General features: G+C 35.0%; 8 protein-coding genes, 2 long non-coding RNA genes and 2 pseudogenes across 11 annotated transcripts; 6 read left to right on the forward strand and 6 right to left on the reverse strand.

Moving 5' to 3' along the window:
- The first annotated feature begins 3633 nt into the window (after positions 1-3633).
- On the forward strand, positions 3634-10392 carry LOC137000972 (uncharacterized). Its single transcript, XM_067358642.1, has one exon. The coding sequence runs from the start codon at positions 6170-6172 to the stop codon at positions 7979-7981; it is 1812 nt and encodes a 603-aa protein (XP_067214743.1). The 5' UTR covers positions 3634-6169; the 3' UTR covers positions 7982-10392.
- Positions 10393-17082: 6690 nt separating this feature from the next.
- On the forward strand, positions 17083-17772 carry LOC105677351 (protein GVQW3-like). Its single transcript, XM_012375924.2, has one exon. The coding sequence runs from the start codon at positions 17083-17085 to the stop codon at positions 17770-17772; it is 690 nt and encodes a 229-aa protein (XP_012231347.2).
- Positions 17773-21307: 3535 nt separating this feature from the next.
- On the reverse strand, positions 21308-21949 carry LOC137001197 (uncharacterized). Its single transcript, XM_067359577.1, has one exon. The coding sequence runs from the start codon at positions 21947-21949 to the stop codon at positions 21308-21310; it is 642 nt and encodes a 213-aa protein (XP_067215678.1).
- A 5453-nt stretch (positions 21950-27402) lies between these two features.
- On the reverse strand, positions 27403-28592 carry LOC137001125 (uncharacterized). Its single transcript, XM_067359367.1, has one exon. It carries the CDS (start codon positions 28476-28478, stop codon positions 27837-27839), a length of 642 nt encoding a protein of 213 aa, XP_067215468.1. The 5' UTR covers positions 28479-28592; the 3' UTR covers positions 27403-27836.
- Positions 28593-30316: 1724 nt separating this feature from the next.
- LOC105667304 (uncharacterized) lies at positions 30317-31424 on the reverse strand (annotated as a pseudogene).
- Positions 31425-49359: 17935 nt separating this feature from the next.
- LOC137001032 (uncharacterized) lies at positions 49360-52516 on the reverse strand. The gene is made up of 5 exons (XM_067358933.1): positions 51928-52516; positions 51169-51377; positions 50900-51065; positions 50707-50800; positions 49360-50468 (listed from the first exon to the last, which is right to left on the reverse strand). Exons 1-5 carry the CDS (start codon positions 52514-52516, stop codon positions 50372-50374), a joined length of 1155 nt encoding a protein of 384 aa, XP_067215034.1. The 3' UTR covers positions 49360-50371.
- Positions 52517-57645: 5129 nt separating this feature from the next.
- LOC137001033 (uncharacterized) lies at positions 57646-61080 on the reverse strand. Its single transcript, XR_010891183.1, has 3 exons — positions 59805-61080; positions 58919-59494; positions 57646-58829 (listed from the first exon to the last, which is right to left on the reverse strand). It is a non-coding gene; the product is annotated as an uncharacterized lncRNA (long non-coding RNA).
- A 7163-nt stretch (positions 61081-68243) lies between these two features.
- Positions 68244-69062, reverse strand: LOC137001198 (golgin subfamily A member 6-like protein 6). Its single transcript, XM_067359578.1, has one exon. The coding sequence runs from the start codon at positions 69060-69062 to the stop codon at positions 68244-68246; it is 819 nt and encodes a 272-aa protein (XP_067215679.1).
- Positions 69063-70767: 1705 nt separating this feature from the next.
- On the forward strand, positions 70768-71586 carry LOC137001199 (uncharacterized). Its single transcript, XM_067359579.1, has one exon. It carries the CDS (start codon positions 70768-70770, stop codon positions 71584-71586), a length of 819 nt encoding a protein of 272 aa, XP_067215680.1.
- Positions 71587-115807: 44221 nt separating this feature from the next.
- Positions 115808-119024, forward strand: LOC137001018 (uncharacterized). 2 transcript variants are annotated; one of them, XR_010891177.1, is made up of 4 exons: positions 115808-116315; positions 116516-116918; positions 117942-118165; positions 118258-119024. It is a non-coding gene; the product is annotated as an uncharacterized lncRNA (long non-coding RNA). The 2 variants fall into 2 exon arrangements; XR_010891176.1 differs by having other exon boundaries at positions 115808-116918.
- A 21037-nt stretch (positions 119025-140061) lies between these two features.
- On the forward strand, positions 140062-142316 carry LOC137001200 (uncharacterized; annotated as a pseudogene).
- A 963-nt stretch (positions 142317-143279) lies between these two features.
- LOC105667902 (uncharacterized) lies at positions 143280-144097 on the forward strand. Its single transcript, XM_067359365.1, has one exon. It carries the CDS (start codon positions 143498-143500, stop codon positions 144095-144097), a length of 600 nt encoding a protein of 199 aa, XP_067215466.1. The 5' UTR covers positions 143280-143497.
- The last annotated feature ends 82 nt before the right edge of the window (positions 144098-144179 follow it).

Raw genomic sequence — 144179 nt, forward strand, 5'->3', positions numbered from 1 at the left:
CGTATAGATTACCGGAGAAGCATAAGGCCGAAGTAAATAGACAGGTACAGGAAATGCTAAGAAACGATATCGTACGTCCAAGCTCGAGTCAATGGAACGCATCACTTTTGGTGGTACCGAAGAAAACAGACGCTTCGGGAAAACCTAAAATGCGAGTCGTGGTCGATTTCCGAAAATTAAACGACCTAACAGTCGGAGACTCTTTTCCACTGCCAAATATAACAGATATTTTGGACCAACTAGGGAATTCGAAATATTTTACAACGTTAGATCTGGCATCGGGCTATCATCAAATACCCATGGCAGACAGAGATAAACAAAAAACGGCTTTTTCAACGCCCTACGGGCATTATGAATTTAATCGGATGCCGTTCGGGCTAAAGAATGCCCCGGCAACGTTTCAAAGATTAATGAATACTATTCTGGCGGGCATACAAGGAATACGGTGTCTGGTCTATTTAGACGACATCGTGATATACGGCGCTAGTTTAGAAGACCACAACCGGCGACTATTAGAAGTATTACAAAAAATACGCGACAATAATCTGAAATTACAGCCGGACAAGTGTGAATTTCTTAGAAAAGAAGTGTCATATTTAGGACACATAATTACCGAACACGGAATTATGCCTGACCCTGGAAAAATCCAGGCAGTAAAGAATTTCCCTACGCCAAAACGAGTCAAGGATGTGCAATCATTCATAGGACTGGCGGGCTATTATAGACGATTTATCGAAAATTTTTCGAAAATAGTCAAACCACTCACGAAATTGATTAGAAAGGGAGTAAAATTCGAGTGGACACAAGAGCAGCAAGGAGCTTTTGACAATCTAAAGGAGAAATTAATTACCGCTCCCGTCTTGCAGTATCCAAATTTTAACGATGAATTTATACTGACTACCGACGCATCGGATTTCGCGATAGGAGGTATCTTGTCACAAGGAGTGATAGGACAAGACCGACCAATAGCTTATGCTAGTAGAATTCTTTCTCGTGCAGAACAAAATTATAACACGACGGAAAAAGAATTACTCGCGATTGTGTGGGCGGTCAAACATTTTCGACCGTACCTATACGGGACCAAATTTAAAATTGTCACCGACCATAAACCGCTAATTTGGTTGTTTAACGTGACAGATCCAGGATCTCGTCTAATTAGATGGAGACTGAAATTGGAAGAGTACGACTATGAAATCGTACACAAAGCCGGAAAGTACAATACAAATGCTGACGCACTAAGTCGCAACGTCGCTCACGATATACATATAATCGACAAGGAGAAAGAGAGTGACGAAGAGGAAGAAGAAAGAGATAGCGAAAAAGAGATAAAAAGGTACACGGAGGAAGAGAAACAGCAAATATTGTATGAGTATCATGATGCACCGATAGGCGGGCATCAAGGCGTGCAACGCACCATAAATCGAATCCGTTTGACTCACAATTGGAGAGGGTTAACAAAAAACGTAGAACGATACATTGCCAAATGCGAGCATTGCCAAAAGAATAAATTAAAACGGCGAAGTAAAGCGCCAATGATTATTACCGATACTCCGGATAGGCCATTCGAAAAATGCGCACTAGATATAGTAGGACCGTTAACCGTAACTCTAACCGGAAACAAATACGTACTAACATTCCAAGATCATTTCACGAAACTGAGCAAGGCAATGCCCATCGAAAATCAGGAAGCTGGTACAGTAGCGAAGGCATTCGTTACAAAAATAATTTTGGAATACGGAGTGCCTGACAAAATTCTCACCGACCAAGGAACGAATTTTATGAGCGAAGTGTTTAAGAGCACTTGCAAACTGTTAAAAATTGAGAAGATTCGTACAAGCGCGTACCAACCGGAAAGTAACGGCGCGCTCGAAAGATCGCACAGGACACTAGCAGAGTACTTGCGACACTACATAAACGGAGATCAGACCGATTGGGACGAATGGCTGCCCTACGCGATGTTCACATACAATACTACACCACATACAGCGACAGGCTATACGCCATTCGAACTGTTGTACGGACACCAGGTTACGCTCCCTACGGCCCTGACATGTCCTCCGAAATTAACGTATATGTATGATGACTACGTATCCGAGTTCAAAGAAAGATTGCGCGCAGCACACCAGGTAGCGAAAGCGAACATGCAAGAGGAGAAAGCAAAATCAAAAGAATGCTACGACAAAAAGGCTAATATAAGCACGTTTAGAGCAGGCGACAAGGTATTGCTATACGATGAAACACTGCGCCGTGGACGCTCTAAGAAATTAGAATCTTTATGGAGAGGACCGCATACAATAATTAAACAAAATTCCGACGTGAATTACACTATAAAAGCGGGGAGGAAAAGCATGGTCGTTCATGCGAATCGTTTAAAATTATTTGTGGAACAATAAACACTTACCTCTCCGCCACTCCTTGCTTCTCCATGCACTTTATCATATACGCTACCGGCACGCCAAACCGAAAAAACCCCCGGAGAAAACTTGGGGGCAACTCTCCCTCGAACTTCGCCGTCACGTCTATTAAATCCTTGCGAAGCGGGAAAGGCTTCCGCGGTAGACGGAGGCGAAACACGCGCCGCGTTCCCGCGATCGTATCAGACTCAACGAGGAAGGTCTCATTCATCGTCGCGAATCGAAACAGTACTAAACTACGCGCCACTCGCCCTATAACGACCCACCGGTAAAAAAAAAAAAAAAAAAAATGCTCATTCATATCCAATGTAACTTTATAACCACCTGATAACAGGTATCTAATTCTCCGGGAAGCGCTTGCGACGCAACCTGAGACAAACCTACCCGTCACCGTGGACCGATTCCAGCAAGAGCCTGGGTTATATTTCGAGGAGATTGGAGACCTGAACATTATAGACTCTACCTGGAAACTAGTAATCAAACTCGAAATATCGTCGTTAGGTCAGCGTCATGAGCATATCAGAGAATGGGTCGAGCGAGCCGAAAGCGCGAGGGACACGATACATCCGAATCGTCCAGAGAAAAGCAAATTCGCGAATCTGTTAGAATTAATAAAGAAAGATGAAGTTAGATTAGCTGCACTAATAGACAGATTAAACAGTATCTATAAGGATTCATCAAATAGAAAGCGCGGACTGATTAACGGAATAGGTTCGCTAGCTAAATCGTTATTCGACACTATGGACGCCGACGATGAAAAACAAATAAACGAACAACTGATGCTAATACAAAGTAACCAGAAGACGCTTACGCACGTAACGCATAACCAATTAAAAGTATTAAATACTACAATAGCGCATATCAGTGATTTAGAAGAAACCATCGAACAGAATAACGAAAGATTATACGATCTAGATAAGCGTATCTACAGCGGCACAATGTTAATTATCAAAAGCGAAGAAATAAACGAATATTATACTATTATTAATAAAATGTTAACCGATTTACAACGTGACGTACAGAACGTATATGACTACTTGTCCTACGCTACACACGGAATTATACACCCTAGGTTAGTTCCGGTAGAGCAAATTTTTAGCGAATTGCGAGCGATAACGCCACACTTGCCTCAAGGGACGCACTTCCCCTTTGCCCTCGAAAATAGTGGATGGCCGTTACTAGAGAAATTGACCACTATTAACGCATATTATGCGAACGACACTGTGTACACTATATTAAGATTTCCACTTGTATCTTATCCTAAATATAAGTTAATAAAGATAATTCCTCTACCTGTCCATAACCATGGCGAACTATTTACCTTTACGGAAATAAACCAACATGTAATTGCCGTTAATCTGGAATTACCCTCCTATGTAACCATGACGGTAGAAAATTTAAGTAAGTGTGTAAAAATCGTAAATCAGTATATTTGTAAACCAGACAGTCCAGTATACTCTATAAATCAGAGAGCACTCTGTGAAGTACAGTTGTACGCGGGATTAGCGAAAGAAAATGCGTGCGACGTTAGATATATTAAATCTAACCAAACGATTTGGATAGCTCTAAGCAAAGAAAACTCATGGCTGTATTCGACTAATAAAGAACAGGAAATAATTATACAGTGCAAAAATAAAAGGGATATGCGAATCAAAATCGAACGCACCGGTAGAATTACATTAGTAAATAATTGTAAAATAATTACGACGGACATGACCATCAGGACTTTAACGTCAACAAGTGACACTAGCATTCAAGCCTTTTTGCCGAAATTTAATTTAACTCTAATAAAAGAGACGGTCATAAATAAGCCAGAGGAGGCAATCAGACCAATAAAATTAAAGAAAATCATCCAGAGCCCTAAGGAACTCATGGATTTAGGAAGAGAAATAAAAGAAATTAACAAGGAATTAGAAGAAAGTAATGTTGTGCAATTCAAAAAGCCGATATTTATTTATCCTATGGTCACTAGTTCTGTAGCCATCGTAGTTATTGTGTTAACTCTATTAATAGGAATGGTAATTGTTCTAGCGAAAAGAAAAAGGGAAACTCGAGAACTCTCGCAACCCCGGAATGCGTAAAATTGTAAATCATTATAACATGCACTACTCAGGCTACTACTGAGACAACTGCACTAAACAAACGAAAACTTCGTACCTCCGTTTTCTTCTTTTAACGGGGGAGGGATGTTGTGTGTCGAAAGACCACAACGTAATAATTATAGGTTAATTAGGCAATAACAATAATAAACATTTAGAAGGCCATTAATCGAGGCCACTTCTCGAGAATCCTGTGACAAAAGTTATTTAATTATTAAACAATTAGGCGCTGACGCGAGCACTCGTTCTTAGAAGCCCGAGTGTCACTTGCGTCTAAAGTAGGTTAAACAGATCAGCATTTTGGTAACACAATGGATCGATATAGTTCAAGTCTCATTGTGTTCCGAATACTGATCCGTATAAATTAAGGCGGCACACAAGGCGCCGCGGGTTTTTATCAGCAAAGTTCCGGACGAAGCACGACACGTCGCGTACACGCGTAACCACGGTAGTACGGTCGCCGAATAAGTGAGGTGACAAGTGTAATAAGAAGATACCAAATAAAAGCTATTATATATATATATTCAGAAGTGCTTAATTATTCTACACTCTCCGAGTCAAAGCCCCCTTGACCAGCACGGCGAATCCCGAATCTATACGCAGCGCCTACCGCTACCATAGTAGGCGCAACACATGATATACATGATATTTTACCATTCCTCTCTGGTGTAAGACTACAATGTTTTTTTTTCTATCGAACTAGAAATTAATTTTATATTTTGATATGTATTTTAGATACCAAAGTAAATGCATAAAATAAGGCTAATTGTAAGAATTTAAAAGAAGTATATCATATATTGAAACAGATTATTGCAAGTCACAAAATTAACGTTTTTTTTATCAAGATTTTTTTACAAATGATACATACAAGAAACTAAAAATACCTTTATATTTCATGCTTTATAAATAAGTTATATGACATATACATTTATTATAAAAATATATACAATATTGTAAGCTTTCTGGCCACCCGATACATCGTGCGGCTCCAGCTGAGAGCGCTACCTGCGCTGTCAGCGCCGTCGGAGCAACGCGTATCCGGAGCGACGCGCGCTCGCGGAAATAGATGTCTCGCGTTTAAGATGTAATGAAGAAGAGGAAATAAATGCGTACTCGCGAAACGACACTTGGTGTTCGGCTACCGAGAGTAATAGAGAACTTTCTCTGATCGCTCTTCGCGATTCGGTACGATTACCGGTCATCTGTTTAGACACGCGGCTTTCGTGCGTTTGTCCGCTGTGCGGTATCCGATATTGCTCGATAAACGCCGCGTGCCTTTTTGTACTAAAGAGAAATTAAAGACTCTCATTTAATAATTACTGCTTTTAGACTATTCGCCCTGTGATCCTTCCTGACCACGTAAGCGACAAAGCACAGAAAGCTTACAGTTAAATATCAGAAGTGGGATTAGTGAATAAACAGAGAAGCTGAGAAAAGTTTCGTGTGGTTATAGCCGCGTTAGTTATTATTTTTCTCCGTCTTTCTCTACCACGTGCCGCCTAGGAGCAGTTTCGGAGTTCTCGTCCGTTTGTGCCGTGTTGCAATAGACACAGTAGTTTGTGCCCGGTTCACTTACGTCGGAGTGATTTATTAAAAACAATACCAAGCCAAATTTGTTTATCAAAGTGGTATTTGTCTCGTACGTGGGTTGCAGACATGGACAAAGCCACGTTAGAAGAACTGACTCTCATTCAACTAAAGGAACATGCCAGAAGGTATGAATTACCGGCCGTGAATGACCGGAGGAAGCTTATAGCCTCACTGCTCACGTACTTTGAGAATAATTCTCAGTCGCCGGAATTAACGGGCCAGGAGCCGACCGGAGGAGCCTCGCTAGACCTGCCGGCGGAACGATATTTTTCTCTAGAAACTATTGCTGATACCATGCACCAATGTATGCGACAGCAACAACAAATGATGAAGCAGATGAGTGAACTAACCGCGGTCGTTAATGAACGAGAAACTCGGCATAGACGTAGTGAAGATGAGCCGTCCACGGATCTTCCACCGCGTCGTGAAATTTCAAGAAACCTAAACAGTCCGATGAACCATCCAGCTGCATTATTAAGTGCATTTCCACCGGCGAATGCCGTCTCGCTTTTGGCCAGACAAATACCTGAGTTTGGAGGGCAAGAGGAAGAAAATGTAGCACTATGGGTACAGCGCGTGGAAAAAATAGCGCAAGTTCATGGTGTATCGGACGACGTCATTCTCCTCGCCGCTTCCAGCAAGCTAGTTAATGCTGCTCGTCGGTGGTACGATATTCAAACAGGTCTCGTCTTGGAATCGTGGGACGGGCTGAAACGGGAAATTACGAAAATGTTTGCCCGAAAGGTGCCGTTCTACATAGCTATGCAGCGTGTAGAGGCCAGAAAATGGAATTGTATGAAGGAATCGTTCGACGAATATGCGATAGATAAACTCGCCTTGGCTCATCATTTGAATCTACCTCCAGAGGATGTTATCAATCTCCTTGTCGGAGGAATAATGAAAAGTTCGCTTCGTGCCACGGCATTGACTCTTAGTGAAGTTTCAGTGGATCAATTCTTAGAGAAAATGCGCCAAATTACGCAAGGAATTGGTGATCTTGAAAAAAGAAACGCGTTTCCGCGCAAATCTAAAAAACCTTCCAACAACGTGCACAAATTTAACAATAGAAAAGGACACGCAGCATGTGACAATAAAAACAGTGACCAGTTGTGCTTCTACTGCAAAAACGAGGGTCATCGCATAGCGGAGTGCCCAAAATTAAAGAAGAAAAAGGAGCTCTCCTCATCGCCGTCTTCTACGCCGCCGTCGGACCGAGCCTCCTCATCGAAGCAGTCCACCGTCGCTGCTGTCATGGAGCCACATCAGAATCTGTTACATTTGCGTGAGCCTTTAATTCAAATAATTTCTGTCGAGGGAAATAGATGCGATATTAAAGCTCTCATTGATACAGGGAGTCCTATTTCATTTATCTCGTTAAACAATTATTATCGTTTTATTAGTAGTTCTCTTTTGTCGTTACAATCGGAAACGAGAAAATTCAATGGTTTGTCTGATCTCCCCATTAATATTTTGGGAAAACGCAAAGTTTCTATTGGTTTAAATAATTTTCCAGGTCGAATTTTCAATATCACGCTAAATGTTGTAGCAAAGGAATTCAATGATATAGAGATAATCATCGGTCGCGATTTCATTGATGATGAACGAATTACATTGATTTATAATCCAAATTCAGGGGATACAGACAACCAAATGCATCTACTTCTGCCAACAGACGTTTGTTATACGGCCAGCTGCGTAGAATCAGCTATAGATGATTGCGAAATAGATTTTGACGCATCGGTTAAAAAGCGTTTAAAAGAGATAATTTTGAAATGCGAAAATGCTGACCTCACGGTTAATGATGACGACTACGGCGTTAAAGTTTTTCTAAAAGATGAGTCGACGTTCGCTTTCGCGCCTAGGAAATTCGCTTTTTAGGAACGCAAACAAATTAAAGAAATTACCGACGATTTGCTCGCACGCAAAATTATTAAACCTAGCGTATCGTCGTATTGCGCTAGAATTGTCCCGGTCCGAAAGAAAAATGGTAATATGCGTCTGTGCGTCGATCTTTGCCCGTTCAACGCTCGTGTTCAAAAACAAAAATATCCGTTCCCGTTAATCGAAGATTGCTTGGCTAGGTTGGGCGGCAAGAGCGTTTTTACGTTACTCGACTTAAAAGATGGTTTTCACCAAATTAAAGTCCATAAAGACTCCACGAAATATTTCTCGTTTGCAACCCCCGAAGGCCAGTTTGAATATACACGCCTCCCATTTGGTTATTCGGAATCTCCAGCAGAATTCCAGAAGCGTATTGTGCAAATTTTGCAACCATTCATTAAAGAAGATCAATTATTAGTCTACATTGATGACATACTGATTCCTACGGTTTCCATCGAAACTAATTTACAAATTCTCGAACGCGTTCTGTACACTTTGAAAAGTTATGGCTTCGAACTGAATTATCATAAATGTAACTTTCTCCAAAGGAAAATTGAGTATTTAGGATATATTATAGGTAACAACGAGATTTCGTTAAGTCAACGGCATACACAAGCGATTCGTGATTTTCCGCCTCCGAAATCTGTCCACCAACTTCAGCAATTTTTAGGACTTGCAAATTATTTCCGCAAATTTATCAGAGATTATTCCATCAAAGCAAAGCCTCTTTATAACCTCTTGAAAAAAGCAGCAGAATTCGTTTTTGACACGCAATGTATCCAAGCTTTTGACTTGCTTAGAAAAGAGCTTTCATCTTATCCAGTTCTGAGATTTTACAATCCCAAAGCAAATACTGAGCTCTATACAGACGCCAGCATTCATGGCTTAGGAGCGATCCTTTTGCAAAGACAAGGCAACAATGATTTAGCGCCAATCGCTTATTTTAGCCAAACGCTTAATAAATCGGAAATAAACTATCATAGCTTTGAACTAGAGATGCTCGCTATCGTTCGCGCGGTAGAACGTTTTCATATTTATTTATACGGGTTGGAATTTACAATAGTCACTGATTGTAATGCGTTAGTTTACGCAGTCAATAAAGCAAATCTAAATCCAAGAATTGCAAGATGGACACTCTTAAAATTACACCTTTAAAATTATTCACCGCCCAGGTAAAAACATGTCGCACGTCGACGCCTTAAGCAGACAGATTTTCTTTTTAGAGTCTCTTCCCCTTGAACGAGAGCTCGAATTTCGTCAGTTGCAAGACACTCGATTAAAAGACATCGCGCATAATTTAGAATTTCGTGAAAACAAGAAGTTCGAACTAATTGATGGATTAGTTTATAAAAAGGGATCCGATCGTGCCCGCTTCGCCGTGCCCGATGCTATGGTTAATACAATAATCAAAACCTACCACGACGAATTAGCGCATTGTGGTTTTGATAAGGTTCTTCAAGGTATACAGGAAGCCTACTGGTTTCCCTCCATGCGCAAGCGCATCCGAGATTATATTGAAAATTGCGTAACATGTCTTGTCGCAAATTCTTCGAATAATCGATTTGAGGAAGAATCGCAACTCGCAAATGCGTCATCTACCCCGTTTGAAATTCTTCATATCGACCATTTTGGTCCATTACAAAAAACTGATGATGGCTCTCAATATATTCTTGTAGTGGTTGATTCTTTTTCTCGGTATACATGGCTTTTCCCGGCCAGAACCACCAGTACCAAAGAGGTATGTCATAGTTTGCAACTGTTATTCAATATTATCGGTCTTCCCACCGAAATTGTATCCGATCGCGGAACAGCTTTCGCCTCCGCGGAGTTCGCTTCCTTTTTAAACAATTTAGAAGTTAAGTTAAGAAAAATTGCCGTCGCGTCGCCATGGGCGAATGGAATAGTTGAAAGATCGAATAGATTTATTAAAAACTCACTAGCTAAATTGATTCAGTCCCCAGAAGGTTGGAAAAACCATTTACAATCAGTTCAATATGTAATAAATAATACGGTTAATTCGTCCATTAAAGCATCGCCTTCCAGAATTCTCTTCGGTATCGATCAACGAAAGCATTCCGATAGAGATTTGAAGTTGTTGATAGAAGAACTCGCAAAAACTCATAACACTTCAATTGAACAAAGGGATATAGTTCGTGATGTAGCTATTCAAGCCAATGACAAGCTGCGGCAATATAATAAATTGTATTATGATAAACATCATAAGAAACCTACAGTGTATCACGAAGGTGATTATGCCTTAGTTCGTGATGCTCAAAAGAAAGTCGGTCAGAATAATAAACTAAAGCCAAGTTACAAAGGCCCCTATGTTATTGCCAAATGCCTTGACAAGAATCGTTATGTCGTGAAAGACATCCCCGGTTTCAATATTACACAGAAACCGTACAACACGATCTTGTCGCCCGACAAGCTTAAACCATGGATTAAACCACCAAGCGATGAAAAATATACGGATACTAATAACTAGTCACGCATCGTGAGTTCAATCGTTCGGTTTGTTCATAAGCGTTAACCATAAGAGTTAGAATTAAGTTTTGTAACCAAGTTAGTCATTAATAATGTTCAAAAAAAAAAAAAAATTTATTTTGGAATTAGGTATAGTTTATACTTGTTTGTTGAAAAGGCTTGTAAGATAAGTTTAAGCTGCGCTCATGCACTTGTTCCTGTTCCGCAAAGGGAAAAGTATATATTATAAGCAATGCGTTTATTTTCAGCTAGATATAAGATCGATTTATGGACTCAGAATTATACTTAAACAGCTACAATAAACATTGTTATTTTGTGTGATTAGGATCGGAATCTTCCCGATCATAACCATAATCGATAATACTGTATTAATTTTCAGTGTCCATTCGAGGACGAATGGAAAGTCAGTATGGCCGAGCTGTAAACTTTCTGGCCACCCGATACATCGTGCGGCTCCAGCTGAGAGCGCTACCTGCGCCGTCAGCGCCGTCGGAGCAACGCGTATCCGGAGCTCGCGGAAATAAATGTCTCGCGTTTAAGATGTAATGAAGAAGAGGAAATAAATGCGTACTCGCGAAACGACACTTGGTGTTCGGCTACCGAGAGTAATAGAGAACTTTCTCTGATCGCTCTTCGCGATTCGGTCCGATTACCGGTCATCTGTTTAGACACGCGGCTTTTGTGCGTTTGTCCGCTGTGCGGTATCCGATATTGCTCGATAAACGCCGCGTGCCTTTTTGTACTAAAGAGAAATTAAAGACTCTCATTTAATAATTACTGCTCTTAGACTATTCGTCCTGTGATCCCTCCTGACCACGTAAGCGACAAAGCACAGAAAGCTTACAATATACAAAATGATATTAACTTTTTACATAGATACTTTGATGTGAATATACATAATATGGAGCACATAATATACATAATATATACACATAAAGCACATGAATAAAAGTATTTTGTAGAAATTAGAATATGAATGTATGTAATTAAATAATATAAATGTTTGCAAAAATGTTGCAAAATTTATGTATAATACTGTTGCGTCCGCGAACCGGTATTTCACGCACGACAACGAAACTCACGAAATCAAACAACACAACACAACACTTCGAATAAACAGAGAACACTTTAATAAACAACACAGAACTTTACAATAAGAAACCGGAAATATGATTTAAAGACCGGAGCTATCATAAACGTCCGCTCGAGCTAACAGCTGTCTCAGACCTGACATATGACAGTTTGTTTATAACTGTCATAGAGACCCTTTAAACTGTTAATCAATATTCGTTGTCTTGACAACGAATATAAGAAAGATTATTAATAAATGCCATTTGGCTTCAACTCTCTAATGACCGATCGATATTATCGATCGGTCCGTCAGCTGTAACACACACAGCATCAGCGGCGAAATAGTACGGGCGCAACAATACATACACTTTTTTATCCTTCAGAGTGCCTTCAATCCATTTTTTTCAGCCGGGTTTCGTAGCACATAACACAAACACACACACACACACGCACAACTAACACACACATAACTAACCTAAAAGATTCTGTATATGACAGATAGCACTGAGAACTGTATAGCGCCTCTATCCCAAAATCTCGGAACTAATCTATAGCTCTTTTTTACTTTATTCTTTCTATATTGCACACATGCTTTACATAAATCTGGAAAAGGGTGGCGGTTTGAAAATAAGTCTCTAAGCTCTATTTTTTTGGTTTTTCATTATTGTTTCATACGCTCTTCTTCGGCACATGGTCTTGTTTTGCAGATTGAAGCAGTATAATTTTGATATAAAAGATATAATTCTTTGAGGTGACATTGTCGGTAAATTTTCAAAAATTTTTTTAATTTTTTGGTTATATTTGACCAACTGCCGAAAGATTAGCATATGTACTTTATTTACACCAAAGGATTTGTAATTCTATTAAAGCAATAAAAAACGCCACCCTTTTTAGAAAATTGAAGTTTCGGTCGGTAACAATATGACTTCAGCATCCTCTTAACCAAGAATTCTTAAACCATTCCAGTTTTAAGAAAATAACATGCATTTATTATTCATTACATGAATAACCTGTTCAGGCGAGTAATAAAGAATTATGTAAACAAATTTATTTAAATTATTGTTTATTTCCCATACGAGCTCTATAGTACATACAAAATAAATACTTTATAATTTTATTCATACCTGTATCGGTAGACTCATTTTCTTTATTTGAAGGGAATGTAATTTCTGCCACTTCTTTTTGTTTAATTCTATTGTTCCAATCACTTTGTTTACCAGCGATACTTGATAATGTATTTCTTCTTGCAAAATTGGCAATTCAAACGTAGCCAAAACATGATTTTCCTCAACGTGTAATGACTCGGCATCAGTATGATTATTAGTCAATGTGGATGACTGCAGCGATAAGGATGTACTTAATGGACATGGAGAATCAGCGCTAACTTTAAGATTTCGGTAATCAGGTAGCGGATGCAATAATTTAGTAACAGTATTGCAATCTGATTCTTCATCAGAAGAAAAAGACCTTTTCGCTCTATTCTTACGGGTCCTTTTTAACGTATCATCATTGTCATCATCTGTATTTATATCCGATGTCGTTATCGCAAGAGTCTGCATACGTACGCTTTTTTCATAATCATCTGCGCAATTAATAAAAACATTATATAGTTGTAGCTTTTTATTAAATTTATATAGTATCTACTACTATACCTGTTGATGCGAAAATCCGAGTAACGTTGTACAATTTCCATTTTGTTTTCTCGCTTTTGATGTTCGGCTTTTCTTTACGTTTAACCATTTGTTGAATCTGACTATCTGATATACCAGAAGGATAAAAACATACTGATCGGTCTTCCGAAAGCCAATTATTAGGAACTACGGATAATCCGTCTTCAAATAAAACAATATAATACGCCATCTCTAAAAAAATAAGTAATATATTAATTAATTGTACAGAATATAAAATAAGGAGTGATGTTATGTTTTACTGTGCGACTGTACTCTGCGTAACTGCAGAAATAAAAACTCATTCAATTTTTATTTCACAAGAAAATGTGTACATCCAAGTAGATCGACGCATGCATTGCGACAATGCGGCGATTAGTATACTATGTGTATTTATAATTCCCACTTGTTCACACCGATTATTATACTTATTACATGGAGCGGCATGGAATCATGACCGACTATTGAATTCCAAGTCAGGTTAGATATCATTACATATCTAAGACATAGATGTTGTTCGCGATTGAGTCCGAAATTTTATCGCGGATCAGAAGGAGACACTGGAATAACTCAGTGAGTGAAAGGTATCAGATGGAGAGAGATAGATTGAGAAAAACAAGACTTGTTGTGGTCTATCGAACGAGACGAACGAGAGCGATAGGAACAAAACAAATTCGAATGAGTGAGTGCGAGGAAAGAGCGGCTTACAAGGAGATGGCAAGAAATGCTAAATACGAAATGCAATGAACCATAGTACGTTCGAAAGAGGGGATCGAGAGTATAAACACCGTAAAAGGGTTTGGGTGAATGGGCCTTAGTTTCGGAGAAATTTGCATCTAAAGTTAGGCATTCGACCAGCTGCGCGTTAAGTACTATGAATATGTATCAAAAAACATGAAGCGCGTTGGCTGCACAGCCTAAGGCGCACGTGTATCATTTTTGTCATTTGAAGCGAGGAGGTTCGAAACCTTGCAGTAAGTAACACATTTTTTTTTATATACAGCGTGTGTCAAAAGTTCCGGGACGGCTGGATAATTTGAAAAATACGCATCACAGAGGAAAATGACCTCGACAAAAATTGTAGGATTTTTCACGGGCAATCCAATGGTGACCTTAGATTCTGCCTTGTCCGTGACCTTTAAGGTCATTTCAAAGTCAAATCGAATTTTTCAAATAGAAACTCCTATTTTTTATTCCAAAATCTAATAGCTGGTGTCAAGAGCTTTTCAAAACACTATAATGAAGTTATTTTTCATTAAGTACTTTTCGAGTTATGAGGCTTGAAAGTTACAGCATTTTGACATAAAATACAAAATATCTTGTAAAACATTCAATTTTCGGAAATCTTACCTTAATACTTTTATGCACAAAATAATGAGACGAATCAATTGGTATAAAAAAAACACATAGTTGCTTGCAAGAAAAAATATGTAATTTGCAACATGCAACTGCATACTTTTTTTTTAAACCAATGTGTTTTCTTTATACCAATTGATTCGTCTCATTATTTTGTGCATAAAAGTATTAAGGCAAGATTTCCGAAAATTGAATGTTTTACAAGATATTTTGTATTTTATGTCAAAATGCTGTAACTTTCAAGCCTCATAACTCAAAAAGTACTTAATGAAAAATAACTTCATTATAGTGTTTTGAAAAGCTCTTGACACCAGCTATTAGATTTTGGAATAAAAAATAGAAGTTTTTATTAAAAAAATTCGATTTGATCTTGAAATAACCTTGAAGGTCACGGACAAGGCCAAATCTAAGGTCACTATCGGATTGCCCGAGAAAAATCCTACAACTTTTGTCAAGGACATTTTCCTCTGTGATACGTATTTTTTAAATTATCCAGCTGTCCCGGAACTTTTGACACACGCTGTATAACAATTCTATTTACTAATTTAGTAAGTTTTTATTTTTTGTAGCAAAATAAGAATAATTAAATAATATTTGTTGTATGTAATACAAATAATAAGAATTTTTTATATTTATTAATATTTATTTATTTATTTTTAATTATTATAAAATTCGGACATTGCCTTTCAATGTTGTGGATGAAAATGAACATAGAAACATTGGAAATATAAATTTGCACACCATGAACATTTTGGAAAAGGAATTTCAGAATAGATATCTATTCTCTGTAGCACATGCGCACAGATCACGACTTCAAAAAACCGTTAGGGCTACGTAGGGTTTTGCTGGTCAGTATTCTCACGAATATCGATCAGTGCAGAAGTTTCTGGCAGTAAAAATGGAAGAAAAAAGCATAGATCCATTCTTGATAGAGCAGATCTAGATTTTGACAAAATTTGATATTTCGAAAGAGGATTTAACCGATAGCATTGCATATTAAAAAATAAAAAAATAAATATTAAAATATTATTATTATTATTATTATTATTATTATTATTATTTAAATATTTTTAAAGGTAAATATTTTATATCCGTTATTTTATAATAATTTTTTTTCTCTGCGAATATATATGTCACATGTTTGTGTAAAACAAATCATTCTTTTATCAAATGTTCATGGTGTATAAATTACTTATGTTTCCAATGTTTCTATATTAATTTTCATCTACAACATTGCACGTCAATGTCTGAATTTTATAATAATTAAAAATAAATAAATAAATATTAATAAATATAAAAAATTCTTATTATTTTGTATTACATACAACAAATATTATTTAATTATTCTTATTTTGCTACAAAAAATAATAAAAACTTACTAAATTAATAAATAGAATTGTTATATATATAAAAAAAATGTGTTACTTACTGCGAGGTTTCGAACCTCCTCGCATCAAATGACAAAAATGATACACGCGCGCCTTAGGCTGTGCAGCCAACGCGCTTCATTTTTTTTAATACATATCCATAGTACTTAACGCGCAGCTGGTCGAATGCCTAACTTTAGATGCAAATTTCTCCGAAACTAAGGCCCATTCACCCAAACCCTTTTACGATGTTTATACTCTCGATCCCCTCTTTCGAACGTACTATGGTTCATTGCATTTCGTATTTAGCATTTCTTGCCATCTCCTTGTTAGAAATACAGAAAAATGAGTTCAGGTTGCGTTTAACGACCAATTTCCCAAAATCCGATTTATTGTCTTCGTTGGTATAATCAATTGGTATAATCAAGTTTTATTACACACGGATAACGCACTGTATAGGTTGTACAAGATTAATTGACGGAATTCGCCGAATCGACCGAATAAGGATAGCTTTCAGCGCGCTATGCGAGGACGCGGTTATTATCAAGCGTTTTTCTCACGCATGTAATTACTCACGAATTTGATGAATCCTCCTTTTGAGATTTCTGCGTACTCTCTATGCACTTCCTCGAATTACTCTTTGGTTTATCGCTTATTCTAAGAATCGAGAGAGCGTTTTTAGGGAGAAGCACCTTTTATAATCTCTCGTTTTCCTAAAAGATTCTCAATAGAGAGGAGAGCAGAACTTCTTGATTGTGCGCAGAACTCTTCACACGTCGTCTTCTATCTCTTTGATTTTTCAAAGAGGGGCAGAAAGCGTTAATCGAAAACTTCTCTACGATGCTGATAAACAAATGTCGAAAGTGACTCTTATTCGTTTATTTGTGTGTTATTATTTAACTAAACCGATTGACTTTGAGATAAATAATAATTTCAGACGATCTTTAACACATGTACATCGTCTGTCTAGAAAGTTCCGGGACTGATTTTTTTCCCGGCCAATAAGTGGCGCCGCTCGTTGCACAACTAAAGAACCTTTTAGTAGCAACAATTAACCATAAACATACGTTTGGTTAAACGGCCTCGATCACTCTGCTTAATACTAAAAGCTTATGAATTTATTTCGTTTTTTTGGCCTGTCAAAAAAATCGTGATGGAGCAGAGAGCAGTCATCAAATTTAATTTTAAACTCGGTAAAACGGCTACGGAAACGTACGAGTCCATGAAAATCGTTTACGGTGATGACTGTTTATCACGTTCAAAAGTATTTGAATGGTACAAACGATTTAAAGAAGGCCGAGAGTCGCTTAAGGATGATGCGAGGACGGGGCGCCCCACCACGAGTTCGACAGACGCAAACATTGCAAAGATTCGTGATCTCCTGCTCACTGACCATCATCTCACGTGCAGAATGATCGCAGAAGAGGTCAACATGGCCAAAACAATTGTTCATGAAATTATCCGGAATGTTTTAATGAAGAGAAAGGTGTGCGCAAAATTCTTTCCGCACAGTTTGACTCCTGAACAAAAAGAACAGCGCGTGATCGCCTGTCGCAACTTAATTGAAATGACAGATGAAGACAATTCTTTTCTCCAAAAAATAATCACAGGTGACGAGTCATGGTGCTTTCAATATGAGCCTACTACGAAACGGCAAAGTGCTGAATGGTTGAGCGTTGGTGAGTCGAAACCGACGAAAGTGCGAATGACAAAATCGAAGACAAAAATCATGCTCATCATATTTTTCGACGCTCAAGGCATTATTCACAAGGAATTTGTTCCCCCGCGCATCACTGGTGACTTCCCGTTTCTACTTGGGTGTACTGGAATGGCTTTGCAATAGGATCCGACGAGTTCGATCAGAACGATGGACCGACAAAAATTTTTTCCTGCTGCACGACAACGCGCCCGCCCACACGGCTGGAATTGTGACTCAGTTTTTGACACAAAAACAAGTTCATGTACTCCAGCATCCTCCATATTCACCTGATCTAGCTCCGTGCGACTTTTTCCTCTTTCCACAACTCAAGTTGCACATGAAAAGAAAATGCTATAATAATATTGAGGATATTCAGGTTAATGTGACGCGTGAATTGAGGAAAATTTCAAAAGAAGCATTTTCGAAGTTTTCAATAGTTGTACGAACGTTCTAAACGTTGTATTGATATTGGAGAAGATTATGTAAAACATTTAAAGTAATAAAAAATAAAAACTCAATTTTTTCTATTTTTTTAAACGATAGTCCCGGAACTTTCCGGACAGACGGTGTATTACAGCGAATGGCGAAGTGGTACGGCAATATTTTCATTTCTAAATTCTGTTTTCCACAATTTACCACCAATGGCACTAACAGGCAAGGCCTTTATTAAGTCATCAGCAACCGATGCTCCTTCGATAAATGTGCATATGCTAAGTAAGTCAGATGGAAGTGGACTTTTATACAAGATATTACTAAATTGAAATTGTCTTCCTATTATGAAAATATCATTAGACTTCAATTGCACAATATTAAGTACTTTAAAAACCGCATTTTTATTTTTTACCAAAACATACGAATCATTTTGCGTATTACTGCATTTAATAACAAAAGAGGTTGTTTGTAGAATACGATACTGCTTAATAGTGTCATTCTTCATTATTGGAATTAGTGGACTTGTAGAATGTGGTTTTTGCAAAATGAATTTTGATAAATTAGTTGAAGTGGTGTCGTATCGAGTATTTAGTCCACAATTTTCTATCTCACAATAGCGACGAGCAACTTGATGTAATGGTTTTTCAGCCTTTCTTAAAAACGACTTTAAAAAATGTAAGAAATTTTCGAAACGAAATGCACTAAAATTGTCTAATGGTCCAAATTTTCTAACTTCATCACATATATGTAACAAGTTGTGTACATTGTGTGATATAAATTTGTCACCATATATTATTCCAAATGACTGAACAAAATGAATAAGTAATTTGTCTGCATATTGAATATTTTCTTCCTTTGAGCTCAGATATGGGCATATCAATATCGTCACTGCTGCATGCAAACATAAAAAATTTTCATAAATATGTTTTCGCAGAAACGGCTTTAAAACGATTAGTCCTGTATATAATAAAAATTGTCTAAACTCTGTGGCTTTCCAATAACGAACGTCAATCAAAGTCCTTGGTCTTCTTGAAAATTCTGATGGAACGGTATTTCGCAAAGCTATGAGAGCATTCGAAATTGCTTGTATATTGTTAGCATTCAATCTAACAGATAGTGGTCCTTGCATCCATAGAAGTAACATTTTTTTTACCACTCCAAGACATATTAAATGCATGTAATCTAAGGCTACATTTGTCACTAACCCAAGCTTGGGTATTGTTAAAAGAATCGTTTCGTCATTTTTATTGTGATACTCTGAGTCAGTTTGATTAATGAAATCTTGGTCTGTTCTGAGTGGACATGCATTTTTTTTAAAAGGAAAGCATATTGTATTTATGTACTTACCACAAATTGTACATTTAGAGCAGCTAGAATATCCAGTGTGACCCTTCGTGTATAAAATGAATGATTTCGCTGGAGCATCACAAATTATTGCCAGTACTTCAACACTGAAAGTCACTTGTTCATCAAAATTAAATCCATCACTAATAATAGTTTTTAGTTTGTCAACAAATATTTTTAAAAATGCATTAGCATTGTTCGGTTTTTCTCGGCCATGAAATATTTCCACCAAAAATACACGGTTCAAAATGTTATCGGATACTAAAATACCAAAAACAAGCGGTTGAAGATTTAAAAAGTGGAAGTCCATCTATATTAATGAGCAAATGTATTGTCTTTGTTATAATTCCTAAGTTGAAATATTGTTCGATGAATAATTTTAAAACCTTGCATAAACCATAATGCCAGTATTCACCGCCAGCTAATGGTATAATGTCATCTTCATTGGTTGTACGAGGTGTTTTTAATAACGTTCTTGGATCTTTTGGCAATACTGAACTTAAAATCGGAAAATGTGACAATAATATTAATAGGAGAGCACCAATCGCATTATGAGAAATTTTAAAACGTAGAGTCCAGTTTCTCAACTCAAATATAAACCCTGTATTTTTATTTTCTTTTGAGTCATGCATAAATGATTTTTTTTTCATCATCGTGTTCACCGCCTGAACTAATACTCTCAGTACTTAAAAAATTTTCTTCGTCAGTCAAAGGATTATGATCGTCGTTATCATCATCAATCGATGAATCTAATACTGATGTAACATCATCAGGTTTGAAACGCTCCCTCATTTCATGACGCACAACGGGAATTTTAGTTGACATATTTTCAATTTTTGTGATATCATTTTTATGATAGTTATTTGAATTTGTTACTTCATTATTGGATACGGAAAGTGTTTCGTTAGGCGTATCTTCTATTAAATAACTGCAGTCCAACGTACTTAATTCAATATCTCTGTCTGTTTCTTTCTTTGCAAGACGCCTTTTATGTCTACTTGAATAGGATGAAAAACTTATTCTTTTCATTATTATCTTATTTGTGTAGCAACTATATAAAGACATACACAAAATAATTACAAGAAATAATAAACTTATATCAGTATATATTAGAAATCAATCAATAAATCAATCAAAATATCAATACATAAAAAATAAAATATTATATTTATGTATATATGTATACTCAATATTGTTATTAGTGATACACTACGTGTTTATAATATAGTATAGATTATGTAATTTGTAATAAATATTTTATATTTTATTAGTTTCATTAGATACTCACAATCACGATAGTTGAATGACACCTCTCTTTCAATGCTCTTTTTAGAATAATTTACAATCAAAAAATAAGTTGCACAACTTCCACACTTACACGTGATTGTTAACAACGAAAATAGTTGTTGTTACTAATGCAAGTACGCGATCGAAGTGTTTTATAAGAGGTTAGGTGAAAAAATGTCAATGTGAAATGTTCTCAGCCTATGCCTGGAACGTGTTCGAGACGAGAAATATTTCATATTGTAATTAGTTTTCTCCCATGTTCCCAGAACATGATTTTTAGATTATGACTTCATAGTGCCATAAAGCACGTGCGAGGCAGGTGATTTTTTGAATATAAAAAAATTTACGAGTTTATTCCATTTTCATGTGCCTGGCATGTGCCTAACACTTTCTGTGCTGTGTGGGTGGTGAGTTTACAAGCATCAAATTGAGCAGTGTTTTCAGAGAGCACATTTTTTCGGCCGGTTTGGAGAGCAAAGATTACGTATCGCGGTTTTTCCAATTGCGTCGCGGCTTTGACTGCCCAGGAATGCTTGGTCGTATTTTGCAGCATGGGAAATTCATACAGATCTCACGAACGGAAACACATACTCAAATATCTTCCGCTTTCCAAAGTTCAAAGAAGAGACAGCTTGTTGACTTCGCTCAGAACTACGTGTGGCATTCGCCACTGTATCTTGAGTAGTTCAATCATTGGATTCGTACCAGCTCGTGCGATTAGACAATTGTTATCGTTGCGCGAGCGTATCAATACAAGTTCGTGACGCGCGTTGATTACAATCCGCTTGTAATCCTCGCAGAATCCCAAAAGAGTATTGAGCGGAATACAAAAATTAAAGTATCCATCGATCAACGGATATCCATTCGGATTCCACGATGCGTATTTCAGCGTCTTGCTCTTCTCCGTCGTCAGCGATATATAGTTTTTGATCGTGCTCGTTATTCCAACGTTTCTGTTACAATCAATTTCAACTCCATCGAGCTCGTATCGCATTTCATCAAACATGAACGCGACACAATTATTTCCCATTATACACATGTTATCTCTAGGCTCATCAGTAGGATTCGTAACGAGTTTTCCTTCAATGTAAAGAAAACTCTCACACGGCAACGTGTACAAATCCTGTTGCTGTATAGGTATTCGTATCTCATCGCTGTGTTCCAACGTCGTGTTAGCGTACGGATTGTACGTGTGCATCTCATATTTCACGATGCGTTCGTCGAAAACAGGCTCGTCAGCAATGTTGAGTATATCCATCTCTTTAAGCGTTTCTCACAGTAAATCCCAATGATTTTAAAAAGTTTATACTCGATGTATTCAGCTTCTTGATTGGTGATTTTTTCTCAATTTTTGTTGTTTTCTCAATCACTCGCTGTTCTCTCTCGTTCAACACGAGCATTTCCTCGCACCACGTCGTCGCAAGTGCAGTCTGATGGTAATTTCCTCTCCGCGAAAGTCAATCAATCGTCCTTCTTGATCCACCACACGTAGTGTAATATCAGTAACGCTCCTTGCAATGACCGGAAGGTAAATGATTTGTGCTGGCGTTTCCGAGACTTTATATCCCGGGGGCACGTTCGGTGAAAATTCGTGTATCGTGTGCACAGACTTGTCGTTGGCGTACGCACCCGCAGTAATGCTGCATTCTACTCTTATAATGTTTACGTTGATAATGTTTACCGAGGAGTTTGATTCGTACCTTCTTCTCGGTTCCAGTATACGAGCTGTCGAAAATCCCAACAATGATCTGATGGTATTTGGTTTAAAGAAATTTATCCGAAAAGCGCACTTGATTTCACTCTTCATAGTATTAACATTGGGACGAAGTGACAATGGATAATCATCATCATTATCACTTTTTTCTCGTTTTTGTAAAATTGCACGTTTCAGATATGCATCGATGGCGTCCATTTCGTACGATCCTTCAGGAATTGTAATTTCCTCATCATTGTCGTCAAAGTAAAATTTGTTGTTTGTCAACGTCACGTTGGGTATCGTGTTGTAGGTCTCCAACGTGATTAAGCCGAGTTCGTATTCTCCATCGCTCAAATCTATCGGTGGAAAATAGTCCACCGTGAGGAGGCTGCTCTTGCCGCTAAGTGTGAGTGTCAGCGACATGATTCTAGTGACGACTGACGTCGATCAACGATGGGTTAATTCTCAAATACATTTCTCGAAGGAACAATAGGCACAATTGTCCGCAGATTGTTTGATTGTACGTCTGATAGGCCGTGCGATTGTATGTTATCGTTGTATTGGTGCCGAGATAGCGTACAATTTCCTTCGGTGGTTGCAAATTACCAAAACTGTCAAAGTACATGGCGCGATCGCCTCTCTTGGCGTACGCCACCCAATGCGTGCCCGGTCCATCGGCATCGTCCAAATTTACGATAGCACTCTCGTTTCGATATATCTTGTGCGGTAAAGCGTTACGCATGTAGACGCCTTGGAAATATGGTATTCACATACGTATCGCCATTTGCATCAACTGTAAAGTGGTGGTGGTTTTTTTTTTCTTCTGTGAGACTCCTTTGCCTTGTTTGTATGGAGTGAGATAAAGTCCGCGTCCTTCCATAGCGCGATTATGACGTTGCGTTTCTATGAGTTGTCGCTGCGCAGCTTTGGCGTCATTCACCGCCTTTGCGACACCTGCCGCTCCACCGGCCAGCGAACCGATAACTCCAAGAAGTGGTAACAATGGCAAGATACCACCGCGTTTCGCTACCGGGAGCAGTCGCTTTTTCATTTTTTTCTTTATTTTTCCCATGCCCGATTTCGTCTTTGCTTTCATCGCCGTCCAAACAGCGGTAGCAGCGGTTCTCTCTCCGAAAGTCGAGTCCTTAGCGATGATACGTTTCCACGCTCTATCAGCGAGAACGTGATCGGCGACGTGTCGATCCGCTAGTTTGTCGCTACGCGAGTACGCAATGTCGTGATCGCGGCACGCCGCGTCCAGCGGATTGATTCCTCGATCCCCTCGCTCGAGCCGTTTCCGCAGATGAGTTCTCGGACCGCAAAATTGATACCCGGGTATGTGCAGTTCGAACGGAAGCGCGTTTATCACACGATTCATGAATTGCATAAAGCGCAATCTTTAACATACGGCGCGGGTCCGTCGATGTGATCGCCTCGTTGATTGTAATGTTTGAGACACCGACGATAACCTTGCACTTTTGGATCCTCCGTTAAATGTTCAGGAAGTTTCTGCCACAGTTGCTTCACGTACCGACCAAATTCTAGCAGAAGAATCACTTTCGGTATAAATCGCAACTCCTCGACCGTCAAAAGTAAAATATCGTCTGCCAGTACGAAAAACATTTTTCCAACTGAAGAATATTCAAACCGCGCGCACCTATAAATAGCTGGTACCCGTCGAACGTCAACCAGTAAAAATGAAGTTTGTCCGACAACCATACACGATTCGTGTAAAAAACATGGACGATAAGATGCGGGTGGGAGGAGCTTGTGCATCCAGACACGGTCAAATGCTACCAAATACAATACGCGGTATCATTTGCGGCCCCTCGAATTGCGATAAAACAAACGTAATGTTGAGTCTGTTGGAAAGTCCGCACGGTGTGTGCTTTGAAAACGTGTACGTGTTCTCAAAATCATTACATTAGCCGAAATATCAGTATCTCGAAAGATTGTTCGGACTGATTGATGATATTGGTTACTTTACATTCTCGGATAATTATACTGTGATACCTCCGAGCGAGGCGCTATCAAATTCTATATTTATCTTTGATGACATAGCCTGCGATAAGCAGGATGCGATACGGGAATACTTTGCAATGGGTCGTCATTCCAAAGTCGATTGCTTCTATCTGTGTCAAACGTACGCGAAGATACCTAAACATTTTGTACGCGACAACGCGAACCTGTTGATCTTATTCAAGCAGGATGGTACCTTAAACAACCTTAAACATATCTACAACGAGCATGTAAATACGGACATGATGTACGAAGATTTCAGTACATTGTGTCGCGCATGTTGGCAACACAAGTACGGCTTCCTTGTGATAGACAAGGATAGTGCGCTTGACGATGGACGATACAGACGTGGTTTTAACGAGTTCGCAGTACCACAGAGTAATTAGTTGTTCTCGAAACGTCGATGATGACGCTCGACACGAAAGATGTCGAGAAGCGGGAAAGGTTAGCGAAGGAGATTGCTCGTACAAGCGAATCGATCCACAAGAAGCATTGGACGTTGAAGACTGGAAAGATGGTGGAGGAAGCGGATTTGGAGAAGCATTTTAAACCAATCGTCGAACCGTTGAAACAAATCGCTGAAAACATTGGCGGTGACGATGATTCGGTTATAACGGATGCAACGGTTACACCAAGTTTCGATATTGAGGTTATGGATGAATCGAACTACAACTACAAACGAAAGCAGTTGAGCAGCGAGAAAAAGAGCAAGCGGATGCGATCGAGTATTTCATCACTAATACGGACCTCGACTCCGCTCCAACCGCGAAAATTGACATTTGAATCACCAACAAATTTATCGACTGAAAGCGTGTTCGAAACAACGAACCCATCTTTCGTAACATCTGTGAGACGGACGATGCAAACGTCCGATGGCCGAGCAGCGTTGTACGGTCAATTAGGCCCGCTGGGGCAAGAGTACATCGGAGCGCTCTTGAGCGGTGATAAGAAGACGGATCAAATTTACGGAGTGTACTTTAACAATGAGGGTACACAACTTGGGGACAAGCGCTTTGACATCGATAAAAATGATAACATAATTGTGGACAGTGTGATATACGCGGGTACGCCCGGTCTGTTTGAATTGATATTCGAAAGAATTCCCGACGATGCGATATATACGGAGGATGACAAACAAAAATACAAGAGCATACTTTTGGCGACCAATGCTCACAGACGCGGTCATAACATGCTTTTACCGGTTTTGGGAAATAAAGGATACAAGTATAAAAATATCATTGCACCTCTAATGTGTCTCAACAAGAGAGGTGGAGGTATGATGACTCGTCACAATATCGCGTTACCCGAGTGTAGCACGAGACGAAACGTTACACCGCAGACCATGACCGTGACCAACAAAGCGGTCGATTATGTGCACTGAGATGATCCGAATGAATTGGTCGATTCTTTCGCGTCTTCGATTATTAGACGCCTCCCATCAGGCGGGAAACAACGCTCACGACAACGAGTTTCTATCAATAATCGAGGAACTGCGTAAAGCGGGTCTGATTATAAATTGAGCACCACCTTTCAACTAATGTCAGTATCGCTTGTGCAATGCTGCAGGAATGTCTATCAACAAGTTTGGAATACAACTTGTAAAAAACGACGCAAAGAGAGGAGAAGCTCGGTGGAGCGGTGGAGTCGTTAGAAATTACATACGTGAAAATTGTCTCTGCGTGGATGGCGAAGTTTTCAACGCCAAGTCACGTAAAATTAGACGTCTCGCCAGCCCCGAAGCCGATAGCGATGCTGTGAACAAGCAACACTTGAATCATCGCTTCAAGACTATTAGTAACGACATGGACAATCGTATAAATAGAAATCGTTTACTTTGCGAAAATTCCAAACGGGAAGTGCTTTTGAAACTTCAAAATTTGGAGATTACTGTACAGAACTGGAGGAAGGATAGCAACGATTACATTCACACAAAATTTGAAATGTTGCAAAAGCAAATTACAGATCTGCGGGCTTACATTAATGAGGATATATCCAAAATCAACAGAAAAATTGCTGCGGATAATGTGGAATTGATGAATCAGATGAAGCAAATAATTAATCAAGAGATTAAAGATCTTCATAGTATTTAAAAAAATAATATTATGCATCTTCATGAAATAATAAAGAACGAACTAAAAGAATCAAAATGAAAAGCGATATTAGTTTGGAGAAAAAGGTGCTCGTAAATGAACTCCACGCACCAGCGAGAAGAAACTTTAAACGTAGATCTATTGTTGTAAAAGGATACGATAACTTGTGGCAAGCTGACGTAGTCGAGATGAGACCGTACTCGCGATTTAACAGCGGCTACAAGTACATTCTAACCGTCATCGATGTGTTTAAACACGCATGGGCCATTCCGCTAAAGACCAAAGGTGGAATCGAAACAGCGGAGGCGTTTTCCACGATATTTCGAGATTTTAAAAGAACTCCGAAAAATTTGCAAACTGACCGAGGAAAAGAATTTTACAACGGAGATTTTCGGAAACTTGTCGAGAAACATGACATCAATCATTACTCGACACACTTAATTATGAAGGCCTCGATCGTTGAACGATTCAACCGCACGCTAAAGAACAAGATGTGGAAAGTTTTTACGCTCAATGGATCATATAGATGGATCGATGATTTACCGCGATTAGTCTTGGAATACAATAATCGTAAACATCGAACTATTGGCATGCGACCGATCGATGTCACTCCTACGATCGCAAAAAGACTTTTGTCCACGGTGTAATAAAGTGTAATAAAGGTGTAATAAAGAATTTTGTCCACAGTAGAATAAAAATTGCTGCGCCAGCGAAATTTAAGGTGGGCGATCCGGTGCGCATCAGCAAATTCAAGACTATATTCGAGAAAGGGTACACGCCAAATTGATCTACGGAAGTATTTAAGATTGTCGCAGTGCAACGAACCAATCCCGTGACATATCTGATTAAAGATTCACGCGGAAATCCGATCTCCGGAGGATTGTACGAACACGAATTGCTCAAGACCGCTCAACCCGACGTTTATCTCGTGGAGGTGTTGCGTCGAAAGGATGATGAGGTGTTTGTAAAATGGTTAGGATTCGATTCCTCGCACAACTCTTGGATAAATAAAAACAATGTAGTGTAATAAAATATATTTATTGTACAATAAACAATTATATACATGTACTGCAATGGTATTATTTATTAAATAATATATAAATTATACATAAATATTAACACTAGTGTATAAACAATATAAATAATATAATGTATAAACTATATACAACATAATAATAAACTATACATAAATACTAATACTACAATTGTATTTTACATTGTCCCCACGGTAGAGTATCGGTGGAACCGGATACGATGTAGCGCTTATCATCGTACGGACTGAGCGCGAGCTTCGACTTTGACACGGTGTACACTTCGTGCATCTTTGATCGGATACACGATTAACGCCGCGTCAGCTCGATATCATCGTTGAGGCAACGAGTATAATTGTCGAACGTTATAGTTCTGGCGACTACACTCTTTTTTACACCTTTGACCTTTTTGGTGTCTTTTTGGTCGGTGACTCTCAACGCGTACATTTTCGCCCTCAGTCCGACAAATTCCGTCATGATCGCGCCGTTGTTCTCATCCTTCATCAAACCTGGTATCTTCTTGTTCGCACACGGTATACTGTAAACGTTGTCCTCGGAGTAATCGCTCGTATCAAATTTTGAAAGATCGCGTTTCATATCGTGATATACGTTCTCGCATTGTAGAAAGTATATCAGACTGTCTGTGTCGGTGTACATAATTTTACAATTGTTGCGGTATAAAGGCGCCATGTACTCGTAGTGAAACTCGTACAAGCAGGTTTTGGATATGTCGAGAATACACATACCCACGTAGATCGGCTTGTCGAATTTCACTTCGAGTTTCCGCAATTCTACGGCGATTAAATTCTCCGAGAACACGCTTCGGCTATGAAAATTTGGTTTGGCGATCATAGCCTCCGCTCCATATCGTCCCTCCCACTGCGTAACGAGCCGTACATCCATATGATTTCGCACATTCTCCATAGTTTTGCCAAAAACCGCGTTATTCATCAATTTGCACAAATTTTTCTCGAATTCATTGCTCGCGAGTGTCCAAAATTATGTATTTAATTCTATATATCCTCGAAGCCATGGAGATTGCGCGAATTGCAATATTCGATGAATCTTTGTAACCTGCAACCCGTGTCGAATACATTGTTGCAGGTTACGGTAGTGGATGAAGTATCGCTGCTTATCGCACAGCGTAGCAAGTAACTTGACCTCCCGCTTGTCGGGCAGAACGGTAAGTCAGTGTGCGCGTCGTGAAGATTCATCGGATACGCAAGGTCGACTTTCAACACATAACCGGTAGCCGAATCGGATGTTACGGACATTACATCAAAGCTCGCGACATTTTCAACCCACTGAAAATCGGCATAGGGCAACGGTTGACACATTGCCCAACCGTACAAGTTATTGACATCAAAGTACATAAGGTACGATGATGGTTTCGATGGATCGTAAGAGGGCATATATTTATTGTTGGCGCGAGCGTATCTGTTGGAGCATTGGCTAAGACCACCGCGTATACCGCGGTCAACGAACAGGACCATGTCGATGTCTGTGAGCAACTCGAACTTTACGCGTGTGTGCTTCAACATAGCGTCCCACGTATATCCCGGTAAAGTGTAATACTGTGCGGGATCTAAACCGTAACTCTTTATACACGTGTTTCGGAAATTTTGAAAAATATCCGCCAACAAAAGAACATCCATTTTTAGATACAAATCGCTGTACTGTCCAAGAGTTTCGATCGAAAAAGTTTGCCAAACGTTTGTCGCGTGCGCGTAATCGCTCTTGGATACTGCGTCACCGATCAGCAAGCTGTAAAATGACTCGCGCGGTGGCAGGTGTGTCTCCCGGAGCTTGTCGACGCTGTTGATGTACTCGTAGGGAAACACCTTTCCGCGTAAGCAGATTGAAATTTTCCGCGGATAAATAACTAAATTCGGAACGTGAAATTTTTAATTTGTCCGTTGTCAGATACGATGCTAATTTTTGCAGACTGGTGCCGAGAAATTTAAACGAATCAATAAACCGTAATTTGACGCAAATTTTGGAATTTTGATCCTCCGTATCTTTAATACCGTTTTTAGTGAATAAAATGTATTGCTCTTTTGTCAACGGTAACAATTCGATGCTGCCTTCAAAGGCATTGGCAACATCTTTAATAATGAAATGTGCGTCGTAACTGGATAAATTGTAAAAAATTACCGGGATAACGTGGGAATCTTTATAATTTAAATTACACGACGAGTGCGCGGGACCTCGGTAGCGCCCGGTGAGATGACAATGATCGCGCACCCACGTATCTTCCGGTGCGAACGGTTTCTCGCACACGTGACAATTTACGGCGCTACGGAATTCCTCCGATTCCTCCCGCGTAAGATCCGCCATCGGGACAACGATGGTAAGGATCGCTTTCACGTGGTGTGCCAAATCGTGGAGTTCATTGACGAACCACGCTACGCAATCCTCACCGCGATAAGACTTAAAACTAGATAATGAGTTATCGTAAGCGCAACTTACATAATATCCTACGCTAAACGCCTTGTGATATTGGTAGGCGTATGTGATATGGTTTTGTCCCTCCTCTTTTTCCAGCGTACATTCCAGATCGGCGTACACCACAAACGGGAGCCGCTCCTTCCGGTTGTAGTTGCGGAACGTCAGCCACTTGTTGTCTTCGTTGGGAAGAATGACTGCGCAGTCGTTCATCTTTCCGCAGTCGACGCTGTGGACTGACAATTTGTCACTCGTCTGGAAATAGTGTAGACACATATAATAAATTGTATGATTAACATTATGAATAAAAATATTTGTTTATTGTATACGTGTATTTTTTTTACTTACCGATCGCAAATGTATTTTTTACATCTTTTCTTGCTTAATTGTGAGCTCACTAGCCGAGACAGATTCTTGATGCACACAAAATGTGCCTCGTTGTTTCCAGGCACGTAGAGAAGGTTGACATGCTTCTCCATTTTATGGAGAATTTTCGTCGGCGAGGCGCAAAGGGATGATTTTGGAGTCTTCGATGGTAAAGACATTGACGGAGATGGTGTTCAGTTTCTCGAATTTTGATATTTGCGGAAGCGTCATGGGGAACTCTATACCACACAGATTCAGCACTTGAATAGTGTGGATATTCGATTGTTCTTTTCGGGTGTTTTTCCGCAGGATGTAACGCAGCGACGACTGCCCACGCAAAACACGCATTGTCCGTCGATTGCACGTTTATCACCGCCCTTTTTAGCATAATTTTCTGCGGTAACTGGATATGACATCCCGCGCGTAGAGGATTGAATTTGTTGACGTTGATGGTGAGATCCAAGATACGTGACAACGCCCATCCGCTGTCGCGTTCTTGAAACTCCTCCAGAGATGCCAAGATGACGTCAACCACATTCTTCGTGTACCACTCTTGTAAATCGGTTGTTGGAAATAGCTCGCAGTTTTTGGTTGCGATGGTCTTTACGGCAGTCTTGTCACCTGCGGTGAATTCCCCGTTGAATGCGGTGTTGATCTTGACGCTGTTGTGTTCCACCATAACGCTTTGGATCCGCTCGATGATCATATTTTTTATCTCTTCTAAAAATTCGCGTGGATTGATGTAGTCGGAATTGATAACCGCACCGGTTAGTATTCGATTCCTGAAGGCCGTCTGAATTTCTTTCCAGGTGAATCTTCTCTGGGTTCCGTATCCGCCGCCGGTGGGTAGAAAACGCTCTTGAATGGTCTTCCTCACACCCTCCAAACGCACTATTCGCGCCACCAAAGAGTGAATTACTCCGATTCGTTGCTTCTTGCGACATTTTTTCCTCAGAAAATCGAGGTACTCGTCGCACTCGTAGTCCCATGGGAGGAACTCTCTCAACGTTTTGATATTCGCTGCTTGTACGGTAAGATCGCGCTCCTTCTCCATTGCGAATGACTTTAAAGATTCATATTTTTCTCACTTGCTTTATATACCTCGCTTGTCATTCTAAAATAACGATGACTGTATTCTAAAAATAGCGATCCGTAAACCTGCACGAACCTGCAAACTCTAAAAATAGCGATGACGGCGCCCAAATGCTGCCTGTTGCTAAGGGCCTTTGTTCTAAAAATAGCGATGACGGCTGCCTGTTGCTAAGGGCCTTTGTTCTAAAAAGAGCAATGACGGCTGCCTGTTGCTAAGGGCTTTTGTTTTAAAAATAGCGATGAGTAATTTGATACCAAACATTACCCCCTCGAATTCTAAGAAAACATTATCCCCTTTCCTCCAAAACGACCCCCTCCACTCCAAAATTACCCACTCTCCTACAAAACGATGACGTCATTACCCCCTCTCCTCCAAAATTACCCCCTCTCCTCCAAAATTACCCCCTCTCCCTCAAACTCTTCCCCTCTTCACTCGCACCCCCCTCATTGCTCCTGGCTTAGAACCCCCCTAGTATAACTACTCATATTCGATATCACAGTATTTGTTAATCATTTATCTATTTTAGCTAATTTTTTGCACCCAAAAAATTTTTGCTGTAGTTGCAAGATCATTTTTTTCAGTGTAATTAAGAAATAAAATACAAATAACAATATTTTATATTTGGTTAGTTTCAGTAAAACATATAATTCAAATCAATATTTATATTGTACACAGTAAAAATTTGTGCGTCCATATGTTAAAATTTTCTTGTATTACCATGTTTTGATTACTATTTCAATGTAAAATTAACATACCACTGATATGTTATTATTTTTATAACACTTTCATGTGTTACATTTATGTCAACTTTATAAATTAACACTTTGTGTATGTCTCTTAGAAATGGAATATTATTTTGAGTACTTTTAACACAATCATTTTAAATAATCAACATGTCTCAAAGTTAATTTAACATTCTAAAAGACGTTGAAGTAAATCTTCAAATAATCATGTTAAATTAACTTTGACACATGTTAATTATTTAAAATGGTTGTGTTAAAAGTACTCACAAAAATATTCCACTTTTTAAAACATACACAAAGTGTTAATTTATAAAGTTGACATAAATGTAACACATAAAAATGTTATAAAAATGATAATTTGATATATTTGAAAGTAAACAGATTTACTAAAATCAAATGTTTCTATCAAAAATAGCTTAAGTTAAAATAACTACTGTCTTGTGTTAATATAACATAAAAACTAAATGTTATTTTTTTTCTTTTTAAGTATTCGTATGTTAATATAACTCAAAATAAAATGTATTAATTTACACTAAAAAAAGTTATATGAAATATATTAACATAAAAAGCTGTAATATTAACAGGTGAAATATTCAATACAACATTTTATTTATTCGATGCATTGGTCTACGAAAGATGGCAGTTGTGTATATCGTTAGTCTGCTCGTATCGTCTCTAACGACTCGTCAGTTCTGTTTTGTTTTGTTCCGTGTGAGGTCAAGCAGGATAACATACGACGCTACATTCTTCCTCGTGGGCAACGTTATTAGTTGTGAATCTATTTATATTAGACTTTGTTTCTGGCCATATCTCGCTCGTTGTGGGAAGGTATTAATTAAAAGAAGAAGAAATGCTACATTCTCGGCAGCATTTTATCTCGTGATTTTAGTAGGCAACTTACTTGCAATTACTCGTGAAACGAATAAAGTGAAACGAATAAAATTGAGGTGTCATTGAGGTTAGTATTGTGGATTGAAATATATTGTGTGTACGATTTTCTCATTTTTCGACTATTAAGCAATTTATAGTTTATATTTTTATTAAAATATCTTTTTATTTAAAAATTGTATGCAAAATTTCATATCATTTTTCATCTCTGATGTCATAGTTCAGTAGTGGCATGAATATTCAAAAGCCTTAAATTCTTATTTATTAATTATTAGAATGGCGGATAACGATCTCAGTTCATTCCCTGAGCCTTTGCTACAAAGCACTTATTATAATCCATCAAATGGAATGAGTTTTATTTTTGAATATAAAAATCAAAGGCATTGGGTAAAAGTTCTTTATCCATATACTTATGAAATGTTTGAGGCAAAAGGTATTATACAATTTAAATAATATAACACGTTTCATATTATTTGGATTGATAACATTTTTCCTTTTGCTTATAATTTTTATTTCTTATATTTTTTTAGCAAAAAAAATATTTTCGAATTTAAAGAATAATGAATTTAAATTCTACGATGAAAAAAAAGCTTTACTAACAGGTGAATTTTTAATTGAACACATTCAGTTTTCCGGAAGAGGTGCTATTATTATAATTAAAGTAGATGAACCAGTTGTACAAAGCAAGTTCTTTATTTTTATGTTAAATATAAGTTATGCATATGTATAAATCTTATTATTCATATATATGGCTATTTTTTTATAGATTTAGATTATTCAACAGCCCCAATATCAAGTTCTTCCTCTAATTTAACTACCGATACTTCTGAAGAAGATGAAGCGCCAGGACCTGTTCAGCAAAATATTCATAATTTATCATTTTTACATCAACAAGAATCAATGAAAGGAGAAATTATTACAAAAGAAGTATTAAAACATTATTATTTTATATAATTATAATATATTAAAAAATATTTAAAGATAGATTATTTAATACGATCTCTTATATTATAATTTTTAGATCATCAGAAAAGTTATTTTAGAGAATCCGTGTGGAAAAGACATTTTTGAAGAATATAATACGAAGGGATTTTTAAGTGAGACAAGTAGAAGACGGATAATTAACATAGTGGTTACTCAAATGCTTACTTTGAAACAAAAATTAAAGTGTCCATTAACTTCATTAGATAAATGTCAGTTTGCCAAAATTATAGTAGAAATTTTCCCAAAATTACGAGATCCGGAAACTGCATTAGGCTATGTAAATACAAAGCACATTTTTTAAACAGTATTGAAATATTCTATAATTTTAGATAAAATTTGTAAGAGTGTTTATCAACTCTCGTCGATTCCAGAATCGGGAAAAGAAATATAGCCGTTCGATGCCTATAAAATAAGCTTTTATTAGTAACATTACTGGATACGATAAACAATCATACAGATTTTTATAACTCCTAACCTATAAAATAAGAATCGAAAGCAATGCTCTTTCCTACACAATCCTGAATGGTTCCACGTGTCTCATCCACTGGTTTCTATTAAATTCGAATTGACTGTTAAACAAGAATTAACAATTAAACACAAACAAGTAATACTTATTACATATGAGTTTAACACGACAACGTGGTCCTTGCTTATTCCGTTTTCGAGAGCACACGCACATCCGCACTCAAGTCGCTCACGTGAACCGCGCGTGCCGCGGTCTCACCGTATGACGGCGTAACAGTTTGAATGTGTAGCAGAGCTGCACTTAAAAGGAAATTCTACTCCGAATTTTCTTTTACATCCCCCCACCAAAGGCGGGAAGAAAAACACGATGCTCATGAAGTCATTTATGATCGTCCAGTCCGGTATATGGAAGAAGTTTAGAGATATGATAATAGTTTGACTCTTTTTTTCTGTGTCCGGAGTCTACTTCAAATATAGTGTTCGAAATCTTGCGAACTATCGGAAAAGGCCCAAGTCTAATTTCGTTCAATTTTCCTCTATTTAGTTTAGATCCATTTTCGACATAAACTAGATCGTTAACATTAAAGTTAAAATTTCTTCGGTTTTTATCATACCTTGCCTTGTTGTATTCATGGTTTCTTAAAGAATGTTTATATGCTACTTCTCTGTCTTTCATCAAGTTTCTCATTGCTGATAATTCCTCTGGGACTACAGAATCCGTTTTTCCAAATAATAAATATTCCGGGCTGAATCCAGTCACTGAATGTTCTGTCCGATTATACTGATCTGTGCATTCTGTTGCTATTTTTGACCAGGCTCGAGACTTCGTTTCATTAATTTTACATTGGATTCGGTTCACCAGAGTTTGATTGAGTCGTTCGTTGAGTCCGTTGGAAAATGGGCAGTTTACCGCAGTAAAAATTAAATTTATGTTCTGGTTTTTTAAATAATTCTTAAATGAGTTTGAGTTGATTCCGCTGTATTGGTCAGTAAGCAGTGTTTTTATTTGATGTTTATCTTGAATTTTTTCCAACAATTTTATGAAATCTTCAGATGTCTGATTTTTTGATGTTAGTATAAAGGCATGTTTAGTGAAGTGGTCTATTAGAAGATGTAGGTACCTTTTTGTCGATCTGTTTCCGGCGAATCCTCCAATTGTGTCCAAAGAAACAATTTCGAATGGCTCTCTTGGTGGACCGAGCTTGGATAGAAGACCATATTGCCTGCTTCGGGTTTTGTTTTTGCAGCAGATTTCGCAGCGTTCACATATTTGTTTTGTTATTTTATCTATATTCCGCAGATAATAAAAATGTCTTAATTTTTCCATAATCTTGTTCTTACAAATATGTCCGTATTCTTTATGGATTCGTAAAATTAGTTGTTTCCCGAATTCTTCTGAAATTATTATCCGTTTTCTATCTCTATTTAATTTATAAAATATTCCATTTTCGACCAAGATCTTTTTTGAATTTTTTTCTAGGTCTTTATTTGTTGATTGATCCCGTTTTATATGGTCGATAGTAACCAAGTTTACCGTTTTTATATGTTCTTCTGAATTATCTAAATTAGAGAGAACAGGGTTACGTGAAAGGCAATCTGCTTCTATGTTTCTTTTTCCGGGTTCGTATTTAATTTCAAACTCAAATTGGGACAGAAAGTACATCATGTCCCCTAACTCTTCATCTGTTCTCGATCGAATATTCTGACCTTCGAGTGGTTTATGGTCGGTTACAATCGCAAATTTTTTTCCAATCAGCCAATACTGCCAATATTTAATGGCTTCTTTTATGGCGAGGCATTCTAAAAATATAGCTTTCTTTTTTTTTTGGTATTTATTTAGCTTTTTTGAGAAAAAGGCAACAGGTTTTAATTCACCGTCTGGTTGTTTCTGCTTTAGCACAGCTCCTATCCCTTCTATACTGGCATCCGTGTAGATGACCGTCGGTGCGTTTGAGTCGAAAATCGCTAATATCGGTTGAGAACACAATACTAGGTGCGCAACTAAGTTTCCGGGTTTTTTTTATCAATGCAAAATGGAAAATTTCAAGAGAAATACAAAAAACGATTTATTCAAAGTATCGTCCCTCGCTAGCTACACATTTTTGCCATCTCTCTGGCAATACATGAATACCGCGACGATAAAACGATGCGTCTTTGAATCGAAACCATTCATCCAACCAGTTTCGCACTTCTTCGAAATTGGCCAAGTGTAGCCCAGCCAAGCCATGCGCCATCGACCGGAACAAGTGATAATCGGAAGGGGCCAGGTCTGGTGAATACGGCGGGTGCGGTAGCAGATCCCATTTCAGCGTTTTGATGGTGTCCTGGACGATGGAAGTGCGATGGCACGGAGCGTTGTCGTGCTGCAATATCACTCGTTCGTGTCTCGTGTCCCATTCTGGCCGTTTTTCGAGCAATGCATGGTTCAAATTTATCAATTGTTGTCGATAGCGATCCCCATTGACAGTTTCGCCCGGTTTCAGCAGCTCATAGTACACGATTCCTTTCTGGTCCCACCAAATGCAAAGCATTGTCTTCTTTCCGAAGCGATTTGGCCGTGCCGTCGATGTTGATGCTTCGCCAGGTGAAAGCCACGATTTTTTGCGTTTGGGATTCTCGAAATATATCCACTTCTCATCGCCAGTAACAATTCGATGCAAGAAACTCTTTCTTTCATGCCGCAAAAGCAAAATTTCGGAAGTGGCTCTTCGATATTCCATCTGTCTCTCAGTCAACTCATGCGGCACCCATTTTCCTTCTTTTTGAATTTTTCCCATGGCATGTAAACGTTTGGAAATACCTTGGCGAGTCATGTTTAATGCCTCCGCAAGTTGATCTTGTGTTTGTGTATCATCTTCATCCAATAACGTTTGCAGATCGGCGTCCTCTAATGTTTTTGGTCTTCCGGAGCGCTCCTTGTCCTCAGTGTCGAAATCGCCACTTCTGAAGCGTTTAAACCAATCTTCACAGGTAGTTTTCGATGGTGCATGTTCGCCGTAGGCTTTTTCAAGCAAACGACGTGCTTCAGCTGCATTTTGTTTCAAGTTGAAGCAGAAAAGCAAAGCTTCCCGCAAATGCTGTTTATTTGGCACAAAACTCGACATCTTTCTTGTTAGAAAAAATATTTTTGCGTTGCGATATCTGTTGGTATTATGACTGGTTATTGTTGACAGATGTCCAAGTTAATAAAAAAACACAACTTTAGACATGTATATCGACTACATGTATCGTTAGCGCCATCCATGTGTAAAACCCGGAAACTTAGTTGCGCACCTAGTAAGTCTTTAGCTTTAGTAAATGCTTTTTGGCACTCTTTTGACCAAGTAAATTGAATATCTTTTCTGAGTAAGTTTTGTAGTGGTTCCAATAGTCGTGCCGAGTTTGGGATATATTTATGATAAAAATTTATCTTTCCTAGAAATTGACGAATTTTCTTTCGAGTCTGGTATTGGAAATTCTTTAATTGATTTCAAATTATCTTTCAGTGGACGTACAGTATTCTTTGATATTATATGGCCGAGGTACTTTACCTCGTTCTTCGCAAATTTGCATTTGATGAATTTTAATCGGAAACCTTCTTTGCAAATAGCTTTCAATAGTTTTTCCAAATGTTCCATGTGTTCCTCAAAAGATTTAGAAAAAACAAGGATATCGTCAATGTAGTTCATGCAGAAGGTGCTCAGATTATTTCTTCGGATAAGGTTGCTCAGTATACGTTGAAATATTGCAGGCGATGTCTTCAAACCAAAGGGCAGACATTTCCACTGCCAGTGACCATCTTGGGTCACAAATGCAGTCTTGTATTTATCTTTGGCACGTAATGGAATAGCCCAGAAAGCGGAATTTATATCTAATGTAGAGAACCATTCCGAGTCTCGAGTTTTAGTTATAATTTCCTCTATTAAGGGAAAAGGTTGGGGCTCCGAGGTAAGCAATTTGTTTAATTCCCGAAAGTCAATGCACATTCTTGTTTTAGTTTTTTCTTCCCGTTTGTATGCCAGAGTGACGGGGGACGCAAAAGGGGAGCATGATTCTTCAATTAATCCTGCTTTTAATAATTCATTTATCTGGTACTCTATTTCCTTCTGATCTGGTATGGAGCAACGATATGGCTTTTTTTGCTACAAATTTGTGTTCCAAAAGTTTTACATGTGCCTCATGATCTTTTACTTGGCCAACATCAAATTTATTTTTGGCAAAGACTGTTTCGTATTTGTTTATCAGATTTTCAATACTTCTTTTTCTTTCTTTGGATAGGTGATCTAGTTTTGCTTCAAATTGCTCCACCGGGATACCCTCATTAAAATTTACTAAATTTTCTTGATTTTCCACCTTGGTTTCAAAATTTTCTATTTTCTCTTCTTCATTTTTCAAATTTCTTTTCTGGTAAATCTTTAGGTCGTAGTCTTGTTTCAGGCTGAAGTTTTTGATTGTGTCGAGACCGAGTAGGATATCATACCCAAAGTTCTCATCTTCAACAACAAAAACCTCCACCGTTTTTTCTATCTTGTGAATTCTCATTTTAGCAGATAATCTGCCGGAAAAATCTTTTCTGCCACTGACAGTTTTAAAAGTATTTCTGTCCTCTCGTGTAGTCAGACCCATTTTCTCAATTATCTTCGAATTTAGAAGAGTTATATTCGCCCCTGAATCGTAAATTCCTTGTATCTGGTTGTCATTCAGGAACACTTCTAGCGTGATCAGCGGCAGCAGAATTAGTTTTTTTGGTCGGTTATGGTTTCATTTAACGCATCTTGGACTGCCACGTTATTCGCTGTCTTGATATTCTTCGGTTGTTCCGTCTGTTCTTTTTGTTTTACTCTGCATAGTGCCTCGGGATAAAATCTTCCTGGAAAGCCTTTTTTCTCGCAGTATGAACAAGGTTTTCTTTCTGTATTTGTTGTGGCGGGTGATTGTGTTTGATTCTTCTGATCACTGTTCTTAGAAGCATTTGCGTGAACGGATATTTTCCTTTTTTGTACCAAACTCTCTCGTTTCCGCAACTCTGTTAGCAAATCCTCCATTGATGCAATCTTTGTTTTTTCTATTCTATCTTGTACCATTATTGGTAAGTCTGTTACGATTAAGTCAATTAGTATGTCTACTGGGAAATTATTTCGAATATTGACTAGTAGGTTCTCTTTTCGTAAAGCGTAATCCACCAAACTGCCGCCTATATAACGAAAAGAATATGCCTCTCTATGTTTTCGCCAGCCTGTTTCGCGAAAACTATCTAGGATTACTTTCCTCCATGTCTCAAATTCTACATCTAAACCTATTGTGACTATTTTTGACGAGAACCAATCCTTAGCTGTCCCATCTAAAAATAAACGTAATATCAAAATCTTATCCTCATCTGATATAACTTGACATCGCGCGCATTCTTTTTCAAACGTTTTAAACCAGCTTTCAATTGGAAAGTTTTTTCCATCGAAATTCTCTAGTACAAAGTCCTCGCGTATTTTCCTTAAATTTTTCTTCGGTGTTAATTCTGGCTGTGTTCCTTTTTGTGTAGCAGATACTATTTGTTGTAGTAGCGTAGGTATGTCTTCTTCCTTTCCTTTCCTCGTCGTTTTTAATTCGTATTGAGGTGTTGTCGTTTCTTGTAAATAAACTCCTTTATACATTGCATCTCCGTCATCGTCGATATATTTTTTTGCTATCTCCGGTGGTAATGAAAGTGTAAATGTACGATACGCTCCACGAGTCTTAATCGATGCTGTAACGGTCTTTACTTTCTGTATTGCACAAATCTCAGGATGGTTGCTTAGATTTTGTAATTCTACTGGCATTTCATAGTAACACTCAGACCCAACTGGTTGAAGCCATTTCATCTTGTATACAGTCGTTTTCTTGTCTGTTGATTCCTCAGCGTTCACATAGAAGCGGAGTTTCGTATACTCCGTCATCTTTCGTTTGTTATTGAGTCTAAGCTTTCGATTTGTAAGAGTGTTTATCAACTCTCGTCGATTCCAGAATCGGGAAAAGAAATATAGCCGTTCGATGCCTATAAAATAAGCTTTTATTAGTAACATTACTGGATACGATAAACAATCATACAGATTTTTATAACTCCTAACCTATAAAATAAGAATCGAAAGCAATGCTCTTTCCTACACAATCCTGAATGGTTCCACGTGTCTCATCCACTGGTTTCTATTAAATTCGAATTGACTGTTAAACAAGAATTAACAATTAAACACAAACAAGTAATACTTATTACATATGAGTTTAACACGACAACGTGGTCCTTGCTTACTCCGTTTTCGAGAGCACACGCACATCCGCACTCAAGTCGCTCACGTGAACCGCGCGTGCCGCGGTCTCACCGTATGACGGCGTAACAGTTTGAATGTGCAGCAGAGCTGCACTTAAAAGGAAATTCTACTCCAAATTTTCTTTTACAAATTTTTTTACATTTATTGTTTATTGCTTTTTAGGAATCTTTTTACGATCCAAAAACTAAAACAGGCTATTTAGCAAATAGGTTTTCCAATGTAAAAAGAGGTGTAAAAAGAAAAAGAACGTGTAATGAAGATTCTGAAAACAATAGAAACGATCTAAACGTTACACAAGATGAAAATGAAAACTTAACCCAAGCTGAAATAGATGATATTATTCTTTTTCTCAAAAGTGCCACACAGGATCAAAAATTACAAATTATTTTTAAACATAAAGACATATTTCAGTACAGAAGAAAATTTTGTTTAAATACTAATTTCTTCGACACATTTCCAAGATTCATAGATACACCTGAATTGGTAAGTAATTTCTTAACAAATATGTTATATACATATGTAAAATATGAAATATATAACATAATATAATATATTTGATCGTATATTTATATTGTTACGTCCTGATAGATGTAGAATTTTTTCGTTGGGCTCGGCGATCGACGTAAACGGGCCTGACCGCACGAGCCGAGCGGCACGTTTAGGACTTGCGACGGGTCAGCGACTGGAAGAGTCGTTTTTACTCCGTCAACAAGTCAACCGCTTGTGGTTCCCTTTTTGGGTCAAGGAATTGAATCCCTATTACCCGGGACGGAACCTTTGTGCGCAATTTGAGAGGGAAGGTGTGAGGGGGTGACGAACGAGGAGGGTGTGGTTAAATGAAAAAGGACAAAAGTTTAATTTACTAAAGACAACATTTTAATTTGATTGAATTTATAATTAGGATACAAAAACTTAATTCTTGATCGCATGTGTTAATAATTTTATTTGTGTATTCTTTACAATAGTGTGTGTGTGTGTGTGTGTGTGTGTGTGTGTGTGTGTGTGTGTGTGTGAGTGTTTCATTTTTCCGGAGGGAGGACAGAAGAAATAATAAAATAAAGAGGAATGAACTGACTTACTCGTTGCAGGATAGTTTCGGATCGGGTTGAATATGTTCGGTGGTTCTGAGCAGGCGCCCCGTTGAGGGATGGTGTGTAGGCGTCGGACCCTTTTGTAAACGTGTGGGCACCCTGCTGCGGGATGGTGTCGTCAGGGTGATGGATCCTCTACTTGAGATGCACCACTTGGTCGCGACAAAATATCGACTTTTTTTATTTCGCGGCCCGAACTACTCAAAAAACTGTCTGAAAAACTTGGCAAACTCGTTTGATGAACTGAGTGACTAATTGTGTATAATTGCGTTTGGAGACACCAAAACACGGGTTTTTATACCTTTTCCTTGGGGTGGATCCATTTGGAAAATCTTGGGTTTTTGAAGCGGGGATCGAATAGGAATTAGTCTTGTGAGAAGATTTTTAATGTGGGGGAAAGTGGCGTCATTTTTAGCTAATAGGATTAGGTTTAGGTAATTAGGTTACTTGGAATGAGGGTAGGAAGAAAGGGGCCCTAACAAATAAGGAATAGCGTCGTTTCGGGTCCATATGCGATGGGGGTAGGTTTTTAAGGTGGCGTAACCCGGTTGGTGTTAATTAGTATAGATGGGGTGCATCTCAGTGTCTTAAGATCTAGGTGGGCGTAGTCTTTAGACCGTACAACGGAACGAAGGGTGGTCTATAGAGGTGCTTGCCCCGATTCCCGGCTTTTGGATTGGAGGGTTGAGAGTCGGTATATGAGTTCGCGAGGCCTTGGGTCACTGATCTAATAAATTTGACAGTTTACGACTGTCGCGTGGCCCTGGGGTCGCGTGGAGAGTGCGATTAATGCATCTCGGTTTCCCAGACCTACTGAACACGTGCACCGTATCAGGTGTCATGCCTTCTAGGCGTGCGACTGTGGTCATTGCCCGATCGTCACTCGGTAAAACCCTATCTACTAGGGTTCCCGTAGGCGGGATCCAAGTATATGGCTATCTGGTGCCAGTTTTTATTTCTTACTTTAAACATCTGGAGTCGACTAAAGACTCCGGTTACCACAAGTTTTGACTTTTATGATTTTTCTGACGACGATAGGCACGCTGACCGACCAAGGTATTTTCAAATATCTATCCCCCTTGCTATTTTTCTCTGTGAGAAAGTTCGAGCTCATGGTGTCTCGTGAGAAAAACAGCTCTGGCGTTATAATATTCTTTAAGAGTTTTTTGTTGGTCCCGTGTTTACTAGGTCTGGTATTTAATAAAAAGAAAAGAATCGTGAAGTCTGATCAGGACGTAACAATATTTTCAATCTAATTTATAATATATAAATAAAATAGTTAAAATTCTTTATTATAATAATTCTTTATTTAATTGACTTTTCTAGATTGAAAAAGAATACAAACTATTATTTCCCAAATATGATGACTTCTTCTTAAAAGAATTTATTAACTTTTGTGAAATTATTTTGAGAATTTTTTCTAAGCCTGACTATGAAATACATCCTTCAGTAGATAAATTGGGAGAAGGTAATGAGTATATTTATAATTAATGTTGTTTTATTTACAATTAATTTATATTAATGTAAAGAAAAGCACGACACCTCATATACTCGCGCCGTTACTTGTCTTTAATTTGAATCGGCCGCGTTATTGACAAAGCTTATTGACGGGGATCGCTACGGAGCAGACGACAGAGAATGATAAGCGAGAATTGGAGCAGATGATCGAACAGTTAAAGTATAGAAAGTGAAGTGCAATAATTTGTTAATCAGCTCCTATAAATAGAATATCATACCTGGATTAGAGGCTTTAAATGGTGTTTCTCTTATTTTTACAGGTATGATAAAATAATGTAAATACTTTTGTAAACAGGATAATTAAACGAACTCTTATTTTTACAGAGAAACTATTGAGTCTTTAATCGGAAGATACTCCTACTTTATAAATTAAATAAACAAGATTATTATAAAACACCATTTTTTGCAAAAAAGGTAAGAATGGCAAAACTAAGATTTGAGTTTACGGTAAAAGCACTGGCGACTGATAATAAAACAAACGTCATCGCTATAACCTCAATTGAGACAGAGGAACATGAGATTTTTATAATGCCAATCGAACTGCAAAATATTACATACCATGGAAAAGTGAAAAATACAGCAATTTTTCAAAAGGTAAAAAACACTTTAACAAAAAGAGGTATTACAAGAAAAGTTTGGATTACCTTAGATAAGGATACCTTAAAAGAATACATGGACGAAGATGGAAATATGCAGTTCAATGATATCTTGTTAGAGCAACAAAATACGAAAACAGAAGAACTTCAAATACCTGTAACGGGTATTTCAGCAGAAGCTTTACAACAAATTTTGGAAAAAGTAACTACAACAAACGATGAACAAAAATCTGAAGTCCATAATCTAAAGAAAATATCAGAAAAATTTGTAATAGAAAAATTTACCGGAAAAAACGCTAACGTTTTACAATGGATGGAAACTTTTGAAAGCGAGTGCACAAGATTGGGAGTAGATCGAGATATAAATAAGATTGAACTCTTAAGATTATTTTTAGGAGGATCATGCATTGACTGGTACAGCTCAATGCTTATGAAATATACATTAAATTCTGATTGGGAAAAATGGAAAAAAATCTTATGTGACACTTATGCAGATAAAGGGTGGACTCCAGTGAGGTACGCTTTCGAATTTAAGTACATAAATAACTCATTACTAGAATATGCTCTGAAGAAGGAGAGACTTTTATTAGAAATAAACAAATCATTGGAAAAAAAAACCATGATTGACTTAATCGCTGTTGGACTTCCTAATTATATATCTGACAGAATTAATAGAAACAAACTAGAAGAAACTGAAGATCTGTTCAATGAGATAAGGGGTCTAGAACACCTAATAAAAACAAAAACATTAGATAAGAAAGAAAAAGCATATTATGAGAAGAAGGAAAGAAAAGTTGAAGAGAAGAAACCTTGCAAGATATGTGAAAAAGAAAGAAAAGGTGAACGTTACCATCCCGAATCAAGTTGCTGGTTTAGAAACAAGGATAATGAGAAGAAAACAATAAATCAAGTAAAAACTGTAAACAATTCACAGCTGGAACTAGAACTAAATAAAGAAAATCCAAAAAACTAGACATAGCACCACTAATAAAAATCAAATTAATAGTAAATGACAATTTGGATATCTATGGAATATATGACTCAGGAGCAAATGTGTCATTAATTAATTCAAGATTACTAAAAATGAAGAAAGAAGAAACAGATAATCTACAAATGGCTAACTTGAGGACGATTAGTGGTGTGAAGAAAACAAATGGTATAGTAAAACTGAAGATAAAAATCTATAATATTGAAGAAACTATGAACATCTTTGTTGTAGATAATGAAAATTTTAACTATGATTTTTTGGTTGGTTTGGACTGCATCAAGAAATTCAAATTAATTCAAAATGAAGATCTAAGGATCACACAAAATTACAATCCAAAGGAGAATAAAAATTGCCTCACTATTGGAACTTTAAAAGAAAGAAATGATGTCAAAATTCCTAACTTATTAGGGGACAGACAGATAGAAGAAAAACCTCCTTATTCTGAAGTAATGAAGGAAGAATCAAACAGATGAACAAATATGAAGTGAATTTTAATGAGCATATAAATGCTAGTGAATTTAAAATATTAATAAACCACTTAGATTTGGATAAACAATCAGAAATTGATAATCTGATTGAAAAATATAAACGAGTATTTGCAACAGATAAATATGACATCGGCACTGTAAAAGACTATGAAGCACACATTGACTTGATGGTAGATAAATACTGCAACAAACGTCCATATAGATGCACAAATGAAGATAGAAGAGAGATAGAAAAACAAATAGCAAAACTACTTAAGAAAAATTTGATTGAAGAATCATACAGCCCATTCGCTGCTCCAGTTACTCTAGCATATAAAAAAGAAGATAATAAAAAGTCAAGATTATGCATAGACTTCAGAGAATTGAACAAAATCGTTGTCCCTCAATCACAACCTTTCCCACTGATCGAGGATATAATGGTAAAAACAGTTAAGTGCAGATATTTTTCTACTTTGGACATAAATTCAGCATTCTGGTCAATTCCTTTGAAGATACAAGACAGACAAAAAACAGCATTTGTAACTCAAGAGGGGCATTTCCAATGGACTTGCCTCCCCTTTGGATTAAAGACGGCTCCAGCAATTTTTCAAAGGGTATTAAGCAACATCATAAGAAAATACAAACTGTCAGACTTTGCAGTCAACTATATAGATGACATCCTAATTTTTTCAAAAACTTTTGATGAATATATACTGCACTTATCAAAGCTACTAGAGGCAATACTAACCGAAGGATTCAGACTAAAATTCTCTAAATGCACTTTTGCGGAAAACTCAGTAAAATACTTAGGGCACATAATGGAGAACAATTCTGTCAGACCACTGAAAGATCACTTAATTGCAGTAAAAAAATTTCCAGTTCCACAAACAAAAAAAAATATTCGCCAATTCCTTGGTAAAATTAATTACCATCATAAGTTTGTTCCACGCATTGCAATTATTTTAGATCCACTACACAATTTATTGAGGAAAGACGTGAAATTTATCTGGTCGGAAGAATGTCAAGAATCGTTTGAAAAAATAAAGTCGTTACTATGCTCGGAACCCATTTTAAAAATTTTTGATCCAGATTTACCAATTAAAATACATACAGATGCAAGCATCAAAGGAGTTGGAGCTGTTCTGAAACAAGAAGATGAAAATGGAGATAGTAAGCCAGTAGCATTCTTTTCAAAAAAAAACTGAATGAAGCACAAAAAAAAAAAAAGGCGATATATCTGGAATGCTTGGCAATAAAAGAAGCGGTAAAATACTGGCAACATTTGCTAATTGGAAAAGAATTCACAGTATATACGGACCATAAACCGTTAGAAAATATGAACGTAAAGACCAGGACAGATGAAGAACTAGGAGACTTGACATACTACTTATCTCAATATAATTTTAAAGTGAAATATAATCCTGGAAAATCTAACCAAGAAGCAGATTGCTTAAGTAGAAATCCAGTTCTGGAACCTGAGGAAAACGCAGATGATGTTCTAAAAGTAGTAAATTTAATTAACTTAGAAGACATAAAAAATGACCAAAGAACAAATACAGATCTACAGAACAATAAGAATAAATTTAAATTGAAAAAAGACATCTACTATAAAAAATCAAAAAGAAGAGATAAAATCTTGTTATCGGAAGATCTTAGTAAAACATTAATAAAAGATATCCACAATATTTACTGCCATTTAGGAAGAACACAGATGTTAAACAAAATAACACCATTCTATGCAGCAAAAAACATTGTTGCTAACATAAAAAAAATTTGTGACAACTGTAATATCTGTATAAAGAACAAATCAAGAAAAAAATCTAAATATGGGTTAATGTCACACTTAGGACCAGCGACATACCCATTTGAAATCATATCCATTGATACCATTGGCGGTTTCGGAGGTTCCCGATCAACAAAAAAATATTTGCATCTTCTGGTGGACCATTTTACAAGATATGCTTATATTTTGACATCAAAAAGCCAAACTGCCAATGACTTTATAAAATTAACAAAGAATGTGACTCAAGGCTACGACATAGACATGATATTAACAGATCAATATCCTGGCATAAATTCAAAGGACTTTAAAGAATATCTGAGAGGAAAAGATATAAAAATGGTTTTTACTGCTGTTGATGCGCCCTTCTCAAACGGTCTTAACGAAAGACTGAACCAAACATTAATTAATAAGATAAGATGTAAAATAAATGAAAGTGATAAAAAAATAGCATGGGCAACTATCGCACAAAAATGTGTGGAAAAATACAACGAAACAGAACATACAATCACCAAATTCGCTCCGAAATACCTATTGGAAGGTGAAAATGTAAATATCTTACCAAACGAATTAAAATCAAGATGCACAGATGCGGATCTAACAAGAGACAGAAAACTAGCTTTGGAAAATACAATAAAATCTCACAATTATAATAAGGAAAGATTCGACCTACGGAGAAAAGAATGCAGATTGGAGGCGGGAGACCAAGTCTACGTAGAAAATGGAAATCGGCTAAACCGAAGAAAACTGGACGAATTAAGAATCGGACCGTATACAATAATCAAAAAGATCTCCAATTCAATCTATAAAATCGACACCGGACACAAGAAGACAGAGTCTAACCTTTTCCATATTACTAAACTAATTCCAGCATTGGATAATAATCACTAAACAACTACGTTCGACCACTTACACTTGTTTTCTCTTGGGATGGGAGATGTAAAGAAAAGCACGACACCTCATATACTCGCGCCGTTACTTGTCTTTAATTTGAATCGGCCGCGTTATTGACAAAGCTTATTGACGGGGATCGCTACGGAGCAGACGACAGAGAATGATAAGCGAGAATTGGAGCAGATGATCGAACAGTTAAAGTATAGAAAGTGAAGTGCAATAATTTGTTAATCAGCTCCTATAAATAGAATATCATACCTGGATTAGAGGCTTTAAATGGTGTTTCTCTTATTTTTACAGGTATGATAAAATAATGTAAATACTTTTGTAAACAGGATAATTAAACGAACTCTTATTTTTACAGAGAAACTATTGAGTCTTTAATCGGAAGATACTCCTACTTTATAAATTAAATAAACAAGATTATTATATTAATTTTTATTAATTAATATTATATACAATTTTATTTACAATTAATATAATATATATTTACAATTAATGTAAATTTGTTTTATTTAATAATTTGTATAAAAAGCAACATTTATCAATTTGAGAAATTTTTCAGCTTGGGATAAACATACACGAGCTATTTTAGCACTATGTCGACTTCTTCCTCCAACAGCTAGAGGAAAAAATAAAGCTGCAAGAGAAAAATCCACTGCGGTTTTAGAAAAAATTATTTTATTTAAAAAGGTATATAGAAAATAATAATTATTTATATATTTTTATATATTTTATAATTTTAGTTATGTCAGAAAAGTCATTACATATTGGTATAATGCTACATTTTTTTGTTTTGTTCTAGAACGGCCTTTAGAATCAAGGGAATCAGAGTCAAGAGAAAAAATTCAACCACGTGTAGTCGCCGTAGGTTCAACCAAAGCAGCTGTGGCTCAATACTTTCTAAACGTAGACAACAAGTTCATTCTACTTCATGCGCAAAATTTCGTGAAGGCTTTTGACATTTTCTTTAAAAGTCATTTCGTTTTTCATACAGAATACGATTCGAATCTGGTAAGTTTCTACAGATTTATAGAAACATATTTTTATAAAATAAACAATGGTCCCGTAACTCCACGTGTAAGAGAAGTATATACACTTCTACGAAACCAAATGGATACATGAATTAATTTTATTTCTATATTTTAACTGTATTATTATTGAATTGTACACTTATAAGGTACTCTGAATAAGTTATACTGATTAAAATTGAACTTTTTGGTTTTATTAATTGAGACATTCATTTTTAAGATGCCTTATATGTGTACAAATTGTACTTATGTTGGAAATTTAATTAAGAAATTATGTCGACATTTAAGAATAATTCATTCTTTCTATGAAGGTTCACAATTAAATTTAAAATGTTGTTTTTTAAATTGTCCTTTTATATTTAAAACTTATTCGGGATTTAGAAAGCATTTAGCTAAGTGTAAACTAAATGTTGAAAAAGTTTGTACTGTAGATGATTCAAATAATTTGACAGAAATTCCACCTAATTATACCCAATCAGCAAACAATGTTTTTTAAAATGTTTGTAAAAATTTTTGGAAAACATTATTTAAAACATTCTAAAAAACGTTAAAATAATGTGTTAAGTCCTCTTTTATTCATTAAAAAATGTTTATTTTAACATTTGGAAAAATGTTTCTTAATATTTAAAAAATATTTATTTTAATATTTAAACAAATGTTTTTAAATGTTTATTTATAATTGTAAAAAATATTTATTTTATATTTTAAATTGCTTTAGATGAATAATTAATAAACATATTTTAAAGATATTCTTTTAATGTGCAAATGCTATACAACTTTGTTATACATATTTTGTTATACATTTGAATTTATAACTCTGATATAATATATAAAAATATAAATGTACATATATAATGCATATATATGTATAATATATTTCTTATGTTTTATGTATCAAAAATTTAATAATTGCTTAATATTTATTCTAAAACTAAAAATATATTTTATTAATTTTAAATCCTAAACTAATAATCTATATATTTTCTTTAATTAATATAACAATCACAATAACTATATTAATCCTTTACTGCCATCTCATTAATAATATATTCAAATGCTTTTTTTAATATAATATCATTTTTGTATATTTATATTATTACACGGAAAAAAAAAGATTAGTTACTATATAGCAAAATATTAGCTAATATAGGGACAGCTAAGATTTTAGCTGTCCCTATATTAATTAATCTTTTTTCCGTGTAATTATTATTACTTTTTTATTCGCTATCTTCATTACTCTCTTCGTTTACAAAACTCTCATTTTCAGAACTCTCGTCGTTGTTTGAATGAGTTTCATTGTCTTTCTTCATATATCTGTTAATGTTACAAATATATTAATATTAATAAACAATAACAAATATAATGGCATGCATATATGAATCAAAGATTTATAAGTACTCACACACACATACAAAAGTAATCAGATTGCAACATTTCAATATTGTGCAATCTGATCATTTCTAAGTACTTATAAATCTTTGATTGATATATATGTCATAATCAAATTCATTACAAAAATGTTATATAATGTAAAATATGTGATAATATTTACTTTTTTATACGAAAGCTGGCCTGAGCCAGCCATGGTCCCGCTTTCCTACCAAACATGGTTTCATTTATTATAGGAAATTCTTTAGCCACTGCTTCTGTAAAAAGAAATATAAATAACATTAAAACACACAAATAAAACCTATAAATTACAAAAAAATCTCAACAGATTTAATTGTGAAATAATATGATTTTACCGATCATTATTTTGCTAATTCGGCGTTTTGCTAATTTCAATTTAGTTCCTCGTTGACCTTTCCAATTAAACAGACTTGCCAACGTATCATGTAGAATCATTCGAAGCACGGAGTTTACTTGTTTTTGAATCGATTCTCCCTTAATTTGTAAATGTAAAGCTTCGACCTACAAATGGTATAAAATTTTAATTGTGTATAAAATTGAAATTGTATAAAATTAAAATTGTATAAAATTGAAATAAAGTTTGAGAAAAAATCAAATATCTTACCATTTTCAAATGAAAAGTTTCGTCTTTTTTAAGTCTCCGCTCGATTTTCTTTAGATCATCTAAATTTGTTAATGGAAATTCGTCCAAATCTTGTACTGTAATAGGAGCGGGATTGTTAGTTTCAGGTTTGTTTATCGTCTGTGTTTCCAGAAAACTTTCAACATTTTTGTCCGTCTTACGTAAGATTAATTTACATGATGATATTTCAGCTGAAAATAATACAAAATAATAATTATAAGAAAAGAAGTGATATTAAATTAATATTGGATTCAAAAGTTATTGATTTTGTGACACTTCAATAATTGGTATGAAATATTGGATTGTAAGCTAATTTAATATTTGATATGAAATATTGACATATTAAAATATTTGATTTATTTTTAATAATTATTTTACTATTATATTTATTTTATTATAGTATTAATAATTTTAGAAGAAAATTATTTTTAAAATCGTATTAATAATTTTAAAATAGGATAGGATTGATATATATAAAACAATATTTTATTAACATTTACTAAATTTGAATAATCAATAACAAGCTGCCAAAAATTAAAGTTGATTTATGTAATGATTTTATTGCCTACAATTTGCACTCAATCCGTTTGCTAATTGAATTATAAAATAAACAAATTTTAGTTGTGATCTGCACTAAGAGTTGCATATTTTAATTAAAAATATATCTTGACTTACTATAGAATATATACTATGCAATAATAAAACCTTACATTGATATATAGACAAAGATAGTCAACATACCATTGAAATGACAAATTGCATCTGCAAGAGATTCTAATGTAACTGTTCCTTCTAAGGTGTAAGCACAATTATGATTTATTTTAGAACGTATCTTACATCCGCTTATTTGATCCACAAATTTGCATATTTCTTCTGAAACAATTGTTGCAGATGTTGATTTATGCATTTCTGTCACAAAGGATCTTTCTTTTAAGAGTTTTAATCCCTTACGTTCCATGTAACTTTTGTTCTCCGGTACTGTATGAGGAATGTTTATCTCATCTGAGACAACACTCGGCAGTTGTTCATTATTATCCAAAGATGATGAGGCTTTGTCTCTGCATAACTGTTTCACTTTTTTATTCATTTTGTCAGACAATGGTTGACTTTCTCGCGTCGGTTTCTTTAATTTTGGAAGTGGTGGTAACATCAGTTGCATATTTCGTTTCTTTTCAAAATTATTTTCTTTGTTTCTTTCCTCGTTGTTTTCTTCCAAATCATCAAAATATTTAATATTCGCTCTTTTTAATCGTTTTCCCTTTCCTTTTTCCTCCATATCTGAATATAACGTGGCATTAGGATTTTTTGCAATTTTTACGAGCATTTTCATTCCTCGATTATAATTTTCTGTAAAAATTATAAACAAAAGTTATGACAAAAATGCGTAAAATGGTAGACAAATCATGAACGAAACAATTATCTCGTCATAAAATTTACCAATGTTTTCTTCTATCTTTTTGATGGAAAAACAATTCCACTTGAAATTAGGTTTTGCGCACTGTTTTACCAATTTATGTATTGTTGCTTGATGTTCATTCATAGGATACCAACTCAATGTCCCACTCGATGTAATCCATGAAGACGGAATAAGATCGTTGAAACCCTCAATATCTTCTTCTTCGTCACTTTCAAAATAAACAACAGACCACTGTGCTATATCATCCTCGGTATGCGTTTTTGCAATAAATACTGATTTTTCATTACTACCATTATCGTATACATCATGTAATGAACTCTCGTCCTCTTTCAGCAGAATTGTATCTGCCGAATTTATTAAATAACTCATTGCAATCGTAACTGCTCTGAAAATACAAAAGAAATATATATATATATATATGTATGTATAGAATAAATGTAAAATATATATATATTTTTTTTTATACATAATATGTATAGAATACATGAATGTATAGAATATATACATGTTCAGAACATTATGTGTCTAATAAGCTTATGTAAAATATTTTACATGTATATAGAATATATGTAAAATATTTTATTACATAAGCTTTTTGGATACATAATGTTCTGAATAATATTTTGTAATACTATATATAATAATATATAATAATATATATATATATATATATACATATATATATACATATATTATAGACAAATTAATACACACACATACATATATGTGTATAAATATTAATATTTTATATATATAAATGTACATATATATATGAATAATTTTTACCTGATATGTTTCTTGTTACATATGTTAACGATTATATATGCATATATATTTATACACAAAATACCAGAAAAAAGAGAAAAGAATAGAGTGAAATAGAAAAGTAAGATATAGCATTTGAAAATGTATTATATATTGCTCAATTAAGCAATTAAAGCGTGTCACAGTGTAAAATGGAAGATACGACATAGCTATTTTTGTACGGCAATTGTACATATTTTATACTAATTTCTGACAATGGCCACTTTTTGAGATTAGACAGTTTATTAACTTTAAATACTCCTACGCGGGAACTCTCGGAAGGTATAGTATAGAAATTACGTTTGTTAATAAATTCTCTACCGATAACAATTGGAATCTGCAAACGTTCACAAAAAGCTATGTTTTCAATTTGAATAATAGTTCCGGTAGCAGTACCACAGCAGTTATTTGGACTTTTATTAAATATTTTAAATTTTTCAAGAGCAACACCACGGTACTGACGTGTACAATCTGGTAATATTGGACCAACATTATGGGGATATAAAAACTTTGGAAATTTATTATCTAGATCTGTGAAATAATTAAACTCAAACGACATTATTTCCTCAATTCGTCATCCGATTTGTTCAAGTGGCTTATTACGTCCTCTAACTTTTTTCTTAATATTTTGCATATAATTTTCAAAGGGAAATGCAGATACCGTATGTAAGGTAAAATCATCTAATTTGTCGACAAAATAATCTGCATCATCAGTTATGTGAATATTGTTATGAAAATTGTGGGCAATAAAGTTTTGATTATATAATATTATAGTCGACTGAACAAAGTGTTTTAAAAGTGCTTTGGCAAATTGACGAAGTTCTTGTTCTTTGCAAAGATTTGAGTTTAATAAAATTCTCATTGCAAAATTAAATTCTAAGAAATGAATATATTTCTTTTCACTCAGAACACTTTTTAGAATAATTGGTCCTATATACAGAATAAATAATCGAAATTCTGTTGCTTTCCACCGCAAAACAATGTCTAGTTCTCTAGGTTTCCTTGCAAATTCTACAGGAATGCAGTGTTGAAATCGAACAAGAAGAGTTGACATCAATTCGATTTGAGCAGCCGAAAGTCTATGAGGAATTGCTCCCTTGTACCACATATTTACTATCATCGAACGCATTACTCCAAGGCATTGCAAGTGTAAATAATCAAGAACAAAATGATGCACAAAATCTAAACCCACAATATTAGTAAGAGGAGTATTTTTACGACAAAACTTTGGATCTTTCCATTGTAAAAAATCTTCACAAGTGCGAGCAGGACTTTCTAAATCAAGAAAGATTCGCCGGTTGTCCGACGTAACACCGCGAACAGTGCATCTAGTGCAGGAATAAAAACCTGTATGCGATACTGTTCCCATGATTAAACTTTTTGCTGGAGCATCGCAAACAAAATAAATACCATTTAACTGTACAGTGCGACTCCCAAAAGAAAGGCCATTCTCATGAAGTGTATTAATTTCTGTAATAAAATCTTGTAAATAATCTTCTAAATTTAAAGGTTTATCTTTACCGTGATATATTCCTATAGAAAACACTTTGTTACGTAACTGTGGAATGGATACTACAGTGCATAATATAGGATATACTTGATCAGGTGAACTTTTGAACAGAGGTAATCCATCGATATTTATTAATAATTTAAAAGAATCTACAGTTTTTAAATACTTAGGAGCAATTTTTAATAATTGTTTTTGTAATCCAATGTGGATATAATAGCCAGGCTCAACAACTTTTTTAATTAACTTTACTTTTGTTTTTAACAATGTTTGTGCACTGACAGGTAATTGAGCTTCATCATTAGCAAAACATTCGTGATTTTCTTTCAAACCTTTAAGTAAGTCTGAAATAGCTTCGTGTGTTATATTATGTTTCAAAGCCCAACTGCGAAGAAATTTAAGCACTTTCCAGTTCCCAGAAACCGAATTTTTGCTAGATTGAGAACTGCTTGAGTTAGATGGTGAATGCGGCGAGAAATCATTAGGATCGATATTCTCATGTAAAATATTATCTCCAGAATCATTAGCCTCGTATTCAAAACTAGAGTATTCAGAATATTCAAAGTTATCAGAAAATTCATAATAATGACCAAGTTCGGAATGACGAGAAAGTTCAGAATGATGAGAAAGTTCAGAATGATGAGAAGGTTCTGATTCATTTTGAAGATGATGAAGAAAATCTGGTATTTCGCAGTTATTGTTTCTAACGTAAGTATATGATTGTTGAATATCCGATTGATCGAATTTATTTGAAGAATCGGTTGAACTAAGTTTTTCTTCATGTTCAGCGTTTAATCTCCGTATTTTGGCTTTCCCTGCTTAAAAAATCCAATAGAAATAGATAAAAAAAAAGTCTATATAATTGAATCGTGTTTTTGGTTCGTAAATATCAGATTCCTTATCTGATGTATTTGATAAGATTTGTATAATTTTCTATCCTATTTTGCATGTAATTTATTTATCGTTTTAAATCACTATTTATCGGATTTTCAAATAAACATTGATTAAAAACGATAAATAGATTATATGTAAAATAATATAAAAAATAATAGAAAACTTATCAAACATTTCAGATAAGAAATCTGATATTTACGAACCAAAAACACGATAGGATACTATTAATTTTGATAAAAACACGGTCCGATAAATATTGATTAAAAACGATAAATAGATTATATGTAAAATAATATAGAAAAAATAATAGAAAACTTATCAAATATATCAGATAGGAAATCTGATATTTACGAACCAAAACACGATAGGATACCATTAATTTCGATAAAAATACGGCCCGATAAACATTGATAAAAAAAGATTAGATTATATGCAAAATATAATATAGAAAATAATAGAAAACTTATCAAATATATCAGATAGGAAATCTGATATATTTGAATAAAATATGATCCTATAAACATTGATTAAAAACAATAAATAGATTATATGGAAAATAATATAAAAAATGATACAAAACTTGTTTAATATATTAGATAAAGAATCTGTAACATTTATGAATTAAAATTAAGATTAAAAATATAATTCGATTACTTTTTTCTCTTTATCTAATTATATTAGATTTTTTAAATAAACATATATAAATATACATATATACATATATATGCATATACTATATATATATACAACAAAATAAAGTTCAATTGCCAAAATAATTTTGGCAATTGAACTTTATAACTAAACTTTACAAGTGATAAATTCATAATTTTTTTATGTACTTTTATTTTTATAATTAACATATATTTTTATATATATTATATTTAAAATATATATTTTTTTACCATAAATAAACTTTGTATATATGATTAAATTCATATATGAGATGTTTGGTAAATCTTATGAAAATGAAATATACGCATATGAGATACAAACAACAAAGTAAAATACATGTAGAAAACAAATTAGTAAAATGGTCTTATTATGATAAAGTGATTGACTGATGCTTAATAAAAAAATGAAAAACAAAAAGAACAAAACAATTTTTCTATAACATTTTCTTTCATTTACCTTCCGTGGCGGTATACCAGTTATTACAAGAAAAGATAATCGAGCACTACAATGTAATAATTTTTATAAAAGCATCAATCAATTATTTTTATAAATTTTTTTGTTATTTTATTAAAGTTAATTTGTTAAGTTTTCAAATATAATTCTTTATGATAATTCTTTATTTTCATCCAGGCTATCAGAATTCTCGCTGACTGAATTATCATCCATAATAGCTACATCAGCTTCTTTTGTAACAGGCACTGCAATTTGAAAATTGTACATTCTTCTGACATTCAAGACATAAAATCGATAAGAATTAAATTGATTTAAATAATTTGTTTTGTGATATTTAATAAAAACAGTATGTACAAAAACATAATGAAATAGAGATACAAAATTTTTAAATTACTTTTGTAAGTTAAATAAAAATATCTTGACATTTTTGTTTGTCATATATTTACACAAATTAAATATATATTTAAAATATACCTTCTATAGTTGATTGTTCTTGTGTTTTTTCTAAATTTACAGTTTTAATTTTCCTCTCTCTGTTTAATTCATAAATTTTTTGGCTGAGATGCTTGCCAACCAGATTTATTTCCAAATCAATGGCCATCTCATCATATTTTTTTACTGTGTGTAACCAATAACGTACAATATCTATTTAAAAAAGTCAAATTGTTATATTATTAGATAAATAAAAATTTCATAATTGACTGTTTCAAGGAAGTAATATAAAAGAAACCTTTTAGTGCTAAAAATCGCTGTGGGTCTAACTTTGGTCTAGCTGCTAACGTATTTTTTCCTTTTATTCGATTTGAAACAGTTCCTGTGACACTACTTTCTTTTAATACTTGAGCGCCGAATATAGCAAGAGCCATATTTTTTGTGAATACACTTGGTAATTTACTAATGCATACTGCACTGTCATAAACTTGAGATGAAATCCAAATATTTTGACCTACGTGGATCTAAATAATTTGAGATAATACATTAATAATGTATAATATAAAACAAGATAAAATAATAATAATTGAAATAATAATAAAATAAAAGATAATAATCTTAACAAGTAAATATTTCGAAAATATGTGATTTTAGAAAAAAATGTTTCCGATAAAACTTACAGGGTATAAAGGAAAATAAAATGAATCTAATGAAATTTTTCCACAAATAAAAACATTTTGCAGATTTAGACAACTTACTTTTTTTAATTACAACTATTGTTATTGTCTTATATTAATATATTTCATAACATAACATTCTGCATAAAAAGTTAAATTTATTGTCTCCATTTTAAAGGAATCATCAAGAAAATGATCTAAGAAAAATGATCTTTAGAGTTATTTTAAATGAAATAAATGAAATAAATGACGGAGAAACTATAGACCATTTCTACTAACATAAATTAACTTTAATCTCGGTTCAACTCTTGCTATTCATCTTTTTCTAATTCTTAAAACTAGAAAAAGATGAGGAGTAAGTTGAACCGAGATTAAAATTAATCTACGTTAGTAGAAACGGCCCTAAGAGTGATTACATCAACGAGAAAAGTGTTTAAAATTGTTTTATATTCTAAACATTATTTCTTATAAAAAAACTTTTTAAGATTTTATGATCCTATTATTTAATTATAAAAGAAAGCTTTTTTTATTCTTAAATAATACTAATATAATTAATGGTAAATACTTTTCTAATAGTAAATACTTTGATTTCTTAGAACAGATATTTCCAATTATTGGTCTCAAACTTTAGGCCTGCTGTGTGTGTGTGTGTGTGTGTGTGTGTGTGATTTTATAAAAACAAATGAACTTACATTATTATCAGTTTCTCGTCTATGACCAATAGGGAAAAGTGTTTTATTATGTTGTCCTTCGTCTTTTTTCTTTGTTTGCTGTTCCATAATTATATCTATAAAATGTAATTACATTAGTAAATAAAAAGTGATCGAAAAGTTATGTGTATTACGTAATAACAGTATTTAAATATTATAGCTATACTTTTTAATTCTTTTATTTCTTCAATTACATCTTTCTGTAAAGCTAAATTGCTTTTGAAATAACTTTCTGCAAGATTCTCCTTTTTTTGTAAAGAAAATTTTAACTCTGCTATTTGTTTTTTTAAATATTCTATCTCTTTTTTAAATTTTTCTACTTTGTCATTCTGCAAATAAATATCATTCAAATTATAATCATGCAAAATACATATTTAACACATGAAATATAATAAATAAAAAATTTATTAAAATTATTTAGAGCATAAGATATAATTGTAAAAAAACATACAGTTGTAATATATGGCTTACGACTTGATGTATCCTTTAATTTCTTTGCAAACAACAATTCTTTTTCAATTTTATTAGTAGTACTTTCTTTTGTGCTAGTATTATTATTCTGAAAAAATATTTTAAAGCTTAAGCATAAATATGTATGAACTATTATATATTGTATAAATTTGTAATGTTACTTCTAATAATTTGCATCCTGTATCACTTTCTGACGCAGACATGTATAAATCCATTGGACGCAATCGTGGTCTAGTCTTTCCAATTTTTGCCTCTAATGCTTCTTCTGATTCTAAGAACAGCAAAAAATATACAACTAAATTAATACATTTTAAATAAACTTAATGCATAGGTTTTGTAATGAATAAAAACTGAAATATAATATAAAAATTTTTTTATAGTAGAAATGATTATAGTAATGATATATGAAGTATAATGATATTATTTATCTTAAATCTTAAAATTTCTCTCATATAAATTAATATATATTAATACATACACAAATGATTAGTATTAATACAATATTGAACTATATAGTAATAATATAACATTACACTGCATGTACTTTACATATTTTATTAAATAAAATAATTTATAATTACCTGCAACCAAAATAATTACGCCGTCATAATAGGCCTCATTCCACAAAATTTTATATTTTTTTTCAAAATTTATATTTTTAGCGTTGAATCCTTTGATCCGATCTACTGAAATAATTTCCTTCTCTCCAGTACAATATTTTACAAAGGCAAATTTCACATTAATTGCAGACATTATTACACACTTTACACGCTATAAGGCTATTTAACAGCCATATTAACAATACTTGAAACAAAAGAAATACTTAAGTCACACATTAGCTGCATTCAGCAGAACAAACCGCTTAGTAGCAATCGAACGTGATTGGCTCTTACTTTTATAACCAACAAATCAACAGTCGAGATTCAACGGAAAGTCTACAACTGTTGAGTCTGCTGAACGCAGTCATTCATATGTTCGTTAGGGCTATTGCACAATACATCGTAAATGCCTCGTCGCAAATCGCAAGTGCTGTCTTTACAGAAATAACTACAAATAGTACTTTTCGAATTAGTAGTTTATACTGTAGCAACAGGACATTTGCGACTTTACGATTTATTGTAGAATGGTTCTAAAGGCCAAAGTCCACGATGCTAGAAATCGGTCCGAGTTCTCGATCCGAGAAATATATAACCAATAAAATTGCCGGCTTTCCATAAGAACTGCAAGTTGATTGGCTATATGTTTCTTGAACCGAAAACTCGGACCGATTTCTAGCATCGTGAACTTTGGCCTTTAAGTTGGATCTACATTGGTCGTATCGTAAAATCGTAGCATTGAAATTGACCAATCAGAGTCGATTATTCTTCTGTAATTTGTCTGTGATTGGTCAATTTCAATGCTACGATTTTACGATACGATCAATGTAGATCCAGCTTTATGCTTACGGTTACGGAAATTCCTATGCGATAGCCTTAAGTCTTTAGGCACATTACATGCGCATAATAAAAACAGGTCCTGATCATAACCAATATTGTTTAGTAAGTTATAAGAATAATATATACTTTGACTTATAATTTATATAATATGAATGAAAGAGATCTTTCAAAACGTAGAAAAAGAACATATAAATGTTTTTTGGATCCCATGTATAAAAAATCACAAGTGGATCCTCGGACTGATAAACGATGGAGGAATATTCAAAATATGATAGATATAAATAACCTCAACGAATTAGGTATTATTTTATAATATTTTTTATAGGAAATATATGTTTGAATTTATTAGTATATATTTATATATCTATTTCTAAATTCTAAGAGATGAAACATCAACTTCTAGAAATCTTTTTAACAAAAATATCAATTCTGTATATAATGAAGATAATAATACATTTGTTCATACTGCATCTGATACTTCAAAAGACGGACATTTAGAAAAATTTGACCATTATGAAGCTAATGATAGCAACACATCTGAGACGGTTTCAGAAGATTGTTATGGCAAGTTTAATGAAAGAAATGATACAATTATGTTCAAAGCCTTACAATTTCTGATGTACTGATAATGATAACTGGTGTCTGTCTTCGATACAATTTATCAAATTCTGCGAAACAAGCGATACTTCAATTGATTAAAATATTAGCCGGACCAAAATTTGTTTCATGGAATGTTAGTAACTACAATATGTTAAAACAATATAGTCTACCAGATGATAAAGCTTTATACACATTTTATTGTTCTACATGTTACACGGAATTGATGGACCCTGTAACAAAAAATAATTTCCAAAATCAAACTCGACTTTGCGATAAATGTAATACTGAATATCAGCTTTCAATGCAGTCTCCAAATTATTTTGTACACATTGATATTTCATATCAAATTAAAATGTTATTACAAAATAAAGATATTCTATCAAAATTATTAACAAATTTAAAGTTAATTGATAATAATACAAATTCAGAAAGTTTTTCAATATATGACATTTATGATGGTGAACTATATAAAAAACTGCGTGACATTAAATCTTCTCAATTTAAAATATTAACACTTAACTTTAATACCGATGGTGCAGCATTATTTCATAGTTCAAAGACGTCTATTTGGCCAGTACAATTAATTATAAATGAATTTCCTGTGGAATTGCGATTCAAAAATATTATACTTGTCGCATTATGGATTTCACAATCAGAACCCAAACCTGCGTTTATGAATTTATATTTTTCAACACTCGTTAAATCGGCTAACAAACTTCTGAAATCTGGCATAACAATAATTAATAATCAAAATCAGTCTATTAAATTTAAATTTGTATTATTTTGCGCATCAGTGGATTCTGTTGCACGACCTATTATGCAAAATCGAATGCAATATAACGCATTTCAAGGATGTAGTTGGTGCTATGCATACAGTCGTTATGTGAAAGGTGCCATGCGTTATCCAATGTTCCAAGAAAATCCAGAATTGAGATCACATGAATCTCATAAGAACGATGTTTATGAAGTAACAAAATTACAGAAAATAGTTAGGGGTGTAAAGGGTGAATCTGTGAGTTAATGAAAATGCCGCTATTCGACAGTGTTTGGGGTTATCCTGTAGATTATATGCATGGAATTCTCTTAGGTGTTACTAAACAAATGTGGAACATTTGGATTATGCCTGGTCATAAATTTTCTTTAACAGCGCAGAAGCGTTTGATTATTAATAAGCGATTAAGAGCGATAAAACCACCTCACGAAATTCACAGAATTCCGCGAGATTTAATATCTAAAGCAAAATGGAAGGCTACAGAATGGCGATCTTGGTTGTTATTTTATAGTTATCCATGTCTGTGTGGAGTCCTTGAAAATACATTTTTGCAATCTTTCTTATTATTAGTGCAAAGTGTTTATATTCTTTTAAAAACTGACATAAGTGAAGAAAATCTATTGCAATGCGAATTAGATTTAGTAAGATTTGTAGGTGAATGTGAAATATTGTATGGAGAAGAAGTAATTACTTTTAATATGCATTCCTTACACAGTTGGAAAATTTGTGTTAAATTTAACATATATCGCATGTACCAAACGGTCCACACAAATTTTTGTGTTAATTTAACATAATACAGATATGTTAAACGGTGACACTACTATTATGTTAATATTTCAACACAAAATGAATGCAAACTTCATAGTAATTTGAAATAAATTTTATGTAAAATCAACATATTTGAAATGATAAAATTAACTGAGGAAAAATGTTATTTTTACATTTTATAAATGTAATAATTCAAACTTTTGATTAAAGTAATATGTAAAATTTACATACTTTTTGTGTTAAAATTTTATGATTTAACAAGAAAATAATGTTAATATAACATGTTATTTATGTTAAATAGTAACATAAAAAAATGTTATTTTAACATTTTAAAAATGTTTATTTTAACATTTTAAAAATGTTAAAAAATTTTGTTACAATTACATATAGGTTGTTCCAGGATCACATAAAAATTTTAATGACAGCTTCTGTGAAATATTTTAAAAGAAACATTATAATATAAAAATGTCGAGACTATATAGCACAGAAGTTTAACAATAGTCTCAAAATTTTTATATTAAAATTTTCTTTTTAAAATATTACGAAAAATCTGTCATTAAATTTTTTATCAGTGGTCCTAGAACAACCTATATGTAAGTGTAACAAAATTTTTATTTTATATAATTATGATCAGGTTTGTATAAATTACACACATATATATTAATCAATAAACTTATTTATTACTTCATAATATATTACACAATCTTACTTCATAATATTCATATATTATATAATATTATTTAATATTTCTTTAGTTCAAAAATAACATTTTGTTCATAAATTTTTATATATGACACCGTCAACATATTTATCACAAAATTATTTACAAAAAGTAGTCAGTTATAATAACTAAATCTTTTTCTACAGATTCATAAATTTCCCAATTTTTAGTATATGGTAAGTCTATTATTTTTAGTATAAATAAAACAGATGTATTTTTTACAATGTATCCTAAACATGAGGATGATATTTTTAAAGTATGCCAGCTTTCACATACAGCATATATTTCAGCATTCACAGAAAAAATGAATAAAATTTTACTGAAATTGGGCAAATCGTTAGAAAAAGATGAACATATAAATTTATTTAATTTTAAATTAGTACCTCGAAACTGTACACTTTTTCCTACATAAATATCTATTTCAGTAGAAATATGTAAACCATTCATAATAATAACATTGTAATTAGTAGAACTTAAATTTTGCCTTTTAAAATTTTTTAGTATTGGTTCAAAAGATGAAGAATCTTTATTTTTCCAAAGAGACAGCATGCATTTTTGATGACGCACGGACAATGTATACGCTATATCTTTAAAATTTTTCAATTTATTAGCTAAGTCTTTCAAATAACCATGCTTACTTTCATATCTCATTGTCCAAAAAGTTTTTGGAGGTCCCATTTTCTTAATAATCATTACATAATGAATAATTATATGATCTTTAGGTATTAAAGAAACAGAAAATTCTTTCATTAAAAGTTCATGATGCTTTTTTATAGTTATTTGTAATTCATCTAACATATTATTTGTAATATTAGGCGCTAATACAATTTTTAACATTTTTATTACTAATAAAATTACTTTCTATTTATTAAAATTTTGATCAAGTTTTGGAATTATATTTCGTAAAATTATAGGTAAATGAATAATTAAACAAAGTGTTTGTGCTGCACGTTGTCCTATTGTATTAGATTTTTTTAAACTTATAACACTAGGTAAATTACCTCTATTATGTAAACCATAGTCAAAGGCTTGTAGATAGATAGATATATTTATTTGTTCCCCTCAGGGTTACAATCTCCTTCTCCTTCTCCTCTTCCATATACATCCAACTTACTTCTAACTTATTCTAACTAACTCTAACTTACTCTAACTTATTCTATTTATACTCTATCCTTAACCCTAAATCTATATCACGGGTATTCACGAGCGTCTCGTGCCTACCCCTTGTACACACACACACACGCTTTGTGGACTTCCGTTTCCTATTGCATCTTTTAAATCCTTATATACTCTCTCCCCGCCTTCCCCTCGCTCCCCCCTCTCTCTCTCTCCCTCCCTCTCTCTCTCTCTCTCTCTCTCTCTCTCTCTCTCTCTCTCTCTCTCTCTCTCTCTCTCTCTCTCCTTCTCTCCCTCTCTCTCTCCTCCTCTTCTCCTCTCCTTCCTCCTCTCCTCCCTTTTCCCTTCCATCTCTCCCTCTCTCCCTTTCTATCTCTCTCATCCACCATTCCCCTTCTCCTTCCTCTCCCAGTATTCTTTCTACTACTTCCTGCCAACTTTTCCCTCCTTCCTCCCATTCTCTACATTCCTCCCAAATGTGCTCCCACGATTCTATCTCTCCTTCACACAGCCTACACCTCCTTTTTTCCTCCTCCTCCCAATACCTCCCTTCTCTCACCTCACTTCCTAATCTAAACCTCGCCACTCTCTTCCACCTACTTTCTCCCCACCCTTTTTTTAAATACCCCGGTATCCCCTCCCTTTTCACCACTCCATACCACTTATTATACCTTGATTTTTCTATTCTTTCCCATCTTTCCTGTCTGTCCCTCCTTTTCCCTTCCTCTACTATCTCCTTCTCCCATTCCTCTCCCATCTCTCTCTTCCTCTCCACTTCTTTCATTTCTATCCCTCTTTTCTCAAAATATTCCTTTCTTTCCCCCTCCCAATTCGATCCTATTTTTCCTTCCTTACTTCTCTGCCTTATTTCCTCCCAACATCTTCTCACTAACTCCCCTCCCTTACCCTCCCTCAATCTTCTTTCATACCTCCACGCTCTTATCCCTGCTCTTTCCCTCAATTTCTCCCTTTGCATCTCCTCCCTCACCATATACCCCGGCGTCCTACTCTCCACTCCTAATATCCATCTCAAATATCTTTCCCCTACTTTCTCCACTTCCTCTCTCTCCTTCCATCCCCAGATCTCCACCCCATATCCCATCACCGTCCACACTAACTTATCAAAAAGCCATATCCTTCTTCCCCAGTCCCTTCCAAATCTTCTTTTCCCTATTCCCCACACCTGTCTCATAACCACCGCTGCTCTTCTCACCCTTTCTCTTATTTGCGCTTCCTGCCCCCCATTTCTCTGTATCATATATCCCAAGTATCTATATTCTTTTACCTCTCCTAGCTTTTTCCCTTTCCACCTCCAATCCTTTTTCCCTATCCTCCCTCCCCTCCTCCTAAACCTTAGGATTTTCGTCTTTTCCGTGTTCAGCACCAAATTTTTTCCATCCAGATAACTTTCCAACCTCCCTATCATGCTTCTCATTTCATCTTCACTCTCCGCCAATAACACCATATCGTCCGCGTACGACATTGTATATACCCTACTATCTCCTAACTTTACCCCACCCCATTTCACCTTGCTCATCTCCTCCTCTAAATCCGCCATCAATATATTAAATAACAAGGGACTTAGCGGGCACCCCTGCCTCACCCCTCTCGTCGTCCAAAAACATTCTCCTGTCCTCTCTCCTACTCTTACTCTGCTTTTAGTTTCTTCCATACTTTCCATACTTCTCTCTATAATCCCCTTTTCAATCCTTCTTTTTTCCATATCTCCTCTCAATACTTCCCTATCTACCATATCAAATGCCGCTTTCAAGTCCACAAACAATGCTACCATTTTCCCTCCTTTCCTTTCCAGCTGCCTATTTATCAAATAATTCAGTACATATATATTATCTATCGTTCCCATTCCCTTCCTAAAACCCGCTTGATTCGGTGATAAACTTTCCTTTTCTCTCATTTCCTCTTTTAACCTTTCCGCCAATATCATCATATATACTTTATATGCTGTCGGCATTAACGTTACTCCCCTATAATACTCTACTTTCACTCCCTCCCCTTTCTTAATTATCGGAATTACTTCTCCTTCTCTCCACACCTCCGGCCATCCTTCCCCTTTCCATATTCTCCTGCAGACACCCCATAGCCACTCCTCAACCTCCACACCTCCATATTTCCATACCTCTCCTGGTATTCCGTCTTTTCCTACTGCCTTTTTCTCCTTCAGATTTCTTATCGCCCTTTTCACCTCCTCTCTACTCAACTCTTCTCCTCCTCCCTCCTCTGTTTCTTCCCTTTTCCTACCTCTTCCTTTCATCCTGTTTTCCACTCCTCCTAACATATCTTTGAAATATTCTTCCCATTCCTCCATTTCTATCTCCTCATTCACTCCCTTCCTTCTCTTTCTCTCTCTATTTATTATCTCCCATACATCCCCCTCTTTTTTTGCCTCCATCGCTCTTCTCTCCCACCTCTTATTCTCCTCTCTCTTCTTCTCCTCACACAATTCTTTGTAGTCCCTTTTCTTTTCTCTATATCTCTTCCCCTCCCCTCCCTCTCTCCTCCACCTCCTCATCTCCCTTCTTAACTCTTTTTTCACTTCCTTACATTCTTCATCCCACCACCCTTTTCTCTCCTCATTCCCCCTTTTTCTATCTTCCCTCCCCATTTCTCCCAATACCCCTCTTATCCTCTCCTCTCCTTTTCTCCATACCTCCTCAATTTCTCCATCTCCTACCTCCAAATTTGCTATTCTCTCTTTGAATCTCTTTTTCCCTTTCTCATCCCATTTCCCTCTCCATGCCTTCTCCCCTCTTTTGCCTACCTTTCTCCACTTTACCTTCCCTTTTATCTTTATCTCAATCGGCTGATGATCCGACTCTACCCTGCTCCCTATTCTCATTTCTCTCACCCTTTCCTTAGTCCTACTACTGCCCAATATGTAATCAATTACCGTATTTCCCTTCCCTCCCGTGAATGTATATTCTCCTCCTTCATCCCCCTTTACCCCTCCATTAAAAATTTCCCACCCTTTCTCCCTTATACATCTTAACAATTTTTTTCCCTCTTTATCCACCTTCTTATCTCTAGACATCCTCCATCCATCCTCCTCTCCCCTCTCCACACTTCCCTCTATTCCCCCACCTTCTCTCCCCGTTCTCGCATTAAAATCCCCTCCCATCAATATTCCCTCCTCCTCCTCCTCCTTCTCCATCCATCCCTCCAACTCCTCCAATGTCCTATCTATTCCTTCCCTCCTAACGTATACTCCTATTATCTTCCATCTCTTCTCCCCTATTTTTATATTCCCCACCATTATCCCCTCTTTCTCTTTCTCAATTCCCGTCCCGTTCTCTACTATATCCTTCCTTATCCCCATAATCATTCCCCCCATAGCTCTTCCTTTCTTATTTACTCTCTTTGCTTCCTGCATCCCCCATATAAGTCCTCTCGGTAACCACCTCTTTATCTTCTCCCATCCCTTTTCCCCCACCCACGTTTCTGATAATACCATCACATCCCAGCTCTTCAGATAATTCCAAAATTCTTTATCCTTGTTTCCCATTCCCGCCACATTCCAAAATAATATCCTCCATTCTCTCTCCTTCTCTCTACCTTCCCCTCCCTCTCTTTCCCTTCCTCCACTTTCTTGTCAATCTCTCCCTTCTCCAATTCTCCCCTCCTCTTTTTTCCTTCCCTCCTCCCTCGCCGTTCCTTTCCCATTTCTCAATACTTCATTCTCCTCATCCCATATCCACCATTCCTCTTCTATTCTTACCTTCCCGTACACTCTCCATACTCTTTTTCCCTTTCTTCTTTCCTCTTTCGCTATTTCTTCCAATTTCCACTCCATTCTCCTCTCCCTCCATGTTAAGTCTTCCCTAATTATTTCTTTTCTCCCCCTTAACTCCCTCTTCCTTCTCATCACCTCCCTCTTCTGCTCTTCTTTTTTTAACTTCACCCACAGCGTCTCCGTTCCCCTTTCTATATTCCTTCCTAACCCCCTCATTTCCTCTATCTCCACCTTTGCTCCAATCTCCGCCATTAATCTCTCCACCGCCTCTCTCCTCCCCCCTTCTCCCACTTTTAACTCCTTAACTATTACATTCTTCTTCCTCTCTTCCCTTTCCCTCCTCTCCAACTTTCCCTCCAATTCCCTTACTCTACTTTCCACCTTCCCTTCCTCCCCCACCTTTCTCTTCTTTTCTCCTTCTTTCTCCTCCCATCTCTTTTCCATGTTTCCTACCCTTCCTTCCACCTTTTTAAGTCCTTCTTCCCACCTCTCTCCTTCCTTCCTCCAACTTTCCTCCCTCTCCCTCATTTCCCTCAACTCTCTCTTTAAATCCTCCACCTCCTTCCTCAACGCCTGCTCTTGCCTCCTTCCTTCTTCTATTATTTTCTCCGTTATTTTTTCCTTCAACTCTTTGTTCGCCCTTTCTCCATTTATTTTCATCTCTTTTACCTCCTCCATTAATCCTCTTATCAAATTTTCGATCCCCTCCCCTTCTCCTTTCCCTCTCTCCGGCGACCTCATTGTTTTTTTACATGTCCTGAACACTTCCTCCTCCCCCTCCCCTCCTTCTTCTCTCCTCCTTTTCCACATCTCATCTACACTCACACTCCTATCCCTCATCATTATTTTCCCCCTTGCTCCTCTCACACTCATCTTCTCCCTGTCACGCTTGCGCACTCTCTCTACCTGCCTCTCCCTAGTTACTCTCCCGCACTCTCGCTTTCCAATCTATCTCCTACCTTCTCCCTGACCGACTCGAGCCACTCGCTTACCTCTCTACCTTCCCTATGTTCCGCGCCTTTCACCTTCTTATATCACCTGTCTATTTTCCTTCCTCTCTCCTTGCCCTTATTCTTTCTATCCCTGCCTCTCCACTTTCTCTCCCCTTCACATGCACCTCCACTCACACCCCCTCCACCCTCACCTTCCCTCCTTATCTCTATACCCTTTTCTCACTTAATTTTCTCTCACTACCGAACCACGTATCTTTCTCACTACGCACCGGAAACGGAAGTCCGTCAAAGGCTTGTATATTTTGTCATTTAAATCATGTAAACTAATAATTTTATATTTATCGCAGAAATTGAAAAATAAGTTTAAATCTCTTTGGCAAATGCCTTCTAGAAAATCATGCATTATATCAACGGTTATATTTTCGCAAGGTTTAAAATAAGCTAAATCAAATAAAGGACTTTTATTTTTAATCCCAAAAAAATTTATTGTATCACTATTTGCATAATGAAGTTGATTGAAAAGGTTAATAAAACTTTCAGACGTACGTAATAAATTATAATCAGCAGTACAAGTTTTTTGAGCATCTTCTTTATGAATTGTGCAAATCCTACAATAGTAGTTAGCATTAAATGACTCATTCATGCCAAGTAACATATTTCCACCCAAATTATCAAAAGCTAACGATACTAATGTGCCTTTCATAGAAGTATTTAAAGATTCGATAAATACTCCTTCTTTTTCTAAAATTTTAATATCATTTACGATTTTACGTAATACAGGATTTAATCCAAATTGTTTAATATCAAGATTATAGCATAAAGCTAATAAATGAATATTTTCCAAAGTCGAATTAATATAAAAAGGAAGATTAGACTTCCGTTTCCGGTGCGTAGTGAGAAAGATACGTGGTTCGGTAGTGAGAGAAAATTAAGTGAGAAAAGGGTATAGAGATAAGGAGGGAAGGTGAGAGTGGAGGGGGTGTGAGTGGAGGTGCATGTGAAGGGGAGAGAAAGTGGAGAGGCAGGGATAGAAAGAATAAGGGCAAGGAGAGAGGAAGGAAAATAGACAGGTGATATAAGAAGGTGAAAGGCGCGGAACATAGGAAAGGTAGAGAGGTAAGCGAGTGGCTCGAGTCGGTCAGGGAGAAGGTAGGAGATAGATTGGAAAGCGAGAGTGCGGGAGAGTAACTAGGGAGAGGCAGGTAGAGAGAGTGCGCAAGCGTGACAGGGAGAAGATGAGTGTGAGAGGAGCAAGGGGGAAAATAATGATGAGGGATAGGAGTGTGAGTGTAGATGAGATGTGGAAAAGGAGGAGAGAAGAAGGAGGGGAGGGGGAGGAGGAAGTGTTCAGGACATGTAAAAAAACAATGAGGTCGCCGGAGAGAGGGAAAGGAGAAGGGGAGGGGATTGAAAATTTGATAAGAGGATTAATGGAGGAGGTAAAAGAGATGAAAATAAATGGAGAAAAGGCGAACAAAGAGTTGAAGGAAAAGATAACGGAGAAAATAATAGAAGAAGGAAGGAGGCAAGAGCAGGCGTTGAGGAAGGAGGTGGAGGATTTAAAGAGAGAGTTGAGGGAAATGAGGGAGAGGGAGGAAAGTTGGAGGAAGGAAGGAGAGAGGTGGGAAGAAGGACTTAAAAAGGTGGAAGGAAGGGTAGGAAACATGGAAAAGAGATGGGAGGAGAAAGAAGGAGAAAAGAAGGGAAAGGTGGGGGAGGAAGGGAAGGTGGAAAGTAGAGTAAGGGAATTGGAGGGAAAGTTGGAGAGGAGGGAAAGGGAAGAGAGGAAGAAGAATGTAATAGTTAAGGAGTTAAAAGTGGGAGAAGGGGGGAGGAGAGAGGCGGTGGAGAGATTAATGGCGGAGATTGGAGCAAAGGTGGAGATAGAGGAAATGAGGGGGTTAGGAAGGAATATAGAAAGGGGAACGGAGACGCTGTGGGTGAAGTTAAAAAAAGAAGAGCAAAAGAGGGAGGTGATGAGAAGGAAGAGGGAGTTAAGGGGGAGAAAAGAAATAATTAGGGAAGACTTGACATGGAGGGAGAGGAGAATGGAGTGGAAATTGGAAGAAATAGCGAAAGAGGAAAGAAGAAAGGGAAAAAGAGTATGGAGAGTGTACGGGAAGGTAAGAATAGAAGAGGAATGGTGGATATGGGATGAGGAGAATGAAGTATTGAGAAATGGGAAAGGAACGGCGAGGGAGGAGGGAAGGAAAAAAGAGGAGGGGAGAATTGGAGAAGGGAGAGATTGACAAGAAAGTGGAGGAAGGGAAAGAGAGGGAGGGGAAGGTAGAGAGAAGGAGAGAGAATGGAGGATATTATTTTGGAATGTGGCGGGAATGGGAAACAAGGATAAAGAATTTTGGAATTATCTGAAGAGCTGGGATGTGATGGTATTATCAGAAACGTGGGTGGGGGAAAAGGGATGGGAGAAGATAAAGAGGTGGTTACCGAGAGGATTTATATGGGGGATGCAGGAAGCAAAGAAAGTAAATAAGAAAGGAAGAGCTATGGGGGGAATGATTATGGGGATAAGGAAGGATATATTGGAGAATGGGACGGGAATTGAGAAGGAGAAAGAGGGGATAATGGTGGGGAATATAAAAATAGGGGAGAAGAGATGGAAGATAATAGGAGTATACGTTAGGAGGGAAGGGATAGATAGGACATTGGAGGAGTTGGAGGGATGGATGGAGAAGGAGGAGGAGGAGGAGGGAATATTGATGGGAGGGGATTTTAATGCGAGAACGGGGAGAGAAGGTGGGGGAATAGAGGGAAGTGTGGAGAGGGGAGAGGAGGATGGATGGAGGATGTCGAGAGATAAGAAGGTGGATAAAGAGGGAAAAAAATTGTTAAGATGTATAAGGGAGAAAGGGTGGGAAATTTTTAATGGAGGGGTAAAGGGGGATGAAGGAGGAGAATATACATTCACGGGAGGGAAGGGAAATACGGTAATTGATTACATATTGGGCAGTAGTAGGACTAAGGAAAGGGTGAGAGAAATGAGAATAGGGAGCAGGGTAGAGTCGGATCATCAGCCGATTGAGATAAAGATAAAAGGGAAGGTAAAGTGGAGAAAGGTAGGCAAAAGAGGGGAGAAGGCATGGAGAGGGAAATGGGATGAGGAAGGGAGAAAGAGATTCAAAGAGAGATTAGCAAGTTTGGAGGTAGGAGATGGAGAAATTGAGGAGGTATGGGGAAAAGGAGAGGAGAGGATAAGAGGGGTATTGGGAGAAATGGGGAGGGAAGATAGAGAAAGGGGGAATGAGGAGAGAAGAGGGTGGTGGGATGAAGAATGTAAGGAAGTGAAAAGAGAGTTAAGAAGGGAGATGAGGAGGTGGAGGAGAGAGGGAGGGGAGGGGAAGAGATATAGAGAAAAGAAAAGGGACTACAAAGAATTGTGTGAGGAGAAGAAGAGAGAGGAGAATAAGAGGTGGGAGAGAAGAGCGATGGAGGCAAAAAAAGAGGGGGATGTATGGGAGATAATAAATAGAGAGAGAAAGAGAAGGAAGGGAGTGAATGAGGAGATAAAAATGGAGGAATGGGAAGAATATTTCAAAGATATGTTGGGAGGAGTGGAAAACAGGGTGAAAGGAAGAGGTAGGAAGAGGGAAGAAACAGAGGAGGGAGGAGGAGAAGAGTTGAGTAGAGGGGAGGTGAAAAGGGCGATAAGAAATCTGAAGGAGAAAAAGGCAGTAGGAAAAGACGGAATACCAGGAGAGGTGTGGAAATATGGAGGTGTGGAGGTGGAGGAGTGGCTATGGGGTGTATGCAGGAGAGTATGGAAAGGGGAAGGATGGCCGGAGGTGTGGAGAGAAGGAGAAGTAATTCCGATAATTAAGAAAGGGGAGGGAGGGAAGGTAGAGGATTATAGGGGAGTAACGTTAATGCCGACAGCATATAAAGTATATATGATGATATTGGCGGAAAGGTTAAAGGAGGAAATGAGAGAAAAGGAAAGTTTATCACCGAATCAAGCGGGTTTTAGGAAGGGAATGGGAACGATAGATAATATATATGTACTGAATTATTTGATAAATAGGCAGCTGGAAAGGAAAGGAGGGAAAATGGTAGCATTGTTTGTGGATTTGAAAGCGGCATTTGATATGGTAGATAGGGAAGTATTGAGAGGAGATATGGAAAAAAGAAGGATTGAAAAGGGGATTATAGAGAGAAGTATGGAAAGTATGGAAGAAACTAAAAGCAGAGTAAGAGTAGGAGAGAGGACAGGGGAATGTTTTTGGACGACGAGAGGGGTGAGGCAGGGGTGCCCGCTAAGTCCCTTGTTATTTAATATATTGATGGCGGATTTAGAGGAGGAGATGAGAAAGGTGAAATGGGGTGGGGTAAAGTTAGGAGATGGTAAGGTATATACAATGTCGTACGCGGACGATATGGTGTTATTGGCGGAGAGTGAAGATGAAATGAGAAGCATGATAGGGAGGTTGGAAAGTTATCTGGATGGAAAAAATTTGGTGCTGAACACGGAAAAGACGAAAATCCTAAGGTTTAGGAGGAGGGGTGGGAGGATAGGGAAAAAGGATTGGAGGTGGAAAGGGAAAAAGCTAGGAGAGGTAAAAGAATATAGATACTTGGGATATATGATACAGAGAAATGGGGGGCAGGAAGCGCAAATAAGAGAAAGGGTGAGAAGAGCAGCGGTGGTTATGAGACAGGTGTGGGGGATAGGGAAAAGAAGATTTGGAAGGGACTGGGGAAGAAGGATATGGCTTTTTGATAAGTTAGTGTGGACGGTGATGGGATATGGGGTGGAGATCTGGGGATGGAAGGAGAGAGAGGAAGTGGAGAAAGTAGGGGAAAGATATTTGAGATGGATATTAGGAGTGGAGAGTAGGACGCCGGGGTATATGGTGAGGGAGGAGATGCAAAGGGAGAAATTGAGGGAAAGAGCAGGGATAAGAGCGTGGAGGTATGAGAAAAGATTGAGGGAGGGTAAGGGAGGGGAGTTGGTGAGAAGATGTTGGGAGGAAATAAGGCAGAGAAGTAAGGAAGGAAAAATAGGATCGAATTGGGAGGGGGAAAGAAAGGAATATTTTGAGAAAAGAGGGATAGAAATGAAAGAAGTGGAGAGGAAGAGAGAGATGGGAGAGGAATGGGAGAAGGAGATAATAGAGGAAGGGAAAAGGAGGGACAGACAGGAAAGATGGGAAAGAATAGAAAAATCGAGGTATAATAAGTGGTATGGAATGGTGAAAAGGGAGGGGATACCGGGGTATTTAAAAAAAGGGTGGGGAGAAAGTAGGTGGAAGAGAGTGGCGAGGTTTAGATTAGGAAGTGAGGTGAGAGAAGGGAGGTATTGGGAGGAGGAGGAAAAAAGGAGGTGTAGGCTGTGTGAAGGAGGGATAGAATCGTGGGAGCACATTTGGGAGGAATGTAGAGAATGGGAGGAAGGAGGGAAAAGTTGGCAGGAAGTAGTGGAAAGAATACTGGGAGAGGAAGGGGAAGGGGAATGGTGGATGAGAGAGATGGAAAGGGAGAGAGGGAGAGATGGAAGGGAAAAGGGAGGAGAGGAGGGAGGAGAGGAGAAGAGAAGGAGAGAGAGAGGGGGAGAAGGAGGGAGAGAGAGAGAGAGAGAGAGAGAGAGGGAGGGAGAGAGAGAGAGGGGGGGAGCGAGGGGAAGGCGGGGAGAGAGTATATAATGATTTAAAAGATGCAATAGGAAACGGAAGTCCACAAAGCGTGTGTGTGTGTGTACAAGGGGTAGGCACGAGACGCTCGTGAATACTCATGATGTAGATTTAGGGTTAAGGATAGAGTATAAATAGAATAAGTTAGAGTAAGTTAGAGTAAGTTAGAATAAGTTAGAAGTAAGTTGGATGTAAATGGAAGAGGAGAAGGAGAGGGAGATTGTAACCCTGAGGGGAACAAATAAATATATCTATCTATCTATCTATCTAAAAAGGAAGATTATTAATAGCAAAATAAAATGCTCCAATTTTATGAACACTTGTTTTACTTCCCAAAGGGTTACAGACTTCAAATTCGTCAAAGAATAACTGAAGTTGAATTGCATTGCTATTATTTTGGAAAAAAGAATTATTTTTGTAAACATTTCCGTCAACAAAATGTGTATATACATTATTATTTATTTTTATATTACTAGTAAAATATTTTTTGATAGTTTTATTATTTAATAAAACTTTGAGTGTTTCTAATAAAGGAATATACGTAAAAGTACTAGTAATAGGAATTTGCTTGTAACATTGAGCTTTATTGTCATATCTGTTATCGAATCTAATACCATGTGGCACTCGTATAGGCTGAACTATATTTCCGTTAAACAATTTATTCCGACTATATTTAGTTAACCGATTTTGGAACAAATATTTAAATTTATCTGCAAGATTTTGACGTTCGTCTAGATTTGGAAATGACACAATATTTTCAAGTACAGGAAAAATTAACTCTGATGTTGTTTCAAGAATCTTAGTTATCGTAAGCTCTGGTAATCCTAATGAATACATTTCCACAACATAGTTATTTAAATATTTTTCTATATCTTCATTATCATTGTAAATAAAGTTATCATCATCTTGCTCACTTAATTCGGCATCATTATCGTTAGCTATAGATAAAAAAGTAGGATCATTATTAATATCATACGATTGTTCATAACTCGAAGATAGATTTTGTAATTGCTGACATTTTTTTAAATGTTTTCTGAATCCATTATAAGTTTTTAATACAGAAAGACAACCTGCACAACACTTTAAAAAAAGATTAGAGCCATCAAATAACATATGTCGATTACGTAAATGGTTACATATTTGTTTTATTTCAGATGTTTTATAAGTACACAAATAACATTCTAAAGACATTATAAAATAGAAAAATGTAATAATCGAGGTACTAACTTAACTGTGTAATTTATTATTAAACTTAAAATTTTATAGTTTTTTTTAAATATTTTATTAAATTGTTGAATTTTGTAGAAATTTTAAAGTATTTTCAACATCTTAAAATTATTTAATTGAGTATTCAAGCTCGAGTACTTTAAACAATTATATTTTAATCTATTATAACATTTAAATAAAATAAAAGAACTTTCTCTTAATAAATTTAAAAAAAATAAAATTTTTCCTCATAAAAATAATACGACTGAATATTTATTGTGTTAATTCTGTTTTTAAAAAAAGAAACATATGATTGAACTAAACATGTTGCGTAGATTCTTTTCTTGTACTTTCAATTTTTGTAAAAGTTTCAACAACTTTATTAGTACATTTACTAGATATTTTGTAAAAATAATGTTGTATTAACATCCAAAAATTTTGTAAATCTACGTCATATTTAATGTGAAACACATAGTGTGCTTTAAAAAGATAATCAACAGCTTTAATAATGTCTTTTGTTGGTAATAAAATCAAATTTTTATCAATTTTTAAAAAATATTAGTCAATTGCAAGTTTGTTTGGCCCAACTGCGATTAACTTTGGTTGACTTTTATTTTCATCAATATTCAGTGGTGTTGCACTCTGAGAAGAGTAAATCAAATAACGGAATACATTTTTTTTAATTGATTTAAAATATAAAATTCATAGTCAACATATGTACCTGTATATAGATGATTAATTTTTTAATTATATTTTTTGTTTTTTCTCTTGCTGCAGACTTCTTTCCTCTAGCAGTCGGGGGTACTAATTGCGTTAGAGCAATATATGAATTTGTAACACGATCCCAATCTATAACGGATGAAATAAAAAATATAAATATTAATAATAATAAATTTAATAATTCTGATTAATAATTTTCATTAATATTTTTACCAAGTAAATCTCTGTTTTGTTTTTCGGTATTATAAACATTTAAGATATGATTAACATAGTCCGGATATGATATATTTAAAATATCTATATTTATTTGTGGAAATAATAATTCAAATTCAATATCAATCTAAAAAAACAATGTTTTAAATTATTTTTGATTATTAAAGCAATATAAATTGTTATTATTATTAAAAGTTGAATTATTGAAAAAAAGTTAATTAATAAAACTTACCAATTCAGGAATATCCAAAAATCTTGGAAATGTTTCAAAAAAATGTTCATTTAGATATAAGTATCTCCTTACTTTAAAAGTCTCTTTCACTTTTTTAATTATATTATCTTTTTGATCAATAGTCGCATACTTCATAAAATTAATTGCATCTTTAATAGCATCTGTTTCATCCACAGGTTCATTAGCTACGCAAGTATCAGTATGTTGTTTCAGTTCGTCCGATTGAGTAACTTTTTTATTTCCTTTCCTTTGTACATTAGATAATCGTGAAGCGATATATCCCTTTCCAGTTTTTGGATCATAAAAGTGCTCCTATAAACAAATAAATTAACAATATATTAATATAAATATATAAACAAATAAACATATAAACATATAAACAAATATATTAATAAAAAGTTTATTAGAATTAATAGAATATTAGAGAGAATATTGATATTTTGTGAGTATATCAATACTAAAAATTAATATTTATAATAATATGATATTTTTATTAATTATTATAATATTTATAATAATATGTTGCTTCAATCTTGCTTGTAACATAGAAATAATTAACGGAATACACTCACATAACCCAAATTCCCTTCTGGATTTTTTAAATTTGGAAAAACTTCAATAATTGCTTTAGCATATTTGCATTTTTCAGAACACAAGATTTGTCTACCAACTTTCTCTTTATATTGTAATAAGTTATGAACGACTAATTTTACTAATAATTTCCTATATTTATCAGGCAAGTATTTATTACTCTTATAACTTTGGAGAATTTCTTCTCCACATGATGAATTTTTAATCAATTTGTATAAGCTCTAAAAAGAACAAAGAAAACAAGAAAAACATATTAAGGATGTAAATATTAATAAAAAAATAAATTATTAAGCGAGAATAAAACTGCAGTGCAAATCAGAAAAAAATATGTACGATATCCTTTTTCTGACTTGCACTATGTTTTTATTCTTACTGTAATAATAACGCATAATAAAACATGATACGCTTAAAATGTACATTATTTTTTTCATTTTTAAACTTGTGTCAACCGCGATGAACACAAATAATCTTTACACTTTTTTTTAAATATGTGTAAAAACGTCAATTTCCGAATATAAACATGCATACGTGAAATTACAACTAATATAAATATATTGATCTAATGCAACATTAAAATCATCTATTAAAACAATGAAAAAACTTTGTGACTGATTCCATGTATATAATATTTAAAGTTTTAACATTTTGACAGTAAGTAACAGTATAAACAATAATAAATGGGTTAATAAAAATAATAACTTCAAACAAACCTCTTTTGATATTACGTCGTTCTCAATAGGTATTACTTTAGGTTTTTTTGAACAAGATGCATGTTCTTCAGAATCCGATATAGTATGTTCTTTAATATTCGATATATCGGTAACATTTGAACATTGTTCATTAAATTCTTCATCTTTGTTTGATGTATCCAAAATGTTTAATGAAGTAGGTGTTGATGTGCGAGAATATAATGAATTTGATACCGTAGGTGTTAATAAATGAGAATCAGCTATAAAAATTATTATTTTGTATAAAAATAGTTTTAATAAATAAATCAGTATAAGTACTAAAATTTCAAAAATTTGAAAATACAATATATAAAAACTTCTTACAAATATCGAGAAAATTCGTTGTTATAGGTTTGATCTTTAATATAACTCCTCGTGCACTTATTTGAACGAATTCCGTTAAAAATTGAGGATCAAGTCTGGCATCAGATACATCAGTAAAAATAAAATCCACATTATTTAACAATGGAAATATTGTTTTAGCTACAATATAACATAAATTTATAATAGTTTAGTATAATTATACTATTATTTAAATTATTTAAGAAATTGAAAGAAATAAGAAAAAAAAATTGAGAAAAGAAACCTTCTCGAACAAAATCTTCATACAAACAAGGCTCTTCCAATTTAATCCATACTTTATCATCAACATATTGTAATACGCAATATAGATATGTTTTAGTTTGTTTATCTTGGTTATGTGTAATAAATTCCATATTATTAATTATGCAGACAAAAACCTATAAATTATAAACAAATTTCAATATTGCATTCATTTCAATGTTTGCATTCAAAATTACAATGAAAAGTTTAATACTAAATATCTAGTAAATTCTGCTAAATTGCAAGAATGTAGTGTAATGAGTATCATTTGAAGGTTAAAATACATATTTAAACTCAAATTCAAAAGTCTTTCTTTTATTAATATTTTTTGATCACACTTAGAAGCTATTAAAAAGAAAAATCCGTCTATGAATTTGGACATTGGTTATATATATGCATCATATAGAATAATACTATACTATTAGCACTTAGTAAATAACGTAGAATTTTAGTAAAAAAATATAATGATAATCAATAATATACGTACTTGACAAAGTAGATTTTTGACACTCAAAATAAGTCGAGATACGTTGAACACGTCGAACACGTTGAGACTGAGACACTACTGAAACACGTCGAGACACGTCAAAGTAACAGCAACAAATGACGATCTGCGTAGTAGCGCTCATTTCTGCGTTATAAGAATAAATCAACATACTTTTTCTGTGAATTTTAACAGATAAATCCTGTCACTAATAGTACGTAACATATCTATTGTGTAAAATTAAAAAATATGTGCACATTATGTTATTTTTACACTTTTTCTTAGTTGTTTTCATAATTTAACACTTGAGATCAATTAACACAACAGCAATATGTTAAATTAACATATAAATGTGTTACATATTTAACACAAAAATTTTAACCGGCATATTTTTTAACAAGAAAACACAAATTTTCCAACTGTGTACTGCATCTAGTACAATCTGTTAGAAAATCTGGACCATTATGGGCCACATCAACATTCCCATACGAAAGCAACATATTTTATTTCAAACAATATGTAAATGGGCCCAAAGGCGTGCAAAATCAAATAATAGAAAAACATTTACAGCTTATGACATATCGACATTCTGTAGCCACTGCCGCATTTAACAATGACGATAGTTATCAATACTGTAAAACTTTATTTGAATATCGAAGATTAACGCAATACACAACTACTAAAGATGGTATCGTTTTTAGTGGTCATGGTACACCATTAATAAATATAACAGACTCCGCAGAAGAGCCTTTGCTTAATGGTCTTGTCTTTAATAGATGTATGTTTAAAGGCATAGTATTTCACAGTACTTTGTACGATCGGCCAAAGAAAACAGATGATACTATAATTAAATTAAAAAATGATACTATTGTACAAATTACAAAGTTTATTTTAATTGAAGAACGATGCTGTATGACAGTTCGAAAAATTATAACTGCTCCAATTAAAGAAAATGTACCAATGTTACATTTAATGAAAGTTGTTAAAAAAGAAAAAAATATCATGATAATTTCGATGGAAGAAATTAAGCAAAAAATGATATTTATAGATGTTGGTGAATGTTATGTATGTGAATTACCAAATACAATCGAATTACAATAAACTTAATCATACTTACTTATAGTTTGTTAATTTATTTACTGTGTTTAAAAAAATCCGATAAGAAACGATCAAAACATTGAAGTATTATTAAAAGTGTATATAAATTTATCGTAGCCTATTCGTTCAATCACACTCTTTTCGATGAGATAGAAAAGCTATTAAAATTTGTCTCTTCTTAAACGTTTAAATATTTGAACGTATTTGCTTTTTTATATTTAAGCTGTTTGATTTATCGAATTTGATTAGTCAATTATAAAATATTTATACAAATATATACTCCCCCCCCTACATACTTTTGTATAATTTATATAATTCCTTGCGCTTGCGATGATGTATGTTTATGAGTATATGTGCGTAAGTATTGTGTAAAAATATTTTTATATTTGTATAAATTATGTTACAAAAAACTAATTGCATTCTTTTATATCAGAAAAAAATTATTATTTAAATTTTTTAGGCCAAAGTAATAAATCATTTTTTATAATAATGAAAATTTTATATATACGTGTAATAATAAAAAACGGAAATTTCTAATTGTTTATTGTAACTAATTATATAGATAGATAGATAATTAATAATAGATATAAGGAAATAAGGATAAAACACAAATATGTATATATTATTTAGATTATATTATTTTCTATATTGTTTAGCGCATCTATATTATTCAATATACATATATCTAAATAAAATTGAACACATCTAAATACAAAAAACGATAAGCAGCCTTTCAAATAACGTGTATTGAATAATATAGATATAATACTAAACGATAGAAAATGATATAGATTAAATAATAAATATACGATTAAATTCATCGAGTAATTTATAGATGAATATATCATATAAAGAACGATAGTCAGCCTTTCGGATAACGTGTATTGAATAATATAGATATACTAAACGATATAAAACGATATAGATTAAATAATAAATATACGATTAAATTCATCGAGTTACTCATGTACAAATACATCATATAAAGAACGATAGTCAGCCTTTCGGATAATGTGTATTGAATAATATAGATATACTAAATGATATAAAACGATATAGATTAAATAATAAATATGCGATTAAATTCATCGAGTTACTCATGTACAAATACGTCATATAAAGAACGATAGTCAGCCTTTCGGATAACGTGTATTGAATAATATAGATATACTAAACGATAGAAAACGATATAGACTAAATAATAAATATAAGATTAAATTCATTGAGTTACTCATGTACGAATACGTCATATAAAGAACGATAAGCAGTCTTTCGGATAACGTGTATTGAATAATATAGATGCATAATTGGCTGATCAAATTCTATAAATAGATAGTTTAAATATAAAAAAGCATATACGTTCAGATAAATATTTAAACGTTTAAAGAAGATACGATTTAATTAGATATTAAAACGATAGGAATTGATAGCTTTTCTATCTCATCAAAAACTTGTGTCTGATTGAATTGATATCTTACGATAAATTTATATACAGTTTCAATAAAATGTTAATCTATTTTTATCATTTCTTATCGAATTTTTTAAGCAGGGTTCTTGGAAAGTTCATGAAACGGTACATCTTTTGGCATATTCTTCAATGACAAATATAGGAATATATTTAAATATATATTTACATGAGATGCAAGGAATTAAAAGTATACATACCTTTCTTATTTTCAGGTACTTTTCAAAGATTTTTTACTCGACAATCACAGCAACTACACAGCGGATCGTGAATCACGTAACCTCATACAATGTTTAACAATGGCAAAACATGTGCCTGCAGCATGCTGCAGTCGGCACGATCTCGAGAAGAAAACCACGTGACCACGCTCATCCAATTAGCACAGGTTATGTCATTATTATTATTCTGAGAATATACGAAAAATAATATACTGTAAGAGATGTTATAGAAATATTCTCAGTATATTATGTACAGTACGTATATTCACAGTATGACTACAGAATATTCGAATGATATCATGTGCTGTGTGGGAAATAACATGATTGAAATAAATATCAAAATAATTGTTAGTTATTTTATTAGGTTTTTTATTTATTTTAATAGTTAGTTATTTTATTTATTTTATATAATTTAATGCATATAAAGATTAAATAAACATTAGATTGTTTCTTCAATATTCATTCATCAATTATGCAAATAAATAATTCATGTAAAAGTGAAAATATATAAATATTAAATAAATGTTAAATAAACCTTATATAAACATTTATTCTAAATTATTATTTTAAACGAATATTATTTCATTATGTGAAAATATAAGTAAATATTTAATAAATGTTAACTAAACATTACTTAAACATTTTTTTAAAACTGTTATCTTAAACGAATATTTTATGTTTAATAAATGTTACATAAACATTACATAAACATTTATTCTAAATTATTATTTTTAACGAATATTTCATGTTAAATAAATTATTAATAAAGATTAAATAAATATTATTTTTACAATTATTTATACAATGTACAATTAATAAAAAATAAATATTAAAAATTTATTTAAAAAACATTGTCTGCTGATTGGGTAGTTGTAATACTGATGAAAATTTAAATATAAATAATAATAATAAGTCGAATACAAACATTAATAAGAATTTAAATATAGATGAAGATATAAGTACAAATATTCTTGATGATATTTTGGAAGATATCAATAATAACTTTTCATTTTTTATACAAAATTTATATTCTTTTGGCATACCTGATACATCGATTGATAAAATATTGCAATGTTTATCTCAACTGATAAATTCTGTATTCGAAAAATTTTTGGATAATGTAAATGAATCAAACGTTATCTGTTGGGAAATTGTATCAACATTTTTTAATTTTTTTGATAGGTATTTAACAAAACATAAACGTAAAAGAAAGTACGAAAAATGTATGGTAAAACCAATAGAAAAAAGTTGTGGGGTTTGCATAAAACAAAAGTTTGATTCAAAATTAAAAATGTATAAAACTGTTCCTCTAACTTGCACATTTACTTATGTTCTAATTATTGAAACCTTAAAATTTTTATTTAAAAATAATTCCTTTAAAAAAATAATATTTAATTCCTTCAATAAAAAGACCTTAAATTGTAGTACATACAATAATCTTGTAGATGGTGAAATGTATAAAACCCCACACACACAATATATATAACCTTTTCCATAATTCAGAAAAATTAACTATTGAAATAGAAATATTTTTTGACGACTTTGAAATTTGTAATCCCTTAGGTAGTAAAGCTTTGTCTCATAAAATTGGGGGATTTTATTTTGTAATATACAATTTACCTCCTCATTTCAATTCTAATTTAAACAATATTCATTTATTAGCTTTGTGTTATAGTAAATACATAAAAGATTTTGGTATAAATTCAGTTTTGGAAGTTATTGTAAAAGATTTAAGAATTTTGGAAACAGAAGGTTTTTACATTGAAGGAGTTGAATATCCAATAAAAGGAACTTTAGCGACATTAAGCCATGACAATTTAGGAGGAGCAACGTTATATGGCATGGTTGAATCATTTCAAGCTAACTTTTTTTGTAGAATATGTCTCATGCATAAAAATTTTACTAAAGTAAATTGCAAACAAGAAGATGAAACCGTGTGAGCTTCGGCGGACGCGGAGTAGCTCGCCGGAATCCAGGTTCGGTCGGTTGGGGGTATGTCAAAAAATAAAGACTCGTTTATAACAAAGTAAAGAAACAACGTTTATTAAGTAAGATGTTGAAATGACTTGCTTCAAATGATCTGCTTCAATGTTCGTGTGTACATGCGAAGCGTGTGCGACGCGAATTCGAAAGAATATACAAGTAGCGTAAAATAGAAAAGTATCGGTGCGATCGGTATAATAGCAACGGTGAAATAATTAGTTAAAGCGGCGTGGAATAAAACAAAGCAGCGTGAAATAAAGATGAAGTATCGGCAATAGTGAAATAATTATTTGAGCGAATGGCGAGAGAGAAATAATTATTTAGAGCAACGGTGACTGAATTATTAAAGTTCGACGTGAGGCGTCTTGGTGCGAGTAGCAAGAGCGCAAGCGCGGATGATCGTGTCGTAGCGGTTGGTACAACGCAACGCTCGTCGGTGAGGTTCGTGACGGTACCGCGAGTTCGTTCGATCGTAGATCGTGACGGGTCGCTCGACGGCGCGGATTGGTCGACGTAGTTTGCCCGCCGGATGGATTCTGCGGATGAATCCCGGTGCGCGGTAACGCAAGATTAGGAACAGGTCGTCGACAGTGTTGCTAGACGGGACGTTTTTTCTCGCGCATGCGCAGCGCTGCAGCTATGAATCCAGCGGTGTATACGGCTTATAGTGTTGGGTGCTGGCGCGAAAAGTTAGACGTTTGACAGGCTACAGGAGAAAGTTAGGTGAGTACATGTAAAAAATAATAATATTTATATCATATATATATTTATATGTATTTTTTGTTACGCGAAATATGGATAGTTCAAAAGGAGCCATTAAAAAGACGCATATTAAAAATTTTCAAAATTCTTGGTTAGCTGACGATTTATTTAAAGGATGGCTGGCTCCTCATCCTACGGAAAATAAGGCAATTTGTAACTTGTGCAATATTACCATTAGATGCTGTAAATCAGATTTAATACGACATTCACAAAGGGCTAAACATATTAAAAATTGTGACAGTAATTCTCAAATAAGTCAAAGCCAAAGCCAACATTCCAAAAATTCTCATATTGAAAACGTTAAACGAGCCAAAATTAAATTAGCAGCTTTTTATTCTGAACTTAACGTTGCTCTTTATACCGCAGATCACTTAGTTCCTTTGTTAAAAGACATTTGTATAGATTTTTCAATCGTGCAAGATCTTTCACTGGCTCGATCAAAGTGCACCAATATTATTAAAGAAGTTCTTGCAAAGCGGGAAAATAATTCTGCCAAATAAAATATTTTATTGTTATTAAAATGTTATTAACAATTATTTAAACATCCTTTCCTTTTTTAGCTTATTTTTTATTAATATTATTAATTATTTTATTATTATAAAAATAAACATAATATTTACATGCGTTTAATTTATTATTATTTTATTACTTTTTATCACTTTTTAACGATAAACAAAATTTTCTAATAATTTTTTAATAGAAGGGTCTACAAGTGCCCTTTTTTTTTCTCAATTAGTACACCGTTGAGGCCGATTCTCAAGTGCGTTCGTGAAAAAAAGCGTCCCGTCTAGCAACACTGGTCGTCGAGTACGCTCGACGGGAGTACGAGGACGCTCGCACTAGAGGCTTTGAGGCCGAATCTGGTCGGCGGACGTACGAGAACACTCGTACGAAGGCGGATTTAGAGCGGCGACTCGACTAAGTATAAGGGAATGCCCTGTATACGAAGATCGATGCCCGGAGGAGCCGAGTACGCTCGACGGGTATACGAGAACGCTCGTATCGGAGATAGAAACGGTATCGAGGACGCTCGTGTACCTGGAATAAGGCATAGAATCCGAGTACTCTCGGTCGGACTACGAGAACGCTCGCAGCAGGATTGTTCGCTGGCTAGCAGTGAACAGGATCTGGTGAGAAGACGTACAGCCGGGCCTCTTTTATACCCGGCTGGCAGCCGATTGGCTTCGAATCGGCAAGCATCGGCGATTTCGGCGGCGAGCCCCCCACAAAACGGAATTTCGGAACGGTCGGGTGTGGGGGGTTTTCGGCGGTTGACCGCCGTTGTTACGATAAGAAGTTTATCGGCGCTCGATGCGCCCTTGGTGGACTACGGACGATGGACGGTCCGTAGCCGTAACGATGCAGCTTGCGGGCTGCACCGTTACAAAGATATTCTTTTGAGAACACCTGAAAATTTTAAAAATCATATTCAACTTGCGATTAATCATTACGACGATAGTGTATATGGAATTAAGTTACGCAGTGCTTTAAATGATTTAGAATTTTTTAAATTTGGAATAAATTTATCAGTTGATATAATGCATGATCTTCTGGAAGGAATTTGCCAACTTGAACTTAAATTGTTTCTAAAATTTTTAATACAAGAAAAATTAACTTCGATAGAAGAAATTAATGATAAAATAAATACTTTTGATTACGGTCTTTAAAATAGAGCTAATAAACCTAGTCCAATCTATTTTAATAAAGCAGGCCATTTAATAGATCAAAGAGCTGTCCAAACTTATTGCTTATTAATATTTTTTTTTTTAATAATCAGTGATATTACAAAAAAACTTGATCATAGCACAAATTACAATAAATGGAAAGTAATTCTTTTGTTAATAGAAATTGTCAAAATAGCATTTGCTCCTATACTTCATAATATTTTGATGACTGATTTTGAAAATCTAATCGAAAATCATCATAAATTATTTTTAACTGAATATAATACTCATTTAAGACCAAAACATCACATGATTACACACTTGCCAACTGTTATTAAAAGAATGGGTCCTCCAAGACATTTTTGGACTATAAGGTTTGAAAGCAAACATAATTACTTGAAAGATCTTTCAAACAAATTAAAAAATTTTAAAAATGTTTGCAAAACTATTGCTTTCCGTCATCAACAAGATATGCTATTTAAATGGAACAATTGCAATATTTTTGAACTTTTTCCTTTTTTTAAGAAATGTAATGTTACTGCAATAGGAAGTACCACATATTTTAATGTTATTTCAAAGTTCTTAAATTTAAAATGTGATGTAAAAATATGTTTTGGAAATTCTGTCAAATTATTTGGAAATGAGATTGAAATTAATAATTTTATATGTACTTCTTTTCATGAGCATTTGCCTAATTTTTCTAAGGTAGTTTTTTTATTTGTATTTGATTCAAAACTTTATGCAGTGTGTCAAAGTTACAAAACTTTTTCTGTTTGTAAAAAGTATTTAGGGTACATAATTTTAAAAGAAAATGATAATAAATATTTTTTTTTTTTTTTATTACAATTAAAACATTTAAAATCATACAAGATGTACGAAATAGAAAGTACAAATATGTTAATTACAGAATATTTTTTGTGTCCTTAGCTATCTAAGTCTGTACATATATAAGATTGTATATGTATAAGGTTGTATAAAGTTGTATGTACATGTACAAGATTATATAAGGTTGTATGTACATGTATAGTAAAGATTTATGCAATATAAAAATAAAAAAAATAAAAATAAAAGTATATTTTATTCTTATTATAGTATCCTTTTCTAAAATACTTGCATAAAGTTGAATTTATATATTTTAATATCCAAATATTAGGGAAAAGTAGATATAAAATATTTTAACGTTAAAATATGTAAGGGAGAGTGGATAACAGTGAATTACTTTTCTTGTTTTTAGAGAAATAACTCTGAAAATATTCTATTCATCTAAAATTGTGATGGTACACAGTAAAAAATAAAATGTTAATTTTAACATTTTTTGCATGTCCCAGAAAGTCCACTCTAAATTTTAAGTTAAAATAACTCTTATTCATTGTGTTACTTATTGACAAATTAAAAATGTTAAGTAATTGACACAATGTTTTACATTTAGTTTTGTTATTGTGACTTTAAATGTGATGTGAAAATTACATATAAATTATTTAAAAACTACATAAAAGAGTAGTTACAATAATTCATAGAAAATGTTAATAGAACATTTTTATTCGTATAATATGAATAAAAAAATTGATTCATTTTAACATAATTCTTTACCCATATAGCAAAAACATATTTTTTAAACATTTTAAAAACATTTTTTACAATGATAAAAAAATGTTTAAAAAATGTTAAAATTAATGAGATAGATCCTTTTTTTCATTTAAAAAATATTTATTTTAACATTTAATAAACGAATTTTATATGTTAAAAAAATGTTTTTTAAATATTGAAATAACGCATTTTAAACATGAAATAAACGTTTTGTATATATTATTAGGACCTTGAATAAGTTCTCGCTGTTTTTTTTGTTAAAAAAAAACATTAATTTAAAATATAAGGCTTACAATAACTTTACTCAAAGTATTGTCCATCATTAGAGACCACTTTCTCCCATCTTTCTGGCAGTAATTGAATCCCCCGTCGAAAAAACGATTCATCTTTTGACGCAATCCATGAATCGACCCATTTTTCGGTTTCTTCGAAAGAATGGAAGCGCTGCTCGCTCAAACCATGCGCCATCGACCGAAACAAGTGGTAATCCGAGGGGGCTATGTCCGGTGAATACGGCGGGTGAGGTAGAACTTCCCATTGAAGCGTTTCCAGGTAAGTTTTGACTGGTTTTGCCACATGTGGCCGAGCATTGTCATGTAACAAAATGACTTTGTCGTGTCTCTGCCCGTATAGTGGCCGCTTTTCTTTTAGAGCTCGACTCAAACGCATCATCTGAAGTCGATAGCGAGCTCCCGTGATAGTTTCATTAGGTTTCTTCGTCTTCAAACTTTGTCGGTGCTCCAGAACGTTCTTTATCTTCAAGGTCAAAGTCATTATTTTTAAAGCGCCTAAACCAGTCTCTGCATGTCGTATTCGACAGAGCATTGTCACCATATGTTTCAACAAGAATTCTGTGTGCTTCAGCTGCAGATTTCTTTTGAATAAAGCAGTGCAATAAAATTCCCCGCAAAAACACTTTATTTGGCACAAAAGTAGACATTTTCGCAATAGGTAATTAAACACGTGGTTGACACTGTGGTAAACTGTATCTACTAAAATTTGAGGTTACATATAGTACTACTTAGCTGATGCGTTTCCGTACGAAATTCCATGCACAGAGTGCCGCTACGCCATCTTTTAAGAAACAGCGAGAACTTATTCAAGGACCTAATAAAATAACATATGTTTTAAACATTAAATAAATTTTTATATACACTCACCCGAAAAAAAAGCGGTACACTGAAAATGTGGGAAAAATTCATCAAATTTCAACTGACGATAACTTCGTAAATAATAAAGATAGAAAGTTCTATAAAATATGGAAATGAAGCTAAAAATCTCTACTTTAAGAATCAATTTATTTCAATGTTGCAAAATAAATTTATTGAAAATGGCGGATGACAAAGCGCGAGCATGCAAAATTGAAAAATAATGGTTCGAGTTTGCGACGGTGCACGGTATAAACAAAAAATTGTAGCTTATTGGGATCAAAAGCGTACAAAAGTACAGAGTCTCCTCTTTAAAATGCTTTTTTATGCATCTCGATACAATGATTTTTCGCCGAGAGATTCGCATTTGAAGAAAAAGGCAGATTCTTACTTCAAATGCGAATCTCTCAGCGAAAAATCATCGTATCGAGATGCATAAAAAAGCATTTTAAAGAGGAGACTCTGTACTTTCGTACGCTTTTGATCCCAATAAGCTACAATTTTTTGTTTATACCGTGCACCGTCGCAAACTCGAACCATTATTTTTCAATCAATTGTTTTGCATCCGAAGGAGATGTCTGCAGATCTTTTGTGATTTCTCCGCCCTGACTTTTTGTTTATGCTCGACCGCACATTGCGAGAAGAGTGCTTGATTTCTCTTGATCTTTTTCTTTCGAGACGCGTTACTTATTCGTACGACTTCGTCAAAGTAAACAATAATTAATCTTTTCGCATTGAAATTATTGGTCAATTATGGCGACGATAAGTCCTGAAAAAGCTGCTCAAGTTGTAGCGTTAATTGAAGATGGGAGAAGTCGAAGGTACGTTGCTGAGGCACTTGATTTATCAGTGTCAACCGTGCAACGTGCTTATGCTAGGTACTTGGAGACTAATTCTGTCCAAAGAAGACCTGGTTCGGGACGTCCTCGTTGTACGAATGAAAACGATGACCGATTTATTGTTTTAAATTCATTAAGAGACAGACATCAAACGGCTGTTCAAATTCGAAACAATTTAAGAGATGTCCGCGAATGTAATGTATCCGTTGACACTATTCGAAACAGATTAGCGGAACACGGTCTTTTTCCGCGCAGGCCAGCAAATGTACCTTCGCTTATGCGTCGCCATCGCGTAACTCGACTCAATTTTGCTGTCGAGCATGCAGGCTGGACATATGCAGAATGGAGTACCGTTCTTTTTAGCGACGAATCTCGTTTTTGTCTGTATTCTTCAGACGGACGAGAACGAGTATACCGTCGCGTTGGAGAACGATTTGCAGACTGTACTGTAAGTGAGAGGCCTAGCTACAATGGTGGCTCTGTAATGGTTTGGGCAGGAATTTCTGCGAATGCTCACACAGATCTCCACTTTTTTGACGCAAACATGAACGCAGATGTATACGTGGAAGACGTACTCATACCGTACGTTGTTCCGTATGCGCACTTCATCGGAGAGGACTTTTTGTTTATGCAAGACAATGCTCGACCGCACGTTGCGAGAAAAGTGCTTGATTTCTGCGATGAAGTTGGCATAAATCGACTCGAATGGCCAGCAATGAGTCCAGATTTAAATCCCATTGAACACCTATGGGACAATATTAACAGAAAAGTACGAAATCATATACCTGCTCCTCAGTCATTGCCAGAACTTCGAAGAGTTCTTGAAATAGAGTGGAATGACATTACGCAGACTGAAATTAGAACACTAATAAGAAGTATGCCTCGTCGCATGAATGAGGTAATACGCGCACGAGGAGGTCATACCCATTATTAATATACGCGCGCGCACACACAATTGTACACGCACCACCGGGAGGGTTTGGAGTCGTAAAATATCGTGGATCTAACGAGCCATGAGGTCCTTATCCCAGTGGTGCACGCGCACACACACGCATGCACGCGCACGCACGCACGCACGCACGCGCACGCACACACACATACACACACACGGACGCACGGACACACGCACGCACACACACACACACACACATACACACGTGCCAACATGTGCACACGGGATCAGATTTCTGCCACGTCCACGCCGTTGATCCTGGGTAACGCCAAGAGCAGAATTGACCCTTATAACCGTAAGGAGAGTTTGGAGTTTTAAAATACCGCGGAGCTGATAACCACAGAATTCTTATTCTTGCAATTCGGTCTGGTTCAAAATTGAATATCTCGGCACGTAATACAGCTAGCAGGATTTTTTAAAAACCATTTTAAAAGTTTGGATGTCTAGTGTTCGAAAATTCATAACGCAATAATGTGTGATAACTTTCTCCAAAATGGCGGATGACAAAGCAAAAGCATGCGAAATTGAAAAATAATGGTTCGAGTTTGCGACGGTGCACGGTATAAACAAAAAATTGTAGCTTATTGGGATCAAAAGCGTACGAAAGTACAGAGTCTCCTCTTTAAAATGCTTTTTTATGCATCTTGATACGATGATTTTTCGCCGAGAGATTCGCATTTGAAGTAAGAATCTGCCTTTTTCTTCAAATGCGAATCTCTCGGCGAAAAATCATCGTATCAAGATGCATAAAAAAGCATTTTAAAGAGGAGACTCTGTACTTTCGTACGCTTTTGATCCCAATAAGCTACAATTTTTTGTTTATACCGTGCACCGTCGCAAACTCGAACCATTATTTTTCAATTTTGCATGCTCGCGCTTTGTCATCCGCCATTTTCAATAAATTTATTTTGCAACATTGAAATAAATTGATTCTTAAAGTAGAGATTTTTAGCTTCATTTCCATATTTTATAGAACTTTCTATCTTTATTATTTACGAAGTTATCGTCAGTTGAAATTTGATGAATTTTTCCCACATTTTCAGTGTACCGCTTTTTTTTCGGGTGAGTGTATATTAAAAAAAATGTTTTTAAAATATTAAAATAATGTAAAATTTTAAAATTAATTAATTTTGAACATTAAATAAACTTTTATATATGTTAAAAAATATTTTTTAAATGTAAAATTGACGTATTTTATGTGTTAAAAAATGTTTAATTTAATGTTAAAAACTTTTTTTAATTTGTCGTTATTTGTCTAACAATAATTATATTTTTATAAAATCTTCTTATAAAACAGCGATATCTGCAGTTCATCAAGTCCTGACGAGAAATATTGTGTACAAAATACTAGTATAATAATTATAAATAAAAAAATATTAAATGAATAAGTAGGTTGAAATATTTAAATAGTAAAAAAAGAGTAATAATACATAATAATATGTCAAATATTTTATTTATATCTTATGCTTTTAATATGTTAACTGCACATACATTTTTCAAACTATATACTTTAAACAAACGAAATTTTTTTAAACTACTATAATTATAAGAAAATTAACATTATTAGTAATCTTTAGAACAATTTTTAATTTATGTAAAAACGTAATCTTTTCAGACAATCACATTTTAAGCAAACCAAGTTTTTTTTAAATAAGTAAAATCTGAAGAAAAAACAATAATTCGTTAATTATCGGTTTTTGAAACATCACTACTGGCAACACTGGTTTCCTCACCACTGCTTATATCAGGTTCTTTCTCATTCTCCTTCTCATTACTAGTATTATTACGTCTATAACGATAAAAAAGACAAATACATATATAAAATATTATAAATGGGAATAATCGATTACGTATACAATAAAAACAATTTTAGTACTCACTTATTTTTCTTCTCTAAGCGAAAGCTGGCTTGAGCCAACCATGGTCCGGCTTTTCTACCGAATATACTTTCCGTCATTTTCGGAAATGTTTTGATCATTGTTTCTATAAATAAATCAATATTCCATAAAAACCGAGGGGTTGGTCACTAACGGTTATGGTGTACAAAAATTACCTTTCATACGGATTACCTTTAAATTACCTTGGATTATTTAAGATTGCCTAATACTACCTTAGATTATCAAATACTACCTCATATTACCCAAGATTACCTTATACCAGTAGCTAAAGTATTATTTCTTCAGATTGATTTTAGATTTTCACTGCTTAAGAAAAAAAACGCAATTATACAAAACAAATATTTATTGCATACAGGAATATAAAAATATAAAAATTTTACAAACAGAATATGTATTATATGTATACATAGTAAGAAGTTTGACTACTCATAACGTTTGAGATTTTTTAATACTAATAAAATAATATCTAATTGAACATAAATATTAAACCTCTGGGAAGTTAGCACATAATAAATATTAATAGGTATTTTATAAAATAAAAAATATTAAAAAAAAAACATCAATAGAGTAATACAGACTCTTTGTTAAACAATATCACAACTTAATATTAAATTAAAATTTTTGCGACTAATCAAGTTAAATATAAATAAAAAGATACATTTGTGAAACAAATATCTTAAAACTTTTATGTATATGTACTTAAAAATTATTAAAGTCCTGATATAACTAAAATTTTTTTTTAATTTTTTGGAATTGTTTTATAATCAATTTTCTATCAGATTGAGAAATAGTTAAAGGATTAACACCCTGCATATTAATAGGGCCATAAAATATATATCTACTCTCAACTTCTTGAATATCATCTTTTCGCGGCCACTTAAAAACTTCTAAATTTTGAAACAGAAATTTTATTTTGAACATTCGATTAGTTAATTTTTCCAAGACCCTTCCTATATACCATCCAGTATCATAATAAACGGCGTAATACATTTCAGTATTTATTACAACCTCCGAATTGTCATTTTCAGTGTCTACTTGATGACTTAGATTGTGAGAACTTGTAGGATTTTGTCTGACACGCACTAATCTGTCATTACTTAATTTTTTATTATTATTAAATAACCAACAAAGAGATGATTTTTTAACTATTTTTGTCTGGTTTGCTAGAACTACTTTTATAAACGGCGACTTTTCTATATTATCTTTTTTCGTAATAAATTCTGGATCATCAACATAATCTTTTAGACAAAGGTCATCGTCCAATTGATCGTTATCAAAATTATCAGTTTCAGAGACCATATCAGTTTGCAATCTTGTTTCTAACATTGATTCAACTTGTGTTGTAGTATCTAATTCTGATTCAAAATTCGAAATTAAATTATCATTCTCATCATTATTTAAATCAATATCTTCCACAAGATTTTCTTCCAAAAATTTTGGGAAACAATTAATATTTTTCCAATACGATTCAGGAATGTTGTTTATGCCAATTTCATTAAGATCCGATTTAGCTTCTGTAAGAGCTGACATAATAATGTTTTCAATTTCTATATCATCTGGGATATCATCTAAATTTTTATTACTTCCAATACCTAAACGATTATGTACTTCCCTTGGGAAAACAAACTGATCTTTTAAATCATTTTTGACGTTTTGTATAATTTGAATTTTTTTAATTCTATTCATAATATCATTTAAACTAAAATTAACTATTGTGGAAAAAGTAGAAGTCAAGCTTCTTGTTGAACGAAAAAGTTGTTCGCATGGTTGGCTACTCATCAACCATGGGACGCACATACTAGAATTCAAGTTAGAGTCAGATAAAATTTTTTGAAAAAGCATAAGTAAGAAGTGAGCATTGATTTCTATTGACATATAGGAATTTGAAGTAATGAAATTTTTTGATAGAGTTAAATCATTTTGTTCTAAGATCCAGTTTCGCCATATTCGAAAAATAAATACAGATTTCCAAATTAAAAATAACCTCTTTCTATGAGCCAAATTTTTGTTTAAAAATGAATCTAAAATATTTCTTAATGTTTCTAAATAAATTACAGAACCTTTTGCACTTGTCACTTTTTCATTTAAAATATTCGTCACTATCGGATCACATATTTTTTTCACAGCTCTATAATTCATTTTGTCTTCTCCATTTATATCAGACATAGTTAATAAGTGTTTATCTTTTCCAAAATTGAGTATAAGATATTCAAGATGCTTTTTATTGATTATATAATTGCCTATTTGTAAATTCACTTTTTTATGTAAAAGCCGCGTTCTCAATTTTGTACCAATATGTATAGTATCTTGGCAGACCAACGCATTTGAATTAGGGGGTTTCATACAATGAAACCAAGGCCACTTATTTTCAACAGAAGCTGGAAGTTTATATGTAGTTTTCATGGTTTTCATAAGTCTAGTATCACCATCAGATGAATGACCCAAAATTGTAATACCAAATTCTTTAGCCATAGATTGCATTTTTATCCATCTTTTCAAAACATCAGAGGCTGTAAACCGATTATCTGTACCAAAAATTGACAGGCAAAACGATGGAGTATTATTCTGTAAAGGCTGGGCCATAACAACATAGGCATAATTAGAAATACGTTCCTCTTGAAATTGTCTTTTTATTTCCTTATAAGTTGACGCCTAAAAATCACAATTCAATAATTTTGTGAAAAATCAACTTGATAATTGTTTAAAAATAAAGAAAGTTGTTATTTACTTTAAAATATCCAACTTTTGGTAAACCATCGTCATTTAATGGTAAAACAAAACCTATGTTACAATTTTCATATGTTGAATATTCGACTCTGCCAGTAATTCCAGTCGCATCTTCACTAAGCCAAACCACTTTAGGCAAATTTTTTTGTATTAAGAAATTGTTTAATTCCTTAAAACGGAATTCTCCTTCCCAAAGTAAACAATTGTTTGCATTTATTTCTCTGCTGATAGTAGATACAGCTGGAATAATGCCATTTAAATTGGCATGTAATGTTTCATAAGTCAGGCGTCCACCTATTATTCAAAACAAATGTTAAAGAAGCTAAAAATAATTAAAAATACAAATATATAAAAATTTCTAAATACATCCTTACTTATAATGAAAAGATATGTACAAAATCTTTTAAAAGATTCTTTATATTGATTGTTTTTCGGATTCGTTTTAGAATTATTAAGAATTGCTGTTTCAAAAAGTTGTTTTAAAAAACCATCAATATTATATGGGATCGAAGCAATATTTTTTTTAAGACATCGAAGTTCCTCAGCATGCTCAAAAAACGCTTTCTTTAAAATATCATTTTCTTGGACTATTTTCGAAATTTTGTCAAGATAGGAAAAATATTGCGTGATAAACATTTGATTAGGAGATATTATTTGTAGTTTTCTTTTTAATCGATTTTGTCGACTGTATTTTTTAGATGATGATTTTTTTGAAGGTGTAATTTTAGTACTGCACATCATCTTATTTTTCCCAGTACTGTCTATTAAAAATTTGGCAATTCAGTATCGGAATCTGAATTATTTTCCTCTGTAACAGTCTCAGAGATTGTTTTTGCCTCGGTTTCTTCGGTGTCTTCGATTGGAATTATTACCGAAGTTTCCAAAGATGATCTTTGTTTCGATTTTTTATTTTTAATAGTATTCAAATTGTCACACGTTTCAATAGTATCCAAATCGTTAGCATCAGTTTTTGAAAAATAAGATGTTAATAAGGATGCTGTTTTAAAAGAAGTTCGAGGTGCTGTCGAAGTGTCGTTTTGAGTATTTGTTAAATGTTTCAAAAAATGTTTATAAAAATTGCTTGTCATCCATCTTGTACTAGTATTTTCATTTTTACTGCACTTAATGATTTTTATAGATTTATTGCAAAGAAAACAACCAACCGTAGCAAAAATAAAGTTTTTATCCCCAACTTCAACTTTAATTTTAATATTATTTGCTTTTTCCAATAAATTATTTTCATTCGTGTCTGATGTCTTACTTATTTTTTGTTCTATCCAGTCTAATATAAGTTTTTTAATTTTTTTCATTTCTAAATGTAAATCTATTGTCTTGGTCCGTGTAATTAAATTAGAGTTTTTTTCAGATAAATCGTCTCGTTTTCTTTTATAACTAATTTTCTTTTTATCGTCTACATTTTTATTACCTGCTTTTGTTTCTCTCTGCAACTGTTGGGACAATTCGAAAATTTGCTTTTTGAATCCTCCTAGTATTTTAAACATTTCAGGTTTTTTGGAAAACAATGGACCATAATACTTGACATGATCTTTTTTGTCCACTAACAAATAAAGTTGCTCTCTTGCAAAGATTTCTATTTCTTGAATATCTTTTTCGTGAATCGAAAGAAAAGAACTTTCAGTGTAATATTTTGTTTCTTTTAACAGTTCGATCAAATAACTTGGCAAAATTTTTAATTTACTGTCAAAATTCATCAATTCTGTATTTCTCGTGTTGATTTCAGCTGGTAATTCCCTTGACGATTGTTCAGAATTTTCCATTTTGATCGATTTTGATAATAAAACCACCAAAAAAATAATAATAAAAACTGTATTAAGCACAGAGCGGGCAACGTCTCGCAATTTGCACAGACTCGAAACATAAAAGACTACGTTTCCGATATGTGATTGTTTCTCGGCAGCTGATGCGGTAGATGCGTTGCGTGTGCGTATGCGCGAAACAATGAAACGTGAACTCTTCAGTGAGCACGTGTGACGGGCATAACTTTTTGAAACAGCAATTCTCAACAATTCTAAAACGAATCCGAAGAATAATCAATATAAAGAATCTTTTAAAAGATTTTGCACATATCTTTTCATTATAGATAAGGATGTATTTCGCAATTTTTATATATATATTTTATATTTATATATATATATTTTATATATTTGTATTTTTAGTTATTTTTAGCTTTTTTAAAATTTGTTTTGAATAATAGATAGACGCCTGTCTCATGAAATTTTACATGCCAATTTAAACGGCATTATTCCATCTATATCCATTATCAGCAGGAAAATAAATGCAAATCATTGTTCACTTCGAAAGAGAGAATTCCATTTTTTAAAAAACTAAATAATTTTTATTTTAGGTAAATTTCTTAACGCAAAAAAATTTATCTAAAATAGTTTGACAATTTCTAAATGCAATTTTTAAATGCTCGTGTATCCGCAGCCTGAGAGAGAAAACATTACAAGATGTGATACCGCAAAAACCTAACGATGACAATTCCTAGATTATAAGAAAGCAATTCTTTTACGTCAATTCCAAAAATTGATTAAAAATGTATATTATTATAAAAAAATACAACATGCTTATTAATGACGTTCATTAAAAAATCAAAGATTACTTTAGATTATCTCAGATTATTTGAGATTACTTTAGGAATACCTAGAATTACCTACAGATTATTTGATATTACTCTTAGATTACTTAGGATTTCCTATTAGATTACACAAGATTACCTAGAAGCTAAAGATTATTAAGATTTGCCAAAAATTACATTGGATTATCCAAAATTTCGTTTGGATTGCCGCTGAATTACCTAGCCCTTGTACAAAAATTACCTCAGTGACCAACCCCTCGATAAAAACGTTATGTATATTAAACATGCATGTTATTTTAAAATAATGTTAATTTACCTATCATTAGTTTGCTAATTCGTCGTCCTTGCAATTTTTGTTTGACTCCTCGCTGACCCTTCCAATTAAATAAGCTAGCCGCATTATCATTAAATACTATTCGTAACATGGAGTTGACTCTTTTTTGAATGCTGTCACCCTCAGCTGTTATATGCAGAGCCTCAATCTAAATGGAAATTGATTGAAATTACGTGAAATTGTATAAAAATGTATGGGATTTTTCACGCTAAAGCGGACAACATATTTACCATAGAGGTCTTTGACTTTTTTATATTTTAAAGGCTGAAAGTATATTATGCCTAACATTTTCTTCGCGATTTTATCATCAAAATTCCAAAATTTCACAAAAAAATAAAAACTTGTATTTTTAAAATTTTTACTTCATTTTTTTTGTTCATTCACTATCGAAACTAAATTCTCCAAAAGTTCTTTAAAAATTAACAAGGTTTCATTATTATTATACTTTATATTGTTTAAAAGATAAAATTGTTTTTTTTTAATGTATAGAAAATTGTTTTGGTAAAAATGGAGAAAAAATTGAAATAAAACGTTTGGAAAAAATGTCTTGTTTAAAAGCGTAGATTTTTGTACAATTGGCCCAGAAAAATGTTATAAACCACCACGCGCACATGTAAATATTAAAAACATATTGTCATAAAATATAAAAACGGCTTAAGCAAAATTTCATAATTTATGAGTATTTTATCTATATTAATTTTAAGTTTTTTTTTTTTATTTATCTTTACCAGCCCTTTATCTTAGTTTAAATTGAAGTAAATTTTTATTCTGTAACAATCATTTACTTTGTTTGTAATTGATTTATTTACTTTGTTTTATATCAATTTATAATATAAATTAAATAAACTTTAGATGAATTTTTATATGCATTTTTGAATGCTTTTATTCCAATAAAACTTGATAGAATGGATCTATCTAAATAATATAATCTAAATAATAATATAATAAATATAAAGAGATAAGTATAGAACATACTAATAAAGAAAATCTTACCAATTGGGAACGGAAAGTAGCATCATGTTTTATCTTTTTTTCAATTGCCTTAAGTTTGTCCATTGTCGAGAGTGGAAAATCACTTAACAAACTTATAGTATTTGTTGTATTAGACTTTTCCGACAAAGGTTTCGTTGATTCTAACTCCATAAAACTATCAATAGTTCGGTCCATTTTTTTCAACGTTATCTTACATGACGATAATTCATCTGATCGGAAAAATAAAACGGCTCTTATAATCTTAAATTCGTAGAAAATATTTAAAGGAATGTGAAGGAATTATGTGAAGGAAATGGAATGAACTACACACATTCACTGTGAGGGTGTTGAACCGCGGAAGGAACAAAACCCCTGCTACCTGAGCGTAGAAACGCTATACGCCACAATACTCTCCACTATCCAACGAAACCCCAAAAGCCGGGCGATAGAAAAATCCAGCAGCGCCTGCGGGTTCGCACGCAGGATGAGCAGTTCAGCCGTGACCGGTGCAACCACCCCTTTGCACACCCGGAGAAGCGAACAGGACACGCTACCCACCTGGCGTTGATGGACGCGCCCAGCCGCCGCCCCCTGCACCCTAGCCACGCCCACGGGGACCACGGGGAGGCCTGCTCATTCGTGTCCCGTACCTGGACACGCGCTCTGACCCTGTTGGGAAAGGAATATGAGGTTTGGATGAAACTGTTGGGAAGGATATGACAAATACGTCATTGGATATTCAGGTTGGAAACCCTACCTAATAGAATACTAATTCCTATACCTAACCATCCGGTAACGCAGTTGACCCGAGAAGCTTACGAGGCTGCGCTCCCACGCCCGAGGGCTCCGACGCACCCCGAGTGAATGGCCCAGAATCTATTTTTATTTTTATTTTTATATCGCGCGCTACACTTATTACTTTTCCCCGGCCTACTTATTGCTCGGATTGCTTAATCCATAACGACTCTCTACAGAAATCGCTGAACAGGGAAAAGGCCTCTGGAGTCTGCACCAAGAAAGGTGCTACTTCCGGCCATCTCCAACTGTCAGCCCCTACTATATCGCGCAGAGCGACTCTCTGCGCTTCGAATCTTTCGCACTCCAGAAGGAAGTGCGGTACAGTGTCTTCACCGCCGCCACAGTCACAGGCGCCGCTGTCGACGAGTCCGAGCGACGCAAGGCGTGCTCGGAAATCGCCATGACCCGTAAGCACCTGCGCGCTCCAACGGTCAGGTTGAATCCACCGCGCGCCCATCCTCCCAGAGATGTTTCTGAAAAACGAAAAAGTGGTACGGCCTTTCGTCGAAGAGCTCCACTTGGCCTGCCACATCCTCCTACCCTCTGCCTTGATGCGTTTCACCGCATCCTCATCTGTCGCTGCGACTCTAGCTTCTCCTATCACGGTGTCCCTAGCTCTTCTAATTTCATACCTAGCCCTGCCTTCCTGGAGGAGGATTTCGACAGGGGTCGCACCAGCGACAACGCACAATGATTCCCGCGACGAGGTTCTATACGCGCCTACCACCGGAATAAGCACTTTGCGCTGTATACTTTGTAGTTTCCTAATATCGCGCTCCGTACAGAGGTCTGCCCATCCCGCTGCGGCATACGCCACAGTTGGGGCGAACACTCCCCTGTAAATAGTCGAGAGCGCCCTATATTTTAGACCCCATGTAGATCTAGCTAACTTACCCAATCTCGCGAATAGTGACTCTACTTTATTTTTCAAATATTCACAATGAGACCCTACTTTCATACCTTTATCAAAATGGACACCGAGATATCTAACGGAATTTTTGAATTTAATACTTTTATCTCCTATTTTTATCGTTGGGGGTCTTCCTGCTAGGTCTACCTTTTTTGTATTCGTTTTCCGCTTCCTATCCGGGCGGTCTCCTCCCCTTCTACCAATCGGTGCTCTACATATATCTTCATTTTTCAATACTATCGCTTCTGTCTTTTTTTCCGAAATTTCCAATTTCGCGGACTTGCACCAATTTACGATCCTATCAACGATTATTTGACCCTTCAGTTCTAATTCCCTTCGCGAATTTCCTCTAATTACTGTTATTAAATCGTCCGCGTAAGCTGCATATTGTCCCGGAGCTATTTCCTCTAATTCTTTAAGAAGGCCGTCGAACATAACGTTCCAGCAGGTGGGACCGAGAACGGAGCCCTGCGGGCACCCCCTCGTTGCCTGCTTGAAAACTTTCTCGTGCCCTAATTCAATCTGCACCCTTCGATCGCTGAAGTAGCTCCGGAGCACTCCGAAAACGTTCTTGGGGCAGTTCCTATTTTTGAAGCTATCTAAGACCAGGGGCCACCAGACATTGTCGAAAGCACCCGAAATATCAAAGAGCAGGGCGACGGCATACCTCTCTTCAGAGGCAGAGACCATCCTCCGCAACTCCACGATAGCATCTTCCGTCGACTTTCCGGGCGTGAACCCGAACTGCCGGTCGGAGACCTTATCAGGCGCCATCGACGTGTCCTCCAGGCGAAGCTTAATAAGCTTTTCGAGAAGTTTCCCTACTACAGAGAGGAGACATATGAGCCTATAGGATTTCGGGTCCTTCTCGTCTCTGTCCTCGCTCTTCAGAAGAACTCGTAATGAGCCCTCCTTCCAAATCGAGGGAAAGACGCCCCACTGAAGGCACCCGTTGAATAACCTGACTATCTGACCGGGGATTGTTCTACATGCTACCTTCAAGACACTGACCTCGATTAGATCAGGTCCGGGTGCTTTATTATTTTTAAAACTTTTAACTACCTCGGCCACTTCTCGCTCCGTGAAGATGGGAGCGTCGGCCGTATTTGGCGCAACTTGCGCGTTTTCCCTAACTGTGATTTGACTATCTGTATCCTCATTCTCCCGGTCATCTGGGACGTGGACATCCAGAAGGTAGCCGGCTGTCTCTTCTACGGTGTTGGTAGAGTATTCGCCCCGCCGGAGGGTGTTGACCACCCTCTCAACTCGGAGCTTTTCAGCTTGTTGCTTGTAAACGTAGCCCCAAGCCTCCGAGTTGCCGTGCGACGTGACGAATTTTTGCCAGCTTGCGAGTTTTGCCTTCCTCACCTCCCTTCTGTAGTACCTCAAAGATACGCTGTACTCTTGGTGAAGGGTGAGGTAATTGAGCTCTCCTCGCCCTACCTGGATGGCACGTCTTAACCTATATACTGACTTTTTGATGACAGTCAGTTCTCTAGTCCACCACGGGTTGGATTTTCTAAACCTTCTCTTTCTTGGCATGGAAGACTTACAGGCCTCTTGGAGCACCACCGTAAGTTCTTGCGCCATCAATTCTACTTCCTCCGCAGACTGCAGACCGAGGACCTCGAGCCGCGACCTGGATAGGTCGCGCAGGCTCTCGGCGAATCGATCCCAATCGGCCCGACGTGTGTCGAAACGACTGGTCTCAGCCCCCCGATCATTGCCCGTTACTTTTGGCACCCTCACCCTGATGTCCACGGAGTTATGGTCGCTGCTCGTCCAGTCCTGCCTCACTTTCCACTCGCCGATGAATTGGCTCATGGTAGGGGACGAGAGAGTGACATCTATGTAAGACGACCCTCCCGCCGTCCAGTAGGTAGGTGGTTGAGCAGCGTCGTTCAAAACCTGGAGGCCAAATGCTTGGATGAGGTCCTCGAGTTTGGCACCTCTTTCGTCTGTCCTCTGAGGGCCCCAGAGAGACGACCGCGCATTGGCATCTAACGCAACTATCATTCTCTTCCCCCTCAGTGAATGACACACCATTTCGAGGTGGCTGAGGTGTTTCTCGATCTCGTCGCTGTACTGGAAGTAGCACGACACGACGTAGAACGAAAAATTGGGGGCTTGCACTTCCGCACAAACACAATGCGTAGTACTAAGCTGCGAGACAAATAACATTTCTAAATTTGGATTACTTATGGCTACTGCCGCCCACGGACGTTGCGAGCGAACAGCCGCCACCCTAATTTGCCTACCTAGCCCATAGAATATATGGCTTGAGTTTTGCTTCTTGACGTATGGTTCCTGCAATAACAGGACGTCAAGTCGCTTTTCAGAGGCCAGTTGACGAACCTCACCTGATACTACTTGTGAACGACGCATGTTCAATTGTAGTATTCTAATTCCCGTGGACCGCGCACAAACTACCACTGGCTCCGTAGCCGTTACTAAATTTTCCGCCGAGTTTGACGAGCTAACATCGTTTAATGTATCTTCCAGGTGGGTCTGGATGGGGTCCGCGAATCTAACGCGTTTCTTTTCAATTCTTGCCTCGCGTGGCTTAACGTTACCTGACCTATTTTTTGTTCCTACAAAACTATCGCACCTTTCCAATAATACGCGGGCTGTACGGAATTTCTTTAACACGCACGCTATTCTATCACATTTTTCAACTTCAATGCGGACAGTACGAAGACTGCAAACCTGGGATTGTACCCCGCCGCGTCCAACGCGGACTCGCTCGGGCACAGCACGGTGAGGCGCTCTCGAAGAAGCGGAGGCCACCACCGAGCCCACGAGCGATCGCGCACGGAACTCAGCGGCGGGAACTCCCACCACTTCCCTAACAGCAGCCCTGTCTGGCCGGAAGCGGCTGGCCAAACGGGCACTCCTCCTCACAAGATTTAAAATTTCAAAACTCATTTTGTTCCCACGAGTGTGGTGGAAGGGATGTCCAGCGCCGTAGAGCCACCTATACGACACTAAGCCTAGCTACACCGAGGGGTCGGCAGGTACCCCGGAGCGGACCGTTAGCGACTGCGTTAACGCCTAACCAAAACACTCCCGCAGCCATTCAGACCCTGAGCACGGCACCAACACCTTGGTCTTAGAGTGAAATTCCCAATTAACACAAAACGGGGGAGCCCGCCGGTCGGACACCCCCAACCCCCGACCTGAAAAAAAAAAAAAAAAAAAAAAAAAAAAAAAAAACCACCGGTTCCGTCGCCGCCGCACCAGGCCGAGGCCTAGCCCGACAACGCAGGGCCCGGTAGGTTCTACTCTGTGGCCCCTGCCCCTTCCCCCGCGCATCCGCACGAGCAGGCCCACGCCCCGGCCCCTGCCTAGGCGCAGACCCACCCCCACTTCAGAACAAGAGAAGGCGCAGCGGAGAGGGAGATAGGCCACAGGGGAAGTGGGTTATAATGTGGGTAGGGTGGAAAAGGGAGAAGTGGAGGGGAGGTAGAGACATGCACCTGTTTCCGACAGCCACTGGAGATCATGGTTTTGGGGGCCTTTTACCCTTGTCGGACATAGTGCACATCTCGCGGGTGCGTTCGTTTCCCCGCCGGAACGAAAAAAGCGTGCCCGACGGGTACTGAGCCCCCCCACCACGACAAGGTGCACCCTTGGGGGGGGAATGAACTACACACATCAAGATTCGCCTAAAATATTGTAAAAAAAAAAAAATATATTTATTTATATAACATATAAATAAGATATTCTACACCAAAATGGACATTGGCCATCGAGATCTCTGACTTCTTTTTTATATTTTAAGGATTGACAAAATTTCGAAATTTTGATGAAAAAAATCTGAAAGATTGTTAAGCGTTTTTTAAATGTTAATATTGTTTTAGTTTATTTACTAGGTAAAGCTAAATTTTGAAAAAATAAAAAAAAAAAAAAATTCTATTTTTTTATTTGCACTACAGTTAAAAAAAAAATTAGCAAAATTTTTATTTGACTAATAATTTTGAAAAAGCGACTTTTTTACAATCTGCCCAAAAACTAAAATTTTGAAAAAAATTAAATTTTTTATATATCTTACAGACACATTATGTCAGTAATTATACATATACTGTATTTTTATAGAATATAATGACGATATATAAAACTAAAGTTATAAGCATCTTTTTAATATTTCGTAAATTTTCAAACAAAAAAAGTTGCTCAAAAACTCTAGAAAAAAATCAACACTTTCTTATTGTGATAGCAGTCTTTAAAAAAAAAAAAAAAAAAAAAAAAAAAAAAAAAATTACTTTATACATATATATTGTTGCACTCGCGACAATCACTCGCGAATGCGCTCACGCAAAAAATAATAAATTCAATTTGAGTATAACAAACTTTAATTAACTCAACAATAACACAATTTGAACCGTAACAACAAAACTATCGTTTACAATTTAGAAAACCGTTTCACATCCGAAACGCGTCTTCACGACACCGAGGACCAAGCGTAACTGTCACTTGACACTTTGTTTACAAATTACTAAGCGACGCTTCACAACTTATTTACAAATTACTAAGCGACGCTTCTCAATGCCAACTCGCAGCCCACACGTCACAATCGACGATTTCCCGCGGCGCGAGCGCAACACTTCCCCCCTTCTTCAAAAGTGTCGTCCCGACACTTAAGGGGGTATAGTTTAATGAGCGAAATCATAACGGCTTCATGTCCTACCCTGAGCTGCTGCTGCAGGTTACCGGACGCCGATACTTGAATTTCTTTACTAAAACTTCTTTTGGATTTCTTGAAATTCCAACGATTTTCTTCGTTGTCTGAATTTTTCCAAAACACTGCAAACCATTGCCTTTTTCTTTATCTTCGGACAAAGGGGGGGAAACATATCGTGGACCCATCATCCTAAAAACTCCCCAAGTCCCCGCCTTGGTATTTACCCTTAGCTCCACGGGAAACCACGATTCAAAAACCGTGGAGAAGGCGGACTTCAATTTTCCAAACTTCCTTTTATGCTTTCTTCTTTTCTTTCATCCTCCTCTTCTATAAAATTCCTTTAAACAAAAATAAATCACTGCGTAAACTGTTTTTTTTTTTTTAAATAAAGAATTAAAATTTTATTTATAATTAATCAATTAATTTTATTAAACTTTTCTTAGATATTTTTATCTCAATTTTCAAAATTCCGTCTTTCATGAAATGAAGCTAATCTATCTGAATGAACTACCTTTTTCTTATGTCTAAATGATTTTTGAATACAAAATACTACATCACTTAACTTTTTCACTATACTGTACGGACCTTCCCAATGACTTTGTAACTTTGGAGCTTTTCCTTTAATTCGTCTTGGATTAAAAAGCCAAACTTTTTGTCCCACAGAAAAATTAATTTTTCTAGCTTTACGATCATAAACAGACTTAACTTTTTCCGATTTAATTTGAAGAGTTTGTCGTACAGTTTCATGTATTAAATCCAATTTCATTCTTAAATCTGAGGTATAGTTTTGAGAAAAAAAATTCCTTTCTTCAGGGGGAATTCCTCGCAACAAATCTAATGGAATTCGTAAATTTCGAGCAAAACAAATTTCTGCAGGGGTAACTTTAGTACCCAGTAAACATTCGATATCCTATGTATATACATGAAATGTCCATAATGTGAAAAAAACGTACTGTATTTATTATGTACATTCATACGATATACGCTGATGTAGATACATTTATGGATATACATAGGATATCGTATGGATATACATAGAATGTATATTCAAACGAAATCGCTGCCTGTATGTGCATACCCAGTAAGCAAGAAATCATTGATATAACGTTATTTTAACGATATTTGGTAATATGTAACATTGTTAAATATGTAGGTTTTAACGTTCTAATCGACGTCATTATAAACAAACTTTGACACTGATTTTAAGGTTTCAATAACGTTGAAATGGGAGTGTCTTAATATTACGAATAATGTTGTGCAAATGTTTTTTATAATTTTAATATAATGTTTTTCATATAACATTAAATAAATGATTAAATTTAAACTTACTTTTAACCTTATTTTATCATTATATCAATATTGACACAATATTAATATTTTATTATTTATTTCATATTCTTAGTAAATACAAAGTAACATAACATCAATGTTATAATTTTTCACTCAATAAAGTTCTTCCTGCAATCACTTGCAAAAATCAAAGATATATGAGATTATAAATGCACGTGCTTGCACACACATCACGAAGCTGCCGAGAAGGATTACACATACGCTGCGTTCCGAAATTCACTGCTGCCAGTGCTGGAAATTTATAGTTTATATCATGTCACATATCTTATAGCTTTTCAGTATTGGCAATGCATAAGTGGCATTTGTATTTGGTTCATCTGTTTCATTTTTATTCATTGCAGGTGGATCAGGTATATCGAAAAGTGTTAGTATGGCGTTTGGTTTTAATTTTCGATTATTGCTCGACCAGTCTCAAACTGTGATTCTTCAAAATGTTTCTGAAATAAAAAACTGCTTATAAGATAAATGTCCTTATTGATTACAGTTATTCATATTTATGTAATTTCAAACGGTGACAAATCTAAACTACACTTAAAAAAACGATCCATGATTCTAAACAAACAGAAAAAGCTACGTAAATTGGAAATTTAAGAGAATAAACTTACTTCACAGAGGCACGATGATTTAGTTGGTGTCCAAGACTCTCTGCGGAGATTACGTATCCATTGCTGTCGACGAACATCATCCGTAAGAAACAAAAATAATCGAGCGCCTTTTTCTGTTCTATTGGTACAATTGACCGCAACGTAGCAAGGCATTTTGTATCTTTTTTTTTGTTCACAGTCGGATAATCAAAATACACGTAAACACAGAGTTCGAGCAGCTTAGAAGCCATAACCTAATCATCATAAACTTCTCAGCTCAGTGACAGAGGCGAGAAGCAAGGAGTGGGGGAATGGAACAAAAATGGCGGAGACGTGAGCAGACGTGAGAATACTCACGTTTTATAGTGCCTTAATAATAGGGCTTTCTCTCGCAAAGAATTTTGACATTACTTATCTGCAAATTTAATGTTAGTTACATAAATATTAATATCGATTATTTTTACTTTATATAATTTTATAAAATAGTTTTATAATATTTCTTTCTTATAAATTTAATATTAAAATAATATAAAAAAAACATTATAACAACACAAAATCTTTATCATTATAACGTTATTTTAAACATAAGATTTCATCAAATTAAAACTATTGTAACTATGTTGAACTTGCAGCAAATAGAAGTGTTAAAATAACATTGAAAACAAAGTTTTAAATAATGTTTTAAAAATATTTCTCTGATATTTAAGAAAACTATATTATAAAATAATATATTTAAAATATGTATACAACATTATATCTAAACATTATGTAACATTAACATAAAATTAATATTTTAGAACGTTGATTTAATATTTCTTGCTTACTGGGTAGAATATACCTCGTGTACATTTCATGTATATACATGTAACGTACATACATACGATATACGCTGATGTAGATACATTTATGGATATACATAGGATATCGTATGGATATACATAGAATGTATATTCGAACGAAATCACTGCCTGTATGTGCATAGAATATACCTCGTGTACATTTCATGTATATACATGTAACGTACATACATACGATATACGTTGATGTAGATACATTTATGGATATACATAGGATATCGTATAGATATACATAGAATGTATATTCGAACGAGATCGCTGCCTGTATGTACATAGAATATATCTCGTGTACATTTCATGTACAGGGTATATAAAAAGTACCGGAACCCAGAATATCTTGAAAAATATAAGTTGTATAAAAGAATGTTTCAGATAAAAGTTGTAGGATTTAAAAAGATTTATTTACTGATCTTATCAGTTTGACCTTAGATGAAAACGTTTCAGAGATTGAAAAGTTATTTTCATTTTTTTTAAATAGAACCACCCTTATTTTTTTATATAAATCGATTCCTCGCAATATTCGGCGTAAAAAGTTATAAGGGTAGGATGGCCAAAAATTGAATACTTTACGAGATATTTTATACTTTAATTTGACATAATTTTATATAAACTATGAAATATTCGTAAAATATTCATTTTTCAATTATCTAACCTCAATACTTTTATGCATAAAATAATGAGAGGAATCAATTGGTATAAAGAAAACACGTAGTTGTCTTTAAGAAAAAATATGTGGTTGCTCGTTGCAAATTCAGTAGTATTTATCAATTACTTTGTCAGTATTTATAAATGTATTAATATTTATTTTATTAATTTATTTATTAATTTCTGAAATATTAATTTTGAGATGTTTAGATAATTTAGAAAAAATTTAACCCATACGATACCTGTTTCCTCTCACTTACAAGGAAACACCACGTACTCTGGGTCACCGATTTTAATAAAAAAATTTTGACGAGTAGTTTTCGTCCAATAAAGTTTCTGTGCAAAGCCATTCGATGCACTTCTCGGAATTTGCAGAGAAAAAAATTCATAAAGTTAAACGCAAATGCACGCGCGGTGTAAATGCTTTTACTGTTAAAGTTAATTTTAGTGATTTGTAGCAGCTCAACGGGAAACGCCTGGATTATCACGCTGGAGACTCGGGTTCTCGAGTACCTCACGGATTTTTTTTTCCTTTTTTTTATATGAATTGTAGTGTTAAATACATTTTATAAATACAAACAATATTTTTTTATTTATTGCTATTATTTTTTCATAATATGTGAAAATCTGAATTATTATAGAAGGAAGACGAAAGAAATAATTTTATAATTTAATTAATTATTAATTATTAGTTTTATTAATTATTTAAACATACTTCATTAACATTTTGAAAAATAGTTCTACTTTCTTTTAAACGCGATGCAAACCATGCATATTGTATCATATCATTGAATATAAATTAATTAAATTATAAAATTATTTCTTTCGTCTTTCTTCTATAATAATTCGGATTGCACAACTGTTGTGTATGTTTTCTCAATACTCGACGTTGATTTGTTGGCTCTAAAACAGCGCTCGGAATTAGTTGCACATTTCGGGCCGATTCCCGAGACGATGCCTCCTGTTCCTCCACTACCGTCCGGCCGCTGGCGACCGAGCCGCCGATAGCTCTGGCTCAGGAGCGTTTTATATAAGAAATAGGCTGGGTTATTGAGGCCCTCTCAGAAAATCGTAACATTTTCTTCGCTACATCAATAATGTTTATTTTTATTAATAATTAAATATATATACATATATATATAATGTATTAATAAAAATAAACATTATTTATGTAGCGAAGAAAATGTTACGATTTTCTGAGAGGGCCTCAATAACCCAGCCTATTTCTTATATAAAACGCTCCTGAGCCAGAGCTATTGGCGGCTCAATTGCCAGCGGCCGGGTCACTGATGCGATATTGACCACCGCGGTCCCGGTCCGCTGCCTCACACAACCTCACAGAAGCGTACGTCACGTATCCGTGTGGCACACGGATTCGTGACGTACGCTTCTGTGAGGTTGTGTGAGGCAGCGGACCGGGACCGCGGTGAACGATATCGCATCGATATCGAATTTGCGCATGCGCAAAAACCCCAACCGTTTAAGAACACTGGTGTCATGGCCTCTTGTGACAGAGCAGATCAGAGTGCCACATGTTTAGTTAAAAGAAAGAAGACAGTACCAAGAAATAAATCAAGAAGAATTAATTAATTAAATGATCAGAGTTCGTCAAGTTCAATTATCAAACAGAACGAATTGAACTTCTGTTTTAAAAAAGTAAGTAGTGTATTTTTTTACTAAAAGCTATTAGTTATTTTTTTCTCTTCTTTTATATTTTAGAATTGTAAGTCAAATATAACGTATAAAATATACACGTGGAAATGCGTTGAAAGATATTCTCAGGTATTTTTTCTATATTATGTTATATAATTATGTTACATTGAATTATTTATAATGTCAAGTTAATTTTATGGGACTGAAATGTGGAATATAATCAAATAATTCACAAGGTGAAGTGACGAAGGAATTATCATAAAATCTATTGTATTTCAAAGAAATACAACAGGAATGCGGATTAAAAAGTTTATTTGCACTTATGGTGTTAATTTTTTGGTTACATAAGTAAACTGTCGAAAATTAATAAACCTTTACAATATATAATACGATGGAATAGATACAGTAGAAATACAGTTGATAGATATATTGTATTTCAAAGAAATATAATAGATTTTATGATACTTTTTTCCTCATTTCACATTATTAACTTTGTCTAAATTGTATTTGGGCGTTGATGGATTCTAAAATTTTCAAATAAATATTCACAATTTATTATTAAAACTAAAAGACCAGAGACAAAAGCAGAATCTTTGTGCTCGGACCTAACGTTTACAATAGTATAAACTCGAAAACAAACGTTTTGGCCTTGGGTTTAGGCCATCGTCAGTGTGAAAAGATAACATTAAAAACATCAAAAACGAATATAATCAATCTTCAAATTTAACGCTACTTGATTCTAACAATTTTAATAAAAACGCAATAACATGGTTCTTAGTATTTTGTAGATTCCAATCAGTCAATTAAAAGAGGTTGTCGTTTTTTTTGTACTATACTGTAAAAATTAAAAAACTAAAGCTCAATTTAAAGTTAAAATTAGTAAAATTGAATAAATAAGTCTAGTGAATTTTATTAAAATTATAAGACTGAGTATAGTAAATTTTATGATTGAATAAAGTCAAGTTTTATAAATAATCGTTTTAATGAATATAAAATAAATTATTTTTTTAAAGAGAAAAATTACCTGAAATTGTTAGAATTAAGTAGCGTTAAATTTGAAGATTGATTATATTCGTTTTTGATGTTTTTAATGTAATCTTTTCACACTGACGATGGCCTAAACCCAAGGCCGAAACGTTTGTTTTCGAGTTTATACTATTGTAAATGTTAGGTCCAAGCACAAAGATTCTGCTTTTAGCTCTGATCTTTTAGCTTTAATAATAAATTGTGAATTTTTATTAATAAAAAAAGCTTATAATTGGATATTATTATTATAATTTATAATTTTCAAAAACATTTGAGACTTTATGTAAGTATCTATATTTTTCTTTTATTTAATCATGTAATTCAAATTAATAAAATATATGAGAAATGTATGCACTGCGAAGGAATATTTATAACGGTTTAGTCACAATTACAAATGACGATGCTTTGCACAATTTTAATAAATTTAATAATAAAATTTACCTATTATTTTTTATTGGTTAATTTCTATGTTGTGTTCATTGATTGCTTGGCAATGATTGACGAATATGCATTGTGAACACAGATATAACATAATCAGAACGTAAAATTCAATCAATACAAATTCAATTAATTTTGCTTTTATTTTAGGATATTAAAATACAGGAATATATATATTTTTTGGAGAATTATAATAAAATTATTATCGGCTGTTAGCTATCGGGCTACTAATTTCAGTTTCCTTGCATTCTCATCTCGGCGAGACCGAACCATTAATTACCCTATATTAATTTTTTTACAGAATTGTTTTGAAGTTTTTGTGTTACTAATCTATCTTTGCAAGTGAATTACACACGTTATATGACAATTAACTTAAAACTTAAAAGTACGTAAATTAGTTATGGATAATGTTAATAAAAAAAGTAAATTTTGTAGACAATTTCGAAACAGATTAAATCAATCTTTAACTATAGTTAATACTCTCAACCTTGATACTTTCAAAAAGACAACTAATTATTCACAACCTGATACACCGAACATTTCTAACTGTAACTCTAGTTGCAAATCTGATACTAATTTTGACAATATTTCTTATAATGATAATGACAGTAACCATGACATTGATGTATTTATTAATTCAAGAAATTTGAATTCTGGTGGAAATGTTCAGAGTGTCGACGTATCAGATACTATCATAATTGAAAATAAAGAGCATGTTTTTGGCTCTAAGTTACAAAAATGGGCCATTAACAAAAATGTAACTCACTCAACTCTTAATAGTTTATTGAACATTTTACGAGCAGAACCCGGCTATAATTATTTGCCCAAAGATGCGAGAACACTTTTAAAAACACCAAATGATACACATGCAAAAAAAACTCGGATCAGGGTTATACTATTATTTTGGAATAAATGAAACCTTAAGTAACCTATGTAATAAACAAAATATAGTAATTAAGCTCAATGAAGAAATTTTACTAGCAGCGAATATTGACGGCCTACCTATATCTAAAAGTACGAATAGTTTTTTTTGGCCAATATTATGTACTGTTAAATCAGTTGACAAAATTAAAAATAAAGTTTTTATGATAGCCTTGTATCATGGCAATGTAAAGCCCAATGCAAATGAGTTTTTAACTGACTTTGTAAACGAATGTATAGAATTATCAAAAAATGGAATATACAGGGTGATTCAAAATAACCTGATGTCCTTGCATTGCCATATTCTTGAGCGAATTCTGAGACGATTTTTCCTTTTACAAAATTTTGTCCGAAGTTTAGTTTTCGAGTTATAATTGAAAATAGTTTGCTTATGAGTCCGATACAACGGACAGACAGGGACGATGTAATGTGTCATGAGACGATAGTAAACACTTGACAGTCTCATTATACGTTGCGCGTCCCTGCCTGCCCGTTGTACCGAACTCGTAAGTTGCTATCTATTTTCAATTATAACTCGAAAACTAAGCTTTGGACAAAATTTTGCAAAAGGAAAAATTGTCTCAGAATTCGCTCAAGAATATGGCATTGCAGGGACATCAGGTTATTTTGAATCACCCTGTATATCAACTCTATAAGATGTCATTTCAAGTTGTCAATGTTGATTTGCGATACACCTGCAAAATCATTTATTTTAGCTATTAAAGGGCATTCGGGTTATTTTTCATGCACCAAATGTGATATAGGAGGAGACATGGCTAATAAAGTACTGTGTTTTGTCGATACTGAAAATCTTCATAAAAGATCAGATCATTCATTTCGAAATAAAGTTCAACCTGAACATCACATTGGCACTAGTATTTTATTAAAGATTCCGAATTTTAATATTATTGATAATGTTCCTATAGATTATATGCATTGTCTCTTACTTGGCGGTACAAAAATATTTTTTTGTAACAAACTGTACGGATGGATTTATGGTAGACCTCCTTATAAATTACGGGCTCGTGACGTTAGTAAAATTTCTGAACGTCTTTTAAGATTGAGGAGTCATATTCCGTGTGAGTTTTCTCGAAAAACTCGCCCTATTACTGAATGCAAAAGATATAAAGCAAGTGAATTCCGATTACTTTTGCTTTATACTGGTCCAATAATCTTAAAAGATATTATATCTTCTAAAATGTATAATAATTTTATTGTACTCAGTTTGGCTAGTTCAATATTGATCAGTCAATATTATTCTTGCTATGAAAATTATATCTCATATGCTCATGATCTATTCAAACATTTTATCATAAATTCGCAAAAACTATATGGGCCAGAGTTTATTTCACATAATATTCATAACTTTTTGCATTTGAGTGATTGTGTTAGATTATTTGGTTCGCTCGATAATTTTAGCGCTTTCATATTTGAAAAAAAAAGTTCGAAAATCTTCTCAAGCGTTGGAACAAGTAGTACGTCGAATTGTTGAAGAAAAGAATGTTAGAGAATCTGTTACAGAATCAATTAACACTCCTATAAAATTCTCTATGGAACACAATAAAGGCCCTTTAATCGAGGGTTGTACTTCACCTCAGTATAAAAAATATAAAACTATCAACTATTGCATACACATTTCAAAAGAGGCTGATAGATTTATTGAACTTAAGAATAGAACTATCGTTGAAGTAAAAAATTTTTGTTGCTATAAAAACTTCAAAATGTTGTTAGGATACGAGTATAAAAGATATGAAGACTTTTATACTAAACCATGTTCGTCAGCCCTTTTTGATATACAATATATTCGAAAAGTTGACAGTTCACACAAAATGTGGCCTATTTCGCACATCAATAAAAAATTAGTAGTCCTTATCCACAATAATCAATATGTCTTATTTCCAATGCTACATCTATAAATCAAAGTACCAGGGTTGATTTAATCTAAATTAAGTGATTTAAACCATCGATTTAAATCGTAGTTTTAATGAACTGCATTTTTTAAAACCATTGGTTTTAATGAATTTTTATTACTGAAAATACATTTTAAAGATAGAAATAAACTTTTTAGTTTACATTAAAGTGGAAACTTTATCAAATAATATACAATATTATACTGTCTAGTCAATATATACTTTATTTATCTAATATATCTGTTATGTTTTATAATTTTATCGTATAAAATTATTTTTTTATTGAAGATATATGATAAGTATAAATTATAAACGGACATTATTAATATCACTTGCAAATGGGTTGGTACGTTGTCAAGTTTGAAGATGAAGAAACGGTTGAAGCGGTACCAAAAACTTGGTACTCAAAAGATACAAAAGAATGCAACTGGCCTCCATCGCATTGGAATTCAAATAAAATTAATGATTATATAAAATTCAGGAAAGCACCACAATATAACTGGAATCGTTATAGAGTTGCCATTTTAGGTAGCTACGGTAAGATGTGTATCCTGCATAATATTTTTTATTAATATAACTAAATATGAGTATTCTTTTTACTAAAATAAAATTAATAAATAAAAAATTAAGAGACTATTTTGCAACTAGTTAAACAATTTCCAAATAGAGACAGTGATTTTGTAATACTTTATATGTTATGCACGGTCACACATAAAAATCTTTAATGTTGTTTTTAGAAAATCTATCTGTTGCTCAACAAAAAGCGAATAAGGCCAAACATACGTCTGATCTTTCGTCGCAAAGTGATGAATTAAACAAACGGCGACGTAGTGATAATAAAGAAAAAAGAATCGAAGAAACAAAGAGACAAAGAAAGAGAAAATACAAATCGGCGAAACATTTGTCCGATAATGAATCTTCTTGATTTGACACTATCTGAATCAGATACTAATATTTATCCCTCTCCAAGCGCCTTTATAACAAATGGTAAACATTATTCTCTCTAAAAATAATATTGTTGGGTTTCTATCATAATTAATTTCACTATTCCTCTAGATAATAATTTTATTAAAAATCTGCCAGTCGAGATTGTAACTAAATCGACAACTGAATGTGAAATTCCTCGAAGAATAGATACAGGTAAATTAACACTTTAATAGTACATTTTGTATTAAGAGCGGAAAGTGATACTTTAGGCGAGCGCTGCAAATGTGTTCGAGCACAAAAGTCACTTAACGCTCGAAGTATAAAAAATAGTACAATTTTTTTTACGCCCGTCATCAAAAGTATAGACTTTTTTAGAGAAAAAGAAGATTAAAATACTCAATTTTGTCTATTCTCTGTGTGAAGTTAGCCATGCTAAACCGTTTCCAAGGTATTTTTGTTTTTGGTTTTCTAAATCCTATTGTAGTGACTGTGTAATATAATTAAGGTAATAAACAATTGTAGTTCTTTTTATTCACAAATGTGGTTGGTAATGATCTTTTTATTACTCAATTAGTTTAAAAACAATTTGCTCAACATGTTTCGACGTTACAATATGTCATTCTTACGTCATTGTTAAAAGCTTAAAATTAAAAAACGGATAAACTTAATCTAAAATAAAAATCTTATGTCACAACCGGCACAGAGAGATAAAATTTCTCCATAGTCAATAAATTAAAATAATAATAAAATAAATACGGTTTAAGAATATATTGTTGATTAAAATTGAAAGTGAAGTAATTGAAAATCGTTGCGTCCTAACAACAACTAAATTATTAGAAGAGATTTCTAATAATTTAAGATTTTTACGATTAAGTTTATTCGTTTTTTATTTTCAGCTCTTGACAATGACGTAAGAATAACATATTGTAACGTCGAAACATGTCGAGCAAATTGTTTTTAAACTAATTGAGTAATAAAAAGATTATTACCACATTTGTGATTAAAAAGAACTACAATTGTTTATTACCTTAATTTTTGTTTTTTGTCACCTATCAAAAAAATTTACTTTCAGCTTGGCGAGTGGCAATGACTTTTCTGCTCGCTCAGCGGTTAACTTTCTGTTAACAACTGACAATTATAAAAGCCAACTTTCGATGTTGGGCGTAGAAAAATATTATATCAACTATTTTCGTAGCTATGATTAAAAATACTACTAATTCAGTTTGTAAATTTTAGACTTTCAGAAACAAGTGTTGAGAGAACTGAACGCTATACACTTGAAATTGAACGATGTGATGGAAAGTATGGCCCTTTTATTAAAAAATAAAAAAATTGAAGATGAGCCGACGATAACCGTCAATAATATTCCAGATATCGTCCATCTGTTTCCAGTAAAAGAACAAACATTAGCTGAACTAGAAGAGTGGCTTAATGTCAATGCTCAAAATAAAAAAATATTGGTGTGGCTTTAAATAATTAGAAAGTCGAATGTGTATATAGTGATAATTGATAGTTATTAATACTTTTGTAACGATTATTCAAATTGTTTTAGATTATGGAATTGAGTCGCGTCGGGGGCTTAAATGTTAAAGATGTTACGAGAAAAATCATGTACAGAGTTTTCACAAATGAAGTTGGAATACTATATTCTTGGGAAGGGGCTAACAAAAAGAAATCCTTCAAAAATCTAGCGATAGCTTCGGTCATTTTGAGTAATCTTTTTTTTGCATACGCATTCTATTTTAGAAAAAAGTTTTTGCTTCAAATGTGATAGACTATATCTTAAAGAATATGACTAATAATATATTTTTATATATTTTTTAATACAGTTTGTGTTATACTTTTATTTTGCTATTTTGTTATATTAGGTGCTGTTCGATATTGCAAAAGCACACCCGATTCAACTGAAGCAGAAGTAATCAGTTTCATCAAATCCTGGTTAGTTAGATGCAAAGATCGTATCCGCAATGTTGCTAAAGATGACGTGAACTATGTAACAATCGAAGAGAACGACGACGTAACGATGAAAGAAGTTTAAACAAAGAAGTATTTATTGTTATACTAAAATCTACATTTATTACAATAGTTACATTTTTATTTTATTAATTTTTATTTTAATTGTATTATGTATGTTATGGACAAAGTGATGAATGAGGAATTATGCATAATGCCCGAGACCAGTCGGGCAGAGTGATAATTATTTGTTAATTTATCGCTTTAACCAGGCAATATAAATAAAAATAAATATAAATAAATATATAAATCTATATATATATATATATATATATATATATATATATATATATATATATATATGTATTTATTTATTTATTTATTTATCATTTTGTCCGACTAGTCGCGGGCATTATGCATAATTTATCATATGCCTCATTTATCATTTTGTCCATAACAATATTTATGAGCGGTAGTGTAATAGTAGACGAGTCTAAACGTCCAGTGTTAAGACATAAGTACTAATTGTAAGTACATTTTTAGTTCAATTTAAAAGTTTATATTTTATAAATATATATGTGATATTGTTTATATATCTCTCAAAGGTATACAAAAATATACCTGTAATCTTTGTTAAACGTGCAATTTTATTTTTATTTTTATTTTTATTTTATTTTTATTTTATTTTTATTTTATTTTTATTTTATTTTTATTTTATTTTTATTTTATTTTTATTTTATTACATATACGTCTTTAATAAATACGAATTAATTTCTATATTGTATGAAACACTCTTTTTCCATGTCTATAGATAATGAGACAATTCAGTAGTTCTTTTTAAATTCAACACTCTGTATATTAGTTTTCAAATATAATTTAAATTTATATTGTCTAAACTATACTGTAAAATCTAAAAGTTTAATAAACTATTTGAATAATTTTACAAAATAAAACTAGCGCACCTTTATTAAAACACTACTTTCAATTACCACATTGATAAAAATCTATGTGCAGAATGCATTAAAGGACTATGCATATATATACTACGTGCTTTTCATGTTCATACTGTGTACATACATGTACATATTACGTACGTGCAAAGAATATTCTTGGTATATATATGCATGAACATTCTATGTACATGAATTGTACATTCTCCAAATATACATGCATGTACGTATATTGTACGTTGTCGGAATTTACATGCATGTACATACTGCGAACGTGCACTGCGCATCCTCGAAATATATCCCATGTACATACTGCGAACGTGCACTGCACATCCTCGGAATATATCCCATGTACATACTGCGAACGTGCACTGCACATCCTCGGAATATACCCCATGTATATACTACGAATGTACACTGCATATCTTTGGAATATACCTATGTATGAACTATGGACATCCTATGTACATACATGTGGTAATTATTTCATATACATAGGATATGCGCTTTATATACTTTTCACATTTTTTGTATATACATAGAATATACAATATCCATATATGTATATACATAGGACGTACATAAAATGTCCTAATGTTTATTGGGTCCGCTCCACTCACACGGTTAACCCGCAAGAACGCGCGCTGGCAATGGGGGCCGGAGGAAAAAAGCTGTTACTTTTGAGAGGATAGCCGGGATAACGAAGAAGAATTACAACTATTTCCTTACTTCGAGCCACTTTAATATCTATAATACGTAAGATCTTTCCATGGATCGACAATCGACGTAGTGCACGCACACACATACTCTCTTATTTTCTTCGGCGAATCACACTGCTGCCACCTCACGTCTAGAATCTTTTTCTCTCTGTACAACGCTGTGCTTCCACGGTAGTTATCTACGCTATCTTATTGGCCGCGAGTACGTCGTATTGCCAGCTTAAATCTAGTGCTCTTTTAACAAAAGCGCCTTCAACGCTCTAAAGAGGGCGCTCGTGACGGCGCCCGTGCTCGCCTGCCCTGACTTCCGGTTACCGTTCGTGCTACAAACCGATGCAAGCACCTGCGGCCTCGGCGCCGTTTTAACGCAAAACTTCACCGAAGGCGAACGCGTGATTGCCTACGCCAGTCGCACGCTTAATGCCGCCGAAAAGAACTACAGCGCGACTGAGTTAGAGTGCCTCGCGGTCGTTTGGGGAATTCGCCGAATGAGGGATTACCTTGAGGGGTATCAATTTACCGTGATTACCGACCATCAGTCACGACGTTGGTTGAAAAATCTCGAAACCCCCACCGGCCGACTAGGACGCTGGCTCTTTGAACTCCAGCAGTATAATTTCGAGATACAATACCGTCGCGGAGCATTGAACAAAGTTGTCGACGCTCTCTCTCGCGAACCCGAAACTTGCGCCGTCCAACCAGCAACCTGCGCCTGGTATCGTGGACTCATGCGGAAAATAAGAGGCGAACCGAAGAATTACCCCGACTACGTTATACGGGGAAGTAAAATCTACCGCCACATACGACACGATCTTGAGTTCCGCGACCATACCGAAAACGAACAGTGGAAGCGCTGTCTCCCTCGTTCCGAGCGAGAGAGAATAATACAGCAGTTCCACAACGAACCGACCGCCGGACACCTAGGTGTATCCAAAACGATACACCGCGTCACACGCTATTATTATTGGCCCGGCATGTTTCGCGACATCGCCCGCTACGTCCGAAACTGCGAAAACTGCCTCGCGTACAAGCCGTATCAAGGCAAGCCTGCCGGTCGCGCGCACGCGCATAATGTTACTGCACCGTGGCAACAGGTCACGATCGACCTGATAGGACCGGTGCCGCGTTCCGCAAACGGACATTCGTGGTTGTTCGTGTTGCAAGACCGTTTTACGAAATGGGTAGAATTGCAACCCTTACGCCAAGCCACGGGTAAAGCGGTTAGCAGAATCGTGGCCGAACGCATCATTTACCGACACGGATGCCCCGAAAAGATTATATCGGATAACGGAAAACAATTTGTTTCGCGCCAGTTCACCGGCATGCTTAAATCTTTCGGGATAACACATCGTACCACGCCGATATAAACACCGCAGTGTAACCCCGTAGAACGAACCAATCGGACCGTTAAGACGATGATCGCGCAGTTCGTTGAACGCAATCATCGCACGTGGAACCGCCACATCCTAGCATTGCAATACGCATACAACAGCGCGTCTCACGACGCTACCGGATTCACGCCCGCCTTTATCAATTACGGGCGCGAATTGGCGCCACCACATCCGGAAGATCGAACACACCTGAGCGCACCGATTCCAACCACTAGAGACCCTCTAATAAGAGACTGGCCAACTTGACAGTTGCAACCATGTTTCAGCAAAATTTTGCGAGAGAGACAGGAATATATACACCATCTTACTTCAATAGACACATAAGGTTAGTTTGTTTTAGCTGAACTGGCTGCACGAGTTTATCATTATACAAAGTTTATTTTTCTTCTTTGAAAATGGTTGGGTGTGCTGCGCCTTTTTGCAATAACTCTGCAAAAAAGGGTTATTGCATGAAAGTGTTTCCTAGAGATCCGCAACGTCGAGCTTTGTGGGAACAAAATGTTCAACGCGACAATTGGACAGCGACGAATGCTTCATATCTTTGCAAGGTAATTAATTTGCTATATAAAACACATAAAATACATCTAAAAATTTGTATATATATATATATGTGTGTATATAAAAGCTGTTGCAGTAATATATATTTTCTATTATACAGGTACATTTTTCTTCAGAAATGTGGGAGCAAAGATGTAATGGAAAAAAAAAATTAAAATTAGATGCGATTCCAACAATATTTGGATTTTTTTTAAAAAAGGATGTAAATAAGCAAACATCAAATGAATCAATGCAACATGCTAAAGAAGAGCAAGTGAGTATTAATAGATACATAAAAATTATAAAAAGAGAAGATGACAAAAAAAAATGATTGTATGAATGTATATTTTTTTGCTTTTTGCACATACACAATCACACAATTATACGTATTTTGTCAACTTTTTGCAGGAAAGCATTAAAAATACGTTGCCAAATATTGAAGATGTTGGACATTCTTTGGAAAATAATGTAACAGAACAGATGACAGTATTGACATCTACTTCGGATACATGTATTCCAGAATGTGAGGAAGGAAGTAAGAAACAAGAAGAAAAATACGAAGAGATAGTAAAAGAATCTACTTCGGATACATGTATTCCAGAATGTGAAGAAGGAAGTAAGAAACAAGGAGAAAAATACGAAGAGATAGTAAAAGAACAAAAACTACGCATAATAAGAATGCGAAAGAAAATGAAAGAAATGAATAATGTAATACATTCTCTACGAAAAAAATTGAATAACGATAAATACAAGAAGGCTCTAAATGAAGTATTTAATGAAGATCAAATAGCAGTGTTATGTACGAAAATTAAAAAAGGTAAAAATTGGTCCAATAAAACTGTACAACGAGCTCTGCAATTAAAGCTTGTTTGTGGAAGCAATGATTATGAAGAAATTCGTCGTCAAGGCATACCATTTCCTTCTTTACGAACTTTACGAAGACGATTAGAGGATTTTAAATTTGAGCCGGGCATTTCGGAAAAGATGTTTGACTTTTTAATATATAAAAAGTCTTCCTTTTGTAAAGATACTGATCTGGAATGTGGACTAGTGTTCGACGAAATGGCAATTACACCGCGGAAATGTTACGATCCATCCACTGAAGCAATTGTAGGAGACATAACATTTCCAAATGAAAAAGGTATTGCTACGCATGCTTTAGTTTTTATGCTTGTGGGTATTGCTAGTCGCTGGAAGCATGTAGTGGGATATCACTTTACGGGTAATAGTTTTAATAGTAAAACAGTAAAAAAAATCATATTTCAGATCATACATAAAACAGAAGCAGTAGGTTTTCACGTGAATTTTGTAACATCAGACATGGGTCCGAGAAACATTGGATTATGGAAACTATTAGGTATAAGCACAGGAAGATATAGTCAAATAATCAATTCTATCATACATCCTTGCGATAAAAATAGATATTTGTATATTATAGCCAATCCACCTCATTTGCTTAAAAATTTGAAGCAAGCTTTAATTAGCAATAAAGTAATAATTATTTCAGAAAATACTGTCCAAAAATATAAGTTACCGTCCAACAAAGTGCATTTAAGACACTTCGATGAATTGTTAACTATCCAAGAAAATTCGGAATTATTGTTAACGCCTAGATTTAAAATTGCTGATATCAAATGTACGAACAATTTCAGTAAAATGAGAGTTAACAAAGCAAAGAATGTTTTTTCGAACGATGTTAGTAGTTTGTTGCAATTATTATCGCATGAACGCAATAATTCCGAATTTTATACTACTGCGTGGTTTGTACAACTTATACACAAATGGTTTAGTCTGATAACATCAAGAACTTGTAAAATGGCACTTGGTAAAAAAATGGAAAACATATATATTAAAAATATAGAATTTTTAGAAGAAGTTATTGATATTTTTACACAATTACAAATAGGAAATGGTGAATTTAAGCCCGTACAGAGAGGCATTATTATAACTACTACATCTATAATTCAATTAACTGAATATCTTCTAAAGCACAGAAACATGCAATTTGTTTTAACTTTCCGCTTTACACAAGATTGCATAGAAAATCTTTTTTCACAAATCAGATTAAAACATGTGATACCGCATCCATTACAATTCACGCAAGACTTAAAACTTATTTCTATGTCCATGTATATGAAAAATATTAATAATAGTAGTTATGAAAATGACGACAGAAATTATTAAGCTGGATTTCTAGAATACATCACCAATAAAAAAGAAAAAGACAAATGTATTGTGGAAGATGATAATAATAATGTAAATATAAATACGTTTCCTGCTTTTCAATCTTCTAACATAATACAATTGTCTACTCTCGAATTGAATTCGTTGTATAATATTGCTGGATACCTTATTAAATCAATTAAACAAAATTGTAAAACTTGTACCAAGTGTTTACTTTCTGTAGGGTCTAAGAAGATATTTTATTCTTTTTTTACAAAATTAGTACAAATGAAAGCTTACACTCAAAATTCTTTATATTTTGTTAACAGACTTACGTTTAAAACTTTTATACTATTCGAACAAATGTTTAGACATTATTCAAACTATTTTACTAATATAAGAAATAAAAATATAAAGTCATTTCTTATATCTAAATTTAGTGAGGTTCCTGCTAATCATATTTTAAACTGTCATCAATTATATTCTAAAATTCTTAAAAGATTTATTGTTTTACGATTACGTATTTATGAAAGAAAAAGTACTATGCTTATGTTACGTCCTGTACGGACCTTTCCCTTGCACAAGTTTCTCACGACCAGTCGGGAAAATTCAAAGAAACGTTCCGAAAATATTATTTTAATGATTTAAGATCCCGAATGTACCATAATAATCTTTTAGGCCTTCAATCGAAAATTCGTCGAGATAAGACACGCGACCGCGATAGTAGACTTTGAATTTTTGCCGACAGAAAAGCCGACGGAACGATATACATGTCATTCGAGCAATCCATTTATTAATCTTCAAACAACCTTTTTTATCTTATTTTTATTAACAACCCCTCAGAAGGAATGTCTCTCTTCCAGAACCCAAAATTTCGAGTATAAAAGGAAGACACCCACCCGTGAAAGCGGCAGTTAAGCAGTTTTTAGTTAGAGAGTCAGCCAGTTAGTAGAGAGAGGCTTTTAGTATTACCCGAACAGTTTGAATATTGGGACTTAGAAACAATTCGCAACATTTTTAATTGACTGTAAGAGTTTGTAATAAAATAGATTCAGTAAAGTGTCTGTTAAAACTATTCGATCTCTTTTCTCGTGTACAACCTACACTCTACCTAACACCCAACCACCCAGTTATCTCTCTGAATCAGCACTCAGAACTATTTGCTCCGGTGCGGACCACCGCACGTTGTACTTGGTTTCTGTATCCTCGCTAAACGTGGTGCGGACCACCGCACGCTTTTAGCCTGGAATTTTCAGATTGACGACATTATCCTTCATGCCCAAATCTAAGACGCGACGTGGGGGAGTAAAATACCGTGCGCGCCAATTACTTCTCCAGTACACGAGACCGGTTACGGAAGACAATTCAGAATACATCGGTGTTCAAAGAAATTATTTTGACTACGAATACGAGGATCTGTGCAACGCCTCCGATCAGTTTTCCCGGCGCGAAGGATATAACGCTCATCGGCCGTGGCCTTTCACTCTCATCCCCCTCAGCTGCAATCAATCTCCGATCGACCCAGTGCGGATACCACTAACTGACCCCAGGAGGATCAAGTACACCTCAAGGCCGACTACACCTGGACTTTAGGATTGGAGATCTAAACACATTTCGAAGACATCCAAGTAGTAAGTCTAATTTTCACAATCGTCTCTCTCTCTCTCACCTCTCTCTCTCTCAAACACCTCTCCTTTTGAAAAATTGCACGAGGTTCCGCCCTTGGTAAAAAGAGTTAATTCTCTTGACCAGAAAAGGGAACCACGAACGATTGGTTGAGGCCTCTAACAGGGTAATATCAATCTTTACGATCGTTGACCTGTTCTCAGCCAAGGAAAATCGTTCGGCTCGCGCGGTCGCCTCTCTTCATACCGACCAGCGAGCAAACACCACAAATTTATACTTTTATTGTTGCGTCCGTCCGTATACCTGACCCGCTCCTTTCCCTCCAGGTTAGGACGTAACACTTAATAAATGTAGATATGACAGTAAATCTATGGCAATGCATAATATCTTTTCTTAATGTGTTTGTATTTTTTTTATATGTTTCTTTCAATTCTTTTAATAATTTTTTTAGTTATTTTAATAATTTTATAAAACACAACAAAAATGTTTTGTTTGTCATTATATATAAATTTATAATATAGTTTGATACAATAAATTACTATTATTGTATTATTTTTATTCTTTCTTTTCCCTCTTTTTTCATTTTTTCTTTTTTTTTTTTTTTAAGTATTGATTCTTCACATGTTTTTTATTACAGAAAACATTCTTACATATGTTTCTTATTACGTATATTTTTAAATTCTATTGCGATAATTTAATTATTACCATTTTCATAATTCAAATATCAGCGGGAGTTGCTGAAAGATGGCGGACCAATCAAAAGTTGCTATCGTATGGCCAGTCTCTTATTAGAGGGTCTCTACCAACCACCACCTGGCGGCGCCATCTGTACGAGGCCCGAGAGTTGGTGACCGGGAACCTCGCCAGAGCGTTCCAGCGGCAAGAGCCGTACTACAATTTACGGCATCGTGATTGGCGGCCCAAAATCGGCGAGACGGTGTGGCGCCGCGAGCACCCCCTTTCAAATAAGGCTACCGGCGTGAATGCCAAACTCGCGCCGAAATATATCGGCCCGTATGAAATAGGCCGAATTATCACCCCCGTCATATTCGATGTACGTGACAAGAGGGGGAGATGGACAAGACGCATTCACGCGCAGGATTTAAAGCCGGGGAATGGGGATGAGACCCCCCCATTTAAACCGCAAGACCGAAAAACCGGGAAATCGCGCTATATAAGGGCCGATTCCGAGAAACCAGAGCACTATCAGTCCAAGATGAATAGCTGGAGCATCCTGGACGAAATCGAGGCTCTCTTGACCGAGGAGCATCGCCGAGCAGCGATAGCATCGCAACCAGGCCGCGCCGTCCCCCGAGTGGGGACACTTATCCAAAGGTCCGACGCCCAGAATCGCCGGAAGGCGATGTTTTTGGCGACACCACCGCCGTCGGTACCGCGAGGAAGAAGGAAGCCAAAGATTCCGGGCGACGTGTGCAATGCCACGCACACGCCGCTACCGGAGCGAAGATCCGCGGGGATCATTACCGTGCCGACCACCGCACGGACCAAGCCGACCAGGGCCGTAAAGATACGACCCTGGAGCGGCCCATTGCCGAACCAGCAGCAGCCGCATCCCGGCCACCAGCCGCTGCAACATCGACGCCAGCAGCCACCGTCACGCGGCCACCGCCAGCCGCCGCTGCACCAACCGTCGCTGCACCGCCGCCGCCGCCAAGATGGGATCCGGCGTGGAGAATGGGATCCATCATGGTGGAGTACGCCCCACGAGCTTTTGCCGCCATACCTTCGCGGTAATGAAGTCTCGGCGGTACAAGCTCCGGACCACCGACGGGAGAAGATATAAGCTCCTGTTCTCCAGGGAGGGGCGACTCCTCGCCAGCCGTCCGCTGCCGCCGTAGACTTCCGGCTCCCCAAGAAGGGGGGTGATGTAACGGTGCAGCCCGCAAGCTGCATCGTTACGGCTACGGACCGTCCACCGTCCGTAGCCCACCAAGGGCGCATAGAGCGCCGATAAAACTTTTGTAAGGTCCGTTTATGTCAGGATAGAGATAGAACTTATTAACGTAACAGTAATTTATTAACAACGAATAATAGATTAAATAAAAATGTGATATAACGAAATGATTGTCCAAATAATTCACTTATCTTAACCGTGCTTTCCGGCGACACGTAACCAATTTGAAATTAAGCCAAAGTCCCTCTTGGCTAATAATTTTAACTTGCAAAAGTCCCTCTTTGCTTGTTAATGAAAATTCTGCAAAAGTCCCTCTTTGCGATATGAAAATGATGTCCCTTTGACGAAGTCCCTCTCGTCGTTGGATACACACACTTAAAAATATACTGACTTTATCTCTTAACTGTTCAGAGCCAAAAAGCCTCGTTGCCTGTTCGGGCCCTCTTATATATCCTTTTCGAAAGAACGTTCTCGTTCTTTCTCGAACATTCTGAAAATCTGTTCCCTCCCGGCGACGCCGGAGCGCTTTGCGCATATACAACATAGGCTAGCGCCTTCATACATAAAATAGACACTAATTGATCCGCCGTTATCTACATTATCATAAGAGATTCTTACAGATTCGGCCGTTCTGACCATGCAGTTCGTCCTCGAACTGTTCACACTAAAATAATTCTTTTTTTTTTTTTTTAAAAAAAACTCTATAATAATAAGAAAATATTCTATCGTAATCTAAAACATAATTGATTTTAAACAAAACAAACTCTTATTCTAAATTATATCATCTATATAAGTTTAACAATTAATCGGATTCTATATTAGAGAAATCGCTTTCTATATTTTCTGGCTCAATATTAGCGTCTGTCTTATTACTATCTGTTATGCGAATCCAAGGCTTTAATTTGTCTGGGGATAGAATAGTATTAAGTGGTTTGGAAGATAGGTTATACCCAGGAATGTCTGTAACCACATATCTATTTTTATTTAAAACCGCTTTTATCCGATAAGGACCTTTGAATTTTGGAACTAATTTTTGATTCGTTCCTGGTTTAAAATGTAAAGATTTTATCAGAACCAAATCATTCACAGCGTACTTAGTACACTTTTTATGGTGTTCATCATATATCTTTTTGTTATACTCCTGTAATTGTTTATTAACCGTTCGCGCCATATCTTGATTATTAGATCTTTCTATATCGATATCGCGATCTATGCCACATAATACGTCGAGAAAATCGCGAAGATCTTTATCTGATTTATTATTTTGTTCATATCCCAAAAGAATTTTGCTCGGTGTAGACCCCACAGCTTTATTAAGCGTATTATTAATGACAAATTGAACTTTACTTAATGCATTCTTCCAATTAAACACGTCATCCGTAGTTTTAGCTAATGTCGATCTCAAAAACCGATTTACCCTTTCAACAATACCATTTGCCCAAGGTGAAGCTACTGCGGTCATTGTATGATTAATTTCATTCTCTTTTACAAATTGAGCGAAAACATGTGAAGAAAAAGCAGTGCCCCGGTCACTAATTAGTCTTTTCGGGAAGCCAAACAAATAAAACAACGAGTTTAAATGTTCTATTACCTCTAATGTGCCAGTGGATTTAGTAGGAAATAACCAGACAAAACGAGAAAAAGCATCAACTATTACTAATATATATTTATATTTATCTATTGTTAATTCTAAAGGACCATAGTGATCTAAATGCAATGTTTGTAAAGGAGACTGATCTCTTTCTACTAATTGCATTTCTCCTTCCGTTTTACCTGCAGAAACTGAAAAAGTTAAACATTTAATACAATTTTCAATATACTGTCGAACTCTCAATTTTAAACAGGGGAACCAATAATGAGTCAGAATTCCAAAAATTGTTTTTTCAATACCAACATGACCTATATCATCGTGATGAATGCGTATCACATTATTGACCATATGATCTGGTATGACAAATAAAGTTTTATCTTTATACAAGCGAAAAAGCAGACCGTTAATCAAAGAAAAATGTTTACTCCCTTTTAGTTCAACAATATCAGCAAGTTCTTTAAGTTTAGGATCTGTAAGCTGTTTATACATCAGCTCATCTTCTAACGTAATCGCATTTATTACCATGACATTTCTGCTTAGACAATCAACATGAGTCATTCGATCAGCTGTTCGATGTATCAATTCAAACCGATAATTTTGTAGAGCCAATGACCATCGGGCTATTTTTGGATTAATATTAATTTTCTTCATTGCGAGTACAAGTGGATTACAATCGGTCACAATGCGAAAAGTGATTCCCTGCACGTACACATGGAATCTTTCAATAGCTTTGACAATGGCTAAAGTTTCGAGCTCGTAACTGTGGAATTTTTTCTCAGCCTCAGTGGTAGCTTTACTAAAATACGCAATAGGTGCCCACAAATTATTTTTCTGTTTTTGTAGTAAAATGGCCCCAAAACCATGTAAACTGGCGTCAGTATGCAATTCCGTTTCTGCCGCTGGATTATAAATATGGAGTACTGGTGCAGATGTTAATTCTTTTTTAAGATTTTCAAAAGACACAATACAATTTTTATCAAAATTAAATTTTACATCTTTTCTTGTCAATACTGCTAATGGTCGTGATTTAAGTGCATAATCCTTAATAAATCTACGAAAATAATTAGTTAATCCTAAATATCCTTGTACCTGTTTAACATTATTTGGTTGGGGATAATCCAAAATAGCTTGTACATGACGATTGCTCATGCTAATACCTTTTTCCGATACAACATAACCAAGGAATTCAATTTCTTTTTTCAAAAATAAGCATTTTGCTAAATTTAATTCTAATTTATAACTTTTCAATAAAAATAGTACCTCACGTAAAATTTGCAAATTTTCATCCATAGTTATCGTGGGTATAAGAATATCATCTATATATAACAAAATTTTACTATCTTTCAATAAATTTCTTAGTATAAACAAAAGTCTCTTTTGAAATTCAGCTGGTGCCTCTGAATATCCGAAAGGCATTTTTACATATTCGTATTGAGCTCTGTGTGTTGCAAAACTAAAATATTTTGTATCTTCTGAATTAATTTTAATTTGATGAAAACCATCTCGCAAGTCAAGTTTCGTAAATACTTTTTTACCATAGAGTTGATCCAATTGATCATCTATCAAAGGAAAAGGAAACTTTTGAGGATATATACGTTGATTAAGCGGACGAAGATCAATGCACATACGTTTGACTCCATTTCTTTTAGTTACTAAAACTATACGCGAACAATAGGGTGAAATACTAGGTTGTATAATGCCCCTTTTCAACAAATCATCAGTAATATCTTCAATTTCCTTTTTTTCAGTAAATGAAAATCGTCTAGGCGCGTATCTAAATATTGAGTTGTCTTTTAAATGTACTCGAATGTAGTAATCATCATCAATCGCTTCTACTTGCGTCACACTTATTTCATTTAAGAGATTAATTAATTCTTTTTTATTTTTTAGAGGTAAATCTTTATCTAAATTTTCAAAAATATCATCAAACGGTTCCTTAGTAACTACTGCGTTAACTGACAAAATTGATTCTAACTGATCATTTGTTTCTGTTAAGTATACAAATTCATATACTCCTTTTTTATATATCAATTTCAAATTCGATTTGGAAAGAAATTCTCGGCCAATTAATATATCATGTATCATTGTTCGATCCTCTACCACATATAAAATTATATCGAACCAATGACCTGGTAATTTTACAAAAGAAACCTGCGTAAAAACTTTTCCACAAACAGAAATTATCGAATCATTCACCCCCCTTAGATGTAGATTCTCTTTAACCTTAAATAAAGTATTATTATTATAAAAATTCTCAAATATTGATTTTTTAATCAAGTTCACAGGACTTCCTGTATCAATTAGCGCATTAAAGATATTGTCATTTGAAATACTGCGTAACGCCACACAAGGATTATCTTTATTTATTAGTGAGGATTGAGTAATTTTATTGATTGTTGCCTTATCAAGCTCTTCGGTTGTGGAATCTTCTTGCACGACATGGTTGAGGGCTGTTCCCGAAATTCCCGTTTTCTTTGGGCAATTTGGACTAACATGTCCAAGTTCTCCACACTTAAAGCAAGTCAGTTTACCATGACGGCAGTCCTTGGCATCATGACCCGGCTTCTTGCAAGTAAAACATGTTTTTATATTCGAGTCAGTATTGCCTTTTGTATTGTTTGATACCCTTGCTCCGTACCCAGCAAAATGTTTTTGTAACACACGATCCTCGGTGATAATTCTTACGTGATCTATAAATTCAGGTACCGTATTCACCCACGTACCAAGTACTTGACGTCGCAAAATTGGATCTCGAATTCCGTCAGCTAACAATTCAATCTGCTCTCTTTCTGATAAATTCAGTAATTGCATTAGTTGTAATTTGCTTTCAGCATAATCGACAAATCGTTCCACGCTCGGTCTCCATATTCGGCTGCTAATTCGGCCCATTGTAACCGTATATGATTCTCTGCGATCGAAATATTGACAAATTCGGTCTCTAAAGTCATTCCATGATGATACAGATTCGATGGATTGCCTATGGTACCAATTCAAAGCTCTGTCCTTGAGTTGCCCCGCAGCCGCCAATACCAACGATTCATGCGGAATATTATAGATCCTTGCAACAGCTGTTACACGTTCGACCCATTTCTCAATACTTTCGTTATCTTTTCCAGAAAACGGTGGAATTGTGTTCTTTAAAAATTTTACTTGTTTCCAATCATATGACGAGTTTGACGATGTCTCACGAGAAACACGCGTGCTTATACCTGAGGCATGCCGCGGTAAATTATTATCCAAATTTGAACGCGCGTGTCGAGATTCCTCGTATGCTTGAATTGCACGCCGAATTATTTCTTGCAAATCCGACGGGTATCCCGAATCGCGAGGCGCATTATCGCGTGAACTTCTCGGTTGGTCAAGTCGCGCATCTCCTCCAGAATTTAATTGATTCCCATCGAGAAATGAAGACGGATCCGCAGTAAACGTAGGAGTTACCGCGCCATCTGATCCACTTGGTGGTCTAACGCCAATACGATCAGGCCATCCAATTTTTTCACAGTGCATTGTAATTCGGTCTATCAATACTGCTTTTACTCCGACTGCGTCCAATGCTAGCGATCGCGCCAATTCCCGCAATCCGTCTAGGGTAAGTTGGTCTAATTGTACTCGGTTCATTGTCCGTAATTTATCAGATTACTGTCTATAACACTCGCGAATTCAAGCCTACTCTGCGATAATGCACGATCAATAATTTATAGATCAATTATCAATCAATAGTTCTAGTCGATAATCGCAGTCGATAACCTCAGCCGATAATTCTGGTCGATAATCACAGTCGATAATGATTTTATGTGACTTTAATAGGCGCACTCACAGTACTCATAATGAAAATTATTCACGCTTATACCGAAAAAGTCAAAGTAGAATAGAACAATAAGGCAATCTGTTAATCGCAGGGATAAACAGTTGTTAAAAAGTCAATGTTCAAAAGATTCGTTGAAACAGTATGTAACGTATTACATATAACATATAGCACATGCGCAGTCTTCACATAGACTCATCGAAGGTGATCAAGAAAAATATTTTGCCCGTTGCTAACACGAAAAAGAAAAGAAAAACCGTTAACACAATAAGGTTTATACTTAATGTTCAAAAAGAAAGAGAAAAAAAAAAAAAAAAAATTTACGTTAATGTTCAATCTCACACGGCGAATTCTATCCCGCTTCTGAGAAATTGTAAGGTCCGTTTATGTCAGGATAGAGATAGAACTTATTAACGTAACAGTAATTTATTAACAACGAATAATAGATTAAATAAAAATGTGATATAACGAAATGATTGTCCAAATAATTCACTTATCTTAACCGTGCTTTCCGGCGACACGTAACCAATTTGAAATTAAGCCAAAGTCCCTCTTGGCTAATAATTTTAACTTGCAAAAGTCCCTCTTTGCTTGTTAATGAAAATTCTGCAAAAGTCCCTCTTTGCGATATGAAAATGATGTCCCTTTGACGAAGTCCCTCTCGTCGTTGGATACACACACTTAAAAATATACTGACTTTATCTCTTAACTGTTCAGAGCCAAAAAGCCTCGTTGCCTGTTCGGGCCCTCTTATATATCCTTTTCGAAAGAACGTTCTCGTTCTTTCTCGAACATTCTGAAAATCTGTTCCCTCCCGGCGACGCCAGAGCGCTTTGCGCATATACAACATAGGCTAGCGCCTTCATACATAAAATAGACACTAATTGATCCGCCGTTATCTACATTATCATAAGAGATTCTTACAGATTCGGCCGTTCTGACCATGCAGTTCGTCCTCGAACTGTTCACACTAAAATAATTCTTTTTTTTTTTTTTTTTAAAAAAAACTCTATAATAATAAGAAAATATTCTATCGTAATCTAAAACATAATTGATTTTAAACAAAACAAACTCTTATTCTAAATTATATCATCTATATAAGTTTAACAATTAATCGGATTCTATATTAGAGAAATCGCTTTCTATATTTTCTGGCTCAATATTAGCGTCTGTCTTATTACTATCTGTTATGCGAATCCAAGGCTTTAATTTGTCTGGGGATAGAATAGTATTAAGTGGTTTGGAAGATAGGTTATACCCAGGAATGTCTGTAACCACATATCTATTTTTATTTAAAACCGCTTTTATCCGATAAGGACCTTTGAATTTTGGAACTAATTTTTGATTCGTTCCTGGTTTAAAATGTAAAGATTTTATCAGAACCAAATCATTCACAGCGTACTTAGTACACTTTTTATGGTGTTCATCATATATCTTTTTGTTATACTCCTGTAATTGTTTATTAACCGTTCGCGCCATATCTTGATTATTAGATCTTTCTATATCGATATCGCGATCTATGCCACATAATACGTCGAGAAAATCGCGAAGATCTTTATCTGATTTATTATTTTGTTCATATCCCAAAAGAATTTTGCTCGGTGTAGACCCCACAGCTTTATTAAGCGTATTATTAATGACAAATTGAACTTTACTTAATGCATTCTTCCAATTAAACACGTCATCCGTAGTTTTAGCTAATGTCGATCTCAAAAACCGATTTACCCTTTCAACAATACCATTTGCCCAAGGTGAAGCTACTGCGGTCATTGTATGATTAATTTCATTCTCTTTTACAAATTGAGCGAAAACATGTGAAGAAAAAGCAGTGCCCCGGTCACTAATTAGTCTTTTCGGGAAGCCAAACAAATAAAACAACGAGTTTAAATGTTCTATTACCTCTAATGTGCCAGTGGATTTAGTAGGAAATAACCAGACAAAACGAGAAAAAGCATCAACTATTACTAATATATATTTATATTTATCTATTGTTAATTCTAAAGGACCATAGTGATCTAAATGCAATGTTTGTAAAGGAGACTGATCTCTTTCTACTAATTGCATTTCTCCTTCCGTTTTACCTGCAGAAACTGAAAAAGTTAAACATTTAATACAATTTTCAATATACTGTCGAACTCTCAATTTTAAACAGGGGAACCAATAATGAGTCAGAATTCCAAAAATTGTTTTTTCAATACCAACATGACCTATATCATCGTGATGAATGCGTATCACATTATTGACCATATGATCTGGTATGACAAATAAAGTTTTATCTTTATACAAGCGAAAAAGCAGACCGTTAATCAAAGAAAAATGTTTACTCCCTTTTAGTTCAACAATATCAGCAAGTTCTTTAAGTTTAGGATCTGTAAGCTGTTTATACATCAGCTCATCTTCTAACGTAATCGCATTTATTACCATGACATTTCTGCTTAGACAATCAACATGAGTCATTCGATCAGCTGTTCGATGTATCAATTCAAACCGATAAACCCTCTTATATATCCTTTTCGAAAGAACGTTCTCGTTCTTTCTCGAACATTCTGAAAATCTGTTCCCTCCCGGCGACGCCGGAGCGCTTTGCGCATATACAACATAGGCTAGCGCCTTCATACATAAAATAGACACTAATTGATCCGCCGTTATCTACATTATCATAAGAGATTCTTACACTTTTATCGAAAACAACGGCGGTCAATCGCCGAAAAGACCCCCACACCCGACCGTTCCGAATTTCCGTTAGTGGGGGCCCGCCGCCGAAACCGCCGATGCATGCCGATCCGAGTTCAGTCCAGAGCTACCAGTTTTCTCCGAAGAGCTCCACACGCACACAACCGAGACCCGCTGACGTCACGTGTCCGTGTGCGCTCGGCTGTCGACGGTAGAAGTGGGCGGACCTATGTCTTGTATCTTTTTCCCACCAAGCCTAGCATAAAAACCGGTTTTGACGCTCGCACCGTTTCTTCTGCCAAGCGTTGGCAGCGAAAATGCTTTCCCAAATTTCGCTCCACGCGACTAAGTCGACTAGCGGCGTGTTGCTTTCGCTCGACGCGATATTTTTTCTGAGATTTACAGTCTTTTATGAAACATATATCATATTCATATTAATAAAATATTTTAACATTGTGTATTTGCAGAATATGATTTTTCACGTTAATGTATAAAATAAGAATAAAGTAATAAAAATTATATATTGCAATATATAAACAAAACAAGTAACATTTAATATATTATTATTTTATTTATATGTTCCAATTTTACACATTAACGTGAAAAATCACATTATAAATGCATAATATCTTTTGTAAATAGCAAGATACATTGAGAAGTAAAGGAAAGAATTGATTGAAAATAAAAGAAACATGTTTTTACTTAAAAAATATTTATGACTATCTTATTTAACACAAAAGTAATCTGGACAAAGCATATCAATGTGATTATACATCGGATAGTTTAGTATTTTAACTTTATTTTAACCATTTTAATATAGTGGTCTTCCGCACCACCCAAGAGGTGGATCTTCGCCAGGAACCCTATTGTATCACTTTTCATTTTTCTTTATACATTATCTTTATATAGATATGGTGTCGTTTGCAGACAAGATACTTATCATACACTTGTCGGTCATAAATATGGTGTCATTTGTAGACAAGATACTTGTTACATATCGTTTACAAGTGTGTCATTTGCAGACAAAATACTTGTTACATGCCTGTCGTTTATAAGTGTGGTGTCCTTTGTAGACATATTAATGAAATTTTATTTATCTTAATTAAAAATGATAAGGGTCAACAAATAATAAAATTATAAAAGGAAAGGAGCAATAGGAATCAAAACGCTAGATTTTAGTGCGAACGAACTTGTATTGAGTTATAATAATATTAGTATAAACAGACATTTCATAGCCTGTCATCAGGCTATCCTTAGTGTGAAATAAATAAAATACATATGAAAACGCACGCTGATTTACATTAAGATCTGAGTTAAAACAAATATAATTTAGACGCAAGATTTGTTGTAAAATTAATAAAAAAAGTTAGTTTTAACATTGATATAATCAATGTTAGCTCGTCGGTTTTACAAATAAAAGCTCGTTGGTTTTACAAATAAAAAATAGAAAAAAAAATTAAAAATTAAAAATTTGTCAAAAATTTTATAAAAAAAGTTAATTAAAATAAAATAAAATAATAAAATTAATTAAAATTATTTAATATTCGAGATCAACAAGTTAAAGAAAAGTTAGTCAATAAAAAATAATAAAATAAAATAAAATAAAATTTATAAAATTTATTAATTTAAGATACATAATAGTTTTTTATTATTGTATGACCTCTTGTAGTACCTCTTCCCCGACTTCTGTTCCCGCGGCCACCTCTGTTGTTTTGGCCTCCTCTTCTTTTTGTTATTCCAGAAGGACCTGGTCTAACATGATTGTCACATTGCAAGTTTCGCCGAGCGTACCACCGTGCACGCGACCAACCACCTCCTCTTCTTTTTTTTTTTCTAAAAATAAACACATTTATAGATTAATAATTTAAAACAATTATGCATATGAATAAATCATTTAGTTACAAAAAAATAAATAAATATTAATATATATGAAAGAGGCTAATGGAGCCACCGTTGGTTGTTAGTGCGAAATTTTTTATGTTTTGTATAGAAACTTGATTCGTCTGCATTGAGACATTAAAATGTACACTAATCTCAGATTCGAGACACTAAAGTGTACGAGAATTGCATACATCGATCTTATTATTCAAGAATCGGAATGTATGATTAAAGTAAGGAAGTTATTTGCAAGGAAGGAAAACGAGAGAAAAAATATAAGAGATAAAAAAATTCGCACTAACAACCAGCGGTGGCTCCATTAGCCTCTTTCATATATATTAATAAGATATTATTACACTAGCCTATTCCTGATATGGAAAATTCTCTGATATTGTATTTAAATTAATAAATAATGTACCATTATCGCCGGCTTGTTCCGACTGCTGCTGCTGTTGCTGCTGCTGTTGCTGCTGCTCGTCTCTTGGTTCTGGTTCTCTCTCCACTTCTTTTTCTTTTAATTTTTCTGCTATTAAATTTAGCTGTTGTTGCATTTTTTTAATTTCTTGTTGTTGATGCAACATGAGTTGCATCATTTGCTGCACATTTGTCGTTTCTTCTAGGGACAAATTTTCCACGTCCATTATATTTTCCTCTGCAAAAATTAATACATATTTATTAAATTATATATATAAGAGAGAAGAAAGAAACTAATGATTAAATATTTTCTAACTATTTGCTAACAGATAAATTCAATAAAATAAAAAACGGTATAAGAGTTACAAGCTACGATTTAATAATGTGTCAATTTTTCTTATATTAACAAAATTGTTTTTTAAGATATAAACGCTTCGGTCGATTATCCTCAATATATGTTACAATAAAAGAATCAGTTTAATATTTAAAATACATTAAATTTAAAATTTTAACCACAAAAGATTTTCATTACTTGCGATGTCAACAACTACAGATAACTGAGAACCTTTGTATAATGTAACATTACTCCAATAACTGTTAATTTTGCTCTATTTTTATGTTTAAAGTTTCTCAAGTGACATAGCTTTTAAAAAAAATGGACATTGAATGTTGTACAGTTAAAACTTTTGATTTTATTTATTGATTATTTCCAATGTTAAAATTATTGATTCTTTTAATGTAATGTATATTGGACGAATAATCGATTGAAACGTTTATATCCTTAAAGACAATTTTGTAAATATAAGAAACATTAACACATAATTCTAGTCATAGCTCTTGTGCTATTTTTCATATTATTATATTTAAAAATTGAAAAATTTTATTCAATTTATGAATAATAATTTACAAATATAATATGATTCAAGAGCATAATAATTTAATTTATTACTTACGATTCATGTTTCGAGATATTCTTCTAAGCAGCGTGTTCTTGAAACTAAAATGTATGTGCTCACGGAAAGGAAGAAGCAACTAGTCTGTACGTTTATAAACATTGGCCAGATACACAAGAACTGTGTATGTATGTATGTACGTATGTACGTATGTACGTATGTATGTATATATAGCTATGGGGGTTCTAACCCAGGAGCAATGAGGGGGGTGCGGGGGAAGAGGGGTATCGGATTACATAGGAGTGGGGAAGACGAGGGAAGGTGCGGGGGAGAGGGAAGGTATCAGATAACAGTGGAGGGGGTAATGACGTCATCGTTTTGGAGGAGAGGGGGTAATTTAGGAGTGGTGGGGGGTATCAGATAACAATAATTCCTGGAAGTGGGGGATTCCCGGAAGAGATAAGATAAGGATTGTTAATACAAACATGAGTCATCGAGAGATAAGGATTCCTGGAAGAGATAAGGATTCCGAGAACTGTTTACATCCTTTGGTTTTTTTCTACGCATCAAAGTAGAGCGCCATGTTGTCAGAATGCATCATCGTTATGTTTATAGTATGCAGGTTCGTGCAGGTTTACGGATTGCGTCATCGCTGTATTTAAAACAAAAGCCCATAGCAACAGGCAGCCACGTCAGCATTTTCGGCGCCATGTTGTCAGATTTCAATTTTGTATGCAACAAGCAGGTATATAAAGCAAGTGAAAAAGAATAAGAACCATCAGTCGTTCGAAATCGTTTAGAAAATCACTAGTTTGCTGTGACGTTTACTAGCAACGATGTTTTGCACCATGTCAACCGTGAATAATCAGATCAACGAACAGCAGAGTGCGAAGAAGCTGCAATTACCCAACGAGTAAGTCGTTTCTTTAGCTACATCTTTAAACTTAATTGTTATACTTTTAAACTCACAATTTATTTTTTTTCACAGAAAACAAAAAAGTAATATGTCAAAGATGGAAAAAGAATCATCTAGGATCTTGGTTAGAAGATACTATTTGACGAAGACTGGGTACAAGTATCTCGACATCGGAATCAACGTCTCAATGTCGAGCTGTGTGGAAATCGCTCTCGGTGACAATCATGGTAAGGAGCTACGTCTATCATACGACGTATGGAAAGAACTCATGAATCAACGGGGCATCATCGCCAGCTTCTTTAAGAATGATGTGGACGAAGCACCGTCTCAGACCGTTGGACACTGCACGTTAAGTTTTGGAAAAATAAACAACCTAAAAGTAATGCACCTGGCAACATCAGCATTATGTTTAATCATGTCAAACCGAACCGTGTGTAACATGTTTGCACTTGAATATTGTGTAGACTGTATCAATCATTCGTTGAACAACATCACCGGTATGGTTGATGTCAAGTTCGCACACTTTTCAGAAATCGCAAGGAATGCGAAGGACCCCGATCACGTGGCGATTCGCAAAAGCGATTTATTCGATAAGAATAATATAATTGATTGTGAACTGGTGACTCAGGTCTTTGCGGAGTTGTAACAATTGTGTATTACATATTAATAAATATTATTTCAACTGTAATTAAAATTTTTTATTATTTTTCCGTGTCATCTTATCCGCTATACCGACTTATCCTACAACGCGCGCATCAAAGTAGAGCGCCTGTTTAAATTGCGTCATCGCTGTATTTAGAACAAAGAGGCAGCATTTGAGCGCCGTTTCTTAGATATCAGAGGGGGAAGGGTGATAAGGATTGTTTATACAAATTGTAGGCAGCGCCACGTTGTCAGATTGCGTCATCGTGTTTGGAGGAGAGGGAGTAAATTCGGAGTGGTGGGGATATCATATTACAATAATTCCCGGAAGAGAAAAGATAAGGATTGTTTATACAAATTGTAGGCAGCGCCATGTTGTCAGAATGCATCATTGTTATGTTTATAGTTGGTGTTGTGTGCAACAAACGGGTATATAAAGCAAGTGAGAAAAAAACGAATAATCACAGTTGTTCAAAATGGAGGAGCGCGATCTTACCGTACGAGCAGCGAATATCAAAACGACGGGAGAGTTCCTTCCATGGGACTACGAGTGCAACGAGCACCTCGATTCTCTTAAGGAACAATGTCGCAAGAGGCAACGCACCGGAGTAGTCAACTCTCTGGTGGCGCAAATTGCGTCTGGAGGGTGTGAGGGACGCCCTGCACGAGCGTTTTGTGCCCGTCGGTGTCGGATACGGCGGATACGAGAAGAAGGGCTACACGTGGAAGGAGATCGAGACGACGTTTAGGAACCGTGTACTGACCGGTGCGATTGTCAATCAAAACTACATAGATCCACGCGAGTTTTTGAAAAACGTGAGAAATACCGTCATCGAACGGATCCAGGGCGTCATGGTGGAACACAACAGCGTCAAGATTAACACCGCGTTCAACGGGGAATTTATCGCGGGCGACAAGACTGCCGTGAAAACCATCGCCACCAAAAATTGCGAGTTGTTTCCCACATCCGATCTCAACAAGTGGTACACGCGGCACGTGGAGGATGATATTCTGGCGGCTCTGGAAGAGTTTCAGGAACGCGATAGTGAATGGGCGTTGTCGCGTATCCTGAATCTCACCGTCAATGTGAACAAGTTCAATCCTCTACACGCGGGATGCCACATCGAGTTACCGCGGAAAATTATGCTAAAAAGGGCGGTGGTCAACGTGCAATCGACGGACAATGCATGTTTCGCGTGGGCGGTGGTAGCAGCTTTACATCCAGCGGAAAAACACCCGGAAAGAACAATCGAATACCCGCATTACTCGACGGTACTGAATCTATGCGGCATCGAGTTCCCCGTGACGCTGCCACAAATATCAAAGTTTGAGAAACTAAACGCCATCTCCGTCAACGTCTTTACCACCCAAGACTCCAAAATTGTCCCTCTGCGGCTCGCCGACGACAAAAAGGAGAAGCACATCAACCTGCTCTACGTGCGTGAAAACAACGAGGCACACTTTGCGTACATAAAGAACCTGCCGCGGTTGGTGAGCTCACAACTGAGCATGCACAAATGTAAAAAGTACATTTGCGATCGGTAAGTAAAAAAAAAAAGATGCGTATAAAATAAATCAATATTTTTATTCATAGTTTTAATCAAATAAATTATTACAAGTGTCTACATTACTTTTATACACGGGAAAAGTTGTCAGTCCACAGCGTCGACTGCGGGAAAATGAACGACTGCGCAGTCATTCTTCCCAGCGAAGACAACAAGTGGCTGACGTTCCAGAATTACAACCGGAAGGAGCGGGTTCCGTTTGTTGTATACGCCGATCTCGAATGTACGCTCGAGAAAAAGGAGGAACAGAACGGTACTACTTACGCCTACCATTATCACAGAGCCTTTAGCATAGGATATTATGTAAGTTGCGCTTACGATAATTCGCTCTCTAGTTATAAGTCATATCGCGGCGAGGATTGCACAGCGTGGTTCGTCAATGAACTTCACGATTTGGCGCGCCGCGTGAAAGCGATCCTCACCACCGTCGTCCCCATGGTGGATCTTACGCCGGAGGAATCGGAGGAATTCTGTAGCGCCGTAACGTGTCACGTGTGCAAAAAACCGTTTACACCGGACGACATGCGGGTGCGCGATCATTGTCATCTTACCGGGTGTTACCGAGGTCCCGCGCACTCGTCGTGCAATCTAAATTACAAAGACTCCCACGTTATCCTGGTGATATTTCACAATTTATCCGGTTACGACGCGCATTTTATAATCAAAGACGTTGCCAATGCTTTTGAAGGCAACGTCGAATTGTTACCGCTGACGAAAAAACGTTACATTTCATTTACAAAAATCGTTAAAGATACCGAGGATCAAAATTCCAAAATTTGTGTCAAATTACGATTCATCGATTCGTTTAAATTTCTCAGTACAAGTCTTGACAAATTGGCATCTTATTTAACTGCAGATAAATTAAAAATTTCACGATCGGAATTCAAACATTTATCCGCGGAAAATTTCAATTTGCTTACTCGGAAAGGCGTGTTTCCCTACGAGTACGTCGACAGCGTCGACAAGCTCCGGGACACAAGCCTACCATCGCGCGAATCGTTTTACAGCTCGCTCACCGGAGAAACAGTATCCGAGAGCGATTACGCGCACGCGACAAACGTCTGGCAAACATTTTCGATCGAAGATCTAGGTCAATACAGCGATTTGTATTTGAAAACAGACGTTTTTTTGTTGGCGGATATTTTTCAAAATTTTCGAAACATGTGTATAAAGAGTTACGGTTTAGATCCCGCTCATTATTACACTCTACCGGGATACACGTGGGACGCCATGTTGAAGCACACGGGCATCAAGTTCGAGTTGCTCACGGACATCGATATGGTACTGTTTGTCGAGCGCGGTATACGCGGTGGTCTCAGCCAATGCTCCAACCGATACGCCGCCGCCAACAACAAATACATGCCATCCTACGACCCATCGGAACCGTCATCGTACCTAATGTACTATGATGTAAACAACTTGTACGGGTGGGCGATGTGTCAACCGTTGCCCTACGCCAAATTTCGATGGGTCGATGATGTCGCGAGCTTTGACGTAATGTCCGTTGCATCCGATTCGGCTACCGGTTATGTGCTGGAAGTCGATCTCGAGTATCCGGTGAATCTTCACGACGCGCACGCCGACCTGCCGTTCTGCCCGACGCGCGATAAGCCGCCCGGCAAGCGGGAGCTCAAGTTACTCGCAACGCTGCACAATAAGCAGCGTTATGTCATCCACTATTGTAATCTGCAGCAATGCGTGCGACATGGCCTGCGAATTGCAAAGATTCACCGCGTACTGCAATTCGCGCAATCTCCATAGCTCCGCGGATACATAGAACTAAATACACAGTTTCGGACACGGGCGAAAAATGATTTCGAAAAAAATTTGTACAAATTGATAA

Source organism: Linepithema humile, chromosome 7 (assembly GCF_040581485.1).
Source record: "Linepithema humile isolate Giens D197 chromosome 7, Lhum_UNIL_v1.0, whole genome shotgun sequence".
Classification (NCBI taxonomy): domain Eukaryota; kingdom Metazoa; phylum Arthropoda; class Insecta; order Hymenoptera; family Formicidae; genus Linepithema; species Linepithema humile.

Bases quoted from the DNA above. Each gene is read 5' to 3' on its own strand.
- LOC137000972 (XM_067358642.1), top strand. From the start codon at position 6,170: ATGGACAAAGCCACGTTAGAAGAACTGACTCTCATTCAACTAAAGGAA.
- LOC105677351 (XM_012375924.2), top strand. From the start codon at position 17,083: ATGGAGCAGAGAGCAGTCATCAAATTTAATTTTAAACTCGGTAAAACG.
- LOC137001197 (XM_067359577.1), bottom strand. From the start codon at position 21,949: ATGGATATACTCAACATTGCTGACGAGCCTGTTTTCGACGAACGCATC.
- LOC137001125 (XM_067359367.1), bottom strand. From the start codon at position 28,478: ATGAATAACGCGGTTTTTGGCAAAACTATGGAGAATGTGCGAAATCAT.
- LOC137001032 (XM_067358933.1), bottom strand. From the start codon at position 52,516: ATGAAAATGCTCGTAAAAATTGCAAAAAATCCTAATGCCACGTTATAT. The intron at 51,378-51,927 runs GTATGTTGACTA...TATTATTTTCAG, and splicing joins TGCAATTTGTCATTTCAATG to CTGAAATATCATCATGTAAA. The intron at 51,066-51,168 runs GTAAGATATTTG...TACCATTTGTAG, and splicing joins AAACTTTTCATTTGAAAATG to GTCGAAGCTTTACATTTACA.
- LOC137001198 (XM_067359578.1), bottom strand. From the start codon at position 69,062: ATGGAGGAGGTAAAAGAGATGAAAATAAATGGAGAAAGGGCGAACAAA.
- LOC137001199 (XM_067359579.1), top strand. From the start codon at position 70,768: ATGGAGGAGGTAAAAGAGATGAAAATAAATGGAGAAAAGGCGAACAAA.
- LOC105667902 (XM_067359365.1), top strand. From the start codon at position 143,498: ATGTGTATAAAGAGTTACGGTTTAGATCCCGCTCATTATTACACTCTA.